General features: G+C 53.8%; 1 long non-coding RNA gene across 1 annotated transcript; it reads right to left on the bottom strand.

The window, feature by feature from the left end:
- Positions 1–35,208: 35,208 nt before the first annotated feature.
- LOC142050876 (uncharacterized) lies at positions 35,209–143,204 on the bottom strand. Its single transcript, XR_012658188.1, has 3 exons — positions 143,099–143,204; positions 37,597–37,980; positions 35,209–35,749 (listed from the first exon to the last, which is right to left on the bottom strand). It is a non-coding gene; the product is annotated as an uncharacterized LOC142050876 (long non-coding RNA).
- Between the last annotated feature and the right edge of the window lie 975 nt (positions 143,205–144,179).

Below are 144,179 nucleotides of genomic sequence, written 5' to 3'. Positions count from 1 at the left end.
TCCCAGTACATCCCAGTTCCCTCACAATACATCCCAGTTCCCTCACAGTTCACACACAGTTCACTCCCAGTTCCATTCCAGTACAGCCCAGTACATGCCACTTTCCTCCAAGTAAATCCCAGTACCCTCCCACTACATTCAAGTTCCCTCCCACTTCCCTCTAAGTACATCCCAGTACTTCAAAGTTCACTCCCAGTACATCCCAGTTCCCCCTCGGTACATAACAATTCCCTCCCAGTACACCCCAGTACATCCCAGTTCCCTCCCAGTATGTCCCACTACATCCCAGTTCCCTCGCAGTCCATCCCAGTTCCCTCCCAGTAAATCCCAATTCCCAACACTTTCCACCCAGTACATCCCAGTTCCCTCCCAGTACAACCCAGTTCCCTCTAAGTACATCTCAGTACTTCACAGTTCCCTCCCAGTTCACTCCCAGTACATAACAGTTACCTCCCAGCACATCCCAGTACATCCCAGTAGATCCTGGTACATCCCAAATCCCTGCCAGTTCCACCCGGTACAACCCAGTACAAGCCTGTACATCCTAGTTCCTCCACGGTACATCCCAGGACATCCCAGCACATTGTAGTGCCTCCCAGTACATCCCAGTTCCCTCCCAGTACATACCAGTTCCCTCCCGGTACATCCCAGTTCCCACCCAGTACATCCTACTACATACCAGTTCCCTCCCAGTTCACTCCCAGTACATCCCAGTACGTCCCAGTTCCCCTCAGTACATAACACTACCCTCCCAGTACATACCAGTACATCCCAGTGTCCTCACAGTACGTCCCAGTTCCCTCCCAGTACATCCCAGTTCCCTCCCAGTACATCCCAGTTCCCTCCCTGTTCCTTCCCAGTACATAACAGTTACCTCCCAGTACATCCCAGTAGATCCTGGTACATCCCAAATCCCTGCCAGTTCCACCCGGTACAACCCAGTACAAGCCTGTACATCCTAGTTCCTCCACAGTACATCCCAGGGCATCCCCGCACATTGTAGTGCCTCCCAGTACATCCCAGTTCCCTCCCAGTACTGGGAGGGACCTGGGATGTACTGGGAGGGAACTGGGATTTACTGGGATGTACTGGGAGGAAACTGGGATATACTGGGAGGAAACTGGGATGGAAGTGGGTGTCAACTGGGACATTCCAGTTTCCTCCAAGTACATCCCAGTTCCCTACCAGTGCAGCCCAGTACATCCCAGATCCCTCCCAGTCCCTCCCAGTACATCCCAGTACATCCCAGTTCCCTCACAGTACATCCCAGTTCCCTCCCAGTTCACACACAGTTCACTCCCAGTTCCATTCCAGTACATCCCAGTACATGCCAGTTGCCTCCCAGTTTCCTCTAAGTACATCCCAGTACTTTAAAGTTCCCTCCCAGTACATCCCAGTTCCCTCACAGTACATCCCAGTACTTCACAGTTCACTCCCACTACATCCCAGTACGTCCCAGTTCTCCCTTGGTACATAACACTTCCCTCCCAATACATCCAAGTTCCCTCCCAGTACATCCCAATCCCCTCCCAGTACATCCCAGTTCCCTGCCAGTATGTCCCAGTACATCCCAGTTCCCTCCCAGTACATACCAGTTCCCTCCCAGTACATCCCAGTTCCCTCCCAGTTCCCTCCCACTACATCCCAGTTCCCTCCCAGTACATACCAGTTCCCTCCCAGTACATCCCAGTACATCCTGGTACATCCCAGTTCCCACCCAGTACATCCTACTACATACCAGTTCCCTCCCAGTTCACTACCAGTACATCCCAGTACTTCACAGTTCCATCCCAGTACATCCCAGTACACACCAGTTCCCCTCAGTACATAACACTTCCCTCCCAGTACATAACAGTACATCCCAGTGTCCTCACAGTACGTCCCAGTTCCCTCACAGTACATCCCAGTTCCCTACCAGTACATCCCAGTTCCCTCCCAGTTCACTCCCAGTACATAACAGTTACCTCCCAGTACATCCCAGTAGATCCTGGTACATCCCAAATCCCTGCCAGTTCCACCCGGTACAACCCAGTACAAGCCTGTACATCCTAGTTCCTCCACAGTACATCCCAGGGCATCCCCGCACATTGTAGTGCCTCCCAGTACATCCCAGCTCCCTCCCAGTACTGAGAGGGACCTGGGATGTACTGGGAGGGAACTGGGACGTACTGGGAGGGAACTGGGATGTACTGGGATGTAATGGGACGGAACTGGGATGTATTGGGAGGCACTGGGAAAGAAGTGGTAGTGAACCGGGAGGGAATTGGGATGTACGGGGATGAACTGGTAGGAAACTGGGATGTACTGGCATGGAACAGGGATGTATTGGGATGTACAGGAACGGAACTGGAATGTACTGGGATGTACTGGGAGCAAACTGGGATTTACTGGGATGTACTGGGAGGAAACTGGGATATACTGGGAGGAAACTGGGATATACTGGGAGGCATTGGGAGGGAAGTGGGTGTCAACTGGGACATTCCAGTTTCCTCCCAGTACATCTCAGTTCCCTACCAGTGCAGCCCAGTACATCCCAGTTCCCTCCCAGTCCGTCCCAATCCCCTCCCAGTACATCCCAGTTCACTCCCAGTATGTCCCAGTACATCCCAGTTCCCTCCCAGTACATACCAGTTCCCTCCCAGTACATCCCAGTTCCCTCCCAGTTCCCTCCCACTACATCCCAGTACATCCCAGTTCCCTCCCAGTACATAGAGGTTCCCTCCCAGTACATCCCAGTACATCCTGGTACATCCCAGTTCCCACCCAGTACATCCTACTACATACCAGTTCCCTCCCAGTTCACTCCCAGTACATCCCAGTACTTCACAGTTCCCTCCCAGTACATCCCAGTACGTCCCAGTTCCCCTCAGTACATAACACTTCCCTCCCAGTACATAACAGTACATCCCAGTTCCCTCCCAGTACATCCCAGTTCCCTCCCAGTACATCCCAGTTCCCTCCCTGTTCCTTCCCAGTACATAACAGTTACCTCCCAGTACATCCCAGTAGATCCTGGTACATCCCAAATCCCTGCCAGTTCCACCCGGTACAACCCAGTACAAGCCTGTACATCCTAGTTCCTCCACAGTACATCCCAGGGCATCCCCGCACATTGTAGTGCCTCCCAGTACATCCCAGTTCCCTCCCAGTACTGGGAGGGACCTGGGATGTACTGGGAGGGAACTGGGACGTACTGGGATGTAATGGGACGGAACTGGGATGTATTGGGAGGCACTGGGAAAGAAGTGGTAGTGAACCGGGAGGGAACTGGGATGTACGGGGATGAACTGGTAGGGAACTGGGATGTACTGGCATGGAACGGGGATGTATTGGGATGTACAGGAACAGAACTGGAATGTACAGCAATGTATTGGCATGTACTGGCAGCGAGCTGGGATTTACTGGGATGTACGGGGAGGAAACTGGGATATACTGGGAGGAAACTGGGATATACTGGGAGGCATTGGGAGGGAAGTGGGTGTCAACTGGGACATTCCAGTTTCCTCCCAGTACATCCCAGTTCCCTACCAGTGCAGCCCAGTACATCCCAGTTCCCTCCCAGTCCGTCCCAATCCCCTCCCAGTACATCCCAGTTCCCTGCCAGTATGTCCCAGTACATCCCAGTTCCCTCCCAGTACATACCAGTTCCCTCCCAGTACATCCCAGTTCCCTCCCAGTACATCCCAGTACATCCCAGTTCCCTCCCACTACATCCCAGTTCCCTCCCAGTACATCCCAGTACATCCTGGTACATCCCAGTTCCCACCCAGTACATCCTACTACATACCAGTTCCCTCCCAGTTCACTCCCAGTACATCCCAGTACTTCACAGTTCTTTCCCAGTACATCCCAGTACGTCCCAGTTCCCCTCAGTACATAACACTACCCTCCCAGTACATACCAGTACATCCCAGTTCCTCACAGTACGTCCCAGTTCCCTCCCAGTACATCCCAGTTCCCTCCCTGTTCCTTCCCAGTACATAACAGTTACCTCCCAGTACATTCCAGTAGATCCTGGTACATCCCAAATCCCTGCCAGTTCCACCCGGTACAACCCAGTACAAGCCTGTACATCCTAGTTCCTCCACAGTACATCCCAGGGCATCCCCGCACATTGTAGTGCCTCCCAGTACATCCCAGATCCCTCCCAGTACATCCCAGATCCCTCCCAGTCTGTCCCAGTACGTCCCAGTACATCCCAGTTCCCTCACAGTACATCCCAGTTCCCTCACAGTTCACACACAGTTCACTCCCAGTTCCATTCCAGTACAGCCCAGTACATGCCACTTTCCTCCAAGTAAATCCCAGTTCCCTCCCACTACATTCAAGTTCCCTCCCACTTCCCTCTAAGTACATCCCAGTACTTCACAGTTCACTCCCAGTACATACCAGTTCCCCCTCGGTACATAACAATTCCCTCCCAGTACATCCCAGTTCCCTCCCAGTATGTCCCACTACATCCCAGTTCCCTCCCAGTAAATCCCAATTCCCAACACTTTCCACCCAGTACATCCCAGTTCCCTCCCAGTACATCCCAGTTCCCTCTAAGTACATCTCAGTACTTCACAGTTCCCTCCCAGTTCACTCCCAGTACACAACAGTTACCTCCCAGTACATCCCAGTACATCCTAGTAGATACTAGGACATTTCAAATCCCTGCCAGTTCCACCCGGTACAACCCAGTACAAGCCTGTACATCCTAGTTCCTCCACGGTACATCCCAGGACATCCCCGCACATTGTAGTGCCTCCCAGTACATCCCAGCTCCCTCGCAGTACTGGGAGGGACCTAGGATTAACGGGGAGGGACCTGGGATGTACTGGGAGGGACCTGGGATGTACTGGGAGGGACCTGGGATGTACTGGGATGTAATGGGACGGAACTGGGATGTATTGGGAGGGACTGGGAAAGAAGTGGTAGCGAACCGGGAGGGAATTGGGATGTACAGGGATGAACTGGTAGGGAACTGGGATGTACTGGCATGGAACGGGGATGTATTGGGATGTACAGGAACGGAACTGGAACGTACTAGATGTACTGGGAGCAAACTGGGATTTACTGGGATGTACTTGGAGGAAACTGGGAGGAAAGTGGGTGTCAACTGGGACATTCCAGTTTCCTCCCAGTACATCCCAGTTCCCTACCAGTGCATCCCAGTCCGTCCCAGTTCCCTCCCAGTCCGTCCCAGTACATCCCAGTTCCCTCCCAGTTCACTCCCAGTACATAACAGATACCTCCCAGTACATCCCAGTAGATCCTGGTACATCCCAAATCCATGCCAGTTCCACCCAGTACAACCCAGTACAAGCCTGTACATCCTAGTTCCTCCACAGTACATCCCAGGGCATCCCCGCACATTGTAGTGCCTCCCAGTACATCCCAGTTCCCTCCCAGTACTGGGAGGGACCTGGGATGTACTGGGAGGGAACTGGGACGTACTGGGATGTAATGGGACGGAACTGGGATGTATTGGGAGGCACTGGGAAAGAAGTGGTAGTGAACCAGGAGGGAATTGGGATGTACGGGGATGAACTGGTAGGAAACTGGGATGTACTGGAATGTACGGCGATGTATTGGCATGTACTGGGAGCGAGCTGGGATTTACTGGGATGTACTGGGAGGAAACGGGGATATACTGGGAGGAAACTGGGAGGAAAGTGGGTGTCAACTGGGACATTCCAGTTTCCTCCCAGTACATCCCAGTTCCCTACCAGTGCAGCCCAGTACATCCCAGATCCCTCCCAGTCCCTCCCAGTACATCCCAGTACATCCCAGTTCCCTCACAGTACATCCCAGTTCCCTCCCAGTTCACACACAGTTCACTCCCAGTTCCATTCCAGTACATCCCAGTACATGCCAGTTGCCTCCCAGTTTCCTCTAAGTACATCCCAGTACTTTAAAGTTCCCTCCCAGTACATCCCAGTTCCCTCACAGTACATCCCAGTACTTAACAGTTCACTCCAACTACATCCCAGTACGTCCCAGTTCCCCCTTGGTACATAACACTTCCCTCCCAATACATCCAAGTTCCCTCCCAGTACATCCCAATCCCCTCCCAGTACATCCCAGTTCCCTGCCAGTATGTCCCAGTACATCCCAGTTCCCTCCCAGTTCACTCCCACTACATCCCAGTTCCCTCCCAGTACATCCCAGTTCCCTCCCAGTACATACCAGTTCCCTCCCAGTTCCCTCCCACTACATCCCAGTTCCCTCCCAGTACATACCAGTTCCCTCCCAGTACATCCTGGTACATCCCAGTTCCCACCCAGTACATCCTACTACATACCAGTTCCCTCCCAGTTCACTCCCAGTACATCCCAGTACGCACCAGTTCCCTTCTGTACATAACACTTCCCTCCCAGTACATAACAGTACATCCCAGTGTCCTCACAGTACGTCCCAGTTCCCTCCCAGTACATCCCAGTTCCCCACCAGTACGTCCCAGTTCCCTCCCAGTTCACTCCCAGTACATAACAGTTACCTCCCAGTACATCCCAGTACATCCCAGTAGATCCTGGTACATCCCAAATCCCTGCCAGTTCCACCCGGTACAACCCAGTACAAGCCTGTACATCCTAGTTCCTCCACAGTACATCCCAGGGCATCCCCGCACATTGTAGTGCCTCCCAGTACATCCCAGTTCCCTCCCAGTACTGGGAGGGACCTGGGATGTACTGGGAGGGACCTGGGATGTACTGGGAGGGACCTGGGATGTACTGGGAGGGACCTGGGATGTACTGGGAGGGACCTGGGATGTACTGGGAGGGAACTGGGATGTACTGGGATGTAATGGGACAGAACTGGGATGTAATGGGACGGAACTGGGATGTATTTGGAGGCAATGGGAAAGAAGTGTTAGTGAACCGGGAGGGAATTGGGATGTACGGGGATGAACTGGTAGGAAACTGGGATGTACTGGCATGGAACGGGGATGTATTGGGATGTACAGGAACGGAACTGGAATGTACGGCGATGTATTGGGATGTACTGGGAGCGAACTGGGATTTACTGGGATGTACTGGGAGGAAACTGGGATATACTGGGAGGAAACTGGGAGGGAAGTGGGTGTCAACTGGGACATTCCAGTTTCCTCCCAGTACATCCCAGTTCCCTACCAGTGCAGCCCAGTACATCCCAGATCCCTCCCAGTCCCTCCCAGTACATCCCAGTACCCTCACAGTACATCCCAGTTCCCTCCCAGTTCACACACAGTTCACTCCCAGTTCCATTCCAGTACGTCCCACTACATCCCAGTTGCCTCCCAGTTTCCTCTAAGTACATCCCAGTACTTCAAAGTTCCCTCCCAGTACATCCCAGTTCCCTCTAAGTACATCCCAGTACTTCACAGTTCACTCCCACTACATCCCAGTACGTCCCAGTTCCCCCTTGGTACATAACGCTTCCCTCCCAATACATCCAAGTTCCCTCCCAGTACATCCCAATCCCCTCCCAGTACATCCCAGTTCCCTGCCAGTATGTCCCCAGTACATCCCAGTTCCCTCCCAGTACATCCCAGTTCCCTCCCAGTACATCCCAGTTCCCTCCCAGTACATACCAGTTCCCTCCCAGTACATCCCAGTTCCCACCCAGTACATCCTACTACATACCAGTTCCCTCCCAGTTCACTCCCAGTACATCCCAGTACTTCACAGTTCCATCCCAGTACATCCCAGTACACACCAGTTCCCCTCAGTACATAACACTTCCCTCCCAGTACATACCAGTACATCCCAGTGTCCTCACAGTACTTCCCAGTTCCCTCACAGTACATCCCAGTTCCCTACCAGTACGTCCCAGTTCCCTCCCAGTTCATAACAGTTACCTCCCAGTACATCCCAGTAGATCCTGGTACATCCCAAATCCCTGCCAGTTCCACCCGGTACAACCCAGTACAAGCCTGTACATCCTAGTTCCTCCACAGTACATCCCAGGGCATCCCCGCACATTGTAGTGCCTCCCAGTACATCCCAGCTCCCTCCCAGTACTGAGAGGGACCTGGGATGTACTGGGAGGGAACTGGGACGTACTGGGAGGGAACTGGGATGTACTGGGATGTAATGGGACGGAACTGGGATGTATTGGGAGGCACTGGGAAAGAAGTGGTAGTGAACCGGGAGGGAATTGGGATGTACGGGGATGAACTGGTAGGAAACTGGGATGTACTGGCATGGAACGGGGATGTATTGGGATGTACAGAAACGGAACTGGAATGTACTGCGATGTACTGGGATGTACTGGGAGCAAACTGGGATTTACTGGGATGTACTGGGAGGAAACTGGGATATACTGGGAGGAAACTGGGATATACTGGGAGGAAACTGGGATATACTGGGAGGCATTAGGAGGGAAGTGGGTGTCAACTGGGACATTCCAGTTTCCTCCCAGTACATCCCAGTTCCCTACCAGTGCAGCCCAGTACATCCCAGTTCCCTCCCAGTCCGTCCCAATCCCCTCCCAGTACATCCCAGTTCCCTGCCAGTATGTCCCAGTACATCCCAGTTCCCTCCCAGTACATACCAGTTCCCTCCCAGTACATCCCAGTTTCCTCCCAGTTCCCTCCCACTACATCCCAGTACATCCCAGTTCCCTCCCAGTACATAGAGGTTCCCTCCCAGTACATCCCAGTACATCCTGGTACATCCCAGTTCCCTCCCAGTACATCCTACTACATACCAGTTCCCTCCCAGTTCACTCCCAGTACATCCCAGTACTTCACAGTTCCCTCCCAGTACATCCCAGTACGTCCCAGTTCCCCTCAGTACATAACACTTCCCTCCCAGTACATAACAGTACATCCCAGTGTCCTCACAGTACGTCCCAGTTCCCTCCCAGTACATCCCAGTTCCCTCCCTGTTCCTTCCCAGTACATAACAGTTACCTCCCAGTACATCCCAGTAGATCCTGGTACATCCCAAATCCCTGCCAGTTCCACCCGGTACAACCCAGTACAAGCCTGTACATCCTAGTTCCTCCACAGTACATCCCAGGGCATCCCCGCACATTGTAGTGCCTCCCAGTACATCCCAGTTCCCTCCCAGTACTGGGAGGGACCTGGGATGTACTGGGAGGGACCTGGGATGTACTGGGATGTAATGGGACGGAACTGGGATGTAACGGGACGGAACTGGGAAAGAAGTGGTAGTGAACCGGGAGGGAATTGGGATGTACGGGGATGAACTGGTAGGGAACTGGGATGTACTGGCATGGAACGGGGATGTATTGGGATGTACAGGAACGAAACTGGAATGTACTGCGATGTACTGGGATGTACTGGGAGCGAACTGGGATTTACTGGGATGTACTGGGAGGAAACTGGGATTTACTGGGATGTACTGGGAGGAAACTGGGATATACTGGGAGGAAACTGGGATATACTGGGAGGCACTGGGAGGGAAGTGGGTGTCAACTGGGACATTCCAGTTTCCTCCCAGTACATCCCAGTTCCCTACCAGTGCAGCCCAGTACATCCCAGTTCCCTCCCAGTCCGTCCCAATCCCCTCCCAGTACATCCCAGTTCCCTGCCAGTATGTCCCAGTACATCCCAGTTCCCTCCCAGTACATACCAGTTCCCTCCCAGTACATCCCAGTTCCCTCCCAGTTCCCTCCCACTACATCCCAGTACATACCAGTTCCCTCCCAGTACATACCAGTTCCCTCCCAGTACATCCCAGTTCCCTCCCAGTACATCCTACTACATACCAGTTCCCTCCCAGTTCACTCCCAGTACATCCCAGTACTTCACAGTTCCCTCCCAGTACATCCCAGTACGTCCCAGTTCCCCTCAGTACATAACACTTCCCTCCCAGTACATACCAGTACATCCCAGTGTCCTCACAGTACGTCCCAGTTCCCTCCCAGTACATCCCAGTTCCCTACCAGTACATCCCAGTTCCCTCCCTGTTCCTTCACAGTACATAACAGTTACCTCCCAGTACATCCCAGTACATCCCAGTAGATCCTGGTACATCCCAAATCCCTGCCAGTTCCACCCGGTACAACCCAGTACAAGCCTGTACATCCTAGTTCCTCCACAGTACATCCCAGGGCATCCCCGCACATTGTAGTGCCTCCCAGTACATCCCAGTTCCCTCCCAGTACTGGGAGGGACCTGGGATGTACTGGGAGGGAACTGGGATGTACTGGGATGTACTGGGAGGAAACTGGGATATACTGGGAGGCACTGGGAGGGAAGTGGGTGTCAACTGGGACATTCCAGTTTCCTCCCAGTACATCCCAGTTCCCAACCAGTGCAGCCCAGTACATCCCAGTTCCCTCCCAGTCCGTCCCAGTACATCCCAGTACATCCCAGTTCCCTCACAGTACATCCCAGTTCCCTCACAGTTCACACACAGTTCACTCCCAGTTCCATTCCAGTACAGCCCAGTACATGCCACTTTCCTCCAAGTAAATCCCAGTTCCCTCCCACTTCCCTCTAAGTACATCCCAGTACTTCACAGTTCACTCCCAGTACATACCAGTTCCCCCTCGGTACATAACAATTCCCTCCCAGTACACCCCAGTACATCCCAGTTCCCTCCCAGTACATCCCAGTTCCCTCTAAGTACATCTCAGTACTTCACAGTTCCCTCCCAGTTCACTCCCAGTACACAACAGTTACCTCCCAGTACATCCCAGTACATCCTAGTATATCCTAGGACATTTCAAATCCCTGCCAGTTCCACCTGGTACAACCCAGTACAAGCCTGTACATCCTAGTTCCTCCACGGTACATCCCAGGACATCCCCGCACATTGTAGTGCCTCCCAGTACATCCCAGCTCCCTCGCAGTACTGGGAGGGACCTGGGATGTACTGGGAGGGACCTGGGATGTACTGGGAGGGACCTGGGATGTACTGGGAGGGACCTGGGATGTACTGGGAGGGACCTGGGATGTACTGGGAGGGACCTGGGATGTACTGGGAGGGACCTGGGATGTACTGGGAGGGACCTGGGATGTACTGGGATGTAATGGGACGGAACTGGGATGTATTGGGAGGGACTGGGAAAGAAGTGGTAGTGAACCGGGAGGGAATTGGGATGTACAGGGATGAACTGGTAGGGAACTGGGATGTACTGGCATGGAACGGGGATGTATTGGGATGTACAGGAACGGAACTGGAACGTACTGGGATGTACTGGGAGCAAACTGGGATTTACTGGGATGTACTGGGAGGAAACTGGGAGGAAAGTGGGTGTCAACTGGGACATTCCAGTTTCCTCCCAGTACATCCCAGTTCCCTACCAGTGCATCCCAGTCCGTCCCAGTTCCCTCCCAGTCCGTCCCAGTACATCCCAGTTCCCTACCAGTTCACTCCCAGTACATAACAGATACCTCCCAGTACATCCCAGTAGATCCTGGTACATCCCAAATCCATGCCAGTTCCACCCAGTACAACCCAGTACAAGCCTGTACATCCTAGTTCCTCCACAGTACATCCCAGGGCATCCCCGCACATTGTAGTGCCTCCCAGTACATCCCAGTTCCCTCCCAGTACTGGGAGGGACCTGGGATGTATTGGGAGGGAACTGGGACGTACTGGGATGTAATGGGACGGAACTGGGATGTATTGGGAGGCACTGGGAAAGAAGTGGTAGTGAACCAGGAGGGAATTGGGATGTACGGGGATGAACTGGTAGGAAACTGGGATGTACTGGAATGTACGGCGATGTATTGGCATGTACTGGGAGCGAGCTGGGATTTACTGGGATATACTGGGAGGAAACGGGGATATACTGGGAGGAAACTGGGAGGAAAGTGGGTGTCAACTGGGACATTCCAGTTTCCTCCCAGTACATCCCAGTTCCCTACCAGTGCAGCCCAGTACATCCCAGATCCCTCCCAGTCCCTCCCAGTACATCCCAGTTCCCTCACAGTACATCCCAGTTCCCTCACAGTTCACACACAGTTCACTCCCAGTTCCATTCCAGTACATCCCAGTACATGCCAGTTGCCTCCCAGTTTCCTCTAAGTACATCCCAGTACTTTAAAGTTCCCTCCCAGTACATCCCAGTTCCCTCACAGTACATCCCAGTACTTCACAGTTCACTCCAACTACATCCCAGTACGTCCCAGTTCCCCCTTGGTACATAACACTTCCCTCCCAATACATCCAAGTTCCCTCCCAGTACATCCCAATCCCCTCCCAGTACATCCCAGTTCCCCGCCAGTATGTCCCAGTACATCCCAGTTCCCTCCCAGTTCACTCCCACTACATCCCAGTTCCCTCCCAGTACATACCAGTTCCCTCCCAGTACATACCAGTTCCCTCCCAGTTCCCTCCCACTACATCCCAGTTCCCTCCCAGTACATACCAGTTCCCTCCCAGTACATCCTGGTACATCCCAGTTCCCACCCAGTACATCCTACTACATACCAGTTCCCTCCCAGTTCACTCCCAGTACATCCCAGTACGCACCAGTTCCCTTCTGTACATAACACTTCCCTCCCAGTACATAACAGTACATCCCAGTGTCCTCACAGTACGTCCCAGTTCCCTCCCAGTACATCCCAGTTCCCCACCAGTACGTCCCAGTTCCCTCCCAGTTCACTCCCAGTACATAACAGTTACCTCCCAGTACATCCCAGTACATCCTAGTAGATCCTGGTACATCCCAAATCCCTGCCAGTTCCACCCGGTACAACCCAGTACAAGCCTGTACATCCTAGTTCCTCCACAGTACATCCCAGGGCATCCCCGCACATTGTAGTGCCTCCCAGTACATCCCAGTTCCCTCCCAGTACTGGGAGGGACCTGGGATGTACTGGGATGTAATGGGAAAGAACTGGGATGTAATGGGACGGAAGTGGGATGTATTTGGAGGCAATGGGAAAGAAGTGGTAGCGAACCGGGAGGGAATTGGGATGTACGGGGATGAACTGGTAGGAAACTGGGATGTACTGGCATGGAACGGGGATGTATTGGGATGTACAGGAACGGAACTGGAATGTACGGCGATGTACTGGGATGTACTGGGAGCGAACTGGCATTTACTGGGATGTACTGGGAGGAAACTGGGATGTACTGGGAGGAAACTGGGATTTACTGGGAGGAAACTGGGATTTACTGGGAGGAAACTGGGATTTACTGGGAGGAAACTGGGATTTACTGGGAGGAAACTGGGATTTACTGGGAGGAAACTGGGATTTACTGGGAGGAAACTGGGATTTACTGGGAGGAAACTGGGATTTACTGGGAGGAAACTGGGATTTACTGGGAGGAAACTGGGATTTACTGGGAGGAAACTGGGATTTACTGGGAGGAAACTGGGATTTACTGGGAGGAAACTGGGATTTACTGGGAGGAAACTGGGATTTACTGGGAGGAAACTGGGAGGGAAGTGGGTGTCAACTGGGACATTCCAGTTTCCTCCCAGTACATCCCAGTTCCCTACCAGTGCAGCCCAGTACATCCCAGATCCCTCCCAGTCCCTCCCAGTACATCCCAGTACCCTCACAGTACATCCCAGTTCCCTCCCAGTTCACACACAGTTGCCTCCCAGTTTCCTCTAAGTACATCCCAGTACTTCAAAGTTCCCTCCCAGTTTCCTCTAAGTACATCCCAGTACTTCAAAGTTCCCTCCCAGTACATCCCAGTTCCCTCTAAGTACATCCCAGTACTTCACAGTTCACTCCCACTACATCCCAGTACGTCCCAGTTCCCCCTTGGTACATAACACTTCCCTCCCAATACATCCAAGTTCCCTCCCAGTACATCCCAATCCCCTCCCAGTACATCCCAGTTCCCTGCCAGTATGTCCCCAGTACATCCCAGTTCCCTCCCAGTACATCCCAGTTCCCTCCCAGTACATCCCAGTTCCCTCCCAGTACATCCCAGTTCCCTCCCAGTACATCCCAGTTCCCTCCCAGTACATACCAGTTCCCTCCCAGTACATACCAGTTCCCTCCCAGTACATCCTACTACATACCAGTTCCCTCCCAGTTCACTCCCAGTACATCCCAGTACTTCACAGTTCCCTCCCAGTACATCCCAGTACGTCCCAGTTCCCCTCAGTACATAACACTTCCCTCCCAGCACATAGCAGTACATCCCAGTGTCCTCACAGTACGTCCCAGTTCCCTCACAGTACATAACAGTTCCTTACCAGTACATCCCAGTTCCTTACCAGTACATCCCAGTTCCCTCCCTGTTCCTTCCCAGTACATAACAGTTACCTCCCAGTACATCCCAGTACATCCCAGTACATCCCAGTAGATCCTGGTACATCCAAAATCCCTGCCAGTTCCACCCGGTACAACCCAGTACAAGCCTGTACATCCTAGTTCCTCCACAGTACATCCCAGGGCATCCCCGCACATTGTAGTGCCTCCCAGTACATCCCAGTTCCCTCCCAGTACTGGGAGGGACCTGGGATGTACTGGGAGGGAACTGGGATGTACTGGGAGGGAACTGGGATGTACTGGGAGGGAACTGGGATGTACTGGGAGGGAACTGGGATGTACTGGGATGTAATGGGACGGAACTGGGATGTATTGGGAGGCAATGGGAAAGAAGTGGTAGTGAACCGGGAGGGAATTGGGATGTACGGGGATGAACTGGTAGGGAACTGGGATGTACTGGCATGGAACGGGGATGTATTGGGATGTACAGGCACGGAACTGGAATGTACTGCGATGTACTGGGATGTACTGGGAGCAAACTGGGATTTACTGGGATGTACTGGGAGGAGACTGGGATATACTGGGAGGCACTGGGAGGGAAGTGGGTGTCAACTGGGACATTCCAGATTCCTCCCAGTACATCCCAGTTCCCTACCAGTGCATCCCAGTACATCCCAGATCCCTCCCAGTCTGTCCCAGTACATCCCAGTACATCCCAGTTCCCTCACAGTACATCCCAGTTCCCTCACAGTTCACACACAGTTCACTCCCAGTTCCATTCCAGTACAGCCCAGTACATGCCACTTTCCTCCAAGTAAATCCCAGTTCTCTCCCACTACATCCAAGTTCCCTCCCACTTCCCTCTAAGTACATCCCAGTACTTCACAGTTCACTCCCAGTACATCCCAGTTCCCCCTCGGTACATAAGAGTCCCCTCCCAGTACACCCCAGTACATCCCAGTTCCCTCCCAGTATGTCCCACTACATCCCAGTTCCCTCCCAGTCCATCCCAGTTCCCTCCCAGTAAATCCCAATTCCCAACACTTTCCACCCAGTACATCCCAGTTCCCTCCCAGTACATCCCAGTTCCCTCTAAGTCCATCCCAGTACTTCACAGTTCCCTCCCAGTTCACTCCCAGTACACAACAGTTACCTCCCAGTACATCCCAGTACATCCCTGTTCCCTCCCAGTACATCCCAGTTCCCTCCCTGTTCCTTCCCAGTACACAACAGTTACCTCCCAGTACATCCCAGTACATCCCAGTAGATCCTGGTACATCCCAAATCCCTGCCAGTTCCACCCGGTACAACCCAGTACAAGCCTGTACACCCTACTTCCTCCACAGTACATCCCAGGACATCCCAGCACATTGTAGTGCCTCCCAGTACACCCCAGTTCCCTCCCAGTACATCCCATTACATTCCAGTGCCCTCCCAGTACATCCCAGTACATCCCAGTTCCATCCCAGTACATCCCAGTACTTCACCGTTCCCTCCCAGTACATCCCAGTTCCCTCCCAGTACATCCCAGTACTTCACAGTTCCCTCCCATCACATCCCAGTACGTCCCAGTTACCCTCAGTACATAACACTTCCCTCCCAGTACATACCAGTACATCCCAGTTCCCTCCCAGTTCCTTCCCAGTACATAACAGTTACCTCCCAGTACATCCCAGTACATCCTGGTACATCCCAAATTCCTGCCAGTTCCACCCGGTACAACCCAGTACAAGCCTGTACATTCTAGTTCCTCCACACTACATCCCAGGACATCCCAGGACATTGTAGAGCCTCCCAGTACGTCCCAGTTCCCTCCCAGTACAACCCAGTAGATCCTGGTACGTCCCCGTTCCCCGCACTGTACTGGGAGGACAACCGAGCCTGCGCAGTGACTGACATAGGGAACGAGCAAGTTTGTACGCATCACTAGACAAGACAATAATGACTATGTATGAGTATGTGAAATTTTCATCTATAAATTGTACGGGAAAGGTGCGTGAGGTACGCACACCAGGAGGAGCGATCCCCCATGCATCCGGCGCCGCGAATAAAGAATGCCTGCTCTTTAATACTAAATTGGTGTTGAGGAGTCGTTTCCGATTTTAACGCGTTTTTCGGTAACACAGGGAGTCAGATCAAGAGAGCCAGAGAACAACAAAACACCGACAGGCTACAGGACAGAGCAGGAGGAAAAAAAAAAAAAAACGGAGCCAGAGCCAGGCAGAGAGAGGCGGAGAAAGAAAAAGGAGCCACAGGCTACAGGACAGAGAGAGGGAGGACTGAAAAGACGGGGAGGCAGGGAGACACTCAGAGCGAGACGGAGAAAGAAGGTGCGGGGGGGGCGCAAAAAAAAATAATTTTGCAGCAGGTAAGGAAAGAGAGGGGGCCGGGGGAGAGACAGGGAGGGCCCAGGACGCACAAGAGAGGCAACGGGGCCCCAGTGGCCCAGGACTCACCGCGACTCTCGCTCTCAGCGCTGCTGGCACAATTTAGCCGTTCAGATGCTTCTTTCCCCTCCTCTCCTCCCTGCCTCTTCTGCAGCTCCAGACTCTAGGCCGTCCTCCACCTGAAGAGAATACGTGGGTGTCTTACAGCTCTTACCAGATGAGGCTTCCTAGGCACGTAGCCTAGCTTGCTCGTGCACTACACGCCCGTACCCAACTCCGGGTTACGCGTACAGACCCTACGGTGCACGTTGGTGGCCTGGCCCGCTGCGGGCTATGAAGGGGGATCCTTCCTCCCCCACCTGCATGGACAGGCTCTCTCTTGCCTGCGGCAGGAAGGCAGCTGGCAGCCAGAGTACCTTCAGTTTCTTCTTCTTTACCTTTCGTTGGCGTCTCCAGCTTCAGCCGAGGCAGCTCCTGTCCGCAGCCGGGAAGGGCTTTGTCTATCCCTTTTCGGCCCTGCGCTGCGAGGACGGCGAGGACGGGCAGAGAGAAGCCACGCGAGCCTGAGACGGCCGCAGGCAACGGCATCCCCGGGGGAAGGACAGACAACCACGTCCTCAGCACGGTCTCTGGGAGAGGGAAAGAAGAAACAGTGACCGTCATTACCGTCGATCGACCCTGGCCAAAGCCTCTCCTTCCGCAGGGGCTTCTGGACACACCGCTCCCTCCCCACGCTACTGCTAAGGGCCCCTGCACCAAGGGGGAATCCAGTGCGCTTGAGGGACGGCTTGCTGCCTTCACGACAGGGCCTGGGGGCGGCCTAAAGGCTATGCAGCACGCTTATGGGGAGGTGCCGGAGCTGGGGGCAGGTGCACGGGGCAAGGGGGGCCAGGGGAGGCTGAGCGGGACCTCCGGTGGGCCGGGGAGGCGGCCATCATCTGCGCCCTGGGCACGGGGAAAAGGTCATCGTCCTCCTCCTTTCCCTCTTCCCTTCTGTCAGCTCCCGGGGAACTCACCGCTTCTCGGGAAGCGGCCGCACCCGCAAGCCCCCAGTAATCAACACGAATCCAACCCCAAAAATACACCTCGCGTACCGTACGCGCCACGGCCGTCCGGCACCCGAGCGCCGGAAGACCGCGCCTCCCGCCATGCCCGGCGAACCACGTGACAGGGCCGGCAGCCACTGCGCCAGGAATACAGCTCCCGGCATGCTCTGCGGCACAACCCGGCCGCCCGGCAGCCGCAAGGACTACAGCTCCCGGCATGCTCTGCGGCACAACCCGGCCGCCCGGCGGCCGGTTTGATGCGGAGCCACCCAGCATCCCTGCGAGCACAGCTGCAGGCGCAACAGCAGTTACGCAGCCACAACTAGGCACTAAACAAAGGCTTTCCAACACTGGAGGTCTAGAACAGGTAGACATTAGCACAGAAGCACAAGGGGCTCCGTCACCCTGCACAAATCTCCCCGTGCCTACACACGCACACGTTCAGAAGTTAGTTATCAGAAAACGCCCGACTCAGCCATTTGCCACAGTCACGAGACTCACGACATGATAACACGACATGACACACGAGGTGGGCTCAGAGTTTTAAGGCAAGAAATACCTCCCACGCCCCCACCCGAGATCTTTCAGGGTCCACACCTGCCATCGCCCCGCACCAAACCTACCCGGCCAAAGGCTTTCAGGCGGCCCGAAACACTGTACACAGAAAATAACCAGGGACAGACCTGCATTGTTCGGAAGCGAACGATGCCCGACCGGGGCTCCTCTGCGGGGCACGGAGCCCCCCGGCCCCGCCCGGAGACACACACCCGCCCCCCGCTGCCCGAACTCACCCACCAGCGCTCTCCGGCCCCCGGACACGGCCGCGCTGCTCTCTCAGGCGGCTGCCGCAGGCGAGGCTCGGGCACCGCCAGGCCTCCAGGCGTCCCGAGGGGCTGCCGGACACCGCAGGGGATGGCTGCCGGCGGCCGGACCCCGCCCAGCTCCGAGCAGGCTCCGCCGGCCGCGGGCTTCCCACGCCGGGCCGCAGAGGGGCCCCGGCACCGCACAGGGACGCCTCGCGACCCGGCCGCCACACGCACCGGCCCTTCGGCCTCCACACGCACCGCTCCCGCCCCCGCTCCGACGCGCCGCGCACGCGCCACCGGAAGCCCGAGCCCCGCGGGGCGGCCCTTAAAGGGCGGCCGGAAGGAACGGCCCCCACCGGCCCCGCCCCCGCGCCGGACCGCCCCCGCGCCCAGCCGGTGAGCGCCAGCGCCCCCTGCTGGCCGGGCCGCGCTCAGCTCGCGAGGGCGCCGAGGGCCGGGCGGGGCGGGACGCGCCGGCTCGGGGCCAGCGCCTTCTCGGGGCGAGCGGGAAACCCCTGCGGGCCCCGGTCACGGCCGGGCACAGCCGCGCGCCCTCCGAGAGCTGCTGAACGGGGCTGCCGCTCGTGACACATACCGAGCCGTCTGCGACGGGAGCGGGCAGAGGAGGAAGGGGCCGGCGGCCGCGGCGCCGTGGCCCCAGGCGGGGGGGGGGGGGCTGGGGCCCGGGGGGCCGCCCCCCTACTCACAGGTCCCTCACAGGTCCCTCACAGGTCCCTCACAGGTCCCTCACAGGTCCCTCACAGGTCCCTCACAGTTCATCCCATGGACGGAACCGGGACCTACTGTGAGGCACTGGGAAAGAAGTGGGAGGAAGCCGGGACAGACCAATATAGCCCAGTATGGACTAGACCAATATAGCCCAGTATGGACTAGACCAATATAGCCCAGTATGGACTAGACCAATATAGCCCAGTATGGACTAGACCAATATAGCCCAGTATGGACTGGAGGGAACTGCGAGGGAACCGCGAGAGAACCCCACAGAACAAACCATGGGGCACGAGAAGGCAGAGAATTAAGAATTAGGGACAGGGAGCCAGAAAAAAAAAAGAAAAAAACCAAAGGGAGACAGAGAGCAAAAGGAATCGCAATGCGTACGGAGAGAAGAGAGAAACAATTCTAGCATAGGGTCACGCGGGAGCCAGGGACAGCAAGATGGAGAAAGGACAGAAGCTACAGGCTACAGGGCAGAGAGGGAAGAATTAATGAATAGACACAGAGAGATGGGCAGAAAGAGATGGAGAAAGGCTAAAGATCACACGGCCTACAGGGAAGAGAGAAGAGAGGGAGGAATTTTAAAAACAGGGGCAAGAAGCCAGAGAGAGGGAGAGAGAAGCAACAATAAAATGGGGACAAGCCACAGGGCAGCGAGGAGGGAATCAATGAATAAGAACACGAGACCAAAGAGAACACAATGTAGAATGGAAAAAAGGAACAGCGGCCTACAGGGAAGGAGGAATTAAAGATCAGGGACTGGGAGGCAGACAGAGACACATGAAGAAACAAGTGAAAAAAAAGAAAAAAACAAACCAACAGCAATGGGCTACAAAGACAGAGAGGGAGGAAATGAGGAAATAAAACGTCGCAGCAAGGAGCTGGACAGAGAGAGATGAGGACAAACAAATAGCACGGGTCCACGTGACAGAGAACGTGGAATTAGAACACAGAGAGAGGGAGCCGGACAGAGAGAGAGGCCGAGAGAAACATCTAGACAGGCTACAGCGGGCAGAGGCAGGAATTAAAACCTAGGGACAGGGAGCTGGACAGAGAGAGATGGAGGTCACAGGGAACAGCGGTGGCTGCAGGAAGAACAGGAATTCATGAATAGGGAAAGGGAGCTGGACAGAGAAGAACTCAGAAAGGCAAGAACAGTAGCAGGGTACAGAGCAGAGAAGACAAATTAAAAAGCACGGGGGGAGCGTTGAGGCAGACAGAGAGAGATTAAGAAAAAAGTCACGGGCTACGTGGCAAAGCAGGAGGAATTCAGAAACGAGGATGGGAACCAAGGGAGAGTGTGCTGGTGAAGGATAACGGGCATTAAAAGTGAGGGACGGGGAGCTGGGAAAAGCGAGGCAGAGAAAAACAGAATCACAGAGAGAATCACACAAAGCCAAAAAAGAAGAAACTGAACAACAGGAACAGGTGTAACCAAAGCGATGAAATCAACCAACCAGAGACGGTGTTCCATTACGGGAACATGGAGCGTACCAATCAGCGCACCTGTCGATCTGCATTTTAGTGCCTAGGCGATCGTTAATGTCAGCAGAACAACAGACAACATGCTTCTGTCAGAAAAGGATGACAAAACGCGGTTTCGCTTAGCGGACTGAGAAAACTAGCCAAGACTGCCAAGATTAAGAGCCGAGAAGCTAAAAGGTAATTCCGGCAGGGGGAGATCGCGACCACCGACTCACAGACCACCACCGACCCAAGTAACACCACCTACTCAGAAGAGAACAACGGAAGAGGACAACCGAGCCTGCGCAGTGATTGACATACGGAACGAGCAAGTTTGTACCCATCGCTAGACAAGACAATAATGACTATGTATGAGTATGTAAAATTTTCATCTACAAATTGTACAGGAAAGGTGCGTGAGGTACGCACGCCAGGAGGAGCGATCCCCCGTGCATCCGGCGCCGTGAATATAGAATGCCTGCTCTTTAATACTAAATTGGTGTTGAGGAGTCGTTTCCGATTTTAACGCGTTTTTCGGTAACAGTTTTGGCACCCCAGGTGGGAACCTGCTTTTGAATCTCGACGGATCCGTGGGATCGTGGGACCTGCAGCCGGCCCCGAGGAATTCTCCGGGAGAGCTTCCGATCCCCGGGCCAGAGAATTCTGAGCAAGATCCCCTGGATTGAGATAAACAAGGCATTCTTTGAAGAAGAAACTTAGGTAGAATAATACGTGGGGTTAGTTTCCCACATAGGATAGGATAGCGGGTTTGAGTCCCACAGGCCTGCCCGTAAGGCGCGGCGAAAGCCACGCAGGGTCAGGGCCAAGAGGTGCCTCGGTTGGTAAGTCTCTGCTAGGCGAAAGCCTGTGGAGCGGGACCCGAGGGTAGGGGAGTCTTCAACAGGGGGTTGAAGTCTCCAGGGATATCTAGCAGGGGGCTACAGATCCCAGTGGCAGATTTCCAGTGAGACCTCTAACGGGGGTTGGAGTCCCTCTGACTAGTAGTTGTGATAGTGCACTATCACAACTACTAGTCGACTGGGAGACGGGAGCATTACTGAGTAGGAAACCTATCCCACAGAGAACACCTTTGCGATGTATTTTGAAGCACTGGAAAGACGTCGGGGGCGGTGACCCACTAACTCGGAAACCATTAATTGAATATTGCAATCATTGGTGGCCAACGTATCAATTGGAAGGTGGGCACAAATGGCCAGAACACGAGACATTGCAATATCGTACCATCTTGCAATTAATGTTGTTTCGTAAAAAGGGAAGGCAAATGGGAAGAAGTGGCATATGTTGATTTGTTCTTTACACCGTGGAATCATCCTGAGCAGCAGAAACAGCGTGAGGTATGTCCACAAGATTCTACGGCAATGTTTCTGAAAAGAGGAAAACGTGGTGAGAACTTGAAAGAGTGTTGCTCTACTTGTGATACTGGATACTTTGCTTGATGAAACTGACAAGAAAATAGTATGGAATACAGCCAGAAGGCAGGTGCAGGGAGCACATGCTAACAGGAATTTACAGAGAACAATGAATAAGAATTTTCCATCTACAAATCCCGAGTGGGACCCTAATCAGCCAGGACCCAGGGGAATGTTGACTAGATGTCAGAGAGAGATTTTATTTGGAGTAAGACAAGCAATGCCAAAAGCAATAAATTGGTCAAAATTTATGAAGTGAGACAAGAATTAAGTGAGTCCCCTTCAGCCTTTATGGAAAGACTGAAGGTGACCACCAGAAAATATACTCATTTGAACCCAGAAAAACCAGAAAAAGCAATTCAGCTGGTCTCTATATTCATAAGACAATCAGCCCCAGATGGGGGCGGGGGGAGAGAAAACAACCTTCAGAAACTAGAACAACCTGAATCCAGAGATCTGGGTTAAATGCTTGAAGTAGCTTGGCATGAAGGAGACCAGGGGAATCAACCCTAGCTGAACACCTGGTTACACTGAAGCTACGGAATGAAGAAATAGAATTTTTGGTAGATACGGGAGCCACTTATTTGGTATTGAATACACGTGAAGAGAAATTTGATCATAAATCAGTAGATGTTGCTAGCGCAACAGGGCAAAGAAAAATTAGCCCCTCTCAGAGCCATTAAAGTTTAAATTGGAGAAGCAATGGGCAACTCACCAGTTTCTGCATATGCCTGAATGTCCACTGCCTCTGTTATGACGAGATCTATTAGGTCAATTAGATGCTCAAGTAACTTTTAAAGATGGAGAGATTAAATCACTAATACCAGAATCAAAAGCCACAGAGGCGAGAGCGTTTATGTTACAGGATTCCTCCAGGGAGGAACAGGTTCCCGAGGAAGTGGAAAACGTAGTAATTCCTTTGGTTTGAGCGAGCGGAGCTCCGGAGCGATCTAAGTGGGCAGAGCCGGTAAAAGTAACCTTAAAGCCTGGAGCCAAGCCCGTAAGACAAAAACAATACCCTATTAAGCGAGAGGCTCGAAAAGGATTACAGAAGTTAATTATAAAATTTTTCAGAATATGAGCTTTTAGTGGAATGTGAATCAGAATATAGTACTCCTGTGTCGCCAGTAAAGAAATCTAGAGGCAAAGAGTATTAGCTAGTTCACGATTTAAGGGCTATAAATCAGGTGGTCCAAGATATACATCCGGTAGTAGCTAATCCATACACTTTACTGACCTCTTTTAAAGGAGGAGCATAAATGGTTTACTGTACTAGATTTGAAGGACGCCTTCTTTTGCATACCTCCAGGCATAAAAAGTCAAAGCCTATTTGCTTTGGAATGGGAAAGCCCCACCACAGAATGAAAGACACAGCTACCATGGACCGTACTTCCACAAGGATTTAAAAATAGTCCTACGATACTTGAGACTCAGCTGGCAAAAAAAAATTAGAGATATAGAAAAAACAGAACCCAGGGAGAGGCATCTTGTTACAGAATGCGGATGACATTCTGATAGCGGCACAAAGTAAAGAAAAATGTTTTGAAATTTTTAAATTTTCTCGGCCAAGGAAGATGCGGAGTTTCCAGAAACAAAACCCAAATAGGAAAAGAAGCAGCCATTTATTTAGGATTTGAAATATCTCAAAGACAAAGACAATTAGAAAGTGAAAAGAAAGAAACTATTTGTCAAATTCCCGAACCTAGCAGCCCGAAGGAACTGAGAGCTTTTCTGAAAACAATGAAATAGCATCAGCTCTGGATTCTGAACTATAGACTGTATGTAAAACCATTATTTGAGGCATTGAAAGACTCAAAAGGATAAATATTTAACCTGGACGCCCGGATGCCAAACGGCATTCAAAGAACTGAAAAGAGCCTCGATGATGGCCCCTGCATTAGGCCTACCTGATTTCGCTAAACCTTTTGAGTTGTTTGTCCACGAAAGACAACATTTAGCCCTTGGAGTGCTGACACAGCGACTGGGAACCTGGAAGAGACCTGTGGGCTACTTCTCCAAACAACCTGACCACGCGAGTAAAAGATGGCCTAGGTGTTTACGGGCAGTAGCAACAACAGCGCTGCCGATCCGGGAAGCCCCAAAGTTAACAATGGGACAGAAGATGACAGTATATGTCCCGCACATAGCGGTGACTGTTTTAGAACAAAAGGGGGGTCGTTGGCTATCCCTTAGCAGAATGTTGAAATATCAAGTTGTTCTGTTAGAACAAGACGATGTGGAATCGAAGACTACTGCTATACTGAATCCTGCTATGTTTTTAACAACAGAAAACCTTACGGACAATTTAGAACACGATCGCTTGCTAACTATTGAACAAGTCTATTCCAGCAGACCAGACCTGAGACACAAACCTCTGGGAAAATCCTGATCTGGAGTTGTTTACAGATGGAAGAAGCTCTGGGCGAGAAGAGAAGCGAATGGCCGGATATGCTGTCGTTATCGCCGCCGAGGGAATGGAGTCAGGGGTGCTGCCTGCAAACACCTCAGCACAGAAAGCAGCATTGGTAGCATTGAAGCGAGCTCTGCGAATGGCAGAAGGACAAAGGATAAATATCTAGACTGATTCCAAACGTGCATTTGGTGTGATCCACGATCATGGAGCTATTGGGAAGGAGAAAGGACTGCCATCAGCCCAAGAATCATCAATACAGCATAAAGAAGAAATTCTCCAACTTCCGGAAGACGTGCAGAAACCAAAAGAAGTGGCGGTAAAGCGTTGCAAAGCTCATCAATTTGGCCAGACGGCTGTAAACATAAGCAAACGACTGACCGATAAAGCTGCAAAGAGGACTGCAGAGCAAGGTATCCTTGCACTAGTACCAGTAAAACAGATCAGAATTCCAAAGTTGAAACCGAGATATAATAAATTGGATGAGCAATTAGCAGAACAATTGGAAGCATCACAAAACACAGAGAGATGGTAGGTAACACCAGAAAAACAAGTAATAACAACAACCACCCCACAAGTTATGACAGAACTTGCAAAAGAAAACCATGAGCAAACACATTAGGGTGTAGGCGCTACGGTTTTGAGTTTAAAAACATCTGTAGCGTGTGTAGGCATGACAAGAATAGTTAAACCCATAGTAGCTAAGTGTCCAATCTGTCCTAGAAATAATCCCCTGAACCAAAGGAAACAACCTTTAGGAGTAACAAAACAAAAAATTCTCCCGGAAATTATTAGCAAATTAAGTTCTCTGAGTTACCCAGACAAAATAGATATAGCAGTATTTGTCAGTGCTGATTGACAAATTTTCTAGATGGCCAGAAGCTTTCTCGTGCTGCACCGACAAAGCTAGAGTAGTAGTTAAAACGTTGCTGAAAGAAATAATACCAAGATTTAGAGTGCCAACGGGAATGTCCTCTGATAGAGCACCACATTTTTTTGCAGAGGTACTTCAACAAATTAATAAAATTTTGGGTAGAAAATGGGACCTGCATACACCCTGGAGACCACAATCAAGTGAAAAATTTCAGAACATGAAGCAAACACTAAACTGACATAGTGGAATGTTATTAATCTAGGATGGAAGTATTGAGAAAATTATTATTTCAGAACTTCCAAACAGGGGAAATGTAACCAAAGTGATGAAATCAACCAGAGACGGTGTTCCATTACGGGAACATGGAGCGTACCAATCAGCGCACCTGTCGATCTGCATTTTAGTCCCTAGGCGATCGTTAATGTCAGCAGAACAACAGACAACGTGCTTCTGTCAGAAAAGGATGACAAAACGCGGTTTCGCTTAGCGGACTGAGAAAACTAGCCAAGACTGCCAAGATTAAGAGCCAAGAAGGTAAAAGGTAATTCCGGCAGGGGGAGATCGCGACCACCGACTCACAGACCACCACCGACCCAAGTAACAGAAGAGAACAACGGAAGAGGACAACCGAGCCTGCGCAGCGATTTACATACGGAACGAGCAAGTTTGTACCAATCAGCAGACAGGACAATAATGAATATGTATGAATACGTAAAACATTGATCTACAAATTGTACGGGAAAGGTGCGTGAGGTACGCACACCAGGAGGAGCGATCCCCCGTGCATCCGGCGCCGCGAATAAAGAATGCCTGCTCTTTAATACTAAATTGGTGTTGAGGAGTCGTTTCCGATTTTAACGCGTTTTTCGGTAACACAGGGAGTCAGATCAAGAGAGCCAGAGAACAACAAAACACCGACAGGCTACAGGACAGAGCAGGAGGAAAAAAAAAAAAAAAAACGGAGCCAGAGCCAGGCAGAGAGAGGCGGAGAAAGAAAAAGGAGCCACAGGCTACAGGACAGAGAGAGGGAGGACTGAAAAGACGGGGAGGCAGGGAGACACTCAGAGCGAGATGGAGAAAGAAGGTGCGGGGGGGGGGGGGGGGGGGGGGGGGGGCGCAAAAAAAAAAGTAAATTTTGCAGCAGGTAAGGAAAGAGAGGGGGCCGGGGGAGAGACAGGGAGGGCCCAGGACGCACAAGAGAGGCAACGGGGCCCCAGTGGCCCAGGACTCACCGCGACTCTCGCTCTCAGCGCTGCTGGCACAATTTAGCCGTTCAGATGCTTCTTTCCCCTCCTCTCCTCCCTGCCTCTTCTGCAGCTCCAGACTCTAGGCCGTCCTCCACCTGAAGAGAATACGTGGGTGTCTTACAGCTCTTACCAGATGAGGCTTCCTAGGCACGTAGCCTAGCTCGCCCGTGCTGGAGCTGGGGGCAGGCGCACGGGGCAAGGGGGGCCAGGGGAGGCTGAGGGGGAGCTCTGGTGAGCTGGGGAGTCGGCCATCTTCTGCACCCAGAAGCTGCAGGGGGAAAAGGTCATCATCCTCCTCCTCCTTTCCCTCTTCCCTTCTATCAGCTCCCGGGTAACTCCTAGGGCTGCCCTCACCCGCTCGCCTTTAGCATACCAGAAGCCTGCCTCGGCGGGTCATTTGAAGCTTCCCATCCCACCAGCCCCAGTAGTACAGGCACACAAGGAGATACCCCTGCACCCACCAAAGGGGCTCGCTCACCTCGCCGGCAGCCCTAGGCCTCACCCGACACAGGGAATCGTGTCCGACACACCACCACGCTGCAGCAAGAGCAGAGGAGGCCTTTCCTTACCAGGAAGCAGCAACGAGCACGGCGGCATCACCTCGCAGGCACTGCAGCATCGCAGGGCTGTTACCTGCGGAGAGAGCAATGGGGATCACAGGGACGCCACCGCGCGTGCGCGGCTCCCGGGCTCAGTACCCAATTCTGGTCGCTGGGCAGCAGCATTATCTGAATTACTCTTCTCGATTAATACCATCCAGAAACCGTAACTTGGCTGCATCCACAGAGCTTCTATTCCTCTGCACCTTTCCCCCTCGCAGCCCCAGCAGCGCCATTCATTGCCTCTGCACCAAACAGCAAAGTGTCTCGAGGGAGGAGAAGCAGCACAGCAAACCTGGGGAACAAGGTTGGGTTCCCACCCCCGCAGAATAAGCCCCAGGAACTGCTTGTAGGCATGTGGCATCAGGGTTGTGATCGGGTTTTGGTTTGGTTTTCTTTTTTTTTCCCCCGCCTTCTTTACATAATGTAATAATTGGGGTTGCTTTTCCAAACTACTGAGTTCTGTGGGGATTTTTTGTGCTTTTGCCCTACAAAAAATGGTCATTTTCACTTTCGGTTTTGTGCATGAGAATGGTTGGTGGGTGCTTTTAGGTTGTTGTTCCTTCCCCCCACCCCCTTTTTTTTTTCCTTTCCAGCCGCACAAATCCAGCTGGAGTTGGCTTTCCCAGAAGCCCCAAGTTGTTTTCTTTCCACCAGAATTCTTCCTGTATTTTCACCCCTCATTGCAGGCCCAGAGTCAAGGGGTTTGAGGTATTTTTGTGCCCAGGCAGCAGCTCCCAGGCTGCATAAGCAGCCCCACAGGGGGAAGTCCCCGTTTGAGGGAATCGGCCCCAAATTGGGATGGGAAAGTGAAGAGAAGGAGAAAAAACCCTGAATAACCTGAAAAAGAACACCTACTCCAGCCCACCAAGCACCGGTCACCTTGCCTGACTCACCTCCAGGGCCCACATCACACTCGGCTCATCGCTTAGCACCCTCAGATCACAAAAAAAAAAAAAAAAAAGAGTAAAACCCGTAATGGAGCCCTATAGCCATCAGTCACATCTTCCCTCCAGTACTACACACAGACTCACCTTCTTACAGCGCTCCCCTGGGCTCTCCTCCGTTGCCCTGCACGACTCATCCATCTGCACCTGGAAAAACAGTGTTACTGAACAAGTCACCTGGAGGCACAGCAACAGCTTAACCATTCCACAGCTCCTGCGCCCACGTAGGAATACCATCTAGAGCCCAACTACAGCCTGCCGTTAAAGGAAATGCATTAAATCAAACGTTAAGCCCTCGCACATACAAGCCGGAACAGCAAAAACACGGCACGCTCGCGCACCCAGGGCGCAGCCCGACGGAGGTCCACGCGCACCTCGCCGGTTTGATGCGGAGCCACCCAGCATCCCTGCGAGCACAGCTGCAGGCGCAACAGCAGTTTCACCTACACCCATCTCGGCACGCAGCGCTTCTGAAGCTTTAAGCTGAAAGCCCTACCTTGACGCTTGGCCACACTAGAAGCGAGCCGTAGCTAGGACTCCACAGAAACACAGCAACACAAATTGCACACCCACAGCGGCGACAGCCTTGCAACTACTTAGACCAGGAACAACAGAGGAAAGTAAAACGGCTTCATCACCCGCACAGGAAAAGCGGCAGACGGAGGCAAAGGGTCAGCATTCATAGCCCTTACAGAACACAGGCGTTCTCTCTCCTTCCATTCCTAAACCCATCCCTTAGGTCTAAATATCGCAGCCCTGCTGTGGCAATAGCGAGAGCGGGGAACGAGAGCCCTGCCGCCGGCCGTTTGTGCGGCAGGACACAAAAACAGAGGGACATGTTTTGCCACACACAACCCTGAATCTCCTGAAAAGTTATGTTTACCAAAAATAGGCATTTGGAACATATTGCCAAAAACAAAACATTCGGCAATAAAACTTTTATGTGTTTGACACCCGCACATTTTTTGGGAACTTGCTATTTGCTTCCTGGTTTTGCTGGTCTTCCCTCAGAAGTTCTACCTGCAGCCAAGTTATTCCCACCCGCCCGACCGGTTCAAGCATTCACCTTCCTGGTATTACCAGCACATTGAGACACAGGCGAGGAACTTAACTGCTCTTCTAAAACTATCCAAATGACAATTACAGCCCTGAAAGAGGAGTGGAAGAGAAGAACAGGAGAGATCAGGCAGCAAAAATGCTCTGCAGGCTGCTGCCAGCCAACACTGCACTCTTTTGTTAAAGCCACCCCGCCCCCCCAAATGCAAACAAAAAAACCCCCCATGACTTCATGAAGTGCGTGGGTTTTTTTTCTTTTCAGTAGTCCTTTTGGAGCTCATCCCTGTCTCAGCATCTTGTCTTGTCAGAGCATGAAGTGCAGATGATCTGTATCCCGATGACATTTGCATGGGATGAATACATTTTCAGAAATAGACCCGATCCGTGAGACTCCTGTCACCTTTGTGGTTTTAATAATCGTAACTCAATTTTATCGACTGACACACTTGTGAGAAAACTAATTAACTTGAAACGTAGCCTCTCCTCGGGGAAAAAATGTGTTAGACACCAAATGAAACCGATTCAGAGCTCCAAACCACGATGGAGCCGATAGAGCTGTTGTGACTTAGTTTGTATGTTTAATTAATTGGTTAATAACTCTTCTAAGCAGCGCAGAATGAAGAGCTGGACCCAAAGAGGGTGCGCTGCGCTGGATCCAAAAAGCACCCTTCCTCCAGAGACCCGCCTCAGGTGGCGAGTTCGCTCTGGTGCATGCCGGCCTCCCGAACTTCGGGGTCCGATGTGACCGGACCCCCACCTCCGGGGAGGGTCCTCGTACCCTGCCCAACCCTTGCTTTCCCCTGCAGCCCCCGATGCCCCCACGCCACCCCCACAAGCAGCCAAACCGGCTTCTGCTTTTGGCCCCCAAACCAGCTCACTTTGGGACCGGTTCTGAGCCAAAAAGCCCAGCTGCTGAGCCTGTTCTCAAGTCCCAAAAGCGCAGCACTTGACCTCTGCTCCTCAGCCCAAAACCACACCACTTAGTCCCCTCGCTCAGGCCCTCAAAACGCACGACTCGATCTGTTTCAGGGCCCCGGCGTCAGCCACAGGAGCCTGCTCTCAAGGCCCAGGAACAGAAGAGCTGTGCTCTCCATGCTCAGGGACCAAACCAGCTGAACCTGGCTGCGTCCCGGCCCCCTCCGCAGTCCCCACGGGCAACGCTCAGGGCCGCGGAGAGCGCAGCCACCCCGCAGCCCTGCACCCCCACGGCCCACGCGGGCACTGTCGGGGAGGCCTTGGGAACTGAACTGCGCGGGCCCGGCCCCGCACCCCGGCGGGGCAGCCCAGCACCGGCCCGGCAGCGCTTTCTTCCTGCTCTCGCAGGCCTCGTTTCCCCGGCAGCGCCGGGCCCGCACCCCAACCCCACAGGGGGCCGGGCCCGGCCCGCCTCCAGCAAACCGCGGCGGCAGCAGCCGGGGTCCCTGCCTGCCTCGCGGGCAAGGGGGGACCCGCCCGGCACCGCAGGAGCCCCCGCCGGGGTCGCCGCCGCCGCCGCCCGACCCCGACGAGGAGCAGCCGAGAGCCGGGTGGGGCTGCCCCTACTCCCCGGGGACGGGCACGGGCTCGGCCCCAAAACCCAACCACCGACCCACGACAGCGCTCGGCCCGGGGCCGCTGCTGCCCGCACCCCGCCGCCCCCCCGGGGGCTCCGCGGACCGGGAGACCCCACAGCCCAAACCCGCCGACCCACAGCGCGCCCGGCCATGCGGCTCCTCACCTGCTCTGGCGCGGCTCCGGCTGCCCCACGGCCCGGCACGGAGCCGAACCCGGCCACCGGACCATCCGCCGACCCCCCCAACCCCCGGACGCTCCGGGACGGTTCTCGTCCCTTTTCGCTCTGACGCCTCGAGCCGAGCCGGCCCCGCTCCTCCGAGCTACCGGCGGTGCCCGCTCTGCTGCTCGGGGCCGGGCCCTGTTCTCGCCCGGACGCGAGAAGCCGCTCCGGGGTCTTCTCGGTGCGTCCAGCCCCGTGCCGTGCCGGAGCGGGGAGAGCCGGGTACGAGCGCGGAGCCCTGGGGCAGGGGTTGCCCCAGTGCCGCCGACGGTGTGTGGGGGGGTGTCGTCGTCCCCCGCCCCACGCGGGGGGCGCACACACGGTACACCCGCGGGCAGGGGCATCCCCGGGGAGCCGTGCGGCCGGGCTGCGCCGTAGGAGGGGAAGGTGATGTTGGTTTCCCATTTTCCCCGCAAACTGATCCTCCCCCCCGGCCCCCCTTTCCCGCGCGTTACAGCCCGCGAAAAAGCTTTTAACAACCCGATCGACAACACTCCCTTTATCCCTCTTCCAGCAGCAGCAGCAGCAGCAGCGAGAGATTAAGGCAACTGCAGCAGAGGGGAGGAAGGCAAGGAGAGCCTTTTCAAGCAAGGGCAGGACAAAATGCACGGCGTGGACAGGCACAGGAGAGGCTGCATTATCTGGAAAGCACAACGCCTGCCCAAGGGCAGAAAATAAGGAACGAATTGTTTCCAAGGAGCTGCAGCAGACGAATCACCTTTTTCTTTATTGCACTCCTGCCCTTTGTTATCCAAAGCGATAGGCTTCACCACCGGGCAGAAAATAGCTGCCTAGATTTACACGGACAACCAGAAACAATCAAGCCACCCAGCAAGAAGTTCGCAGCAGAGGTATAACCCATCAGCAGCTAAAACATTTGTTACGCAGGCACAACTAGGCACTAAACAAAGGCTTTCCAACTCTGGAGGTCTAGAACAGGTAGACATTAGCACAAAAGCACAAGGGGCTCCGTCACACTGCACAAATCTCCCCGTGCCTACACACGCACACGTTCAGAAGTTAGTTATCAGAAAACGCCCGACTCAGCCATTTGCCACAGTCACGAGACTCACGACATGACACACGAGGTGGGCTCAGAGTTTTAAGGCAAGAAATACCTCCCCCACCCCCCACCAGAGATCTTTCAGGCTCCAGACCTGCCATCTCCCCGCACCAAACGTAACCGGCCAAAGGCTTTCAGGTGACCCAAAACACAGTACACAAAAAATAACCGGGGAGAGCCCTACATTGTGGAAAAGCGAACGATGCCCGACCGGGGCTTCTCTGCGGGGCCCGGCCCCCGCCCCGCCCCCGGCCCGACCCGCACGGAGATACCCCCCGGCCCGCGCCAGGCCTCACCTCACACGGAGACCCACCCGCTGCCCGAACTCACCCACCAGCGCTCTCCGGCCCCCGGACACGGCCGCGCTGCTCTCTCAGGCGGCTGCCGCAGGCGAGGCTCGGGCACCGCCAGGCCTCCAGGCGTCCCGAGGGGCTGCCGGACACCGCAGGGGATGGCTGCCGGCGGCCGGACCCCGCCCAGCTCCGAGCAGGCTCCGCCGGCCGCGGGCTTCCCACGCCGGGCCGCAGAGGGGCCCCGGCACCGCACAGGGACGCCTCGCGACCCGGCCGCCACACGCACCGGCCCTTCGGCCTCCACACGCACCGCTCCCGCCCCCGCTCCGACGCGCCGCGCACGCGCCACCGGAAGCCCGAGCCCCGCGGGGCGGCCCTTAAAGGGCGGCCGGAAGGAACGGCCCCCACCGGCCCCGCCCCCGCGCCGGACCGCCCCCGCGCCCAGCCGGTGAGCGCCAGCGCCCCCTGCTGGCCGGGCCGCGCTCAGCTCGCGAGGGCGCCGAGGGCCGGGCGGGGCGGGACGCGCCGGCTCGGGGCCAGCGCCTTCTCGGGGCGAGCGGGAAACCCCTGCGGGCCCCGGTCACGGCCGGGCACAGCCGCGCGCCCTCCGAGAGCTGCTGAACGGGGCTGCCGCTCGTGACACATACCGAGCCGTCTGCGACGGGAGCGGGCAGAGGAGGAAGGGGCCGGCGGCCGCGGGGCCTGGCCGCAGGCGGGGGGGGGGGGGGGGCTGGGGCCCGGGGGGCCGCCCTGCTGGGTCACTGCCCTGCGCCGCACCGCGCTGGGGGCTGGGGCCCGACCGGCGCCGGGCGACCGGGGGCAGCCACGAGCAGGGGGCCTGAGCTTAGCCACGGCCTGCAAAACACCCCGAAGCGTGAGACGCTGCAAGGCCAAGGTGGTCCTTGGCAATGGGGGCGCCTGGGCTCGGCCTCCGCCTTACCTGTCCTGGGTCTGCGTGGCGTTCCAGGGGAATGGTGTTTTCCTTGTGCGGAAGGTGGGCTGGCCGTTCGGCCGTGCCCCGGCCGTTACCGATCCTGCCAAAGGCGCTCGCACGCTCTGGCCCATTACTGCTGCGGTACCGCGCCGTAGCAGAAAGGTGTTGTGTTTTCTCACAAAAAGCCTCCTATGGTCAGTTGAAGAAATAACCTCCTTCCGTGGCACTGACTCTTTTTGTACAGTCCATAGCCGGCTTTCGGCTTTTGTCTTTACAGCATTCAGTTTGCTTTCTGCCTAGCTTTCTACCTGCTGTGAAACATTTGGATGGTTTTTTCTTGTTGTTTTTTTTTCCCTCTACTTGCTCCACAACTCCCACACCAACCACCCAGCGTGGCTCGCCTTTCAGCCCCCAGACCGAGGAGCCTTGCCCTGGGACGGCCCTTACATGTCAGCAGAGTTGTTCCAGCTCTCACCCTGTCCCTACCCAGCTGAGGACGTCTGTGTCCGTGGGAGACACCCAGACACTCCCCCTGCAGCGTGGCAGCCCCCTGCCCCGTCAGTGAAAACTGCGGCAATATCGGCTAAGTTTAAAAGCGTCGGCAGGAGGTGCAGAATACGTAAATAAAGCGGCGGTTGGCTGCCGGGTATGGGTGCGATATAAATACCTTTTGTTTACAGGCCTTCGTGCCTATTCAGCGTTGAATGGCACCGCAGCCCACCCACCCTGGGGCTCACGGGGCTCGGAGAAGGGTCTCTCCAAGGGCACAACCTAAGGCAGCGCAGGAAGCCCAGCTGCCACGCTCCCAGTCGCTACGGGACGCTTGCTTACAGCTACACCGACGAGGGTACGGATGAGGCTGGAACTAGCAGAAATGCTGACTCTTCTGGCCTTTTATTTGTGGAAGGTACAGCGCGCGAGCCTCGGCGGCTCACAGGAGAAGCGCGCAGTGCTGCCTAACTCTCATTCTCAGCTCACGTACTACTGCCAAAGCTCCTGCCCTGTGCTGTGCCAGATGCCGGCTGGCGTGAGCACCTGGGCTCCTGAGGGACCCCCTTGTCCTGAGAGCCAGAGGTACTCACTTCCCTTTGCATGAGGCCTGTAGGAGATATACCCTGCAATTTAAAAAATCCGTATCAAATGTGGCAGACTCAAAAGAGGGCATTTTTAAAAAGGCAGGTTTGTTTTCTTTGTTAACTTTACGATCTACAGCCTAGCAAAGAGCTCCCTTTCAGTGTCAGTCGCTTGGCTTTCTCCCCTACTGACGAGGTCCCAGCCTCCCGGTGAGATCTCGCTGGAGATATTCTGAGTTTCCCTCGAGTACGTGGCTGCCCTGGCCCGAGGCCAGCGAAGAAGCTGACTTTGCCCGTGCCTGAATCAGCAACACGTCCAGCAGGCGACTTGCAGAGCCCAGGGAACCCTCGTAAAGAGGTTTGGGGGTGGGGCGCGCCACATCTGCGGCATCGGCCGTGGGAAAGGACCGGCGCAGTAAAACAGGTGGGTGAAACCGCGGTCCGCGCCAATACGTGCTGCTGCCTGGGGCATCGCTTTGCTGCGGGTCAAGTCAGATGCTCTCTGTAAGAGCGAGTCAGGGTAAAGGCAGCAGCAGATTTCTTTTCTGCTCATTTTAACAAAGGCTGGACGGAGCCCATAGAGGAAGGCACTACGCGTCTTGCTGGGTTGGTTTCCCTGCCTTCTCGTAAGCTGTCGCGGAAACTTGCACGAGGAAAGCCTGTGCAAGCTGATGACAGCCACACACGGTTGAAGAGGGAGCAGACGGTGAGAGCAGAGGTGTGCGCTCAGGCTGTGCGCTGGAAGCTAATGCTAATGCTGCAAAATAAAGAGTGGATTTTCTTTTTTGGGTTTAGGTGAGCGCTAAACATGACATGTGCGTATGTGCGTGTGTCTCTCGCAGGTTTTTGTCATACACCCCACCCTCCCACCCCAAAAAAACAACCCACACATGCCACGCGTTAAACAGTGGTTTTCCGTTGTACTTAGAAGTGCTTACATAGGTGTGTTGGTTTTTTTCTTTTTTATTTTTTAATGCAGAAACAGCAATACGATAGATTTAATACAGCTAGCAATTAGATGGGTGTAGCTTTAGAGCGTCGGCTGTTTACAAAGCAACCGCACACCTTCTTTAACTCACAGTTTAAACAAGTAAACTTGCAGTGCATCACACGTGCTTTGTACAGTCACGTTCCACACGGCAGGCCAGATGCTTCACCCTGCCTTGTCCTTGTTCCCCCGACTCCAACGGGACCGCCGAGGCCATCCTGGGGACAGCGCCGCTTTCTAGCAGCTGTGTTGCTTGCCTGGACGCCCCACAGACAAAGAGTCATTTCCCCACTGAACCTCTTCTCAAATAATTTCCTAGCCCTGCAGGCCCCACGTCCTTTGGTTCATATTTCCTTTTTTCCGGGCTTGATGCACAGGACCGACGATTTCCAGAAATAGAAACAGAGGCTGATTCAGTCCAGGCTCAACATTCTCTGACCTAAACCAAACTGTCTTCGAAGAGATAGCTGTACCGTAGGCACCACCTCGGGAACAGAAGTTGCCCTGTCATAAAAAAAAAAAAAAAGAAGGAAAACAAGGCATTTCAGGCTGAGGAGGCTGAGCGGTGTGCTGGGGGCGGTGGGGGTTGGAAAGAAACAGTTCAGACGATTAGAGCGAGCTTAGCGTTGCAAAGCGTGCCATTATTTTTAATTTGGCCGTCAGAAGACAATAGATTCTGACACTGATTTCCTGTGTGCTGCGGGAGTTCTCTCCTCAGCATTCCTGTGCACCATTTTACTTTTGTGTCCCGTCCGCTTCGCTTTTGCGCTGTAGCTCTCCGGTTCTAGCTACGCTTCCCACCACCCCCATTACTCTTTGACAAGCCCAGCTCTCACTGTGCTTCCCTTCCCTTCCCTTCCCTTCCCGTATGCGCGTGCAGGGAAAAGCCCGCGCGTCTGCCACTACAGGACACGCTCTGGGAGGCAGGAGAGATGACGACGCTCCCTGACAGAGGACACAGCTGAGGGGCGGTCCGCCGGGGCTGGGGAGATGGCAGCACCTTCCCTCAGCTGCCCCATCCGAGCACAGGTGCAGGTGAGCACTGAGGAGAGACAAGCAGGCAGGAGCCGCAGAGCGAGAGAGAAAATAAAATTCACGGGTGGGTGCTACTTGCGTCTCATTTTTAGCGCAAGGGATGAATTCTCAGCACATTCTTGGAGCTGCCCCTTTGGGACTCACGGAGAAGAGGGAGGTTGGCCACGCGGTGCAGCCCAGCTCTGCTTCCCCTAAATGGTTTTACTGTTCAGGTGTTGCCCTAATCTGGCCGGTACCCCTGCAAAGAGTTTGGGATTTCTGCTGCCTCTCCGGGCCAGCCGCAGACCCTGACTTCATCGCAGCGAATGACCCTGCGCTCGTCAGAGCGGTTGCCGAGTCACATCCCGCTGCCTTCCCTGCAGAACCGGTGACCCTTTTTCAGCCCTTGCCCCCTCTTCTCTCCACTCGTTGCCCATCCCTTTATCAGTGCCGGCACCGATCCTGCCTCCAGCTCGCCCTGTCTCCACCTGCGAGCGCCCAACAGGAGCTAAATGTCTCCTCAAGGACGCACGGAAGAGACGCGCAGGTAACCCAGCACAGACCCCCTGCAAACATCTTCTTTCCATTTTCTTTCCTCTCCTGACACGAAGAGATGACTTAGGAAAAAGCGTACTGCTCACACTTCACCTGCACTGCTTCTACTTTCACTTTCGCTCTCCTTGGCAGTAATTAATAGCGGTGGCTGGGGGGGCTGGGGCATTCCCCCAAAGCGGCTGCAGTTACATCCGGGCGGTTGTGGCACTCCATTAGCTCTGTAGTTTTTAAATCTAAATCTTCTGGAATTGTTAGTTCTGCTCAGGAATCACCCGTACCTGCAAATTTTCTTAATAGCTACGCTTGACCCCAGCCACTGTTTAACAGCTCACCTTTATTTCTCTTCATTTAAGAACCTAAAGCTTCGTTTACTGCTTGGGTTGGAAGCAGGAGCTGTCGCTGCCTCTGAACTTTCTAACAGCCCTGTTACAATTTCAGTACTACCCGCTCCCAATTTAGCTTTCCGGGTCGATTTTCATTCTAGATTCGAAAATTTCCTTATTTTGTTTCTGATCAGGAGTCATTAATGCCTGCAGTTGATTTAGTAACGGCTGTATTTAGATTGAGCTATTAATGACTCGCAACTCTATTTATGGCATAAAAAAGGACTGCCTTTATTTTTTTTAACTACAGATTAGGAATAATGACTGCCTGGTTTGTTCAGTAATAGGTGTGATTAAATTTAGTCACGACTCCTCCCTAAATAATATGTATTTATTTGCACTCTAACAATTTAACCTTCCCTTTACCGGTCAGGGGCACCGACAAGTGCCCGTGCGTACCTCCGCTCCCCCTGCGCCGGCTCCCCAGGGAACAGCCTCTTACCCTGACCCGAGTCTGCAGCGGCCCGTTGTCATCCCAGCTCCTCGCCCTCGAGAAAGCGGCCGCCTGAAGCGGCGGCAGCTCCGCTGCTGCCCAGAGGGGACGGAAATGGCGCGGGGTAAAGCTCTCCGGGCCGCCTGCGTCCCGCGCGGAGGCGGTGACCTCAGCAGCCTGTACGCTGTTGGGGCCGAGCCAACAACCTGAGGAGGAGTCGCAGGGCGTAGCTGTTTCTGCAACAACCACGCTTTCCCGCCTGGCTGGACAAGAAAGCGGGGCCTGCGGGGGCCTGGAGAGGCAGCATCGCTGCAGGTTGTGCCACGGCTGTTGAGAGGCCAAGGCAACACCTGAAACAGTGAACGGCACAACTAGTGAAAACCCCCAAGGTTCCGGGTTCAGTAAAGACAGGAATTGCAGCAGCACAATAAAATGATCTCACGAGGGGAAAAAAAACAGCAAAGCAAAAACCAAACCCCAAACAGAACACCATACCACTAACCCGTCTCACCGCCCCCTCAGCGCCCAAAACAGCATCCTGGGAGAAAAAAAGCAAAGCAGGCCACAAGGGACCTTTCTAGTACAGATGCCGCCAAAGAGTGCCAAGCTCTGGAATCCTTACCTCAGGCAACGCCTCCGCTTCTCTAAACGCCAGAGCACGCCTGCCCGGGGGGCTGAGACAGCCCCAAAGCTGCGACCGCCCGAGGGAACACGGGAGCACCGACGCCAGAGAAGCCCAGGGCCAGAGCCGGGGCTCTTCGACCCCCGGGCCCCGCCCCCGCCCTTCCCACAGCGCCCCGCGAAAGGGGCGGGCCGAGCCCCCCGGGGGGTGAAGGCCCCGGGAGCCGTACGAGAGCCGCCTGGAGTTCCCGGCACGGGAGGGAGGGGGGAGAGAAAACACCCAAACCGAGCCCCCCGAGCGGAGCAAACACAGGCTCGGGCTGTTGCCGGGGGGCGGGGCCTGTCGCTAAGGGGAGAGAGCCGGCACCGCCCCCCGGGCCGTTGCCGGGGGGTGGGGCCTGTCGCTAAGGGGAGAGAGCCGGCACCGCCCCCCGGGCCGTTGCCGGGGGGTGGGGCCTGTCACTGAGGGGGTGTGTCCAAAGGGACGCTGGCAATGCCCCTGGAGCCATCACCAAGGGCAGGGCCTGTTGCTATGGAGGGTGGGGCCAGGCAGCACCAGCAACACCCCCAGGCTGTCACCAGGGGGTGGGACCTGTTGCTAACTGGGGATGCTGGGGAGCACACGAGCACGGCCCCACCCCACCAGGCCCTCGCCAGGGGGCGGGGCCTGTCGCAAAGGTGGGTGGGGCCAGAGGGGTCAGATATCAGCCCGCGCGTATAGACCAGTGCGTCCCAATAATGACCAACATGCCACACAGTATGGATCCCAGTACATCCCAGCTCCCTCCCAGCGACGCCCAGTACATCCCAGTTCCATCCCAGTACATCCCAGTTCCCTACCAGTGCAGCCCAGTACATCCCAGATCCCTCCCAGTCCGTCCCAGTTCCTTCCCAGTCCGTCCCAGTACATCCCAGTTCCCTCACAGTACATCCCAGTTCCCTCACAGTTCACACACAGTTCACTCCCAGTTCCATTCCAGTACATCCCAGTACATGCCAGTTGCCTCCCAGTTTCCTCTAAGTACATCCCAGTACTTGGAAAGTTCCCTCCCAGTACATCCCAGTTCCCTCACAGTACATCCCAGTACTTCACAGTTCACTCCCACTACATCCCAGTACGTCCCAGTTCCCCCTTGGTACATAACACTTCCCTCCCAATACATCCCAGTTCCCTCCCATTACATCCCGATTCCCTCCCAGTACATCCCAGTTCCCTGCCAGTATGTCCCAGTACATCCCAGTTCCCTCACAGTACATCCCAGTTCCCTCCCAGTATGTCCCAGTACATCCCAGTTCCCTCCCACTACATACCAGTTCCCTCCCACTACATCCCAGTACATCCTGGTACATCCCAGTTCCCACCCAGTACATCCTACTACATACCAGTTCCCTCCCAGTTCCATCCCAGTTCCATCCCAGTTCCATCCCAGTACATCCCAGTACTTCACAGTTCCCTCCCAGTACATCCCAGTGCCCTCTAAGTACATCCCAGTACTTCACAGTTCCCTCCCAGCACATCCCAGTACGTCCCAGTTCCCCTCAGTACATAACACTTCCCTCCCCGTACATAACAGTACATCCCAGTGTCCTCACACTACGTCCCAGTTCCCTCCCAGTACATCCCAGTACATCCCAGTAGATCCTGGTACATCCCAAATCCCTGCCAGTTCCACCCGGTACAACCCAGTACAAGCCTGTACATCCTAGTTCCTCCACGGTACATCCCAGGGCATCCCCGCACATTGTAGTGCCTCCCAGTACATCCCAGTTCCCTCCCAGTACTGGGAGGGACCTGGGATGTACTGGGAGGGACCTGGGATGTACTGGGAGGGAACTGGGATGTACTGGGATGTAATGGGACGGAACTGGGATGTAATGGGACGGAACTGGGAAAGAAGTGGTAGTGAACCGGGAGGGAATTGGGATGTACGGGGATGAACTGGTAGGGAACTGGGATGTACTGGCATGGAACGGGGATGTATTGGGATGTACAGGAACAGAACTGGAATGTACAGCGATGTATTGGCATGTACTGGCAGCGAGCTGGGATTTACTGGGATGTACTGGGAGGAAACAGGGATATACTGGGAGGCACTGGGAGGGAAGTGGGTGTCAACTGGGACATTCCAGTTTCCTCCCAGTACATCCCAGTTCCCTACCAGTGCAGCCCACTACATCCCATTTCCCTCCCAGTCTGTCCCAGTTCCCTCCCAGTCCGTCCCAGTTCCCTCCCAGTACATCCCAGTTCCCTCACAGTTCACACACAGTTCACTCCCAGTTCCATTCCAGTACATCCCAGTACATGCCAGTTGCCTCCCAGTTTCCTCTAAGTACATCCCAGTACTTCAAAGTTCCATCCCAGTACATCCCAGTTCCCTCCCAGTCCGTCCCAGTACATCCCAGTTCCCTCCCAGTACATCCTACTACATACCAGTTCCCTGCCAGTTCACTCCCAGTACACAACAGTTCCCTCCCAGTACGTCCCAGTTCCCTCCCAGTACGTCCCAGTACATCCCAGTTCCGTCCCAGTTCCCTACCAGTGCGTCCTAGTTCCCTCCCAGTACGTCCCAGTTCCCTCTTAGTCAATTCCAGTTCCCTCCAGTATATCCCACTACATCCCAGTTCCCTCCAGTACATCTCAGTTCTCTCCCATTTCCCTCCCAGTACATCCCAGTTCCCTCACAGTTCACACACAGTTCACTCCCAGTTCACACACAGTTCACTCCCAGTTCCATTCCAGTACATCCCAGTACATGCCAGTTCCCTCCCAGTACATCACACTACATCCCAGTTCCCTCCCAGTTGCTGCTAAGTACATCCCAGGACTTCACAGTTCCCGCCCAGCACATCCCAGTACGTCCCAGTTCCCCTCAGTACATAACAGTTCCCTCCCAGTACATACCAGTACATCCCAGTGTCCTCACAGTACGTCCCAGTTCCCTCCCAGTACATAACAGTTCCCTCCCAGTCCGTCCCAATCCCCTCCCAGTACGTCCCAGTTCCCTGCCAGTATGTCCCAGTACATCCCAGTTCCCTCCCAGTAAATCCCAGTTCCCTCCCAGTAAATCCCAGTTCCCTCCCACTACATCCCAGTTCCCTCCCAGTACATACCAGTTCCCTCCCAGTACATCCCAGTTCCATCCCAGTACATCCCAGTTCCCACCCAGTACATCCTACTACATACCAGTTCCCTCCCAGTTCACTCCCAGTACATCCCAGTACTTCACAGTTCCCTCCCAGTACATCCCAGTACGTCCCAGTTCCCCTCAGTACATAACACTTCCCTCCCAGTACATAACAGTACATCCCAGTGTCCTCACAGTACGTCCCAGTTCCCTCACAGTACATCCCAGTTCCCTACCAGTACATCCCAGTTCCCTCCCAGTTCACTCCCAGTACATAACAGTTCCCTCCCAGTACATCCCAGTACATCCCAGTAGTTCCTGGTACATCCCAAATCCCTGCCAGTTCCACCCGGTACAACCCAGTACAAGCCTGTACATCCTAGTTCCTCCACAGTACATCCCAGGGCATCCCCGCACATTGTAGTGCCTCCCAGTACATCCCAGTTCCCTCCCAGTACTGGGAGGGGTCTGGGATGTACTGGGATGTAATGGGAGGCACTGGGAAAGAAGTGGTAGTGAACCGGGAGGGAATTGGGATGTACGGGGATGAACTGGTAGGAAACTGGGATGTACTGGCATGGAACGGGGATGTATTGGGATGTACAGGAACAGAACTGGAATGTACAGCGATGTATTGGGATGTTCTGGCAGCGAGCTGGGATTTACTGGGATGTACTGGGAGGAAACTGGGATATACTGGGAGGCACTGGGAGGGAAGTGGGTGTCAACTGGGACATTCCAGTTTCCTCCCAGTACATCCCAGTTCCCTACCAGTGCAGCCCAGTACATCCCAGATCCCTCCCAGTACATCCCAGATCCCTCCCAGTCTGTCCCAGTACATCCCAGTACATCCCAGTTCCCTCACAGTACATCCCAGTTCCCTCACAGTTCACACACAGTTCACTCCCAGTTCCATTCCAGTACATCCCAGTACATGCCACTTTCCTCCAAGTAAATCCCAGTTCCCTCCCACTACATCCAAGTTCCCTCCCACTTCCCTCTAAGTACATCCCAGTACTTCACAGTTCACTCCCAGTACATCCCAGTTCCCCCTCGGTACATAACAGTTCCCTCCCAGTACACCCCAGTACATCCCAGTTCCATCCCAGTATGTCCCACTACATCCCAGTTCCCTCCCAGTCCATCCCAGTTCCCTCCCAGTAAATCCCAATTCCCAACACTTTCCACCCAGTACATCCCAGTTCCCTCCCAGTACATACCAGTTCCCTCCCAGTACATCCTGGTACATCCCAGTTCCCACCCAGTACATCCTACTACATACCAGTTCCCTCCCAGTTCACTCCCAGCACATCCCCGTACTTCACAGTTCCATCCCAGTACATCCCAGTACGTCCCAGTTCCCCTCAGTACATAACACTTCCCTCCCAGTACATACCAGTACATCCCAGTGTCCTCACACTACGTCCCAGTTCCCTCCCAGTACATCCCAGTTCCCTACCAGTACATCCCAGTTCCCTACCAGTTCACTCCCAGTACACAACAGTTACCTCCCAGTACATCCCAGTACATCCCAGTAGATCCTGGTACATCCCAAATCCCTGCCAGTTCCACCCGGTACAACCCAGTACAAGCCTGTACATCCTAGTTCCTCCACAGTACATCCCAGGACATCCCCGCACATTGTAGTGCCTCCCAGTACATCCCAGTTCCCTCCCAGTACTGGGAGGGACCTGGGATGTACTGGGAGGGAACTGGGATGTACTGGGAGGGACCTGGGATGTACTGGGATGTAATGGGACGGAACTGGGATGTATTGGGAGGCACTGGGAAAGAAGTGGTAGTGAACCGGGAGGGAATTGGGATGTACGGGGATGAACTCGTAGGAAACTGGGATGTACTGGAATGCAACGGGGATGTATTGGGATGTACAGGAACGGAACTGGAATGTACGGCGATGTATTGGCATGTACTGGGAGGAAACTGGGATTTACTGGGATGTACTGGGAGGAAACTGGGATATACTGGGAGGAAACTGGGATATACTGGGAGGAAACTGGGAGGGAAGTGGGTGTCAACTGGGACATTCCAGTTTCCTCCCAGTACATCCCAGTTCCCTACCAGTGCAGCCCAGTACATCCCAGATCCCTCCCAGTCCCTCCCAGTCCCTCCCAGTTCCCTCACAGTACATCCCAGTTCCCTCCCAGTTCACACACAGTTCACTCCCAGTTCCATTCCAGTACATCCCAGTACATGCCAGTTGCCTCCCAGTTTCCTCTAAGTACATCTCAGTACTTCAAAGTTCCCTCCCAGTACATCCCAGTTCCCTCACAGTACATCCCAGTACTTCACAGTTCACTCCCACTACATCCCAGTACGTCCCAGTTCCCCCTTGGTACATAACACTTCCCTCCCAATACATCCAAGTTCCCTCCCAGTACATCCCAATCCCCTCCCAGTACATCCCAGTTCCCTGCCAGTATGTCCCAGTACATCCCAGTTCCCTCCCAGTACATACCAGTTCCCTCCCAGTACATCCCAGTACATCCTGGTACATCCCAGTTCCCACCCAGTACATCCTACTACATACCAGTTCCCTCCAAGTTCACTCCCAGTACATCCCAGTACTTCACAGTTCCATCCCAGTACATCCCAGTACGCACCGGTTCCCCTCTGTACATAACACTTCCCTCCCAGTACATAACAGTACATCCCAGTGTCCTCACAGTACGTCCCAGTTCCCTCCCAGTACATCCCAGTTCCCTACCAGTACGTCCCAGTTCCCTCCCAGTTCACTCCCAGTACATAACACTTCCCTCCCAGTACATCCCAGTACATCCCAGTAGATCCTGGTACATCCCAAATCCCTGCCAGTTCCACCCGGTACAACCCAGTACAAGCCTGTACATCCTAGTTCCTCCACAGTACATCCCAGGGCATCCCCGCACATTGTAGTGCCTCCCAGTACATCCCAGCTCCCTCCCAGTACTGGGAGGGACCTGGGACGTACTGGGAGGGAACTGGGATGTACTGGGATGTAATGGGACGGAACTGGGATGTATTGGGAGGCACTGGGAAAGAAGTGGTAGTGAACCGGGAGGGAATTGGGATGTACGGGGATGAACTGGTAGGAAACTGGGATGTACTGGCATGGAACGGGGATGTATTGGGATGTACAGGAACAGAACTGGAATGTACAGCAATGTATTGGCATGTACTGGCAGCGAGCTGGGATTTACTGGGATGTACTGGGAGGAAACTGGGATATACTGGGAGGAAACTGGGATATACTGGGAGGCATTGGGAGCGAAGTGGGTGTCAACTGGGACATTCCAGTTTCCTCCCAGTACATCCCAGTTCCCTACCAGTGCAGCCCAGTACATCCCAGTTCCCTCCCAGTCCGTCCCAATCCCCTCCCAGTACATCCCAGTTCCCTCCCAGTACATACTAGTTCCCTCCCAGTACATCCCAGTTCCCTCCCAGTTCCCTCCCACTACATCCCAGTACATCCCAGTTCCCTCCCAGTACATCCCAGTTCCCTCCCAGTACATACCAGTTCCCTCCCGGTACATCCCAGTTCCCACCCAGTACATCCTACTACATACCAGTTCCCTCCCAGTTCACTCCCAGTACATCCCAGTACTTCACAGTTCCCTCCCAGTACATCCCAGTACGTCCCAGTTCCCCTCAGTACATAACACTTCCCTCCCAGTACATACCAGTACAGCCCAGTGTCCTCACAGTACGTCCCAGTTCCCTCCCAGTACATCCCAGTTCCATCCCAGTACATCCCAGTTCCCTCCCTGTTCCTTCCCAGTACATAACAGTTACCTCCCAGTACATCCCAGTAGATCCTGGTACATCCCAAATCCCTGCCAGTTCCACCCGGTACAACCCAGTACAAGCCTGTACATCCTAGTTCCTCCACAGTACATCCCAGGGCATCCCCGCACATTGTAGTGCCTCCCAGTACATCCCAGTTCCCTCCCAGTACTGGGAGGGACCTGGGATGTACTGGGAGGGACCTGGGATGTACTGGGAGGGAACTGGGATGTACTGGGATGTAATGGGACGGAACTGGGATGTAATGGGACGGAACTGGGAAAGAAGTGGTAGTGAACCGGGAGGGAATTGGGATGTACGGGGATGAACTGGTAGGGAACTGGGATGTACTGGCATGGAACGGGGATGTATTGGGATGTACAGGAACAGAACTGGAATGTACAGCGATGTATTGGCATGTACTGGCAGCGAGCTGGGATTTACTGGGATGTACTGGGAGGAAACTGGGATATACTGGGAGGAAACTGGGATATACTGGGAGGCATTGGGAGGGAAGTGGGTGTCAACTGGGACATTCCAGTTTCCTCCCAGTACATCCCAGTTCCCTACCAGTGCAGCCCAGTACATCCCAGTTCCCTCCCAGTCCGTCCCAATCCCCTCCCAGTACATCCCAGTTCCCTGCCAGTATGTCCCAGTACATCCCAGTTCCCTCCCAGTACATACCAGTTCCCTCCCAGTACATCCCAGTTCCCTCCCAGTTCCCTCCCACTACATCCCAGTACATCCCAGTTCCCTCCCAGTACATACCAGTTCCCTCCCAGTACATCCCAGTACATCCTGGTACATCCCAGTTCCCACCCAGTACATCCTACTACATACCAGTTCCCTCCCAGTTCACTCCCAGTACATCCCAGTACTTCACAGTTCCCTCCCAGTACATCCCAGTACGTCCCAGTTCCCCTCAGTACATAACACTTCCCTCCCAGTACATACCAGTACATCCCAGTGTCCTCACACTACGTCCCAGTTCCCTCCCAGTACATCCCAGTTCCCTCCCAGTTCACTCCCAGTACATAACAGTTACCTCCCAGTACATCCTAGTAGATCCTAGGACATTTCAAATCCCTGCCAGTTCCACCCGGTACAACCCAGTACAAGCCTGTACATCCTAGTTCCTCCACGGTACATCCCAGGGCATCCCCGCACATTGTAGTGCCTCCCAGTACATCCCAGTTCCCTCCCAGTACTGGGAGGGACCTGGGATGTACTGGGAGGGACCTGGGACGTACTGGGAGGGAACTGGGATGTACTGGGATGTAATGGGACGGAACTGGGATGTATTGGGAGGCACTGGGAAAGAAGTGGTAGTGAACCGGGAGGGAATTGGGATGTACGGGGATGAACTGGTAGGAAACTGGGATGTACTGGCATGGAACGGGGATGTATTGGGATGTACAGGAACAGAACTGGAATGTACAGCAATGTATTGGCATGTACTGGCAGCGAGCTGGGATTTACTGGGATGTACTGGGAGGAAACTGGGATATACTTGGAGGAAACTGGGATATACTGGGAGGCATTGGGAGAGAAGTGGGAGTCAACTGGGACATTCCAGTTTCCTCCCAGTACATCCCAGTTCCCTACCAGTGCAGCCCAGTACATCCCAGTTCCCTCCCAGTCCGTCCCAATCCCCTCCCAGTACATCCCAGTTCCCTCCCAGTACATACTAGTTCCCTCCCAGTACATCCCAGTTCCCTCCCAGTTCCCTCCCACTACATCCCAGTACATCCCAGTTCCCTCCCAGTACATACCAGTTCCCTCCCAGTACATCCCACTTCCCTCCCGGTACATCCCAGTTCCCACCCAGTACATCCTACTACATACCAGTTCCCTCCCAGTTCACTCCCAGTACATCCCAGTACTTCACAGTTCCCTCCCAGTACATCCCAGTTCCCCTCAGTACATAACACTTCCCTCCCAGTACATACCAGTACATCCCAGTGTCCTCACAGTACGTCCCAGTTCCCTCCCAGTACATCCCAGTTCCCTACCAGTACATCCCAGTTACCTCCCAGTTCACTCCCAGTACATAACAGTTACCTCCCAGTACATCCCAGTAGATCCTGGTACATCCCAAATCCCTGCCAGTTCCACCCGGTACAACCCAGTACAAGCCTGTACATCCTAGTTCCTCCACAGTACATCCCAGGGCATCCCCGCACATTGTAGTGCCTCCCAGTACATCCCAGTTCCCTCCCAGTCCGTCCCAATCCCCTCCCAGTACATCCCAGTTCCCTGCCAGTATGTCCCAGTACATCCCAGTTCCCTCCCAGTACATACCAGTTCCCTCCCAGTACATCCCAGTTCCCTCCCAGTTCCCTCCCACTACATCCCAGTACATCCCAGTTCCCTCCCAGTACATACCAGTTCCCTCCCAGTACATCCCAGTACATCCTGGTACATCCCAGTTCCCACCCAGTACATCCTACTACATACCAGTTCCCTCCCAGTTCACTCCCAGTACATCCCAGTACTTCACAGTTCCCTCCCAGTACATCCCAGTACGTCCCAGTTCCCCTCAGTACATAACACTTCCCTCCCAGTACATACCAGTACATCCCAGTGTCCTCACGGTACGTCCCAGTTCCCTCCCAGTACATCCCAGTTCCCTCCCAGTTCACTCCCAGTACATAACAGTTACCTCCCAGTACATCCTAGTAGATCCTAGGACATTTCAAATCCCTGCCAGTTCCACCCGGTACAACCCAGTACAAGCCTGTACATCCTAGTTCCTCCACGGTACATCCCAGGGCATCCCCGCACATTGCAGTGCCTCCCAGTACATCCCAGTTCCCTCCCAGTACTGGGAGGGACCTGGGATGTACTGGGAGGGACCTGGGATGTACTGGGAGGGAACTGGGATGTACTGGGATGTAATGGGACGGAACTGGGATGTATTGGGAGGCACTGGGAAAGAAGTGGTAGTGAACCGGGAGGGAATTGGGATGTACGGGGATGAACTGGTAGGAAACTGGGATGTACTGGCATGGAACGGGGATGTATTGGGATGTACAGGAACAGAACTGGAATGTACAGCAATGTATTGGCATGTACTGGCAGCGAGCTGGGATTTACTGGGATGTACTGGGAGGAAACTGGGATATACTGGGAGGAAACTGGGATATACTGGGAGGCATTGGGAGGGAAGTGGGTGTCAACTGGGACATTCCAGTTTCCTCCCAGTACATCCCAGTTCCCTACCAGTGCAGCCCAGTACATCCCAGTTCCCTCCCAGTACATACCAGTTCCCTCCCGGTACATCCCAGTTCCCACCCAGTACATCCTACTACATACCAGTTCCCTCCCAGTTCACTCCCAGTACATCCCAGTACTTCACAGTTCCCTCCCAGTACATCCCAGTACGTCCCAGTTCCCCTCAGTACATAACACTTCCCTCCCAGTACATACCAGTACATCCCAGTGTCCTCACAGTACGTCCCAGTTCCCTCCCAGTACATCCCAGTTCCCTACCAGTACATCCCAGTTCCCTCCCTGTTCCTTCCCAGTACATAACAGTTACCTCCCAGTACATCCCAGTAGATCCTGGTACATCCCAAATCCCTGCCAGTTCCACCCGGTACAACCCAGTACAAGCCTGTACATCCTAGTTCCTCCACAGTACATCCCAGGGCATCCCCGCACATTGTAGTGCCTCCCAGTACATCCCAGTTCCCTCCCAGTACTGGGAGGGACCTGGGATGTACTGGAAGGGAACTGGGATGTACTGGGAGGGACCTGGGATGTACTGGGATGTAATGGGACGGAACTGGGATGTAATGGGACGGAACTGGGAAAGAAGTGGTAGTGAACCGGGAGGGAACTGGAATGTACGGGGATGAACTGGTTGGGAACTGGGATGTACTGGCATGGAACGGGGATGTATTGGGATGTACAGGAACGGAACTGGAATGTACTGCGATGTACTGGGATGTACTGGCAGCGAGCTGGGATTTACTGGGATGTACTGGGAGGAAACTGGGATATACTGGGAGGCACTGGGAGGGAAGTGGGTGTCAACTGGGACATTCCAGTTTCCTCCCAGTACATCCCAGTTCCCTACCAGTGCATCCCAGTACATCCCAGATCCCTCCCAGTACATACCAGTTCCCTCCCAGTACGTCCCAGTACATCCCAGTACATCCCAGTTCCCTCCCAGTACGTCCCAGTTCCCTCCCAGTACATACCAGTTCCCTCCCAGTACATCCCAGTACATCCTGGTACATCCCAGTTCCCACCCAGTACATCCTACTACATACCAGTTCCCTCCCAGTTCACTCCCAGTACATCCCAGTACTTCACAGTTCCCTCCCAGTACATCCCAGTACGTCCCAGTTCCCCTCAGTACATAACACTTCCCTCCCAGTACATACCAGTACATCCCAGTGTCCTCACGGTACGTCCCAGTTCCCTCCCAGTACATCCCAGTTCCCTCCCAGTTCACTCCCAGTACATAACAGTTACCTCCCAGTACATCCTAGTAGATCCTAGGACATTTCAAATCCCTGCCAGTTCCACCCGGTACAACCCAGTACAAGCCTGTACATCCTAGTTCCTCCACGGTACATCCCAGGGCATCCCCGCACATTGTAGTGCCTCCCAGTACATCCCAGTTCCCTCCCAGTACTGGGAGGGACCTGGGATGTACTGGGAGGGAACTGGGACGTACTGGGAGGGAACTGGGATGTACTGGGATGTAATGGGAGGGAACTGGGATGTATTGGGAGGCACTGGGAAAGAAGTGGTAGTGAACCGGGAGGGAATTGGGATGTACGGGGATGAACTGGTAGGAAACTGGGATGTACTGGCATGGAACGGGGATGTATTGGGATGTACAGGAACAGAACTGGAATGTACAGCAATGTATTGGCATGTACTGGCAGCGAGCTGGGATTTACTGGGATGTACTGGGAGGAAACTGGGATATACTGGGAGGAAACTGGGATATACTGGGAGGCATTGGGAGGGAAGTGGGTGTCAACTCGGACATTCCAGTTTCCTCCCAGTACATCCCAGTTCCCTACCAGTGCAGCCCAGTACATCCCAGTTCCCTCCCAGTACATACCAGCTCCCTCCCAGTACATCCCAGTTCCCTGCCAGTATGTCCCAGTACATCCCAGTTCCCTCCCAGTACATACCAGTTCCCTCCCAGTACATCCCAGTTCCCTCCCAGTTCCCTCCCACTACATCCCAGTACATCCCAGTTCCCTCCCAGTACATACCAGTTCCCTCCCAGTACATCCCAGTACATCCTGGTACATCCCAGTTCCCACCCAGTACATCCTACTACATACCAGTTCCCTCCCAGTTCACTCCCAGTACATCCCAGTACTTCACAGTTCCCTCCCAGTACATCCCAGTACGTCCCAGTTCCCCTCAGTACATAACACTTCCCTCCCAGTACATACCAGTACATCCCAGTGTCCTCACAGTACGTCCCAGTTCCCTCCCAGTACATCCCAGTTCCCTACCAGTACATCCCAGTTCCCTCCCTGTTCCTTCCCAGTACATAACAGTTACCTCCCAGTACATCCCAGTAGATCCTGGTACATCCCAAATCCCTGCCAGTTCCACCCGGTACAACCCAGTACAAGCCTGTACATCCTAGTTCCTCCACAGTACATCCCAGGGCATCCCCGCACATTGTAGTGCCTCCCAGTACATCCCAGTTCCCTCCCAGTACTGGGAGGGACCTGGGATGTACTGGGAGGGACCTGGGATGTACTGGGAGGGAACTGGGATGTACTGGGATGTAATGGGACGGAACTGGGATGTAATGGGACGGAACTGGGAAAGAAGTGGTAGTGAACCGGGAGGGAATTGGGATGTACGGGGATGAACTGGTAGGGAACTGGGATGTACTGGCATGGAACGGGGATGTATTGGGATGTACAGGAACAGAACTGGAATGTACGGCGATGTATTGGCATGTACTGGCAGCGAGCTGGGATTTACTGGGATGTACTGGGAGGAAACTGGGATATACTGGGAGGAAACTGGGATATACTGGGAGGCATTGGGAGGGAAGTGGGTGTCAACTGGGACATTCCAGTTTCCTCCCAGTACATCCCAGTTCCCTACCAGTGCAGCCCAGTACATCCCAGTTCCCTCCCAGTACATACCAGTTCCCTCCCGGTACATCCCAGTTCCCACCCAGTACATCCTACTACATACCAGTTCCCTCCCAGTTCACTCCCAGTACATCCCAGTACTTCACAGTTCCCTCCCAGTACATCCCAGTACGTCCCAGTTCCCCTCAGTACATAACACTTCCCTCCCAGTACATACCAGTACATCCCAGTGTCCTCACAGTACGTCCCAGTTCCCTCCCAGTACATCCCAGTTCCCTACCAGTACATCCCAGTTACCTCCCTGTTCCTTCCCAGTACATAACAGTTACCTCCCAGTACATCCCAGTAGATCCTGGTACATCCCAAATCCCTGCCAGTTCCACCCGGTACAACCCAGTACAAGCCTGTACATCCTAGTTCCTCCACGGTACATCCCAGGGCATCCCCGCACATTGTAGTGCCTCCCAGTACATCCCAGTTCCCTCCCAGTACTGGGAGGGACCTGGGATGTACTGGGAGGGACCTGGGACGTACTGGGAGGGAACTGGGATGTACTGGGATGTAATGGGACGGAACTGGGATGTATTGGGAGGCACTGGGAAAGAAGTGGTAGTGAACCGGGAGGGAATTGGGATGTACGGGGATGAACTGGTAGGAAACTGGGATGTACTGGCATGGAACGGGGATGTATTGGGATGTACAGGAACAGAACTGGAATGTACAGCAATGTATTGGCATGTACTGGCAGCGAGCTGGGATTTACTGGGATGTACTGGGAGGAAACTGGGATATACTGGGAGGAAACTGGGATATACTGGGAGGCATTGGGAGCGAAGTGGGTGTCAACTGGGACATTCCAGTTTCCTCCCAGTACATCCCAGTTCCCTACCAGTGCAGCCCAGTACATCCCAGTTCCCTCCCAGTCCGTCCCAATCCCCTCCCAGTACATCCCAGTTCCCTGCCAGTATGTCCCAGTACATCCCAGTTCCCTCCCAGTACATACCAGTTCCCTCCCAGTACATCCCAGTTCCCTCCCAGTTCCCTCCCACTACATCCCAGTTCCCTCCCAGTACATACCAGTTCCCTCCCAGTACATCCCAGTACATCCTGGTACATCCCAGTTCCCACCCAGTACATCCTACTACATACCAGTTCCCTCCCAGTTCACTCCCAGTACATCCCAGTACTTCACAGTTCCCTCCCAGTACATCCCAGTACGTCCCAGTTCCCCTCAGTACATAACACTTCCCTCCCAGTACATACCAGTACATCCCAGTGTCCTCACGGTACGTCCCAGTTCCCTCCCAGTACATCCCAGTTCCCTCCCAGTTCACTCCCAGTACATAACAGTTACCTCCCAGTACATCCTAGTAGATCCTAGGACATTTCAAATCCCTGCCAGTTCCACCCGGTACAACCCAGTACAAGTCTGTACATCCTAGTTCCTCCACGGTACATCCCAGGGCATCCCCGCACATTGTAGTGCCTCCCAGTACATCCCAGTTCCCTCCCAGTACTGGGAGGGACCTGGGATGTACTGGGAGGGACCTGGGACGTACTGGGAGGGAACTGGGATGTACTGGGATGTAATGGGACGGAACTGGGATGTATTGGGAGGCACTGGGAAAGAAGTGGTAGTGAACCGGGAGGGAATTGGGATGTACGGGGATGAACTGGTAGGAAACTGGGATGTACTGGCATGGAACGGGGATGTATTGGGATGTACAGGAACAGAACTGGAATGTACAGCAATGTATTGGCATGTACTGGGAGCGAGCTGGGATTTACTGGGATGTACTGGGAGGAAACTGGGATATACTTGGAGGAAACTGGGATATACTGGGAGGCATTGGGAGCGAAGTGGGAGTCAACTGGGACATTCCAGTTTCCTCCCAGTACATCCCAGTTCCCTACCAGTGCAGCCCAGTACATCCCAGTTCCCTCCCAGTCCGTCCCAATCCCCTCCCAGTACATCCCAGTTCCCTCCCAGTACATACTAGTTCCCTCCCAGTACATCCCAGTTCCCTCCCAGTTCCCTCCCACTACATCCCAGTACATCCCAGTTCCCTCCCAGTACATACCAGTTCCCTCCCAGTACATCCCACTTCCCTCCCGGTACATCCCAGTTCCCACCCAGTACATCCTACTACATACCAGTTCCCTCCCAGTTCACTCCCAGTACATCCCAGTACTTCACAGTTCCCTCCCAGTACATCCCAGTTCCCCTCAGTACATAACACTTCCCTCCCAGTACATACCAGTACATCCCAGTGTCCTCACAGTACGTCCCAGTTCCCTCCCAGTACATCCCAGTTCCCTACCAGTACATCCCAGTTACCTCCCTGTTCCTTCCCAGTACATAACAGTTACCTCCCAGTACATCCCAGTAGATCCTGGTACATCCCAAATCCCTGCCAGTTCCACCCGGTACAACCCAGTACAAGCCTGTACATCCTAGTTCCTCCACAGTACATCCCAGGGCATCCCCGCACATTGTAGTGCCTCCCAGTACATCCCAGTTCCCTCCCAGTCCGTCCCAATCCCCTCCCAGTACATCCCAGTTCCCTGCCAGTATGTCCCAGTACATCCCAGTTCCCTCCCAGTACATACCAGTTCCCTCCCAGTACATCCCAGTTCCCTCCCAGTTCCCTCCCACTACATCCCAGTACATCCCAGTTCCCTCCCAGTACATACCAGTTCCCTCCCAGTACATCCCAGTACATCCTGGTACATCCCAGTTCCCACCCAGTACATCCTACTACATACCAGTTCCCTCCCAGTTCACTCCCAGTACATCCCAGTACTTCACAGTTCCCTCCCAGTACATCCCAGTACGTCCCAGTTCCCCTCAGTACATAACACTTCCCTCCCAGTACATACCAGTACATCCCAGTGTCCTCACGGTACGTCCCAGTTCCCTCCCAGTACATCCCAGTTCCCTCCCAGTTCACTCCCAGTACATAACAGTTACCTCCCAGTACATCCTAGTAGATCCTAGGACATTTCAAATCCCTGCCAGTTCCACCCGGTACAACCCAGTACAAGCCTGTACATCCTAGTTCCTCCACGGTACATCCCAGGGCATCCCCGCACATTGCAGTGCCTCCCAGTACATCCCAGTTCCCTCCCAGTACTGGGAGGGACCTGGGATGTACTGGGAGGGACCTGGGATGTACTGGGAGGGAACTGGGATGTACTGGGATGTAATGGGACGGAACTGGGATGTATTGGGAGGCACTGGGAAAGAAGTGGTAGTGAACCGGGAGGGAATTGGGATGTACGGGGATGAACTGGTAGGAAACTGGGATGTACTGGCATGGAACGGGGATGTATTGGGATGTACAGGAACAGAACTGGAATGTACAGCAATGTATTGGCATGTACTGGCAGCGAGCTGGGATTTACTGGGATGTACTGGGAGGAAACTGGGATATACTGGGAGGAAACTGGGATATACTGGGAGGCATTGGGAGGGAAGTGGGTGTCAACTGGGACATTCCAGTTTCCTCCCAGTACATCCCAGTTCCCTACCAGTGCAGCCCAGTACATCCCAGTTCCCTCCCAGTACATACCAGTTCCCTCCCGGTACATCCCAGTTCCCACCCAGTACATCCTACTACATACCAGTTCCCTCCCAGTTCACTCCCAGTACATCCCAGTACTTCACAGTTCCCTCCCAGTACATCCCAGTACGTCCCAGTTCCCCTCAGTACATAACACTTCCCTCCCAGTACATACCAGTACATCCCAGTGTCCTCACAGTACGTCCCAGTTCCCTCCCAGTACATCCCAGTTCCCTACCAGTACATCCCAGTTACCTCCCTGTTCCTTCCCAGTACATAACAGTTACCTCCCAGTACATCCCAGTAGATCCTGGTACATCCCAAATCCCTGCCAGTTCCACCCGGTACAACCCAGTACAAGCCTGTACATCCTAGTTCCTCCACAGTACATCCCAGGGCATCCCCGCACATTGTAGTGCCTCCCAGTACATCCCAGTTCCCTCCCAGTACTGGGAGGGACCTGGGATGTACTGGAAGGGAACTGGGATGTACTGGGAGGGACCTGGGATGTACTGGGATGTAATGGGACGGAACTGGGATGTAATGGGACGGAACTGGGAAAGAAGTGGTAGTGAACCGGGAGGGAACTGGAATGTACGGGGATGAACTGGTTGGGAACTGGGATGTACTGGCATGGAACGGGGATGTATTGGGATGTACAGGAACGGAACTGGAATGTACTGCGATGTACTGGGATGTACTGGCAGCGAGCTGGGATTTACTGGGATGTACTGGGAGGAAACTGGGATATACTGGGAGGCACTGGGAGGGAAGTGGGTGTCAACTGGGACATTCCAGTTTCCTCCCAGTACATCCCAGTTCCCTACCAGTGCATCCCAGTACATCCCAGATCCCTCCCAGTACATACCAGTTCCCTCCCAGTACGTCCCAGTACATCCCAGTACATCCCAGTTCCCTCCCAGTACGTCCCAGTTCCCTCCCAGTACATACCAGTTCCCTCCCAGTACATCCCAGTACATCCTGGTACATCCCAGTTCCCACCCAGTACATCCTACTACATACCAGTTCCCTCCCAGTTCACTCCCAGTACATCCCAGTACTTCACAGTTCCCTCCCAGTACATCCCAGTACGTCCCAGTTCCCCTCAGTACATAACACTTCCCTCCCAGTACATACCAGTACATCCCAGTGTCCTCACACTACGTCCCAGTTCCCTCCCAGTACATCCCAGTTCCCTCCCAGTTCACTCCCAGTACATAACAGTTACCTCCCAGTACATCCTAGTAGATCCTAGGACATTTCAAATCCCTGCCAGTTCCACCCGGTACAACCCAGTACAAGCCTGTACATCCTAGTTCCTCCACGGTACATCCCAGGGCATCCCCGCACATTGTAGTGCCTCCCAGTACATCCCAGTTCCCTCCCAGTACTGGGAGGGACCTGGGATGTACTGGGAGGGAACTGGGACGTACTGGGAGGGAACTGGGATGTACTGGGATGTAATGGGAGGGAACTGGGATGTATTGGGAGGCACTGGGAAAGAAGTGGTAGTGAACCGGGAGGGAATTGGGATGTACGGGGATGAACTGGTAGGAAACTGGGATGTACTGGCATGGAACGGGGATGTATTGGGATGTACAGGAACAGAACTGGAATGTACAGCAATGTATTGGCATGTACTGGCAGCGAGCTGGGATTTACTGGGATGTACTGGGAGGAAACTGGGATATACTGGGAGGAAACTGGGATATACTGGGAGGCATTGGGAGGGAAGTGGGTGTCAACTGGGACATTCCAGTTTCCTCCCAGTACATCCCAGTTCCCTACCAGTGCAGCCCAGTACATCCCAGTTCCCTCCCAGTACATACCAGCTCCCTCCCAGTACATCCCAGTTCCCTGCCAGTATGTCCCAGTACATCCCAGTTCCCTCCCAGTACATCCCAGTTCCCTCCCAGTACATCCCAGTTCCCTCCCAGTTCCCTCCCACTACATCCCAGTACATCCCAGTTCCCTCCCAGTACATACCAGTTCCCTCCCAGTACATCCCAGTACATCCTGGTACATCCCAGTTCCCACCCAGTACATCCTACTACATACCAGTTCCCTCCCAGTTCACTCCCAGTACATCCCAGTACTTCACAGTTCCCTCCCAGTACATCCCAGTACGTCCCAGTTCCCCTCAGTACATAACACTTCCCTCCCAGTACATACCAGTACATCCCAGTGTCCTCACAGTACGTCCCAGTTCCCTCCCAGTACATCCCAGTTCCCTACCAGTACATCCCAGTTCCCTCCCTGTTCCTTCCCAGTACATAACAGTTACCTCCCAGTACATCCCAGTAGATCCTGGTACATCCCAAATCCCTGCCAGTTCCACCCGGTACAACCCAGTACAAGCCTGTACATCCTAGTTCCTCCACAGTACATCCCAGGGCATCCCCGCACATTGTAGTGCCTCCCAGTACATCCCAGTTCCCTCCCAGTACTGGGAGGGACCTGGGATGTACTGGGAGGGACCTGGGATGTACTGGGAGGGAACTGGGATGTACTGGGATGTAATGGGACGGAACTGGGATGTAATGGGACGGAACTGGGAAAGAAGTGGTAGTGAACCGGGAGGGAATTGGGATGTACGGGGATGAACTGGTAGGGAACTGGGATGTACTGGCATGGAACGGGGATGTATTGGGATGTACAGGAACAGAACTGGAATGTACTGCGATGTATTGGCATGTACTGGCAGCGAGCTGGGATTTACTGGGATGTACTGGGAGGAAACTGGGATATACTGGGAGGAAACTGGGATATACTGGGAGGCATTGGGAGGGAAGTGGGTGTCAACTGGGACATTCCAGTTTCCTCCCAGTACATCCCAGTTCCCTACCAGTGCAGCCCAGTACATCCCAGTTCCCTCCCAGTACATACCAGTTCCCTCCCGGTACATCCCAGTTCCCACCCAGTACATCCTACTACATACCAGTTCCCTCCCAGTTCACTCCCAGTACATCCCAGTACTTCACAGTTCCCTCCCAGTACATCCCAGTACGTCCCAGTTCCCCTCAGTACATAACACTTCCCTCCCAGTACATACCAGTACATCCCAGTGTCCTCACAGTACGTCCCAGTTCCCTCCCAGTACATCCCAGTTCCCTACCAGTACATCCCAGTTACCTCCCTGTTCCTTCCCAGTACATAACAGTTACCTCCCAGTACATCCCAGTAGATCCTGGTACATCCCAAATCCCTGCCAGTTCCACCCGGTACAACCCAGTACAAGCCTGTACATCCTAGTTCCTCCACAGTACATCCCAGGGCATCCCCGCACATTGTAGTGCCTCCCAGTACATCCCAGTTCCCTCCCAGTACTGGGAGGGACCTGGGATGTACTGGAAGGGAACTGGGATGTACTGGGAGGGACCTGGAATGTACTGGGATGTAATGGGACGGAACTGGGATGTATTGGGAGGCACTGGGAAAGAAGTGGTAGTGAACCGGGAGGGAACTGGAATGTACGGGGATGAACTGGTTGGGAACTGGGATGTACTGGCATGGAACGGGGATGTATTGGGATGTACAGGAACGGAACTGGAATGTACTGCGATGTACTGGGATGTACTGGCAGCGAGCTGGGATTTACTGGGATGTACTGGGAGGAAACTGGGATATACTGGGAGGCACTGGGAGGGAAGTGGGTGTCAACTGGGACATTCCAGTTTCCTCCCAGTACATCCCAGTTCCTTACCAGTGCATCCCAGTACATCCCAGATCCCTCCCAGTACATCCCAGTTCCCTCCCAGTACGTCCCAGTACATCCCAGTACATCCCAGTTCCCTCCCAGTACGTCCCAGTTCCCTCCCAGTACATACCAGTTCCCTCCCAGTACATCCCAGTACATCCTGGTACATCCCAGTTCCCACCCAGTACATCCTACTACATACCAGTTCCCTCCCAGTTCACTCCCAGTACATCCCAGTACTTCACAGTTCCCTCCCAGTACATCCCAGTACGTCCCAGTTCCCCTCAGTACATAACACTTCCCTCCCAGTACATACCAGTACATCCCAGTGTCCTCACGGTACGTCCCAGTTCCCTCCCAGTACATCCCAGTTCCCTCCCAGTTCACTCCCAGTACATAACAGTTACCTCCCAGTACATCCTAGTAGATCCTAGGACATTTCAAATCCCTGCCAGTTCCACCCGGTACAACCCAGTACAAGCCTGTACATCCTAGTTCCTCCACGGTACATCCCAGGGCATCCCCGCACATTGTAGTGCCTCCCAGTACATCCCAGGTCCCTCCCAGTACTGGGAGGGACCTGGGATGTACTGGGAGGGAACTGGGACGTACTGGGAGGGAACTGGGATGTACTGGGATGTAATGGGACGGAACTGGGATGTATTGGGAGGCACTGGGAAAGAAGTGGTAGTGAACCGGGAGGGAATTGGGATGTACGGGGATGAACTGGTAGGAAACTGGGATGTACTGGCATGGAACGGGGATGTATTGGGATGTACAGGAACGGAACTGGAATGTACAGCAATGTATTGGCATGTACTGGCAGCGAGCTGGGATTTACTGGGATGTACTGGGAGGAAACTGGGATATACTGGGAGGAAACTGGGATATACTGGGAGGCATTGGGAGGGAAGTGGGTGTCAACTGGGACATTCCAGTTTCCTCCCAGTACATCCCAGTTCCCTACCAGTGCAGCCCAGTACATCCCAGTTCCCTCCCAGTACATACCAGTTCCCTCCCGGTACATCCCAGTTCCCACCCAGTACATCCTACTACATACCAGTTCCCTCCCAGTTCACTCCCAGTACATCCCAGTACTTCACAGTTCCCTCCCAGTACATCCCAGTACGTCCCAGTTCCCCTCAGTACATAACACTTCCCTCCCAGTACATACCAGTACATCCCAGTGTCCTCACAGTACGTCCCAGTTCCCTCCCAGTACATCCCAGTTCCCTACCAGTACATCCCAGTTACCTCCCTGTTCCTTCCCAGTACATAACAGTTACCTCCCAGTACATCCCAGTAGATCCTGGTACATCCCAAATCCCTGCCAGTTCCACCCGGTACAACCCAGTACAAGCCTGTACATCCTAGTTCCTCCACAGTACATCCCAGGGCATCCCCGCACATTGTAGTGCCTCCCAGTACATCCCAGTTCCCTCCCAGTACTGGGAGGGACCTGGGATGTACTGGAAGGGAACTGGGATGTACTGGGAGGGACCTGGGATGTACTGGGATGTAATGGGACGGAACTGGGATGTAATGGGACGGAACTGGGAAAGAAGTGGTAGTGAACCGGGAGGGAACTGGAATGTACGGGGATGAACTGGTTGGGAACTGGGATGTACTGGCATGGAACGGGGATGTATTGGGATGTACAGGAACGGAACTGGAATGTACTGCGATGTACTGGGATGTACTGGCAGCGAGCTGGGATTTACTGGGATGTACTGGGAGGAAACTGGGATATACTGGGAGGCACTGGGAGGGAAGTGGGTGTCAACTGGGACATTCCAGTTTCCTCCCAGTACATCCCAGTTCCCTACCAGTGCATCCCAGTACATCCCAGATCCCTCCCAGTACATACCAGTTCCCTCCCAGTCCGTCCCAGTACATCCCAGTACATCCCAGTTCCCTCCCAGTACGTCCCAGTTCCCTCCCAGTACATACCAGTTCCCTCCCAGTACATCCCAGTACATCCTGGTACATCCCAGTTCCCACCCAGTACATCCTACTACATACCAGTTCCCTCCCAGTTCACTCCCAGTACATCCCAGTACTTCACAGTTCCCTCCCAGTACATCCCAGTACGTCCCAGTTCCCCTCAGTACATAACACTTCCCTCCCAGTACATACCAGTACATCCCAGTGTCCTCACGGTACGTCCCAGTTCCCTCCCAGTACATCCCAGTTCCCTCCCAGTTCACTCCCAGTACATAACAGTTACCTCCCAGTACATCCTAGTAGATCCTAGGACATTTCAAATCCCTGCCAGTTCCACCCGGTACAACCCAGTACAAGCCTGTACGTCCTAGTTCCTCCACGGTACATCCCAGGGCATCCCCGCACATTGTAGTGCCTCCCAGTACATCCCAGTTCCCTCCCAGTACTGGGAGGGACCTGGGATGTACTGGGAGGGAACTGGGACGTACTGGGAGGGAACTGGGATGTACTGGGATGTAATGGGACGGAACTGGGATGTATTGGGAGGCACTGGGAAAGAAGTGGTAGTGAACCGGGAGGGAATTGGGATGTACGGGGATGAACTGGTAGGAAACTGGGATGTACTGGCATGGAACGGGGATGTATTGGGATGTACAGGAACAGAACTGGAATGTACAGCAATGTATTGGCATGTACTGGCAGCGAGCTGGGATTTACTGGGATGTACTGGGAGGAAACTGGGATATACTGGGAGGAAACTGGGATATACTGGGAGGCATTGGGAGGGAAGTGGGTGTCAACTGGGACATTCCAGTTTCCTCCCAGTACATCCCAGTTCCCTACCAGTGCAGCCCAGTACATCCCAGTTCCCTCCCAGTACATACCAGTTCCCTCCCGGTACATCCCAGTTCCCACCCAGTACATCCTACTACATACCAGTTCCCTCCCAGTTCACTCCCAGTACATCCCAGTACTTCACAGTTCCCTCCCAGTACATCCCAGTACGTCCCAGTTCCCCTCAGTACATAACACTTCCCTCCCAGTACATACCAGTACATCCCAGTGTCCTCACAGTACGTCCCAGTTCCCTCCCAGTACATCCCAGTTCCATCCCAGTACATCCCAGTTACCTCCCTGTTCCTTCCCAGTACATAACAGTTACCTCCCAGTACATCCCAGTAGATCCTGGTACATCCCAAATCCCTGCCAGTTCCACCCGGTACAACCCAGTACAAGCCTGTACATCCTAGTTCCTCCACAGTACATCCCAGGGCATCCCCGCACATTGTAGTGCCTCCCAGTACATCCCAGTTCCCTCCCAGTACTGGGAGGGACCTGGGATGTACTGGAAGGGAACTGGGATGTACTGGGAGGGACCTGGGATGTACTGGGATGTAATGGGACGGAACTGGGATGTAATGGGACGGAACTGGGAAAGAAGTGGTAGTGAACCGGGAGGGAACTGGAATGTACGGGGATGAACTGGTTGGGAACTGGGATGTACTGGCATGGAACGGGGATGTATTGGGATGTACAGGAACGGAACTGGAATGTACTGCGATGTACTGGGATGTACTGGGAGCGAACTGGGATTTACTGGGATGTACTGGGAGGAAACTGGGATATACTGGGAGGAAACTGGGATATACTGGGAGGAACCTGGGAGGGAAGTGGGTGTAAACTGGGACATTCCAGTTTCCTCCCAGTACATCCCAGTTCCCTACCAGTGCAGCCCAGTACATCCCAGATCCCTCCCAGTCCCTCCCAGTCCCTCCCAGTACATCCCAGTTCCCTCACAGTACATCCCAGTTCCCTCCCAGTTCACACACAGTTCACTCCCAGTTCCATTCCAGTTCATCCCAGTACATGCCAGTTGCCTCCCAGTTTCCTCTAAGTACATCCCAGTACTTTAAAGTTCCCTCCCAGTACATCCCAGTTCCCTCACAGTACATCCCAGTACTTCACAGTTCACTCCCACTACATCCCAGTACGTCCCAGTTCCCCCTTGGTACATAACACTTCCCTCCCAATACATCCAAGTTCCCTCCCAGTACATCCCAATCCCCTCCCAGTACATCCCAGTTCCCTGCCAGTATGTCCCAGTACATCCCAGTTCCCTCCCAGTACATACCAGTTCCCTCCCAGTACATCCCAGTTCCCTCCCAGTTCCCTCCCACTACATCCCAGTTCCCTCCCAGTAAATCCCAGTTCCCTCCCAGTACATCCCAGTACATCCTGGTACATCCCAGTTCCCACCCAGTACATCCTACTACATACCAGTTCCCTCCCAGTTCACTACCAGTACATCCCAGTACTTCACAGTTCCACCCGGTACATCCCAGTACACACCAGTTCCCCTCAGTACATAACACTTCCCTCCCAGTACATAACAGTACATCCCAGTGTCCTCACAGTACGTCCCAGTTCCCTCACAGTACATCCCAGTTCCCTACCAGTACGTCCCAGTTCCCTCCCAGTTCCCTCCCAGTACATAACAGTTACCTCCCAGTACATCCCAGTACATCCCAGTAGATCCTGGTACATCCCAAATCCCTGCCAGTTCCACCCGGTACAACCCAGTACAAGCCTGTACATCCTAGTTCCTCCACAGTACATCCCAGGGCATCCCCGCACATTGTAGTGCCTCCCAGTACATCCCAGTTCCCTCCCAGTACTGGGAGGGACCTGGGATGTACTGGGAGGGAACTGGGACGTACTGGGAGGGAACTGGGATGTACTGGGATGTAATGGGACGGAACTGGGATGTATTGGGAGGCACTGGGAAAGAAGTGGTAGTGAACCGGGAGGGAATTGGGATGTACGGGGATGAACTGGTAGGAAACTGGGATGTACTGGCATGGAACGGGGATGTATTGGGATGTACAGGAACGGAACTGGAATGTACTGCGATGTACTGGGATGTACTGGGAGCGAACTGGGATTTACTGGGATGTACTGGGAGGAAACTGGGATATACTGGGAGGAAACTGGGATAAACTGGGAGGCATTGGGAGGGAAGTGGGTGTCAACTGGGACATTCCAGTTTCCTCCCAGTACATCCCAGTTCCCTACCAGTGCAGCCCAGTACATCCCAGATCCCTCCCAGTCCCTCCCAGTACATCCCAGTACATCCCAGTTCCCTCACAGTACATCCCAGTTCCCTCCCAGTTCACACACAGTTCACTCTCAGTTCCATTCCAGTACATCCCAGTACATGCCAGTTGCCTCCCAGTTTCCTCTAAGTACATCCCAGTACTTTAAAGTTCCCTCCCAGTACATCCCAGTTCCCTCACAGTACATCCCAGTACTTCACAGTTCACTCCCACTACATCCCAGTACGTCCCAGTTCCCCCTTGGTACATAACACTTCCCTCCCAGTACATACCAGTACATCCCAGTGTCCTCACAGTACGTCCCAGTTCCCTCCCAGTACATCCCAGTTCCATCCCAGTACATCCCAGTTACCTCCCTGTTCCTTCCCAGTACATAACAGTTACCTCCCAGTACATCCCAGTAGATCCTGGTACATCCCAAATCCCTGCCAGTTCCACCCAGTACAACCCAGTACAAGCCTGTACATCCTAGTTCCTCCACAGTACATCCCAGGGCATCCCCGCACATTGTAGTGCCTCCCAGTACATCCCAGTTCCCTCCCAGTACTGGGAGGGACCTGGGATGTACTGGGAGGGACCTGGGATGTACTGGGAGGGAACTGGGATGTACTGGGATGTAATGGGACGGAACTGGGATGTAATGGGACGAAACTGGGAAAGAAGTGGTAGTGAACCGGGAGGGAATTGGGATGTACGGGGATGAACTGGTAGGGAACTGGGATGTACTGGCATGGAACGGGGATGTATTGGGATGTACAGGAACAGAACTGGAATGTACAGCGATGTATTGGCATGTACTGGCAGCGAGCTGGGATTTACTGGGATGTACTGGGAGGAAACTGGGATATACTGGGAGGAAACTGGGATATACTGGGAGGCATTGGGAGGGAAGTGGGTGTCAACTGGGACATTCCAGTTTCCTCCCAGTACATCCCAGTTCCCTACCAGTGCAGCCCAGTACATCCCAGTTCCCTCCCAGTCCGTCCCAATCCCCTCCCAGTACATCCCAGTTCCCTGCCAGTATGTCCCAGTACATCCCAGTTCCCTCCCAGTACATACCAGTTCCCTCCCAGTACATCCCAGTTCCCTCCCAGTTCCCTCCCACTACATCCCAGTACATCCCAGTTCCCTCCCAGTACATACCAGTTCCCTCCCAGTACATCCCAGTACATCCTGGTACATCCCAGTTCCCACCCAGTACATCCTACTACATACCAGTTCCCTCCCAGTTCACTCCCAGTACATCCCAGTACTTCACAGTTCCCTCCCAGTACATCCCAGTACGTCCCAGTTCCCCTCAGTACATAACACTTCCCTCCCAGTACATACCAGTACATCCCAGTGTCCTCACACTACGTCCCAGTTCCCTCCCAGTACATCCCAGTTCCCTCCCAGTTCACTCCCAGTACATAACAGTTACCTCCCAGTACATCCTAGTAGATCCTAGGACATTTCAAATCCCTGCCAGTTCCACCCGGTACAACCCAGTACAAGCCTGTACATCCTAGTTCCTCCACGGTACATCCCAGGGCATCCCCGCACATTGTAGTGCCTCCCAGTACATCCCAGTTCCCTCCCAGTACTGGGAGGGACCTGGGATGTACTGGGAGGGACCTGGGACGTACTGGGAGGGAACTGGGATGTACTGGGATGTAATGGGACGGAACTGGGATGTATTGGGAGGCACTGGGAAAGAAGTGGTAGTGAACCGGGAGGGAATTGGGATGTACGGGGATGAACTGGTAGGAAACTGGGATGTACTGGCATGGAACGGGGATGTATTGGGATGTACAGGAACAGAACTGGAATGTACAGCAATGTATTGGCATGTACTGGGAGCGAGCTGGGATTTACTGGGATGTACTGGGAGGAAACTGGGATATACTTGGAGGAAACTGGGATATACTGGGAGGCATTGGGAGCGAAGTGGGTGTCAACTGGGACATTCCAGTTTCCTCCCAGTACATCCCAGTTCCCTACCAGTGCAGCCCAGTACATCCCAGTTCCCTCCCAGTCCGTCCCAATCCCCTCCCAGTACATCCCAGTTCCCTCCCAGTACATACTAGTTCCCTCCCAGTACATCCCAGTTCCCTCCCAGTTCCCTCCCACTACATCCCAGTACATCCCAGTTCCCTCCCAGTACATACCAGTTCCCTCCCAGTACATACCAGTTCCCTCCCGGTACATCCCAGTTCCCACCCAGTACATCCTACTACATACCAGTTCCCTCCCAGTTCACTCCCAGTACATCCCAGTACTTCACAGTTCCCTCCCAGTACATCCCAGTTCCCCTCAGTACATAACACTTCCCTCCCAGTACATACCAGTACATCCCAGTGTCCTCACAGTACGTCCCAGTTCCCTCCCAGTACATCCCAGTTCCCTACCAGTACATCCCAGTTACCTCCCTGTTCCTTCCCAGTACATAACAGTTACCTCCCAGTACATCCCAGTAGATCCTGGTACATCCCAAATCCCTGCCAGTTCCACCCGGTACAACCCAGTACAAGCCTGTACATCCTAGTTCCTCCACAGTACATCCCAGGGCATCCCCGCACATTGTAGTGCCTCCCAGTACATCCCAGTTCCCTCCCAGTACTGGGAGGGAACTGGGATGTACTGGGAGGGACCTGGGATGTACTGGGAGGGAACTGGGATGTACTGGGATGTAATGGGACGGAACTGGGATGTAATGGGACGGAACTGGGAAAGAAGTGGTAGTGAACCGGGAGGGAATTGGGATGTACGGGGATGAACTGGTAGGGAACTGGGATGTACTGGCATGGAACGGGGATGTATTGGGATGTACAGGAACAGAACTGGAATGTACGGCGATGTATTGGCATGTACTGGCAGCGAGCTGGGATTTACTGGGATGTACTGGGAGGAAACTGGGATATACTGGGAGGAAACTGGGATATACTGGGAGGCATTGGGAGGGAAGTGGGTGTCAACTGGGACATTCCAGTTTCCTCCCAGTACATCCCAGTTCCCTACCAGTGCAGCCCAGTACATCCCAGTTCCCTCCCAGTCCGTCCCAATCCCCTCCCAGTACATCCCAGTTCCCTGCCAGTATGTCCCAGTACATCCCAGTTCCCTCCCAGTACATACCAGTTCCCTCCCAGTACATCCCAGTTCCCTCCCAGTTCCCTCCCACTACATCCCAGTACATCCCAGTTCCCTCCCAGTACATACCAGTTCCCTCCCAGTACATCCCAGTACATCCTGGTACATCCCAGTTCCCACCCAGTACATCCTACTACATACCAGTTCCCTCCCAGTTCACTCCCAGTACATCCCAGTACTTCACAGTTCCCTCCCAGTACATCCCAGTACGTCCCAGTTCCCCTCAGTACATAACACTTCCCTCCCAGTACATACCAGTACATCCCAGTGTCCTCACACTACGTCCCAGTTCCCTCACAGTACATCCCAGTTCCCTCCCAGTTCACTCCCAGTACATAACAGTTACCTCCCAGTACATCCTAGTAGATCCTAGGACATTTCAAATCCCTGCCAGTTCCACCCGGTACAACCCAGTACAAGCCTGTACATCCTAGTTCCTCCACGGTACATCCCAGGGCATCCCCGCACATTGTAGTGCCTCCCAGTACATCCCAGTTCCCTCCCAGTACTGGGAGGGACCTGGGATGTACTGGGAGGGACCTGGGATGTACTGGGAGGGAACTGGGATGTACTGGGATGTAATGGGACGGAACTGGGATGTATTGGGAGGCACTGGGAAAGAAGTGGTAGTGAACCGGGAGGGAATTGGGATGTACGGGGATGAACTGGTAGGAAACTGGGATGTACTGGCATGGAACGGGGATGTATTGGGATGTACAGGAACAGAACTGGAATGTACAGCAATGTATTGGCATGTACTGGCAGCGAGCTGGGATTTACTGGGATGTACTGGGAGGAAACTGGGATATACTGGGAGGCATTGGGAGGGAAGTGGGTGTCAACTGGGACATTCCAGTTTCCTCCCAGTACATCCCAGTTCCCTACCAGTGCAGCCCAGTACATCCCAGTTCCCTCCCAGTACATACCAGTTCCCTCCCGGTACATCCCAGTTCCCACCCAGTACATCCTACTACATACCAGTTCCCTCCCAGTTCACTCCCAGTACATCCCAGTACTTCACAGTTCCCTCCCAGTACATCCCAGTACGTCCCAGTTCCCCTCAGTACATAACACTTCCCTCCCAGTACATACCAGTACATCCCAGTGTCCTCACAGTACGTCCCAGTTCCCTCCCAGTACATCCCAGTTCCCTACCAGTACATCCCAGTTACCTCCCTGTTCCTTCCCAGTACATAACAGTTACCTCCCAGTACATCCCAGTAGATCCTGGTACATCCCAAATCCCTGCCAGTTCCACCCGGTACAACCCAGTACAAGCCTGTACATCCTAGTTCCTCCACAGTACATCCCAGGGCATCCCCGCACATTGTAGTGCCTCCCAGTACATCCCAGTTCCCTCCCAGTACTGGGAGGGACCTGGGATGTACTGGAAGGGAACTGGGATGTACTGGGAGGGACCTGGGATGTACTGGGATGTAATGGGACGGAACTGGGATGTAATGGGACGGAACTGGGAAAGAAGTGGTAGTGAACCGGGAGGGAACTGGAATGTACGGGGATGAACTGGTTGGGAACTGGGATGTACTGGCATGGAACGGGGATGTATTGGGATGTACAGGAACGGAACTGGAATGTACTGCGATGTACTGGGATGTACTGGCAGCGAGCTGGGATTTACTGGGATGTACTGGGAGGAAACTGGGATATACTGGGAGGCACTGGGAGGGAAGTGGGTGTCAACTGGGACATTCCAGTTTCCTCCCAGTACATCCCAGTTCCCTACCAGTGCATCCCAGTACATCCCAGATCCCTCCCAGTACATACCAGTTCCCTCCCAGTCCGTCCCAGTACATCCCAGTACATCCCAGTTCCCTCCCAGTACGTCCCAGTTCCCTCCCAGTACATACCAGTTCCCTCCCAGTACATCCCAGTACATCCTGGTACATCCCAGTTCCCACCCAGTACATCCTACTACATACCAGTTCCCTCCCAGTTCACTCCCAGTACATCCCAGTACTTCACAGTTCCCTCCCAGTACATCCCAGTACGTCCCAGTTCCCCTCAGTACATAACACTTCCCTCCCAGTACATACCAGTACATCCCAGTGTCCTCACGGTACGTCCCAGTTCCCTCCCAGTACATCCCAGTTCCCTCCCAGTTCACTCCCAGTACATAACAGTTACCTCCCAGTACATCCTAGTAGATCCTAGGACATTTCAAATCCCTGCCAGTTCCACCCGGTACAACCCAGTACAAGCCTGTACGTCCTAGTTCCTCCACGGTACATCCCAGGGCATCCCCGCACATTGTAGTGCCTCCCAGTACATCCCAGTTCCCTCCCAGTACTGGGAGGGACCTGGGATGTACTGGAAGGGAACTGGGATGTACTGGGAGGGACCTGGGATGTACTGGGAGGGAACTGGGACGTACTGGGAGGGAACTGGGATGTACTGGGATGTAATGGGACGGAACTGGGATGTATTGGGAGGCACTGGGAAAGAAGTGGTAGTGAACCGGGAGGGAATTGGGATGTACGGGGATGAACTGGTAGGAAACTGGGATGTACTGGCATGGAACGGGGATGTATTGGGATGTACAGGAACAGAACTGGAATGTACAGCAATGTATTGGCATGTACTGGCAGCGAGCTGGGATTTACTGGGATGTACTGGGAGGAAACTGGGATATACTGGGAGGAAACTGGGATATACTGGGAGGCATTGGGAGGGAAGTGGGTGTCAACTGGGACATTCCAGTTTCCTCCCAGTACATCCCAGTTCCCTACCAGTGCAGCCCAGTACATCCCAGTTCCCTCCCAGTACATACCAGTTCCCTCCCGGTACATCCCAGTTCCCACCCAGTACATCCTACTACATACCAGTTCCCTCCCAGTTCACTCCCAGTACATCCCAGTACTTCACAGTTCCCTCCCAGTACATCCCAGTACGTCCCAGTTCCCCTCAGTACATAACACTTCCCTCCCAGTACATACCAGTACATCCCAGTGTCCTCACAGTACGTCCCAGTTCCCTCCCAGTACATCCCAGTTCCCTACCAGTACATCCCAGTTACCTCCCTGTTCCTTCCCAGTACATAACAGTTACCTCCCAGTACATCCCAGTAGATCCTGGTACATCCCAAATCCCTGCCAGTTCCACCCGGTACAACCCAGTACAAGCCTGTACATCCTAGTTCCTCCACAGTACATCCCAGGGCATCCCCGCACATTGTAGTGCCTCCCAGTACATCCCAGTTCCCTCCCAGTACTGGGAGGGACCTGGGATGTACTGGAAGGGAACTGGGATGTACTGGGAGGGACCTGGGATGTACTGGGATGTACTGGGAGGGAACTGGGATGTAATGGGACGGAACTGGGAAAGAAGTGGTAGTGAACCGGGAGGGAACTGGAATGTACGGGGATGAACTGGTTGGGAACTGGGATGTACTGGCATGGAACGGGGATGTATTGGGATGTACAGGAACGGAACTGGAATGTACTGCGATGTACTGGGATGTACTGGCAGCGAGCTGGGATTTACTTGGATGTACTGGGAGGAAACTGGGATATACTGGGAGGCACTGGGAGGGAAGTGGGTGTCAACTGGGACATTCCAGTTTCCTCCCAGTACATCCCAGTTCCTTACCAGTGCATCCCAGTACATCCCAGATCCCTCCCAGTACATCCCAGTTCCCTCCCAGTCCGTCCCAGTACATCCCAGTACATCCCAGTTCCCTCCCAGTACGTCCCAGTTCCCTCCCAGTACGTCCCAGTTCCCTCCCAGTACATCCCAGTACATCCTGGTACATCCCAGTTCCCACCCAGTACATCCTACTACATACCAGTTCCCTCCCAGTTCACTCCCAGTACATCCCAGTACTTCACAGTTCCCTCCCAGTACATCCCAGTACGTCCCAGTTCCCCTCAGTACATAACACTTCCCTCCCAGTACATACCAGTACATCCCAGTGTCCTCACACTACGTCCCAGTTCCCTCACAGTACATCCCAGTTCCCTCCCAGTTCACTCCCAGTACATAACAGTTACCTCCCAGTACATCCTAGTAGATCCTAGGACATTTCAAATCCCTGCCAGTTCCACCCGGTACAACCCAGTACAAGCCTGTACATCCTAGTTCCTCCACGGTACATCCCAGGGCATCCCCGCACATTGTAGTGCCTCCCAGTACATCCCAGTTCCCTCCCAGTACTGGGAGGGACCTGGGATGTACTGGGAGGGAACTGGGACGTACTGGGAGGGAACTGGGATGTACTGGGATGTAATGGGACGGAACTGGGATGTATTGGGAGGCACTGGGAAAGAAGTGGTAGTGAACCGGGAGGGAATTGGGATGTACGGGGATGAACTGGTAGGAAACTGGGATGTACTGGCATGGAACGGGGATGTATTGGGATGTACAGGAACAGAACTGGAATGTACAGCAATGTATTGGCATGTACTGGCAGCGAGCTGGGATTTACTGGGATGTACTGGGAGGAAACTGGGATATACTGGGAGGAAACTGGGATATACTGGGAGGCATTGGGAGGGAAGTGGGTGTCAACTGGGACATTCCAGTTTCCTCCCAGTACATCCCAGTTCCCTACCAGTACATCCCAGTTCCCTGCCAGTATGTCCCAGTACATCCCAGTTCCCTCCCAGTACATACCAGTTCCCTCCCAGTACATCCCAGTTCCCTCCCAGTTCCCTCCCACTACATCCCAGTACATCCCAGTTCCCTCCCAGTACATACCAGTTCCCTCCCAGTACATCCCAGTACATCCTGGTACATCCCAGTTCCCACCCAGTACATCCTACTACATACCAGTTCCCTCCCAGTTCACTCCCAGTACATCCCAGTACTTCACAGTTCCCTCCCAGTACATCCCAGTACGTCCCAGTTCCCCTCAGTACATAACACTTCCCTCCCAGTACATACCAGTACATCCCAGTGTCCTCACAGTACGTCCCAGTTCCCTCCCAGTACATCCCAGTTCCCTACCAGTACATCCCAGTTCCCTTCCTGTTCCTTCCCAGTACATAACAGTTACCTCCCAGTACATCCCAGTAGATCCTGGTACATCCCAAATCCCTGCCAGTTCCACCCGGTACAACCCAGTACAAGCCTGTACATCCTAGTTCCTCCACAGTACATCCCAGGGCATCCCCGCACATTGTAGTGCCTCCCAGTACATCCCAGTTCCCTCCCAGTACTGGGAGGGAACTGGGATGTACTGGGAGGGACCTGGGATGTACTGGGAGGGACCTGGGATGTACTGGGATGTAATGGGACGGAACTGGGATGTAATGGGACGGAACTGGGAAAGAAGTGGTAGTGAACCGGGAGGGAATTGGGATGTACGGGGATGAACTGGTAGGGAACTGGGATGTACTGGCATGGAATGGGGATGTATTGGGATGTACAGGAACGGAACTGGAATGTACTGCGATGTACTGGGATGTACTGGGAGCGAACTGGGATTTACTGGGATGTACTGGGAGGAAACTGGGATATACTGGGAGGAAACTGGGATATACTGGGAGGAACCTGGGAGGGAAGTGGGTGTAAACTGGGACATTCCAGTTTCCTCCCAGTACATCCCAGTTCCCTACCAGTGCAGCCCAGTACATCCCAGATCCCTCCCAGTCCCTCCCAGTCCCTCCCAGTACATCCCAGTTCCCTCACAGTACATCCCAGTTCCCTCCCAGTTCACACACAGTTCACTCCCAGTTCCATTCCAGTACATCCCAGTACATGCCAGTTGCCTCCCAGTTTCCTCTAAGTACATCCCAGTACTTTAAAGTTCCCTCCCAGTACATCCCAGTTCCCTCACAGTACATCCCAGTACTTCACAGTTCACTCCCACTACATCCCAGTACGTCCCAGTTCCCCCTTGGTACATAACACTTCCCTCCCAATACATCCAAGTTCCCTCCCAGTACATCCCAATCCCCTCCCAGTACATCCCAGTTCCCTGCCAGTATGTCCCAGTACATCCCAGTTCCCTCCCAGTACATACCAGTTCCCTCCCAGTACATCCCAGTTCCCTCCCAGTTCCCTCCCACTACATCCCAGTTCCCTCCCAGTAAATCCCAGTTCCCTCCCAGTACATCCCAGTACATCCTGGTACATCCCAGTTCCCACCCAGTACATCCTACTACATACCAGTTCCCTCCCAGTTCACTACCAGTACATCCCAGTACTTCACAGTTCCACCCGGTACATCCCAGTACACACCAGTTCCCCTCAGTACATAACACTTCCCTCCCAGTACATAACAGTACATCCCAGTGTCCTCACAGTACGTCCCAGTTCCCTCACAGTACATCCCAGTTCCCTACCAGTACGTCCCAGTTCCCTCCCAGTTCACTCCCAGTACATAACAGTTACCTCCCAGTACATCCCAGTACATCCCAGTAGATCCTGGTACATCCCAAATCCCTGCCAGTTCCACCCGGTACAACCCAGTACAAGCCTGTACATCCTAGTTCCTCCACAGTACATCCCAGGGCATCCCCGCACATTGTAGTGCCTCCCAGTACATCCCAGTTCCCTCCCAGTACTGGGAGGGACCTGGGATGTACTGGGAGGGAACTGGGACGTACTGGGAGGGAACTGGGATGTACTGGGATGTAATGGGACGGAACTGGGATGTATTGGGAGGCACTGGGAAAGAAGTGGTAGTGAACCGGGAGGGAATTGGGATGTACGGGGATGAACTGGTAGGAAACTGGGATGTACTGGCATGGAACGGGGATGTATTGGGATGTACAGGAACAGAACTGGAATGTACAGCAATGTATTGGCATGTACTGGCAGCGAGCTGGGATTTACTGGGATGTACTGGGAGGAAACTGGGATATACTGGGAGGAAACTGGGATATACTGGGAGGCATTGGGAGGGAAGTGGGTGTCAACTGGGACATTCCAGTTTCCTCCCAGTACATCCCAGTTCCCTACCAGTGCAGCCCAGTACATCCCAGTTCCCTCCCAGTACATACCAGTTCCCTCCCAGTACATCCCAGTTCCCTGCCAGTATGTCCCAGTACATCCCAGTTCCCTCCCAGTACATACCAGTTCCCTCCCAGTACATCCCAGTTCCCTCCCAGTTCCCTCCCACTACATCCCAGTACATCCCAGTTCCCTCCCAGTACATACCAGTTCCCTCCCAGTACATCCCAGTACATCCTGGTACATCCCAGTTCCCACCCAGTACATCCTACTACATACCAGTTCCCTCCCAGTTCACTCCCAGTACATCCCAGTACTTCACAGTTCCCTCCCAGTACATCCCAGTACGTCCCAGTTCCCCTCAGTACATAACACTTCCCTCCCAGTACATACCAGTACATCCCAGTGTCCTCACAGTACGTCCCAGTTCCCTCCCAGTACATCCCAGTTCCCTACCAGTACATCCCAGTTCCCTTCCTGTTCCTTCCCAGTACATAACAGTTACCTCCCAGTACATCCCAGTAGATCCTGGTACATCCCAAATCCCTGCCAGTTCCACCCGGTACAACCCAGTACAAGCCTGTACATCCTAGTTCCTCCACAGTACATCCCAGGGCATCCCCGCACATTGTAGTGCCTCCCAGTACATCCCAGTTCCCTCCCAGTACTGGGAGGGACCTGGGATGTACTGGGAGGGAACTGGGACGTACTGGGAGGGAACTGGGATGTACTGGGATGTAATGGGACGGAACTGGGATGTATTGGGAGGCACTGGGAAAGAAGTGGTAGTGAACCGGGAGGGAATTGGGATGTACGGGGATGAACTGGTAGGAAACTGGGATGTACTGGCATGGAACGGGGATGTATTGGGATGTACAGGAACGGAAGTGGAATGTACTGCGATGTACTGGGATGTACTGGGAGCGAACTGGGATTTACTGGGATGTACTGGGAGGAAACTGGGATATACTGGGAGGAAACTGGGATAAACTGGGAGGCATTGGGAGGGAAGTGGGTGTCAACTGGGACATTCCAGTTTCCTCCCAGTACATCCCAGTTCCCTACCAGTGCAGCCCAGTACATCCCAGATCCCTCCCAGTCCCTCCCAGTACATCCCAGTACATCCCAGTTCCCTCACAGTACATCCCAGTTCCCTCCCAGTTCACACACAGTTCACTCTCAGTTCCATTCCAGTACATCCCAGTACATGCCAGTTGCCTCCCAGTTTCCTCTAAGTACATCCCAGTACTTTAAAGTTCCCTCCCAGTACATCCCAGTTCCCTCACAGTACATCCCAGTACTTCACAGTTCACTCCCACTACATCCCAGTACGTCCCAGTTCCCCCTTGGTACATAACACTTCCCTCCCAATACATCCAAGTTCCCTCCCAGTACATCCCAATCCCCTCCCAGTACATCCCAGTTCCCTGCCAGTATGTCCCAGTACATCCCAGTTCCCTCCCAGTACATCCCAGTTCCCTCCCAGTTCCCTCCCACTACATCCCAGTTCCCTCCCAGTACATACCAGTTCCCTCCCAGTACATCCCAGTACATCCTGGTACATCCCAGTTCCCACCCAGTACATCCTACTACATACCAGTTCCCTCCCAGTTCACTCCCAGTACATCCCAGTACTTCACAGTTCCCTCCCAGTACATCCCAGTACGTCCCAGTTCCCCTCAGTACATAACACTTCCCTCCCAGTACATACCAGTACATCCCAGTGTCCTCACAGTACGTCCCAGTTCCCTCCCAGTACATCCCAGTTCCCTCCCAGTTCCCTCCCACTACATCCCAGTACATCCCAGTTCCCTCCCAGTACATACCAGTTCCCTCCCAGTACATACCAGTTCCCTCCCGGTACATCCCAGTTCCCACCCAGTACATCCTACTACATACCAGTTCCCTCCCAGTTCACTCCCAGTACATCCCAGTACTTCACAGTTCCCTCCCAGTACATCCCAGTTCCCCTCAGTACATAACACTTCCCTCCCAGTACATACCAGTACATCCCAGTGTCCTCACAGTACGTCCCAGTTCCCTCCCAGTACATCCCAGTTCCCTACCAGTACATCCCAGTTACCTCCCTGTTCCTTCCCAGTACATAACAGTTACCTCCCAGTACATCCCAGTAGATCCTGGTACATCCCAAATCCCTGCCAGTTCCACCCGGTACAACCCAGTACAAGCCTGTACATCCTAGTTCCTCCACAGTACATCCCAGGGCATCCCCGCACATTGTAGTGCCTCCCAGTACATCCCAGTTCCCTCCCAGTACTGGGAGGGAACTGGGATGTACTGGGAGGGACCTGGGATGTACTGGGAGGGAACTGGGATGTACTGGGATGTAATGGGACGGAACTGGGATGTAATGGGACGGAACTGGGAAAGAAGTGGTAGTGAACCGGGAGGGAATTGGGATGTACGGGGATGAACTGGTAGGGAACTGGGATGTACTGGCATGGAACGGGGATGTATTGGGATGTACAGGAACAGAACTGGAATGTACGGCGATGTATTGGCATGTACTGGCAGCGAGCTGGGATTTACTGGGATGTACTGGGAGGAAACTGGGATATACTGGGAGGAAACTGGGATATACTGGGAGGCATTGGGAGGGAAGTGGGTGTCAACTGGGACATTCCAGTTTCCTCCCAGTACATCCCAGTTCCCTACCAGTGCAGCCCAGTACATCCCAGTTCCCTCCCAGTCCGTCCCAATCCCCTCCCAGTACATCCCAGTTCCCTGCCAGTATGTCCCAGTACATCCCAGTTCCCTCCCAGTACATACCAGTTCCCTCCCAGTACATCCCAGTTCCCTCCCAGTTCCCTCCCACTACATCCCAGTACATCCCAGTTCCCTCCCAGTACATACCAGTTCCCTCCCAGTACATCCCAGTACATCCTGGTACATCCCAGTTCCCACCCAGTACATCCTACTACATACCAGTTCCCTCCCAGTTCACTCCCAGTACATCCCAGTACTTCACAGTTCCCTCCCAGTACATCCCAGTACGTCCCAGTTCCCCTCAGTACATAACACTTCCCTCCCAGTACATACCAGTACATCCCAGTGTCCTCACACTACGTCCCAGTTCCCTCACAGTACATCCCAGTTCCCTCCCAGTTCACTCCCAGTACATAACAGTTACCTCCCAGTACATCCTAGTAGATCCTAGGACATTTCAAATCCCTGCCAGTTCCACCCGGTACAACCCAGTACAAGCCTGTACATCCTAGTTCCTCCACGGTACATCCCAGGGCATCCCCGCACATTGTAGTGCCTCCCAGTACATCCCAGTTCCCTCCCAGTACTGGGAGGGACCTGGGATGTACTGGGAGGGACCTGGGATGTACTGGGAGGGAACTGGGATGTACTGGGATGTAATGGGACGGAACTGGGATGTATTGGGAGGCACTGGGAAAGAAGTGGTAGTGAACCGGGAGGGAATTGGGATGTACGGGGATGAACTGGTAGGAAACTGGGATGTACTGGCATGGAACGGGGATGTATTGGGATGTACAGGAACAGAACTGGAATGTACAGCAATGTATTGGCATGTACTGGCAGCGAGCTGGGATTTACTGGGATGTACTGGGAGGAAACTGGGATATACTGGGAGGCATTGGGAGGGAAGTGGGTGTCAACTGGGACATTCCAGTTTCCTCCCAGTACATCCCAGTTCCCTACCAGTGCAGCCCAGTACATCCCAGTTCCCTCCCAGTACATACCAGTTCCCTCCCGGTACATCCCAGTTCCCACCCAGTACATCCTACTACATACCAGTTCCCTCCCAGTTCACTCCCAGTACATCCCAGTACTTCACAGTTCCCTCCCAGTACATCCCAGTACGTCCCAGTTCCCCTCAGTACATAACACTTCCCTCCCAGTACATACCAGTACATCCCAGTGTCCTCACAGTACGTCCCAGTTCCCTCCCAGTACATCCCAGTTCCCTACCAGTACATCCCAGTTACCTCCCTGTTCCTTCCCAGTACATAACAGTTACCTCCCAGTACATCCCAGTAGATCCTGGTACATCCCAAATCCCTGCCAGTTCCACCCGGTACAACCCAGTACAAGCCTGTACATCCTAGTTCCTCCACAGTACATCCCAGGGCATCCCCGCACATTGTAGTGCCTCCCAGTACATCCCAGTTCCCTCCCAGTACTGGGAGGGACCTGGGATGTACTGGAAGGGAACTGGGATGTACTGGGAGGGACCTGGGATGTACTGGGATGTAATGGGACGGAACTGGGATGTAATGGGACGGAACTGGGAAAGAAGTGGTAGTGAACCGGGAGGGAACTGGAATGTACGGGGATGAACTGGTTGGGAACTGGGATGTACTGGCATGGAACGGGGATGTATTGGGATGTACAGGAACGGAACTGGAATGTACTGCGATGTACTGGGATGTACTGGCAGCGAGCTGGGATTTACTGGGATGTACTGGGAGGAAACTGGGATATACTGGGAGGCACTGGGAGGGAAGTGGGTGTCAACTGGGACATTCCAGTTTCCTCCCAGTACATCCCAGTTCCCTACCAGTGCATCCCAGTACATCCCAGATCCCTCCCAGTACATACCAGTTCCCTCCCAGTCCGTCCCAGTACATCCCAGTACATCCCAGTTCCCTCCCAGTACGTCCCAGTTCCCTCCCAGTACATACCAGTTCCCTCCCAGTACATCCCAGTACATCCTGGTACATCCCAGTTCCCACCCAGTACATCCTACTACATACCAGTTCCCTCCCAGTTCACTCCCAGTACATCCCAGTACTTCACAGTTCCCTCCCAGTACATCCCAGTACGTCCCAGTTCCCCTCAGTACATAACACTTCCCTCCCAGTACATACCAGTACATCCCAGTGTCCTCACGGTACGTCCCAGTTCCCTCCCAGTACATCCCAGTTCCCTCCCAGTTCACTCCCAGTACATAACAGTTACCTCCCAGTACATCCTAGTAGATCCTAGGACATTTCAAATCCCTGCCAGTTCCACCCGGTACAACCCAGTACAAGCCTGTACGTCCTAGTTCCTCCACGGTACATCCCAGGGCATCCCCGCACATTGTAGTGCCTCCCAGTACATCCCAGTTCCCTCCCAGTACTGGGAGGGACCTGGGATGTACTGGGAGGGAACTGGGACGTACTGGGAGGGAACTGGGATGTACTGGGATGTAATGGGACGGAACTGGGATGTATTGGGAGGCACTGGGAAAGAAGTGGTAGTGAACCGGGAGGGAATTGGGATGTACGGGGATGAACTGGTAGGGAACTGGGATGTACTGGCATGGAACGGGGATGTATTGGGATGTACAGGAACAGAACTGGAATGTACAGCAATGTATTGGCATGTACTGGCAGCGAGCTGGGATTTACTGGGATGTACTGGGAGGAAACTGGGATATACTGGGAGGAAACTGGGATATACTGGGAGGCATTGGGAGGGAAGTGGGTGTCAACTGGGACATTCCAGTTTCCTCCCAGTACATCCCAGTTCCCTACCAGTGCAGCCCAGTACATCCCAGTTCCCTCCCAGTCCGTCCCAATCCCCTCCCAGTACATCCCAGTTCCCTGCCAGTATGTCCCAGTACATCCCAGTTCCCTCCCAGTACATACCAGTTCCCTCCCAGTACATCCCAGTTCCCTCCCAGTTCCCTCCCACTACATCCCAGTACATCCCAGTTCCCTCCCAGTACATACCAGTTCCCTCCCAGTACATCCCAGTACATCCTGGTACATCCCAGTTCCCACCCAGTACATCCTACTACATACCAGTTCCCTCCCAGTTCACTCCCAGTACATCCCAGTACTTCACAGTTCCCTCCCAGTACATCCCAGTACGTCCCAGTTCCCCTCAGTACATAACACTTCCCTCCCAGTACATACCAGTACATCCCAGTGTCCTCACACTACGTCCCAGTTCCCTCACAGTACATCCCAGTTCCCTCCCAGTTCACTCCCAGTACATAACAGTTACCTCCCAGTACATCCTAGTAGATCCTAGGACATTTCAAATCCCTGCCAGTTCCACCTGGTACAACCCAGTACAAGCCTGTACATCCTAGTTCCTCCATGGTACATCCCAGGGCATCCCCGCACATTGTAGTGCCTCCCAGTACATCCCAGTTCCCTCCCAGTACTGGGAGGGACCTGGGATGTACTGGGAGGGACCTGGGATGTACTGGGAGGGAACTGGGATGTACTGGGATGTAATGGGACGGAACTGGGATGTATTGGGAGGCACTGGGAAAGAAGTGGTAGTGAACCGGGAGGGAATTGGGATGTACGGGGATGAACTGGTAGGAAACTGGGATGTACTGGCATGGAACGGGGATGTATTGGGATGTACAGGAACAGAACTGGAATGTACAGCAATGTATTGGCATGTACTGGCAGCGAGCTGGGATTTACTGGGATGTACTGGGAGGAAACTGGGATATACTGGGAGGAAACTGGGATATACTGGGAGGCATTGGGAGGGAAGTGGGTGTCAACTGGGACATTCCAGTTTCCTCCCAGTACATCCCAGTTCCCTACCAGTGCAGCCCAGTACATCCCAGTTCCCTCCCAGTACATACCAGTTCCCTCCCGGTACATCCCAGTTCCCACCCAGTACATCCTACTACATACCAGTTCCCTCCCAGTTCACTCCCAGTACATCCCAGTACTTCACAGTTCCCTCCCAGTACATCCCAGTACGTCCCAGTTCCCCTCAGTACATAACACTTCCCTCCCAGTACATACCAGTACATCCCAGTGTCCTCACAGTACGTCCCAGTTCCCTCCCAGTACATCCCAGTTCCCTACCAGTACATCCCAGTTACCTCCCTGTTCCTTCCCAGTACATAACAGTTACCTCCCAGTACATCCCAGTAGATCCTGGTACATCCCAAATCCCTGCCAGTTCCACCCGGTACAACCCAGTACAAGCCTGTACATCCTAGTTCCTCCACAGTACATCCCAGGGCATCCCCGCACATTGTAGTGCCTCCCAGTACATCCCAGTTCCCTCCCAGTACTGGGAGGGACCTGGGATGTACTGGAAGGGAACTGGGATGTACTGGGAGGGACCTGGGATGTACTGGGATGTAATGGGACGGAACTGGGATGTAATGGGACGGAACTGGGAAAGAAGTGGTAGTGAACCGGGAGGGAACTGGAATGTACGGGGATGAACTGGTTGGGAACTGGGATGTACTGGCATGGAACGGGGATGTATTGGGATGTACAGGAACGGAACTGGAATGTACTGCGATGTACTGGGATGTACTGGCAGCGAGCTGGGATTTACTGGGATGTACTGGGAGGAAACTGGGATATACTGGGAGGCACTGGGAGGGAAGTGGGTGTCAACTGGGACATTCCAGTTTCCTCCCAGTACATCCCAGTTCCCTACCAGTGCATCCCAGTACATCCCAGATCCCTCCCAGTACATACCAGTTCCCTCCCAGTCCGTCCCAGTACATCCCAGTACATCCCAGTTCCCTCCCAGTACGTCCCAGTTCCCTCCCAGTACATACCAGTTCCCTCCCAGTACATCCCAGTACATCCTGGTACATCCCAGTTCCCACCCAGTACATCCTACTACATACCAGTTCCCTCCCAGTTCACTCCCAGTACATCCCAGTACTTCACAGTTCCCTCCCAGTACATCCCAGTACGTCCCAGTTCCCCTCAGTACATAACACTTCCCTCCCAGTACATACCAGTACATCCCAGTGTCCTCACAGTACGTCCCAGTTCCCTCCCAGTACATCCCAGTTCCCTACCAGTACATCCCAGTTACCTCCCTGTTCCTTCCCAGTACATAACAGTTACCTCCCAGTACATCCCAGTAGATCCTGGTACATCCCAAATCCCTGCCAGTTCCACCCGGTACAACCCAGTACAAGCCTGTACATCCTAGTTCCTCCACAGTACATCCCAGGGCATCCCCGCACATTGTAGTGCCTCCCAGTACATCCCAGTTCCCTCCCAGTACTGGGAGGGACCTGGGATGTACTGGAAGGGAACTGGGATGTACTGGGAGGGACCTGGGATGTACTGGGATGTAATGGGACGGAACTGGGATGTAATGGGACGGAACTGGGAAAGAAGTGGTAGTGAACCGGGAGGGAACTGGAATGTACGGGGATGAACTGGTTGGGAACTGGGATGTACTGGCATGGAACGGGGATGTATTGGGATGTACAGGAACGGAACTGGAATGTACTGCGATGTACTGGGATGTACTGGCAGCGAGCTGGGATTTACTGGGATGTACTGGGAGGAAACTGGGATATACTGGGAGGCACTGGGAGGGAAGTGGGTGTCAACTGGGACATTCCAGTTTCCTCCCAGTACATCCCAGTTCCCTACCAGTGCATCCCAGTACATCCCAGATCCCTCCCAGTACATACCAGTTCCCTCCCAGTCCGTCCCAGTACATCCCAGTACATCCCAGTTCCCTCCCAGTACGTCCCAGTTCCCTCCCAGTACATACCAGTTCCCTCCCAGTACATCCCAGTACATCCTGGTACATCCCAGTTCCCACCCAGTACATCCTACTACATACCAGTTCCCTCCCAGTTCACTCCCAGTACATCCCAGTACTTCACAGTTCCCTCCCAGTACATCCCAGTACGTCCCAGTTCCCCTCAGTACATAACACTTCCCTCCCAGTACATACCAGTACATCCCAGTGTCCTCACGGTACGTCCCAGTTCCCTCCCAGTACATCCCAGTTCCCTCCCAGTTCACTCCCAGTACATAACAGTTACCTCCCAGTACATCCTAGTAGATCCTAGGACATTTCAAATCCCTGCCAGTTCCACCCGGTACAACCCAGTACAAGCCTGTACGTCCTAGTTCCTCCACGGTACATCCCAGGGCATCCCCGCACATTGTAGTGCCTCCCAGTACATCCCAGTTCCCTCCCAGTACTGGGAGGGACCTGGGATGTACTGGGAGGGAACTGGGACGTACTGGGAGGGAACTGGGATGTACTGGGATGTAATGGGACGGAACTGGGATGTATTGGGAGGCACTGGGAAAGAAGTGGTAGTGAACCGGGAGGGAATTGGGATGTACGGGGATGAACTGGTAGGAAACTGGGATGTACTGGCATGGAACGGGGATGTATTGGGATGTACAGGAACAGAACTGGAATGTACAGCAATGTATTGGCATGTACTGGCAGCGAGCTGGGATTTACTGGGATGTACTGGGAGGAAACTGGGATATACTGGGAGGAAACTGGGATATACTGGGAGGCATTGGGAGGGAAGTGGGTGTCAACTGGGACATTCCAGTTTCCTCCCAGTACATCCCAGTTCCCTACCAGTGCAGCCCAGTACATCCCAGTTCCCTCCCAGTCCGTCCCAATCCCCTCCCAGTACATCCCAGTTCCCTGCCAGTATGTCCCAGTACATCCCAGTTCCCTCCCAGTACATACCAGTTCCCTCCCAGTACATCCCAGTTCCCTCCCAGTTCCCTCCCACTACATCCCAGTACATCCCAGTTCCCTCCCAGTACATACCAGTTCCCTCCCAGTACATCCCAGTACATCCTGGTACATCCCAGTTCCCACCCAGTACATCCTACTACATACCAGTTCCCTCCCAGTTCACTCCCAGTACATCCCAGTACTTCACAGTTCCCTCCCAGTACATCCCAGTACGTCCCAGTTCCCCTCAGTACATAACACTTCCCTCCCAGTACATACCAGTACATCCCAGTGTCCTCACACTACGTCCCAGTTCCCTCACAGTACATCCCAGTTCCCTCCCAGTTCACTCCCAGTACATAACAGTTACCTCCCAGTACATCCTAGTAGATCCTAGGACATTTCAAATCCCTGCCAGTTCCACCTGGTACAACCCAGTACAAGCCTGTACATCCTAGTTCCTCCATGGTACATCCCAGGGCATCCCCGCACATTGTAGTGCCTCCCAGTACATCCCAGTTCCCTCCCAGTACTGGGAGGGACCTGGGATGTACTGGGAGGGACCTGGGATGTACTGGGAGGGAACTGGGATGTACTGGGATGTAATGGGACGGAACTGGGATGTATTGGGAGGCACTGGGAAAGAAGTGGTAGTGAACCGGGAGGGAATTGGGATGTACGGGGATGAACTGGTAGGAAACTGGGATGTACTGGCATGGAACGGGGATGTATTGGGATGTACAGGAACAGAACTGGAATGTACAGCAATGTATTGGCATGTACTGGCAGCGAGCTGGGATTTACTGGGATGTACTGGGAGGAAACTGGGATATACTGGGAGGAAACTGGGATATACTGGGAGGCATTGGGAGGGAAGTGGGTGTCAACTGGGACATTCCAGTTTCCTCCCAGTACATCCCAGTTCCCTACCAGTGCAGCCCAGTACATCCCAGTTCCCTCCCAGTACATACCAGTTCCCTCCCGGTACATCCCAGTTCCCACCCAGTACATCCTACTACATACCAGTTCCCTCCCAGTTCACTCCCAGTACATCCCAGTACTTCACAGTTCCCTCCCAGTACATCCCAGTACGTCCCAGTTCCCCTCAGTACATAACACTTCCCTCCCAGTACATACCAGTACATCCCAGTGTCCTCACAGTACGTCCCAGTTCCCTCCCAGTACATCCCAGTTCCCTACCAGTACATCCCAGTTACCTCCCTGTTCCTTCCCAGTACATAACAGTTACCTCCCAGTACATCCCAGTAGATCCTGGTACATCCCAAATCCCTGCCAGTTCCACCCGGTACAACCCAGTACAAGCCTGTACATCCTAGTTCCTCCACAGTACATCCCAGGGCATCCCCGCACATTGTAGTGCCTCCCAGTACATCCCAGTTCCCTCCCAGTACTGGGAGGGACCTGGAATGTACTGGAAGGGAACTGGGATGTACTGGGAGGGACCTGGGATGTACTGGGATGTAATGGGACGGAACTGGGATGTAATGGGACGGAACTGGGAAAGAAGTGGTAGTGAACCGGGAGGGAACTGGAATGTACGGGGATGAACTGGTTGGGAACTGGGATGTACTGGCATGGAACGGGGATGTATTGGGATGTACAGGAACGGAACTGGAATGTACTGCGATGTACTGGGATGTACTGGCAGCGAGCTGGGATTTACTGGGATGTACTGGGAGGAAACTGGGATATACTGGGAGGCACTGGGAGGGAAGTGGGTGTCAACTGGGACATTCCAGTTTCCTCCCAGTACATCCCAGTTCCCTACCAGTGCATCCCAGTACATCCCAGATCCCTCCCAGTACATACCAGTTCCCTCCCAGTCCGTCCCAGTACATCCCAGTACATCCCAGTTCCCTCCCAGTACGTCCCAGTTCCCTCCCAGTACATACCAGTTCCCTCCCAGTACATCCCAGTACATCCTGGTACATCCCAGTTCCCACCCAGTACATCCTACTACATACCAGTTCCCTCCCAGTTCACTCCCAGTACATCCCAGTACTTCACAGTTCCCTCCCAGTACATCCCAGTACGTCCCAGTTCCCCTCAGTACATAACACTTCCCTCCCAGTACATACCAGTACATCCCAGTGTCCTCACGGTACGTCCCAGTTCCCTCCCAGTACATCCCAGTTCCCTCCCAGTTCACTCCCAGTACATAACAGTTACCTCCCAGTACATCCTAGTAGATCCTAGGACATTTCAAATCCCTGCCAGTTCCACCTGGTACAACCCAGTACAAGCCTGTACATCCTAGTTCCTCCATGGTACATCCCAGGGCATCCCCGCACATTGTAGTGCCTCCCAGTACATCCCAGTTCCCTCCCAGTACTGGGAGGGACCTGGGATGTACTGGGAGGGACCTGGGATGTACTGGGAGGGAACTGGGATGTACTGGGATGTAATGGGACGGAACTGGGATGTATTGGGAGGCACTGGGAAAGAAGTGGTAGTGAACCGGGAGGGAATTGGGATGTACGGGGATGAACTGGTAGGAAACTGGGATGTACTGGCATGGAACGGGGATGTATTGGGATGTACAGGAACAGAACTGGAATGTACAGCAATGTATTGGCATGTACTGGCAGCGAGCTGGGATTTACTGGGATGTACTGGGAGGAAACTGGGATATACTGGGAGGAAACTGGGATATACTGGGAGGCATTGGGAGGGAAGTGGGTGTCAACTGGGACATTCCAGTTTCCTCCCAGTACATCCCAGTTCCCTACCAGTGCAGCCCAGTACATCCCAGTTCCCTCCCAGTACATACCAGTTCCCTCCCGGTACATCCCAGTTCCCACCCAGTACATCCTACTACATACCAGTTCCCTCCCAGTTCACTCCCAGTACATCCCAGTACTTCACAGTTCCCTCCCAGTACATCCCAGTACGTCCCAGTTCCCCTCAGTACATAACACTTCCCTCCCAGTACATACCAGTACATCCCAGTGTCCTCACAGTACGTCCCAGTTCCCTCCCAGTACATCCCAGTTCCCTACCAGTACATCCCAGTTACCTCCCTGTTCCTTCCCAGTACATAACAGTTACCTCCCAGTACATCCCAGTAGATCCTGGTACATCCCAAATCCCTGCCAGTTCCACCCGGTACAACCCAGTACAAGCCTGTACATCCTAGTTCCTCCACAGTACATCCCAGGGCATCCCCGCACATTGTAGTGCCTCCCAGTACATCCCAGTTCCCTCCCAGTACTGGGAGGGACCTGGGATGTACTGGAAGGGAACTGGGATGTACTGGGAGGGACCTGGGATGTACTGGGATGTAATGGGACGGAACTGGGATGTAATGGGACGGAACTGGGAAAGAAGTGGTAGTGAACCGGGAGGGAACTGGAATGTACGGGGATGAACTGGTTGGGAACTGGGATGTACTGGCATGGAACGGGGATGTATTGGGATGTACAGGAACGGAACTGGAATGTACTGCGATGTACTGGGATGTACTGGCAGCGAGCTGGGATTTACTGGGATGTACTGGGAGGAAACTGGGATATACTGGGAGGCACTGGGAGGGAAGTGGGTGTCAACTGGGACATTCCAGTTTCCTCCCAGTACATCCCAGTTCCCTACCAGTGCATCCCAGTACATCCCAGATCCCTCCCAGTACATACCAGTTCCCTCCCAGTCCGTCCCAGTACATCCCAGTACATCCCAGTTCCCTCCCAGTACGTCCCAGTTCCCTCCCAGTACATACCAGTTCCCTCCCAGTACATCCCAGTACATCCTGGTACATCCCAGTTCCCACCCAGTACATCCTACTACATACCAGTTCCCTCCCAGTTCACTCCCAGTACATCCCAGTACTTCACAGTTCCCTCCCAGTACATCCCAGTACGTCCCAGTTCCCCTCAGTACATAACACTTCCCTCCCAGTACATACCAGTACATCCCAGTGTCCTCACACTACGTCCCAGTTCCCTCCCAGTACATCCCAGTTCCCTACCAGTACATCCCAGTTACCTCCCTGTTCCTTCCCAGTACATAACAGTTACCTCCCAGTACATCCCAGTAGATCCTGGTACATCCCAAATCCCTGCCAGTTCCACCCGGTACAACCCAGTACAAGCCTGTACATCCTAGTTCCTCCACAGTACATCCCAGGGCATCCCCGCACATTGTAGTGCCTCCCAGTACATCCCAGTTCCCTCCCAGTACTGGGAGGGACCTGGAATGTACTGGAAGGGAACTGGGATGTACTGGGAGGGACCTGGGATGTACTGGGATGTAATGGGACGGAACTGGGATGTAATGGGACGGAACTGGGAAAGAAGTGGTAGTGAACCGGGAGGGAACTGGAATGTACGGGGATGAACTGGTTGGGAACTGGGATGTACTGGCATGGAACGGGGATGTATTGGGATGTACAGGAACGGAACTGGAATGTACTGCGATGTACTGGGATGTACTGGCAGCGAGCTGGGATTTACTGGGATGTACTGGGAGGAAACTGGGATATACTGGGAGGCACTGGGAGGGAAGTGGGTGTCAACTGGGACATTCCAGTTTCCTCCCAGTACATCCCAGTTCCCTACCAGTGCATCCCAGTACATCCCAGATCCCTCCCAGTACATACCAGTTCCCTCCCAGTCCGTCCCAGTACATCCCAGTACATCCCAGTTCCCTCCCAGTACGTCCCAGTTCCCTCCCAGTACATACCAGTTCCCTCCCAGTACATCCCAGTACATCCTGGTACATCCCAGTTCCCACCCAGTACATCCTACTACATACCAGTTCCCTCCCAGTTCACTCCCAGTACATCCCAGTACTTCACAGTTCCCTCCCAGTACATCCCAGTACGTCCCAGTTCCCCTCAGTACATAACACTTCCCTCCCAGTACATACCAGTACATCCCAGTGTCCTCACGGTACGTCCCAGTTCCCTCCCAGTACATCCCAGTTCCCTCCCAGTTCACTCCCAGTACATAACAGTTACCTCCCAGTACATCCTAGTAGATCCTAGGACATTTCAAATCCCTGCCAGTTCCACCCGGTACAACCCAGTACAAGCCTGTACGTCCTAGTTCCTCCACGGTACATCCCAGGGCATCCCCGCACATTGTAGTGCCTCCCAGTACATCCCAGTTCCCTCCCAGTACTGGGAGGGACCTGGGATGTACTGGGAGGGAACTGGGACGTACTGGGAGGGAACTGGGATGTACTGGGATGTAATGGGACGGAACTGGGATGTATTGGGAGGCACTGGGAAAGAAGTGGTAGTGAACCGGGAGGGAATTGGGATGTACGGGGATGAACTGGTAGGAAACTGGGATGTACTGGCATGGAACGGGGATGTATTGGGATGTACAGGAACAGAACTGGAATGTACAGCAATGTATTGGCATGTACTGGCAGCGAGCTGGGATTTACTGGGATGTACTGGGAGGAAACTGGGATATACTGGGAGGAAACTGGGATATACTGGGAGGCATTGGGAGGGAAGTGGGTGTCAACTGGGACATTCCAGTTTCCTCCCAGTACATCCCAGTTCCCTACCAGTGCAGCCCAGTACATCCCAGTTCCCTCCCAGTCCGTCCCAATCCGCTCCCAGTACATCCCAGTTCCCTGCCAGTATGTCCAAGTACATCCCAGTTCCCTCCCAGTACATACCAGTTCCCTCCCAGTACATCCCAGTTCCCTCCCAGTTCCCTCCCACTACATCCCAGTACATCCCAGTTCCCTCCCAGTACATACCAGTTCCCTCCCAGTACATCCCAGTACATCCTGGTACATCCCAGTTCCCACCCAGTACATCCTACTACATACCAGTTCCCTCCCAGTTCACTCCCAGTACATCCCAGTACTTCACAGTTCCCTCCCAGTACATCCCAGTACGTCCCAGTTCCCCTCAGTACATAACACTTCCCTCCCAGTACATACCAGTACATCCCAGTGTCCTCACACTACGTCCCAGTTCCCTCACAGTACATCCCAGTTCCCTCCCAGTTCACTCCCAGTACATAACAGTTACCTCCCAGTACATCCTAGTAGATCCTAGGACATTTCAAATCCCTGCCAGTTCCACCTGGTACAACCCAGTACAAGCCTGTACATCCTAGTTCCTCCATGGTACATCCCAGGGCATCCCCGCACATTGTAGTGCCTCCCAGTACATCCCAGTTCCCTCCCAGTACTGGGAGGGACCTGGGATGTACTGGGAGGGACCTGGGATGTACTGGGAGGGAACTGGGATGTACTGGGATGTAATGGGACGGAACTGGGATGTATTGGGAGGCACTGGGAAAGAAGTGGTAGTGAACCGGGAGGGAATTGGGATGTACGGGGATGAACTGGTAGGAAACTGGGATGTACTGGCATGGAACGGGGATGTATTGGGATGTACAGGAACAGAACTGGAATGTACAGCAATGTATTGGCATGTACTGGCAGCGAGCTGGGATTTACTGGGATGTACTGGGAGGAAACTGGGATATACTGGGAGGAAACTGGGATATACTGGGAGGCATTGGGAGGGAAGTGGGTGTCAACTGGGACATTCCAGTTTCCTCCCAGTACATCCCAGTTCCCTACCAGTGCAGCCCAGTACATCCCAGTTCCCTCCCAGTACATACCAGTTCCCTCCCGGTACATCCCAGTTCCCACCCAGTACATCCTACTACATACCAGTTCCCTCCCAGTTCACTCCCAGTACATCCCAGTACTTCACAGTTCCCTCCCAGTACATCCCAGTACGTCCCAGTTCCCCTCAGTACATAACACTTCCCTCCCAGTACATACCAGTACATCCCAGTGTCCTCACAGTACGTCCCAGTTCCCTCCCAGTACATCCCAGTTCCCTACCAGTACATCCCAGTTACCTCCCTGTTCCTTCCCAGTACATAACAGTTACCTCCCAGTACATCCCAGTAGATCCTGGTACATCCCAAATCCCTGCCAGTTCCACCCGGTACAACCCAGTACAAGCCTGTACATCCTAGTTCCTCCACAGTACATCCCAGGGCATCCCCGCACATTGTAGTGCCTCCCAGTACATCCCAGTTCCCTCCCAGTACTGGGAGGGACCTGGAATGTACTGGAAGGGAACTGGGATGTACTGGGAGGGACCTGGGATGTACTGGGATGTAATGGGACGGAACTGGGATGTAATGGGACGGAACTGGGAAAGAAGTGGTAGTGAACCGGGAGGGAACTGGAATGTACGGGGATGAACTGGTTGGGAACTGGGATGTACTGGCATGGAACGGGGATGTATTGGGATGTACAGGAACGGAACTGGAATGTACTGCGATGTACTGGGATGTACTGGCAGCGAGCTGGGATTTACTGGGATGTACTGGGAGGAAACTGGGATATACTGGGAGGCACTGGGAGGGAAGTGGGTGTCAACTGGGACATTCCAGTTTCCTCCCAGTACATCCCAGTTCCCTACCAGTGCATCCCAGTACATCCCAGATCCCTCCCAGTACATACCAGTTCCCTCCCAGTCCGTCCCAGTACATCCCAGTACATCCCAGTTCCCTCCCAGTACGTCCCAGTTCCCTCCCAGTACATACCAGTTCCCTCCCAGTACATCCCAGTACATCCTGGTACATCCCAGTTCCCACCCAGTACATCCTACTACATACCAGTTCCCTCCCAGTTCACTCCCAGTACATCCCAGTACTTCACAGTTCCCTCCCAGTACATCCCAGTACGTCCCAGTTCCCCTCAGTACATAACACTTCCCTCCCAGTACATACCAGTACATCCCAGTGTCCTCACGGTACGTCCCAGTTCCCTCCCAGTACATCCCAGTTCCCTCCCAGTTCACTCCCAGTACATAACAGTTACCTCCCAGTACATCCTAGTAGATCCTAGGACATTTCAAATCCCTGCCAGTTCCACCCGGTACAACCCAGTACAAGCCTGTACGTCCTAGTTCCTCCACGGTACATCCCAGGGCATCCCCGCACATTGTAGTGCCTCCCAGTACATCCCAGTTCCCTCCCAGTACTGGGAGGGACCTGGGATGTACTGGGAGGGAACTGGGACGTACTGGGAGGGAACTGGGATGTACTGGGATGTAATGGGACGGAACTGGGATGTATTGGGAGGCACTGGGAAAGAAGTGGTAGTGAACCGGGAGGGAATTGGGATGTACGGGGATGAACTGGTAGGAAACTGGGATGTACTGGCATGGAACGGGGATGTATTGGGATGTACAGGAACAGAACTGGAATGTACAGCGATGTATTGGGATGTACTGGGAGCGAACTGGGATTTACTGGGATGTACTGGGAGGAAACTGGGATATACTGGGAGGAAACTGGGATATACTGGGAGGCATTGGGAGGGAAGTGGGTGTCAACTGGGACATTCCAGTTTCCTCCCAGTACATCCCAGTTCCCTACCAGTGCAGCCCAGTACATCCCAGTTCCCTCCCAGTACATACCAGTTCCCTCCCGGTACATCCCAGTTCCCACCCAGTACATCCTACTACATACCAGTTCCCTCCCAGTTCACTCCCAGTACATCCCAGTACTTCACAGTTCCCTCCCAGTACATCCCAGTACGTCCCAGTTCCCCTCAGTACATAACACTTCCCTCCCAGTACATACCAGTACATCCCAGTGTCCTCACAGTACGTCCCAGTTCCCTCCCAGTACATCCCAGTTCCCTACCAGTACATCCCAGTTACCTCCCTGTTCCTTCCCAGTACATAACAGTTACCTCCCAGTACATCCCAGTAGATCCTGGTACATCCCAAATCCCTGCCAGTTCCACCCGGTACAACCCAGTACAAGCCTGTACATCCTAGTTCCTCCACAGTACATCCCAGGGCATCCCCGCACATTGTAGTGCCTCCCAGTACATCCCAGTTCCCTCCCAGTACTGGGAGGGACCTGGGATGTACTGGAAGGGAACTGGGATGTACTGGGAGGGACCTGGGATGTACTGGGATGTACTGGGAGGGAACTGGGATGTAATGGGACGGAACTGGGAAAGAAGTGGTAGTGAACCGGGAGGGAACTGGAATGTACGGGGATGAACTGGTTGGGAACTGGGATGTACTGGCATGGAACGGGGATGTATTGGGATGTACAGGAACGGAACTGGAATGTACTGCGATGTACTGGGATGTACTGGCAGCGAGCTGGGATTTACTGGGATGTACTGGGAGGAAACTGGGATATACTGGGAGGCACTGGGAGGGAAGTGGGTGTCAACTGGGACATTCCAGTTTCCTCCCAGTACATCCCAGTTCCTTACCAGTGCATCCCAGTACATCCCAGATCCCTCCCAGTACATCCCAGTTCCCTCCCAGTCCGTCCCAGTACATCCCAGTACATCCCAGTTCCCTCCCAGTACGTCCCAGTTCCCTCCCAGTACGTCCCAGTTCCCTCCCAGTACATCCCAGTACATCCTGGTACATCCCAGTTCCCACCCAGTACATCCTACTACATACCAGTTCCCTCCCAGTTCACTCCCAGTACATCCCAGTACTTCACAGTTCCCTCCCAGTACATCCCAGTACGTCCCAGTTCCCCTCAGTACATAACACTTCCCTCCCAGTACATACCAGTACATCCCAGTGTCCTCACACTACGTCCCAGTTCCCTCACAGTACATCCCAGTTCCCTCCCAGTTCACTCCCAGTACATAACAGTTACCTCCCAGTACATCCTAGTAGATCCTAGGACATTTCAAATCCCTGCCAGTTCCACCCGGTACAACCCAGTACAAGCCTGTACATCCTAGTTCCTCCACGGTACATCCCAGGGCATCCCCGCACATTGTAGTGCCTCCCAGTACATCCCAGTTCCCTCCCAGTACTGGGAGGGACCTGGGATGTACTGGGAGGGAACTGGGACGTACTGGGAGGGAACTGGGATGTACTGGGATGTAATGGGACGGAACTGGGATGTATTGGGAGGCACTGGGAAAGAAGTGGTAGTGAACCGGGAGGGAATTGGGATGTACGGGGATGAACTGGTAGGAAACTGGGATGTACTGGCATGGAACGGGGATGTATTGGGATGTACAGGAACAGAACTGGAATGTACAGCAATGTATTGGCATGTACTGGCAGCGAGCTGGGATTTACTGGGATGTACTGGGAGGAAACTGGGATATACTGGGAGGAAACTGGGATATACTGGGAGGCATTGGGAGGGAAGTGGGTGTCAACTGGGACATTCCAGTTTCCTCCCAGTACATCCCAGTTCCCTACCAGTACATCCCAGTTCCCTGCCAGTATGTCCCAGTACATCCCAGTTCCCTCCCAGTACATACCAGTTCCCTCCCAGTACATCCCAGTTCCCTCCCAGTTCCCTCCCACTACATCCCAGTACATCCCAGTTCCCTCCCAGTACATACCAGTTCCCTCCCAGTACATCCCAGTACATCCTGGTACATCCCAGTTCCCACCCAGTACATCCTACTACATACCAGTTCCCTCCCAGTTCACTCCCAGTACATCCCAGTACTTCACAGTTCCCTCCCAGTACATCCCAGTACGTCCCAGTTCCCCTCAGTACATAACACTTCCCTCCCAGTACATACCAGTACATCCCAGTGTCCTCACAGTACGTCCCAGTTCCCTCCCAGTACATCCCAGTTCCCTACCAGTACATCCCAGTTCCCTTCCTGTTCCTTCCCAGTACATAACAGTTACCTCCCAGTACATCCCAGTAGATCCTGGTACATCCCAAATCCCTGCCAGTTCCACCCGGTACAACCCAGTACAAGCCTGTACATCCTAGTTCCTCCACAGTACATCCCAGGGCATCCCCGCACATTGTAGTGCCTCCCAGTACATCCCAGTTCCCTCCCAGTACTGGGAGGGAACTGGGATGTACTGGGAGGGACCTGGGATGTACTGGGAGGGACCTGGGATGTACTGGGATGTAATGGGACGGAACTGGGATGTAATGGGACGGAACTGGGAAAGAAGTGGTAGTGAACCGGGAGGGAATTGGGATGTACGGGGATGAACTGGTAGGGAACTGGGATGTACTGGCATGGAATGGGGATGTATTGGGATGTACAGGAACGGAACTGGAATGTACTGCGATGTACTGGGATGTACTTGGAGCGAACTGGGATTTACTGGGATGTACTGGGAGGAAACTGGGATATACTGGGAGGAAACTGGGATATACTGGGAGGAACCTGGGAGGGAAGTGGGTGTAAACTGGGACATTCCAGTTTCCTCCCAGTACATCCCAGTTCCCTACCAGTGCAGCCCAGTACATCCCAGATCCCTCCCAGTCCCTCCCAGTCCCTCCCAGTACATCCCAGTTCCCTCACAGTACATCCCAGTTCCCTCCCAGTTCACACACAGTTCACTCCCAGTTCCATTCCAGTACATCCCAGTACATGCCAGTTGCCTCCCAGTTTCCTCTAAGTACATCCCAGTACTTTAAAGTTCCCTCCCAGTACAATCCCAGTTCCCTCACAGTACATCCCAGTACTTCACAGTTCACTCCCACTACATCCCAGTACGTCCCAGTTCCCCCTTGGTACATAACACTTCCCTCCCAATACATCCAAGTTCCCTCCCAGTACATCCCAATCCCCTCCCAGTACATCCCAGTTCCCTGCCAGTATGTCCCAGTACATCCCAGTTCCCTCCCAGTACATACCAGTTCCCTCCCAGTACATCCCAGTTCCCTCCCAGTTCCCTCCCACTACATCCCAGTTCCCTCCCAGTAAATCCCAGTTCCCTCCCAGTACATCCCAGTACATCCTGGTACATCCCAGTTCCCACCCAGTACATCCTACTACATACCAGTTCCCTCCCAGTTCACTACCAGTACATCCCAGTACTTCACAGTTCCACCCGGTACATCCCAGTACACACCAGTTCCCCTCAGTACATAACACTTCCCTCCCAGTACATAACAGTACATCCCAGTGTCCTCACAGTACGTCCCAGTTCCCTCACAGTACATCCCAGTTCCCTACCAGTACGTCCCAGTTCCCTCCCAGTTCACTCCCAGTACATAACAGTTACCTCCCAGTACATCCCAGTACATCCCAGTAGATCCTGGTACATCCCAAATCCCTGCCAGTTCCACCCGGTACAACCCAGTACAAGCCTGTACATCCTAGTTCCTCCACGGTACATCCCAGGGCATCCCCGCACATTGTAGTGCCTCCCAGTACATCCCAGTTCCCTCCCAGTACTGGGAGGGACCTGGGATGTACTGGGAGGGAACTGGGACGTACTGGGAGGGAACTGGGATGTACTGGGATGTAATGGGACGGAACTGGGATGTATTGGGAGGCACTGGGAAAGAAGTGGTAGTGAACCGGGAGGGAATTGGGATGTACGGGGATGAACTGGTAGGAAACTGGGATGTACTGGCATGGAACGGGGATGTATTGGGATGTACAGGAACAGAACTGGAATGTACAGCAATGTATTGGCATGTACTGGCAGCGAGCTGGGATTTACTGGGATGTACTGGGAGGAAACTGGGATATACTGGGAGGAAACTGGGATATACTGGGAGGCATTGGGAGGGAAGTGGGTGTCAACTGGGACATTCCAGTTTCCTCCCAGTACATCCCAGTTCCCTACCAGTGCAGCCCAGTACATCCCAGTTCCCTCCCAGTACATACCAGTTCCCTCCCAGTACATCCCAGTTCCCTGCCAGTATGTCCCAGTACATCCCAGTTCCCTCCCAGTACATACCAGTTCCCTCCCAGTACATCCCAGTTCCCTCCCAGTTCCCTCCCACTACATCCCAGTACATCCCAGTTCCCTCCCAGTACATACCAGTTCCCTCCCAGTACATCCCAGTACATCCTGGTACATCCCAGTTCCCACCCAGTAACATCCTACTACATACCAGTTCCCTCCCAGTTCACTCCCAGTACATCCCAGTACTTCACAGTTCCCTCCAGTACATCCCAGTACGTCCCAGTTCCCCTCAGTACATAACACTTCCCCTCCCAGTACATACCAGTACATCACAGTGTCCTCACAGTACGTCCCAGTTCCCTCCAGTACATCCCAGTTCCCTACCAGTACATCCCAGTTCCCTTCCTGTTCCTTCCCAGTACATAACAGTTACCTCCCAGTACATCCCAGTAGATCCTGGTACATCCCAAATCCCTGCCAGTTCCACCCGGTACAACCCAGTACAAGCCTGTACATCCTAGTTCCTCCACAGTACATCCCAGGGCATCCCCGCACATTGTAGTGCCTCCCAGTACATCCCAGTTCCCTCCCAGTACTGGGAGGGACCTGGGATGTACTGGGAGGGAACTGGGACGTACTGGGAGGGAACTGGGATGTACTGGGATGTAATGGGACGGAACTGGGATGTATTGGGAGGCACTGGGAAAGAAGTGGTAGTGAACCGGGAGGGAATTGGGATGTACGGGGATGAACTGGTAGGAAACTGGGATGTACTGGCATGGAACGGGGATGTATTGGGATGTACAGGAACGGAACTGGAATGTACTGCGATGTACTGGGATGTACTGGGAGCGAACTGGGATTTACTGGGATGTACTGGGAGGAAACTGGGATATACTGGGAGGAAACTGGGATAAACTGGGAGGCATTGGGAGGGAAGTGGGTGTCAACTGGGACATTCCAGTTTCCTCCCAGTACATCCCAGTTCCCTACCAGTGCAGCCCAGTACATCCCAGATCCCTCCCAGTCCCTCCCAGTACATCCCAGTACATCCCAGTTCCCTCACAGTACATCCCAGTTCCCTCCCAGTTCACACACAGTTCACTCTCAGTTCCATTCCAGTACATCCCAGTACATGCCAGTTGCCTCCCAGTTTCCTCTAAGTACATCCCAGTACTTTAAAGTTCCCTCCCAGTACATCCCAGTTCCCTCACAGTACATCCCAGTACTTCACAGTTCACTCCCACTACATCCCAGTACGTCCCAGTTCCCCCTTGGTACATAACACTTCCCTCCCAATACATCCAAGTTCCCTCCCAGTACATCCCAATCCCCTCCCAGTACATCCCAGTTCCCTGCCAGTATGTCCCAGTACATCCCAGTTCCCTCCCAGTACATCCCAGTTCCCTCCCAGTACATCCCAGTTCCCTCCCAGTTCCCTCCCACTACATCCCAGTTCCCTCCCAGTACATACCAGTTCCCTCCCAGTACATCCCAGTACATCCTGGTACATCCCAGTTCCCACCCAGTACATCCTACTACATACCAGTTCCCTCCCAGTTCACTCCCAGTACATCCCAGTACTTCACAGTTCCCTCCCAGTACATCCCAGTACGTCCCAGTTCCCCTCAGTACATAACACTTCCCTCCCAGTACATACCAGTACATCCCAGTGTCCTCACAGTACGTCCCAGTTCCCTCCCAGTACATCCCAGTTCCCTACCAGTACATCCCAGTTCCCTTCCTGTTCCTTCCCAGTACATAACAGTTACCTCCCAGTACATCCCAGTAGATCCTGGTACATCCCAAATCCCTGCCAGTTCCACCCGGTACAACCCAGTACAAGCCTGTACATCCTAGTTCCTCCACAGTACATCCCAGGGCATCCCCGCACATTGTAGTGCCTCCCAGTACATCCCAGTTCCCTCCCAGTACTGGGAGGGACCTGGGATGTACTGGAAGGGAACTGGGATGTACTGGGAGGGACCTGGGATGTACTGGGATGTAATGGGACGGAACTGGGATGTAATGGGACGGAACTGGGAAAGAAGTGGTAGTGAACCGGGAGGGAACTGGAATGTACGGGGATGAACTGGTTGGGAACTGGGATGTACTGGCATGGAACGGGGATGTATTGGGATGTACAGGAACGGAACTGGAATGTACTGCGATGTACTGGGATGTACTGGGAGGGATCTGGGATGTACTGGGATGTACTGGGAGGAAACTGGGATATACTGGGAGGCACTGGGAGGGAAGTGGGTGTCAACTGGGACATTCCAGTTTCCTCCCAGTACATCCCAGTTCCCTACCAGTGCATCCCAGTACATCCCAGATCCCTCCCAGTACATCCCAGTTCCCTCCCAGTCCGTCCCAGTACATCCCAGTACATCCCAGTTCCCTCCCAGTACGTCCCAGTTCCCTCCCAGTACATACCAGTTCCCTCCCAGTACATCCCAGTACATCCTGGTACATCCCAGTTCCCACCCAGTACATCCTACTACATACCAGTTCCCTCCCAGTTCACTCCCAGTACATCCCAGTACTTCACAGTTCCCTCCCAGTACATCCCAGTACGTCCCAGTTCCCCTCAGTACATAACACTTCCCTCCCAGTACATACCAGTACATCCCAGTGTCCTCACGGTACGTCCCAGTTCCCTCCCAGTACATCCCAGTTCCCTCCCAGTTCACTCCCAGTACATAACAGTTACCTCCCAGTACATCCCAGTAGATCCTGGTACATCCGAAATCCCTGCCAGTTCCACCCGGTACAACCCAGTACAAGCCTGTACATCCTAGTTCCTCCACGGTACATCCCAGGGCATCCCCGCACATTGTAGTGCCTCCCAGTACATCCCAGTTCCCTCCCAGTACTGGGAGGGACCTGGGATGTACTGGGAGGGACCTGGGACGTACTGGGAGGGAACTGGGATGTACTGGGATGTAATGGGACGGAACTGGGATGTATTGGGAGGCACTGGGAAAGAAGTGGTAGTGAACCGGGAGGGAATTGGGATGTACGGGGATGAACTGGTAGGAAACTGGGATGTACTGGCATGGAACGGGGATGTATTGGGATGTACAGGAACAGAACTGGAATGTACAGCAATGTATTGGCATGTACTGGCAGCGAGCTGGGATTTACTGGGATGTACTGGGAGGAAACTGGGATATACTGGGAGGAAACTGGGATATACTGGGAGGCATTGGGAGCGAAGTGGGTGTCAACTGGGACATTCCAGTTTCCTCCCAGTACATCCCAGTTCCCTACCAGTGCAGCCCAGTACATCCCAGTTCCCTCCCAGTCCGTCCCAATCCCCTCCCAGTACATCCCAGTTCCCTCCCAGTACATACTAGTTCCCTCCCAGTACATCCCAGTTCCCTCCCAGTTCCCTCCCACTACATCCCAGTACATCCCAGTTCCCTCCCAGTACATACCAGTTCCCTCCCAGTACATACCAGTTCCCTCCCGGTACATCCCAGTTCCCATCCAGTACATCCTACTACATACCAGTTCCCTCCCAGTTCACTCCCAGTACATCCCAGTACTTCACAGTTCCCTCCCAGTACATCCCAGTACGTCCCAGTTCCCCTCAGTACATAACACTTCCCTCCCAGTACATACCAGTACATCCCAGTGTCCTCACAGTACGTCCCAGTTCCCTCCCAGTACATCCCAGTTCCCTACCAGTACATCCCAGTTACCTCCCTGTTCCTTCCCAGTACATAACAGTTACCTCCCAGTACATCCCAGTAGATCCTGGTACATCCCAAATCCCTGCCAGTTCCACCCGGTACAACCCAGTACAAGCCTGTACATCCTAGTTCCTCCACAGTACATCCCAGGGCATCCCCGCACATTGTAGTGCCTCCCAGTACATCCCAGTTCCCTCCCAGTACTGGGAGGGACCTGGGATGTACTGGGAGGGACCTGGGATGTACTGGGAGGGACCTGGGATGTACTGGGATGTAATGGGACGGAACTGGGATGTAATGGGACGGAACTGGGAAAGAAGTGGTAGTGAACCGGGAGGGAACTGGAATGTACGGGGATGAACTGGTTGGGAACTGGGATGTACTGGCATGGAACGGGGATGTATTGGGATGTACAGGAACGGAACTGGAATGTACTGCGATGTACTGGGATGTACTGGCAGCGAGCTGGGATTTACTGGGATGTACTGGGAGGAAACTGGGATATACTGGGAGGCATTGGGAGGGAAGTGGGTGTCAACTGGGACATTCCAGTTTCCTCCCAGTACATCCCAGTTCCCTACCAGTGCAGCCCAGTACATCCCAGTTCCCTCCCAGTACATACCAGTTCCCTCCCAGTACATCCCAATCCCCTCCCAGTACATCCCAGTTCCCTGCCAGTATGTCCCAGTACATCCCAGTTCCCTCCCAGTACATACCAGTTCCCTCCCAGTACATCCCAGTTCCCTCCCAGTTCCCTCCCACTACATCCCAGTTCCCTCCCAGTAAATCCCAGTTCCCTCCCAGTACATCCCAGTACATCCTGGTACATCCCAGTTCCCACCCAGTACATCCTACTACATACCAGTTCCCTCCCAGTTCACTACCAGTACATCCCAGTACTTCACAGTTCCACCCGGTACATCCCAGTACACACCAGTTCCCCTCAGTACATAACACTTCCCTCCCAGTACATAACAGTACATCCCAGTGTCCTCACAGTACGTCCCAGTTCCCTCACAGTACATCCCAGTTCCCTACCAGTACGTCCCAGTTCCCTCCCAGTTCACTCCCAGTACATAACAGTTCCCTCCCAGTACATCCCAGTACATCCCAGTAGATCCTGGTACATCCCAAATCCCTGCCAGTTCCACCCGGTACAACCCAGTACAAGCCTGTACATCCTAGTTCCTCCACAGTACATCCCAGGGCATCCCCGCACATTGTAGTGCCTCCCAGTACATCCCAGTTCCCTCCCAGTACTGGGAGGGACCTGGGATGTACTGGGAGGGAACTGGGACGTACTGGGAGGGAACTGGGATGTACTGGGATGTAATGGGACGGAACTGGGATGTATTGGGAGGCACTGGGAAAGAAGTGGTAGTGAACCGGGAGGCAATTGGGCTGTACGGGGATGAACTGGTAGGAAACTGGGATGTACTGGCATGGAACGGGGATGTATTGGGATGTACAGGAACGGAACTGGAATGTACTGCGATGTACTGGGATGTACTGGGAGCGAACTGGGATTTACTGGGATGTACTGGGAGGAAACTGGGATATACTGGGAGGAAACTGGGATAAACTGGGAGGCATTGGGAGGGAAGTGGGTGTCAACTGGGACATTCCAGTTTCCTCCCAGTACATCCCAGTTCCCTACCAGTGCAGCCCAGTACATCCCAGATCCCTCCCAGTCCCTCCCAGTACATCCCAGTACATCCCAGTTCCCTCACAGTACATCCCAGTTCCCTCCCAGTTCACACACAGTTCACTCTCAGTTCCATTCCAGTACATCCCAGTACATGCCAGTTGCCTCCCAGTTTCCTCTAAGTACATCCCAGTACTTTAAAGTTCCCTCCCAGTACATCCCAGTTCCCTCACAGTACATCCCAGTACTTCACAGTTCACTCCCACTACATCCCAGTACGTCCCAGTTCCCCCTTGGTACATAACACTTCCCTCCCAATACATCCAAGTTCCCTCCCAGTACATCCCAATCCCCTCCCAGTACATCCCAGTTCCCTGCCAGTATGTCCCAGTACATCCCAGTTCCCTCCCAGTACATCCCAGTTCCCTCCCAGTACATCCCAGTTCCCTCCCAGTTCCCTCCCACTACATCCCAGTTCCCTCCCAGTACATACCAGTGCCCTCCCAGTACATCCCAGTACATCCTGGTACATCCCAGTTCCCACCCAGTACATCCTACTACATACCAGTTCCCTCCCAGTTCACTCCCAGTACATCCCAGTACTTCACAGTTCCATCCCAGTACATCCCAGTACGCACCAGTTCCCCTCAGTACATAACACTTCCCTCCCAGTACATAACAGTACATCCCAGTGTCCTCACACTACGTCCCAGTTCCCTCACAGTACATCCCAGTTCCCTACCAGTACATCCCAGTTCCCTCCCAGTTCACTCCCAGTACATAACAGTTACCTCCCAGTACATCCTAGTAGATCCTAGGACATTTCAAATCCCTGCCAGTTCCACCCGGTACAACCCAGTACAAGCCTGTACATCCTAGTTCCTCCACGGTACATCCCAGGGCATCCCCGCACATTGTAGTGCCTCCCAGTACATCCCAGTTCCCTCCCAGTACTGGGAGGGACCTGGGATGTACTGGGAGGGACCTGGGACGTACTGGGAGGGAACTGGGATGTACTGGGATGTAATGGGACGGAACTGGGATGTATTGGGAGGCACTGGGAAAGAAGTGGTAGTGAACCGGGAGGGAATTGGGATGTACGGGGATGAACTGGTAGGAAACTGGGATGTACTGGCATGGAACGGGGATGTATTGGGATGTACAGGAACAGAACTGGAATGTACAGCAATGTATTGGCATGTACTGGCAGCGAGCTGGGATTTACTGGGATGTACTGGGAGGAAACTGGGATATACTGGGAGGAAACTGGGATATACTGGGAGGCATTGGGAGGGAAGTGGGTGTCAACTGGGACATTCCAGTTTCCTCCCAGTACATCCCAGTTCCCTACCAGTGCAGCCCAGTACATCCCAGTTCCCTCCCAGTACATACCAGTTCCCTCCCAGTACATCCCAATCCCCTCCCAGTACATCCCAGTTCCCTGCCAGTATGTCCCAGTACATCCCAGTTCCCTCCCAGTACATACCAGTTCCCTCCCAGTACATCCCAGTTCCCTCCCAGTTCCCTCCCACTACATCCCAGTTCCCTCCCAGTAAATCCCAGTTCCCTCCCAGTATATCCCAGTACATCCTGGTACATCCCAGTTCCCACCCAGTACATCCTACTACATACCAGTTCCCTCCCAGTTCACTACCAGTACATCCCAGTACTTCACAGTTCCACCCGGTACATCCCAGTACACACCAGTTCCCCTCAGTACATAACACTTCCCTCCCAGTACATAACAGTACATCCCAGTGTCCTCACAGTACGTCCCAGTTCCCTCACAGTACATCCCAGTTCCCTACCAGTACGTCCCAGTTCCCTCCCAGTTCACTCCCAGTACATAACAGTTACCTCCCAGTACATCCCAGTACATCCCAGTAGATCCTGGTACATCCCAAATCCCTGCCAGTTCCACCCGGTACAACCCAGTACAAGCCTGTACATCCTAGTTCCTCCACTGTACATCCCAGGGCATCCCCGCACATTGTAGTGCCTCCCAGTACATCCCAGTTCCCTCCCAGTACTGGGAGGGACCTGGGATGTACTGGGAGGGAACTGGGACGTACTGGGAGGGAACTGGGATGTACTGGGATGTAATGGGACGGAACTGGGATGTATTGGGAGGCACTGGGAAAGAAGTGGTAGTGAACCGGGAGGGAATTGGGATGTACGGGGATGAACTGGTAGGAAACTGGGATGTACTGGCATGGAACGGGGATGTATTGGGATGTACAGGAACGGAACTGGAATGTACTGCGATGTACTGGGATGTACTGGGAGCGAACTGGGATTTACTGGGATGTACTGGGAGGAAACTGGGATATACTGGGAGGAAACTGGGATAAACTGGGAGGCATTGGGAGGGAAGTGGGTGTCAACTGGGACATTCCAGTTTCCTCCCAGTACATCCCAGTTCCCTACCAGTGCAGCCCAGTACATCCCAGATCCCTCCCAGTCCCTCCCAGTACATCCCAGTACATCCCAGTTCCCTCACAGTACATCCCAGTTCCCTCCCAGTTCACACACAGTTCACTCTCAGTTCCATTCCAGTACATCCCAGTACATGCCAGTTGCCTCCCAGTTTCCTCTAAGTACATCCCAGTACTTTAAAGTTCCCTCCCAGTACATCCCAGTTCCCTCACAGTACATCCCAGTACTTCACAGTTCACTCCCACTACATCCCAGTACGTCCCAGTTCCCCCTTGGTACATAACACTTCCCTCCCAATACATCCAAGTTCCCTCCCAGTACATCCCAATCCCCTCCCAGTACATCCCAGTTCCCTGCCAGTATGTCCCAGTACATCCCAGTTCCCTCCCAGTACATCCCAGTTCCCTCCCAGTTCCCTCCCACTACATCCCAGTTCCCTCCCAGTACATACCAGTTCCCTCCCAGTACATCCCAGTACATCCTGGTACATCCCAGTTCCCACCCAGTACATCCTACTACATACCAGTTCCCTCCCAGTTCACTCCCAGTACATCCCAGTACTTCACAGTTCCATCCCAGTACATCCCAGTACGCACCAGTTCCCCTCAGTACATAACACTTCCCTCCCAGTACATAACAGTACATCCCAGTGTCCTCACACTACGTCCCAGTTCCCTCACAGTACATCCCAGTTCCATCCCAGTACATCCCAGTTCCCTCCCAGTTCACTCCCAGTACATAACAGTTACCTCCCAGTACATCCTAGTAGATCCTAGGACATTTCAAATCCCTGCCAGTTCCACCCGGTACAACCCAGTACAAGCCTGTACATCCTAGTTCCTCCACGGTACATCCCAGGGCATCCCCGCACATTGTAGTGCCTCCCAGTACATCCCAGTTCCCTCCCAGTACTGGGAGGGACCTGGGACGTACTGGGAGGGAACTGGGATGTACTGGGATGTAATGGGACGGAACTGGGATGTATTGGGAGGCACTGGGAAAGAAGTGGTAGTGAACCGGGAGGGAATTGGGATGTACGGGGATGAACTGGTAGGAAACTGGGATGTACTGGCATGGAACGGGGATGTATTGGGATGTACAGGAACAGAACTGGAATGTACAGCAATGTATTGGCATGTACTGGCAGCGAGCTGGGATTTACTGGGATGTACTGGGAGGAAACTGGGATATACTGGGAGGAAACTGGGATATACTGGGAGGCATTGGGAGCGAAGTGGGTGTCAACTGGGACATTCCAGTTTCCTCCCAGTACATCCCAGTTCCCTACCAGTGCAGCCCAGTACATCCCAGTTCCCTCCCAGTCCGTCCCAATCCCCTCCCAGTACATCCCAGTTCCCTCCCAGTACATACTAGTTCCCTCCCAGTACATCCCAGTTCCCTCCCAGTTCCCTCCCACTACATCCCAGTACATCCCAGTTCCCTCCCAGTACATCCCAGTTCCCTCCCAGTACATACCAGTTCCCTCCCGGTACATCCCAGTTCCCACCCAGTACATCCTACTACATACCAGTTCCCTCCCAGTTCACTCCCAGTACATCCCAGTACTTCACAGTTCCCTCCCAGTACATCCCAGTACGTCCCAGTTCCCCTCAGTACATAACACTTCCCTCCCAGTACATACCAGTACATCCCAGTGTCCTCACAGTACGTCCCAGTTCCCTCCCAGTACATCCCAGTTCCCTACCAGTACATCCCAGTTACCTCCCTGTTCCTTCCCAGTACATAACAGTTACCTCCCAGTACATCCCAGTAGATCCTGGTACATCCCAAATCCCTGCCAGTTCCACCCGGTACAACCCAGTACAAGCCTGTACATCCTAGTTCCTCCACAGTACATCCCAGGGCATCCCCGCACATTGTAGTGCCTCCCAGTACATCCCAGTTCCCTCCCAGTACTGGGAGGGACCTGGGATGTACTGGAAGGGAACTGAGATGTACTGGGAGGGACCTGGGATGTACTGGGATGTAATGGGACGGAACTGGGAAAGAAGTGGTAGTGAACCGGGAGGGAACTGGAATGTACGGGGATGAACTGGTTGGGAACTGGGATGTACTGGCATGGAACGGGGATGTATTGGGATGTACAGGAACGGAACTGGAATGTACTGCGATGTACTGGGATGTACTGGCAGCGAGCTGGGATTTACTGGGATGTACTGGGAGGAAACTGGGATATACTGGGAGGCACTGGGAGGGAAGTGGGTGTCAACTGGGACATTCCAGTTTCCTCCCAGTACATCCCAGTTCCCTACCAGTGCAGCCCAGTACATCCCAGTTCCCTCCCAGTCCGTCCCAATCCCCTCCCAGTACATCCCAGTTCCCTCCCAGTACATACTAGTTCCCTCCCAGTACATCCCAGTTCCCTCCCAGTTCCCTCCCACTACATCCCAGTACATCCCAGTTCCCTCCCAGTACATCCCAGTTCCCTCCCAGTACATACCAGTTCCCTCCCAGTACATCCCAGTACATCCTGGTACATCCCAGTTCCCACCCAGTACATCCTACTACATACCAGTTCCCTCCCAGTTCACTCCCAGTACATCCCAGTACTTCACAGTTCCCTCCCAGTACATCCCAGTACGTCCCAGTTCCCCTCAGTACATAACACTTCCCTCCCAGTACATACCAGTACATCCCAGTGTCCTCACACTACGTCCCAGTTCCCTCCCAGTACATCCCAGTTCCCTCCCAGTTCACTCCCAGTACATAACAGTTACCTCCCAGTACATCCTAGTAGATCCTAGGACATTTCAAATCCCTGCCAGTTCCACCCGGTACAACCCAGTACAAGCCTGTACATCCTAGTTCCTCCACGGTACATCCCAGGGCATCCCCGCACATTGTAGTGCCTCCCAGTACTGGGAGGGACCTGGGATGTACTGGGAGGGACCTGGGACGTACTGGGAGGGAACTGGGATGTACTGGGATGTAATGGGACGGAACTGGGAAAGAAGTGGTAGTGAACCGGGAGGGAACTGGAATGTACGGGGATGAACTGGTTGGGAACTGGGATGTACTGGCATGGAACGGGGATGTATTGGGATGTACAGGAACGGAACTGGAATGTACTGCGATGTACTGGGATGTACTGGCAGCGAGCTGGGATTTACTGGGATGTACTGGGAGGAAACTGGGATATACTGGAGGCACTGGGAGGGAAGTGGGTGTCAACTGGGACATTCCAGTTTCCTCCCAGTACATCCCAGTTCCCTACCAGTGCAGCCCAGTACATCCCAGTTCCCTCCCAGTCCGTCCCAATCCCCTCCCAGTACATCCCAGTTCCCTCCCAGTACATACTAGTTCCCTCCCAGTACATCCCAGTTCCCTCCCAGTTCCCTCCCACTACATCCCAGTACATCCCAGTTCCCTCCCAGTACATCCCAGTTCCCTCCCAGTACATACCAGTTCCCTCCCAGTACATCCCAGTACATCCTGGTACATCCCAGTTCCCACCCAGTACATCCTACTACATACCAGTTCCCTCCCAGTTCACTCCCAGTACATCCCAGTACTTCACAGTTCCCTCCCAGTACATCCCAGTACGTCCCAGTTCCCCTCAGTACATAACACTTCCCTCCCAGTACATACCAGTACATCCCAGTGTCCTCACACTACGTCCCAGTTCCCTCCCAGTACATCCCAGTTCCCTCCCAGTTCACTCCCAGTACATAACAGTTACCTCCCAGTACATCCTAGTAGATCCTAGGACATTTCAAATCCCTGCCAGTTCCACCCGGTACAACCCAGTACAAGCCTGTACATCCTAGTTCCTCCACGGTACATCCCAGGGCATCCCCGCACATTGTAGTGCCTCCCAGTACTGGGAGGGACCTGGGATGTACTGGGAGGGACCTGGGACGTACTGGGAGGGAACTGGGATGTACTGGGATGTAATGGGACGGAACTGGGATGTATTGGGAGGCACTGGGAAAGAAGTGGTAGTGAACCGGGAGGGAATTGGGATGTACGGGGATGAACTGGTAGGAAACTGGGATGTACTGGCATGGAACGGGGATGTATTGGGATGTACAGGAACAGAACTGGAATGTACAGCAATGTATTGGCATGTACTGGCAGCGAGCTGGGATTTACTGGGATGTACTGGGAGGAAACTGGGATATACTGGGAGGAAACTGGGATATACTGGGAGGCATTGGGAGGGAAGTGGGTGTCAACTGGGACATTCCAGTTTCCTCCCAGTACATCCCAGTTCCCTACCAGTGCAGCCCAGTACATCCCAGTTCCCTCCCAGTACATACCAGTTCCCTCCCAGTACATCCCAGTTCCCTGCCAGTATGTCCCAGTACATCCCAGTTCCCTCCCAGTACATACCAGTTCCCTCCCAGTACATCCCAGTTCCCTCCCAGTTCCCTCCCACTACATCCCAGTACATCCCAGTTCCCTCCCAGTACATACCAGTTCCCTCCCAGTACATCCCAGTACATCCTGGTACATCCCAGTTCCCACCCAGTACATCCTACTACATACCAGTTCCCTCCCAGTTCACTCCCAGTACATCCCAGTACTTCACAGTTCCCTCCCAGTACATCCCAGTACGTCCCAGTTCCCCTCAGTACATAACACTTCCCTCCCAGTACATACCAGTACATCCCAGTGTCCTCACAGTACGTCCCAGTTCCCTCCCAGTACATCCCAGTTCCCTACCAGTACATCCCAGTTCCCTTCCTGTTCCTTCCCAGTACATAACAGTTACCTCCCAGTACATCCCAGTAGATCCTGGTACATCCCAAATCCCTGCCAGTTCCACCCGGTACAACCCAGTACAAGCCTGTACATCCTAGTTCCTCCACAGTACATCCCAGGGCATCCCCGCACATTGTAGTGCCTCCCAGTACATCCCAGTTCCCTCCCAGTACTGGGAGGGAACTGGGATGTACTGGGAGGGACCTGGGATGTACTGGGAGGGAACTGGGATGTACTGGGATGTAATGGGACGGAACTGGGATGTAATGGGACGGAACTGGGAAAGAAGTGGTAGTGAACCGGGAGGGAATTGGGATGTACGGGGATGAACTGGTAGGGAACTGGGATGTACTGGCATGGAATGGGGATGTATTGGGATGTACAGGAACGGAACTGGAATGTACTGCGATGTACTGGGATGTACTGGGAGCGAACTGGGATTTACTGGGATGTACTGGGAGGAAACTGGGATATACTGGGAGGAAACTGGGATATACTGGGAGGAACCTGGGAGGGAAGTGGGTGTAAACTGGGACATTCCAGTTTCCTCCCAGTACATCCCAGTTCCCTACCAGTGCAGCCCAGATCCCTCCCAGTACATCCCAGTTCCCTCCCAGTCCGTCCCAGTACATCCCAGTACATCCCAGTTCCCTCCCAGTACGTCCCAGTTCCCTCCCAGTACATACCAGTTCCCTCCCAGTACATCCCAGTACATCCTGGTACATCCCAGTTCCCACCCAGTACATCCTACTACATACCAGTTCCCTCCCAGTTCACTCCCAGTACATCCCAGTACTTCACAGTTCCCTCCCAGTACATCCCAGTACGTCCCAGTTCCCCTCAGTACATAACACTTCCCTCCCAGTACATACCAGTACATCCCAGTGTCCTCACACTACGTCCCAGTTCCCTCCCAGTACATCCCAGTTCCCTCCCAGTTCACTCCCAGTACATAACAGTTACCTCCCAGTACATCCTAGTAGATCCTAGGACATTTCAAATCCCTGCCAGTTCCACCCGGTACAACCCAGTACAAGCCTGTACATCCTAGTTCCTCCACGGTACATCCCAGGGCATCCCCGCACATTGTAGTGCCTCCCAGTACATCCCAGTTCCCTCCCAGTACTGGGAGGGACCTGGGATGTACTGGGAGGGACCTGGGACGTACTGGGAGGGAACTGGGATGTACTGGGATGTAATGGGACGGAACTGGGATGTATTGGGAGGCACTGGGAAAGAAGTGGTAGTGAACCGGGAGGGAATTGGGATGTACGGGGATGAACTGGTAGGAAACTGGGATGTACTGGCATGGAACGGGGATGTATTGGGATGTACAGGAACAGAACTGGAATGTACAGCAATGTATTGGCATGTACTGGCAGCGAGCTGGGATTTACTGGGATGTACTGGGAGGAAACTGGGATATACTGGGAGGAAACTGGGATATACTGGGAGGCATTGGGAGGGAAGTGGGTGTCAACTGGGACATTCCAGTTTCCTCCCAGTACATCCCAGTTCCCTACCAGTGCAGCCCAGTACATCCCAGTTCCCTCCCAGTACATACCAGTTCCCTCCCAGTACATCCCAATCCCCTCCCAGTACATCCCAGTTCCCTGCCAGTATGTCCCAGTACATCCCAGTTCCCTCCCAGTACATACCAGTTCCCTCCCAGTACATCCCAGTTCCCTCCCAGTTCCCTCCCACTACATCCCAGTTCCCTCCCAGTAAATCCCAGTTCCCTCCCAGTATATCCCAGTACATCCTGGTACATCCCAGTTCCCACCCAGTACATCCTACTACATACCAGTTCCCTCCCAGTTCACTACCAGTACATCCCAGTACTTCACAGTTCCACCCGGTACATCCCAGTACACACCAGTTCCCCTCAGTACATAACACTTCCCTCCCAGTACATAACAGTACATCCCAGTGTCCTCACAGTACGTCCCAGTTCCCTCACAGTACATCCCAGTTCCCTACCAGTACGTCCCAGTTCCCTCCCAGTTCACTCCCAGTACATAACAGTTACCTCCCAGTACATCCCAGTACATCCCAGTAGATCCTGGTACATCCCAAATCCCTGCCAGTTCCACCCGGTACAACCCAGTACAAGCCTGTACATCCTAGTTCCTCCACTGTACATCCCAGGGCATCCCCGCACATTGTAGTGCCTCCCAGTACATCCCAGTTCCCTCCCAGTACTGGGAGGGACCTGGGATGTACTGGGAGGGAACTGGGACGTACTGGGAGGGAACTGGGATGTACTGGGATGTAATGGGACGGAACTGGGATGTATTGGGAGGCACTGGGAAAGAAGTGGTAGTGAACCGGGAGGGAATTGGGATGTACGGGGATGAACTGGTAGGAAACTGGGATGTACTGGCATGGAACGGGGATGTATTGGGATGTACAGGAACGGAACTGGAATGTACTGCGATGTACTGGGATGTACTGGGAGCGAACTGGGATTTACTGGGATGTACTGGGAGGAAACTGGGATATACTGGGAGGAAACTGGGATAAACTGGGAGGCATTGGGAGGGAAGTGGGTGTCAACTGGGACATTCCAGTTTCCTCCCAGTACATCCCAGTTCCCTACCAGTGCAGCCCAGTACATCCCAGATCCCTCCCAGTCCCTCCCAGTACATCCCAGTACATCCCAGTTCCCTCACAGTACATCCCAGTTCCCTCCCAGTTCACACACAGTTCACTCCCAGTTCCATTCCAGTACATCCCAGTACATGCCAGTTGCCTCCCAGTTTCCTCTAAGTACATCCCAGTACTTTAAAGTTCCCTCCCAGTACATCCCAGTTCCCTCACAGTACATCCCAGTACTTCACAGTTCACTCCCACTACATCCCAGTACGTCCCAGTTCCCCCTTGGTACATAACACTTCCCTCCCAATACATCCAAGTTCCCTCCCAGTACATCCCAATCCCCTCCCAGTACATCCCAGTTCCCTGCCAGTATGTCCCAGTACATCCCAGTTCCCTCCCAGTACATCCCAGTTCCCTCCCAGTTCCCTCCCACTACATCCCAGTTCCCTCCCAGTACATACCAGTTCCCTCCCAGTACATCCCAGTACATCCTGGTACATCCCAGTTCCCACCCAGTACATCCTACTACATACCAGTTCCCTCCCAGTTCACTCCCAGTACATCCCAGTACTTCACAGTTCCATCCCAGTACATCCCAGTACGCACCAGTTCCCCTCAGTACATAACACTTCCCTCCCAGTACATAACAGTACATCCCAGTGTCCTCACACTACGTCCCAGTTCCCTCACAGTACATCCCAGTTCCATCCCAGTACATCCCAGTTCCCTCCCAGTTCACTCCCAGTACATAACAGTTACCTCCCAGTACATCCTAGTAGATCCTAGGACATTTCAAATCCCTGCCAGTTCCACCCGGTACAACCCAGTACAAGCCTGTACATCCTAGTTCCTCCACGGTACATCCCAGGGCATCCCCGCACATTGTAGTGCCTCCCAGTACATCCCAGTTCCCTCCCAGTACTGGGAGGGACCTGGGATGTACTGGGAGGGACCTGGGACGTACTGGGAGGGAACTGGGATGTACTGGGATGTAATGGGACGGAACTGGGATGTATTGGGAGGCACTGGGAAAGAAGTGGTAGTGAACCGGGAGGGAATTGGGATGTACGGGGATGAACTGGTAGGAAACTGGGATGTACTGGCATGGAACGGGGATGTATTGGGATGTACAGGAACAGAACTGGAATGTACAGCAATGTATTGGCATGTACTGGCAGCGAGCTGGGATTTACTGGGATGTACTGGGAGGAAACTGGGATATACTGGGAGGAAACTGGGATATACTGGGAGGCATTGGGAGCGAAGTGGGTGTCAACTGGGACATTCCAGTTTCCTCCCAGTACATCCCAGTTCCCTACCAGTGCAGCCCAGTACATCCCAGTTCCCTCCCAGTCCGTCCCAATCCCCTCCCAGTACATCCCAGTTCCCTCCCAGTACATACTAGTTCCCTCCCAGTACATCCCAGTTCCCTCCCAGTTCCCTCCCACTACATCCCAGTACATCCCAGTTCCCTCCCAGTACATCCCAGTTCCCTCCCAGTACATACCAGTTCCCTCCCGGTACATCCCAGTTCCCACCCAGTACATCCTACTACATACCAGTTCCCTCCCAGTTCACTCCCAGTACATCCCAGTACTTCACAGTTCCCTCCCAGTACATCCCAGTACGTCCCAGTTCCCCTCAGTACATAACACTTCCCTCCCAGTACATACCAGTACATCCCAGTGTCCTCACAGTACGTCCCAGTTCCCTCCCAGTACATCCCAGTTCCCTACCAGTACATCCCAGTTACCTCCCTGTTCCTTCCCAGTACATAACAGTTACCTCCCAGTACATCCCAGTAGATCCTGGTACATCCCAAATCCCTGCCAGTTCCACCCGGTACAACCCAGTACAAGCCTGTACATCCTAGTTCCTCCACAGTACATCCCAGGGCATCCCCGCACATTGTAGTGCCTCCCAGTACATCCCAGTTCCCTCCCAGTACTGGGAGGGACCTGGGATGTACTGGAAGGGAACTGGGATGTACTGGGAGGGACCTGGGATGTACTGGGACGGAACTGGGAAAGAAGTGGTAGTGAACCGGGAGGGAACTGGAATGTACGGGGATGAACTGGTTGGGAACTGGGATGTACTGGCATGGAACGGGGATGTATTGGGATGTACAGGAACGGAACTGGAATGTACTGCGATGTACTGGGATGTACTGGCAGCGAGCTGGGATTTACTGGGATGTACTGGGAGGAAACTGGGATATACTGGGAGGCACTGGGAGGGAAGTGGGTGTCAACTGGGACATTCCAGTTTCCTCCCAGTACATCCCAGTTCCCTACCAGTGCAGCCCAGTACATCCCAGTTCCCTCCCAGTCCGTCCCAATCCCCTCCCAGTACATCCCAGTTCCCTCCCAGTACATACTAGTTCCCTCCCAGTACATCCCAGTTCCCTCCCAGTTCCCTCCCACTACATCCCAGTACATCCCAGTTCCCTCCCAGTACATCCCAGTTCCCTCCCAGTACATACCAGTTCCCTCCCAGTACATCCCAGTACATCCTGGTACATCCCAGTTCCCACCCAGTACATCCTACTACATACCAGTTCCCTCCCAGTTCACTCCCAGTACATCCCAGTACTTCACAGTTCCCTCCCAGTACATCCCAGTACGTCCCAGTTCCCCTCAGTACATAACACTTCCCTCCCAGTACATACCAGTACATCCCAGTGTCCTCACACTACGTCCCAGTTCCCTCCCAGTACATCCCAGTTCCCTCCCAGTTCACTCCCAGTACATAACAGTTACCTCCCAGTACATCCTAGTAGATCCTAGGACATTTCAAATCCCTGCCAGTTCCACCCGGTACAACCCAGTACAAGCCTGTACATCCTAGTTCCTCCACGGTACATCCCAGGGCATCCCCGCACATTGTAGTGCCTCCCAGTACTGGGAGGGAACTGGGATGTACTGGGAGGGACCTGGGACGTACTGGGAGGGAACTGGGATGTACTGGGATGTAATGGGACGGAACTGGGATGTATTGGGAGGCACTGGGAAAGAAGTGGTAGTGAACCGGGAGGGAATTGGGATGTACGGGGATGAACTGGTAGGAAACTGGGATGTACTGGCATGGAACGGGGATGTATTGGGATGTACAGGAACAGAACTGGAATGTACAGCAATGTATTGGCATGTACTGGCAGCGAGCTGGGATTTACTGGGATGTACTGGGAGGAAACTGGGATATACTGGGAGGAAACTGGGATATACTGGGAGGCAATGGGAGGGAAGTGGGTGTCAACTGGGACATTCCAGTTTCCTCCCAGTACATCCCAGTTCCCTACCAGTGCAGCCCAGTACATCCCAGTTCCCTCCCAGTACATACCAGTTCCCTCCCAGTACATCCCAGTTCCCTGCCAGTATGTCCCAGTACATCCCAGTTCCCTCCCAGTACATACCAGTTCCCTCCCAGTACATCCCAGTTCCCTCCCAGTTCCCTCCCACTACATCCCAGTACATCCCAGTTCCCTCCCAGTACATACCAGTTCCCTCCCAGTACATCCCAGTACATCCTGGTACATCCCAGTTCCCACCCAGTACATCCTACTACATACCAGTTCCCTCCCAGTTCACTCCCAGTACATCCCAGTACTTCACAGTTCCCTCCCAGTACATCCCAGTACGTCCCAGTTCCCCTCAGTACATAACACTTCCCTCCCAGTACATACCAGTACATCCCAGTGTCCTCACAGTACGTCCCAGTTCCCTCCCAGTACATCCCAGTTCCCTACCAGTACATCCCAGTTCCCTTCCTGTTCCTTCCCAGTACATAACAGTTACCTCCCAGTACATCCCAGTAGATCCTGGTACATCCCAAATCCCTGCCAGTTCCACCCGGTACAACCCAGTACAAGCCTGTACATCCTAGTTCCTCCACAGTACATCCCAGGGCATCCCCGCACATTGTAGTGCCTCCCAGTACATCCCAGTTCCCTCCCAGTACTGGGAGGGAACTGGGATGTACTGGGAGGGACCTGGGATGTACTGGGAGGGAACTGGGATGTACTGGGATGTAATGGGACGGAACTGGGATGTAATGGGACGGAACTGGGAAAGAAGTGGTAGTGAACCGGGAGGGAATTGGGATGTACGGGGATGAACTGGTAGGGAACTGGGATGTACTGGCATGGAATGGGGATGTATTGGGATGTACAGGAACGGAACTGGAATGTACTGCGATGTACTGGGATGTACTGGGAGCGAACTGGGATTTACTGGGATGTACTGGGAGGAAACTGGGATATACTGGGAGGAAACTGGGATATACTGGGAGGAACCTGGGAGGGAAGTGGGTGTAAACTGGGACATTCCAGTTTCCTCCCAGTACATCCCAGTTCCCTACCAGTGCAGCCCAGTACATCCCAGATCCCTCCCAGTCCCTCCCAGTCCCTCCCAGTACATCCCAGTTCCCTCACAGTACATCCCAGTTCCCTCCCAGTTCACACACAGTTCACTCCCAGTTCCATTCCAGTACATCCCAGTACATGCCAGTTGCCTCCCAGTTTCCTCTAAGTACATCCCAGTACTTTAAAGTTCCCTCCCAGTACATCCCAGTTCCCTCACAGTACATCCCAGTACTTCACAGTTCACTCCCACTACATCCCAGTACGTCCCAGTTCCCCCTTGGTACATAACACTTCCCTCCCAATACATCCAAGTTCCCTCCCAGTACATCCCAATCCCCTCCCAGTACATCCCAGTTCCCTGCCAGTATGTCCCAGTACATCCCAGTTCCCTCCCAGTACATACCAGTTCCCTCCCAGTACATCCCAGTTCCCTCCCAGTTCCCTCCCACTACATCCCAGTTCCCTCCCAGTACATACCAGTTCCCTCCCAGTACATCCCAGTACATCCTGGTACATCCCAGTTCCCACCCAGTACATCCTACTACATACCAGTTCCCTCCCAGTTCACTACCAGTACATCCCAGTACTTCACAGTTCCACCCGGTACATCCCAGTACACACCAGTTCCCCTCAGTACATAACACTTCCCTCCCAGTACATAACAGTACATCCCAGTGTCCTCACAGTACGTCCCAGTTCCCTCACAGTACATCCCAGTTCCCTACCAGTACGTCCCAGTTCCCTCCCAGTTCACTCCCAGTACACAACAGTTACCTCCCAGTACATCCCAGTACATCCCAGTAGATCCTGGTACATCCCAAATCCCTGCCAGTTCCACCCGGTACAACCCAGTACAAGCCTGTACATCCTAGTTCCTCCACAGTACATCCCAGGGCATCCCCGCACATTGTAGTGCCTCCCAGTACATCCCAGTTCCCTCCCAGTACTGGGAGGGACCTGGGATGTACTGGGAGGGAACTGGGACGTACTGGGAGGGAACTGGGATGTACTGGGATGTAATGGGACGGAACTGGGATGTATTGGGAGGCACTGGGAAAGAAGTGGTAGTGAACCGGGAGGGAATTGGGATGTACGGGGATGAACTGGTAGGAAACTGGGATGTACTGGCATGGAACGGGGATGTATTGGGATGTACAGGAACGGAACTGGAATGTACTGCGATGTACTGGGATGTACTGGGAGCGAACTGGGATTTACTGGGATGTACTGGGAGAAAACTGGGATATACTGGGAGGAAACTGGGATAAACTGGGAGGCATTGGGAGGGAAGTGGGTGTCAACTGGGACATTCCAGTTTCCTCCCAGTACATCCCAGTTCCCTACCAGTGCAGCCCAGTACATCCCAGATCCCTCCCAGTCCCTCCCAGTCCCTCCCAGTACATCCCAGTTCCCTCACAGTACATCCCAGTTCCCTCCCAGTTCACACACAGTTCACTCTCAGTTCCATTCCAGTACATCCCAGTACATGCCAGTTGCCTCCCAGTTTCCTCTAAGTACATCCCAGTACTTTAAAGTTCCCTGCCAGTACATCCCAGTTCCCTCACAGTACATCCCAGTACTTCACAGTTCACTCCCACTACATCCCAGTACGTCCCAGTTCCCCCTTGGTACATAACACTTCCCTCCCAATACATCCAAGTTCCCTCCCAGTACATCCCAATCCCCTCCCAGTACATCCCAGTTCCCTGCCAGTATGTCCCAGTACATCCCAGTTCCCTCCCAGTACATCCCAGTTCCCTCCCAGTACATCCCAGTTCCCTCCCAGTTCCCTCCCACTACATCCCAGTACATCCCAGTTCCCTCCCAGTACATACCAGTTCCCTCCCAGTACATCCCAGTACATCCTGGTACATCCCAGTTCCCACCCAGTACATCCTACTACATACCAGTTCCCTCCCAGTTCACTCCCAGTACATCCCAGTACTTCACAGTTCCATCCCAGTACATCCCAGTACGCACCAGTTCCCCTCAGTACATAACACTTCCCTCCCAGTACATAACAGTACATCCCAGTGTCCTCACACTACGTCCCAGTTCCCTCACAGTACATCCCAGTTCCCTACCAGTACATCCCAGTTCCCTCCCAGTTCACTCCCAGTACATAACAGTTACCTCCCAGTACATCCTAATAGATCCTAGGACATTTCAAATCCCTGCCAGTTCCACCCGGTACAACCCAGTACAAGCCTGTACATCCTAGTTCCTCCACGGTACATCCCAGGGCATCCCCGCACATTGTAGTGCCTCCCAGTACATCCCAGTTCCCTCCCAGTACTGGGAGGGACCTGGGATGTACTGGGAGGGACCTGGGACGTACTGGGAGGGAACTGGGATGTACTGGGATGTAATGGGACGGAACTGGGATGTATTGGGAGGCACTGGGAAAGAAGTGGTAGTGAACCGGGAGGGAATTGGGATGTACGGGGATGAACTGGTAGGAAACTGGGATGTACTGGCATGGAACGGGGATGTATTGGGATGTACAGGAACAGAACTGGAATGTACAGCAATGTATTGGCATGTACTGGCAGCGAGCTGGGATTTACTGGGATGTACTGGGAGGAAACTGGGATATACTGGGAGGAAACTGGGATATACTGGGAGGAAACTGGGATATACTGGGAGGCATTGGGAGCGAAGTGGGTGTCAACTGGGACATTCCAGTTTCCTCCCAGTATATCCCAGTTCCCTACCAGTGCAGCCCAGTACATCCCAGTTCCCTCCCAGTCCGTCCCAATCCCCTCCCAGTACATCCCAGTTCCCTCCCAGTACATACTAGTTCCCTCCCAGTACATCCCAGTTCCCTCCCAGTTCCCTCCCACTACATCCCAGTACATCCCAGTTCCCTCCCAGTACATCCCAGTTCCCTCCCAGTACATACCAGTTCCCTCCCGGTACATCCCAGTTCCCACCCAGTACATCCTACTACATACCAGTTCCCTCCCAGTTCACTCCCAGTACATCCCAGTACTTCACAGTTCCCTCCCAGTACATCCCAGTTCCCCTCAGTACATAACACTTCCCTCCCAGTACATACCAGTACATCCCAGTGTCCTCACAGTACGTCCCAGTTCCCTCCCAGTACATCCCAGTTCCCTACCAGTACATCCCAGTTACCTCCCTGTTCCTTCCCAGTACATAACAGTTACCTCCCAGTACATCCCAGTAGATCCTGGTACATCCCAAATCCCTGCCAGTTCCACCCGGTACAACCCAGTACAAGCCTGTACATCCTAGTTCCTCCACAGTACATCCCAGGGCATCCCCGCACATTGTAGTGCCTCCCAGTACATCCCAGTTCCCTCCCAGTACTGGGAGGGACCTGGGATGTACTGGGAGGGACCTGGGATGTACTGGGAGGGAACTGGGATGTACTGGGATGTAATGGGACGGAACTGGGATGTAATGGGACGGAACTGGGAAAGAAGTGGTAGTGAACCGGGAGGGAATTGGGATGTACGGGGATGAACTGGTAGGGAACTGGGATATACTGGCATGGAACGGGGATGTATTGGGATGTACAGGAACAGAACTGGAATGTACGGCGATGTATTGGCATGTACTGGCAGCGAGCTGGGATTTACTGGGATGTACTGGGAGGAAACTGGGATATACTGGGAGGAAACTGGGATATACTGGGAGGCATTGGGAGGGAAGTGGGTGTCAACTGGGACATTCCAGTTTCCTCCCAGTACATCCCAGTTCCCTACCAGTGCAGCCCAGTACATCCCAGTTCCCTCCCAGTCCGTCCCAATCCCCTCCCAGTACATCCCAGTTCCCTGCCAGTATGTCCCAGTACATCCCAGTTCCCTCCCAGTACATACCAGTTCCCTCCCAGTACATCCCAGTTCCCTCCCAGTTCCCTCCCACTACATCCCAGTACATCCCAGTTCCCTCCCAGTACATACCAGTTCCCTCCCAGTACATCCCAGTTCCCACCCAGTACATCCTACTACATACCAGTTCCCTCCCAGTTCACTCCCAGTACATCCCAGTACTTCACAGTTCCATCCCAGTACATCCCAGTACGCACCAGTTCCCCTCAGTACATAACACTTCCCTCCCAGTACATAACAGTACATCCCAGTGTCCTCACACTACGTCCCAGTTCCCTCACAGTACATCCCAGTTCCCTACCAGTACATCCCAGTTCCCTCCCAGTTCACTCCCAGTACATAACAGTTACCTCCCAGTACATCCTAGTAGATCCTAGGACATTTCAAATCCCTGCCAGTTCCACCCGGTACAACCCAGTACAAGCCTGTACATCCTAGTTCCTCCACGGTACATCCCAGGGCATCCCCGCACATTGTAGTGCCTCCCAGTACATCCCAGTTCCCTCCCAGTACTGGGAGGGACCTGGGATGTACTGGGAGGGACCTGGGACGTACTGGGAGGGAACTGGGATGTACTGGGATGTAATGGGACGGAACTGGGATGTATTGGGAGGCACTGGGAAAGAAGTGGTAGTGAACCGGGAGGGAATTGGGATGTACGGGGATGAACTGGTAGGAAACTGGGATGTACTGGCATGGAACGGGGATGTATTGGGATGTACAGGAACGGAACTGGAATGTACTGCGATGTACTGGGATGTACTGGCAGCGAGCTGGGATTTACTGGGATGTACTGGGAGGAAACTGGGATATACTGGGAGGAAACTGGGATATACTGGGAGGCATTGGGAGCGAAGTGGGTGTCAACTGGGACATTCCAGTTTCCTCCCAGTACATCCCAGTTCCCTACCAGTGCAGCCCAGTACATCCCAGTTCCCTCCCAGTCCGTCCCAATCCCCTCCCAGTACATCCCAGTTCCCTCCCAGTACATACTAGTTCCCTCCCAGTACATCCCAGTTCCCTCCCAGTTCCCTCCCACTACATCCCAGTACATCCCAGTTCCCTCCCAGTACATCCCAGTTCCCTCCCAGTACATACCAGTTCCCTCCCAGTACATCCCAGTTCCCACCCAGTACATCCTACTACATACCAGTTCCCTCCCAGTTCACTCCCAGTACATCCCAGTACTTCACAGTTCCCTCCCAGTACATCCCAGTACGTCCCAGTTCCCCTCAGTACATAACACTTCCCTCCCAGTACATACCAGTACATCCCAGTGTCCTCACAGTACGTCCCAGTTCCCTCCCAGTACATCCCAGTTCCCTACCAGTACATCCCAGTTCCCTCCCTGTTCCTTCCCAGTACATAACAGTTACCTCCCAGTACATCCCAGTAGATCCTGGTACATCCCAAATCCCTGCCAGTTCCACCCGGTACAACCCAGTACAAGCCTGTACATCCTAGTTCCTCCACAGTACATCCCAGGGCATCCCCGCACATTGTAGTGCCTCCCAGTACATCCCAGTTCCCTCCCAGTACTGGGAGGGACCTGGGATGTACTGGAAGGGAACTGGGATGTAATGGGACGGAACTGGGAAAGAAGTGGTAGTGAACCGGGAGGGAACTGGAATGTACGGGGATGAACTGGTTGGGAACTGGGATGTACTGGCATGGAACGGGGATGTATTGGGATGTACAGGAACGGAACTGGAATGTACTGCGATGTACTGGGATGTACTGGCAGCGAGCTGGGATTTACTGGGATGTACTGGGAGGAAACTGGGATATACTGGGAGGAAACTGGGATATACTGGGAGGCATTGGGAGGGAAGTGGGTGTCAACTGGGACATTCCAGTTTCCTCCCAGTACATCCCAGTTCCCTACCAGTGCAGCCCAGTACATCCCAGTTCCCTCCCAGTACATACCAGTTCCCTCCCAGTACATCCCAGTTCCCTGCCAGTATGTCCCAGTACATCCCAGTTCCCTCCCAGTACATACCAGTTCCCTCCCAGTACATCCCAGTTCCCTCCCAGTTCCCTCCCACTACATCCCAGTACATCCCAGTTCCCTCCCAGTACATACCAGTTCCCTCCCAGTACATCCCAGTACATCCTGGTACATCCCAGTTCCCACCCAGTACATCCTACTACATACCAGTTCCCTCCCAGTTCACTCCCAGTACATCCCAGTACTTCACAGTTCCCTCCCAGTACATCCCAGTACGTCCCAGTTCCCCTCAGTACATAACACTTCCCTCCCAGTACATACCAGTACATCCCAGTGTCCTCACAGTACGTCCCAGTTCCCTCCCAGTACATCCCAGTTCCCTACCAGTACATCCCAGTTCCCTTCCTGTTCCTTCCCAGTACATAACAGTTACCTCCCAGTACATCCCAGTAGATCCTGGTACATCCCAAATCCCTGCCAGTTCCACCCGGTACAACCCAGTACAAGCCTGTACATCCTAGTTCCTCCACAGTACATCCCAGGGCATCCCCGCACATTGTAGTGCCTCCCAGTACATCCCAGTTCCCTCCCAGTACTGGGAGGGAACTGGGATGTACTGGGAGGGACCTGGGATGTACTGGGAGGGAACTGGGATGTACTGGGATGTAATGGGACGGAACTGGGATGTAATGGGACGGAACTGGGAAAGAAGTGGTAGTGAACCGGGAGGGAATTGGGATGTACGGGGATGAACTGGTAGGGAACTGGGATGTACTGGCATGGAATGGGGATGTATTGGGATGTACAGGAACGGAACTGGAATGTACTGCGATGTACTGGGATGTACTGGGAGCGAACTGGGATTTACTGGGATGTACTGGGAGGAAACTGGGATATACTGGGAGGAAACTGGGATATACTGGGAGGAACCTGGGAGGGAAGTGGGTGTAAACTGGGACATTCCAGTTTCCTCCCAGTACATCCCAGTTCCCTACCAGTGCAGCCCAGTACATCCCAGATCCCTCCCAGTCCCTCCCAGTACATCCCAGTTCCCTCACAGTACATCCCAGTTCCCTCCCAGTTCACACACAGTTCACTCCCAGTTCCATTCCAGTACATCCCAGTACATGCCAGTTGCCTCCCAGTTTCCTCTAAGTACATCCCAGTACTTTAAAGTTCCCTCCCAGTACATCCCAGTTCCCTCACAGTACATCCCAGTACTTCACAGTTCACTCCCACTACATCCCAGTACGTCCCAGTTCCCCCTTGGTACATAACACTTCCCTCCCAATACATCCAAGTTCCCTCCCAGTACATCCCAATCCCCTCCCAGTACATCCCAGTTCCCTGCCAGTATGTCCCAGTACATCCCAGTTCCCTCCCAGTACATACCAGTTCCCTCCCAGTACATCCCAGTTCCCTCCCAGTTCCCTCCCACTACATCCCAGTTCCCTCCCAGTACATACCAGTTCCCTCCCAGTACATCCCAGTACATCCTGGTACATCCCAGTTCCCACCCAGTACATCCTACTACATACCAGTTCCCTCCCAGTTCACTACCAGTACATCCCAGTACTTCACAGTTCCACCCGGTACATCCCAGTACACACCAGTTCCCCTCAGTACATAACACTTCCCTCCCAGTACATAACAGTACATCCCAGTGTCCTCACAGTACGTCCCAGTTCCCTCACAGTACATCCCAGTTCCCTACCAGTACGTCCCAGTTCCCTCCCAGTTCACTCCCAGTACATAACAGTTACCTCCCAGTACATCCCAGTACATCCCAGTAGATCCTGGTACATCCCAAATCCCTGCCAGTTCCACCCGGTACAACCCAGTACAAGCCTGTACATCCTAGTTCCTCCACAGTACATCCCAGGGCATCCCCGCACATTGTAGTGCCTCCCAGTACATCCCAGTTCCCTCCCAGTACTGGGAGGGACCTGGGATGTACTGGGAGGGAACTGGGACGTACTGGGAGGGAACTGGGATGTACTGGGATGTAATGGGACGGAACTGGGATGTATTGGGAGGCACTGGGAAAGAAGTGGTAGTGAACCGGGAGGGAATTGGGATGTACGGGGATGAACTGGTAGGAAACTGGGATGTACTGGCATGGAACGGGGATGTATTGGGATGTACAGGAACGGAACTGGAATGTACTGCGATGTACTGGGATGTACTGGGAGCGAACTGGGATTTACTGGGATGTACTGGGAGAAAACTGGGATATACTGGGAGGAAACTGGGATAAACTGGGAGGCATTGGGAGGGAAGTGGGTGTCAACTGGGACATTCCAGTTTCCTCCCAGTACATCCCAGTTCCCTACCAGTGCAGCCCAGTACATCCCAGATCCCTCCCAGTCCCTCCCAGTCCCTCCCAGTACATCCCAGTTCCCTCACAGTACATCCCAGTTCCCTCCCAGTTCACACACAGTTCACTCTCAGTTCCATTCCAGTACATCCCAGTACATGCCAGTTGCCTCCCAGTTTCCTCTAAGTACATCCCAGTACTTTAAAGTTCCCTCCCAGTACATCCCAGTTCCCTCACAGTACATCCCAGTACTTCACAGTTCACTCCCACTACATCCCAGTACGTCCCAGTTCCCCCTTGGTACATAACACTTCCCTCCCAATACATCCAAGTTCCCTCCCAGTACATCCCAATCCCCTCCCAGTACATCCCAGTTCCCTGCCAGTATGTCCCAGTACATCCCAGTTCCCTCCCAGTACATCCCAGTTCCCTCCCAGTACATCCCAGTTCCCTCCCAGTTCCCTCCCACTACATCCCAGTTCCCTCCCAGTACATACCAGTTCCCTCCCAGTACATCCCAGTACATCCTGGTACATCCCAGTTCCCACCCAGTACATCCTACTACATACCAGTTCCCTCCCAGTTCACTCCCAGTACATCCCAGTACTTCACAGTTCCATCCCAGTACATCCCAGTACGCACCAGTTCCCCTCAGTACATAACACTTCCCTCCCAGTACATAACAGTACATCCCAGTGTCCTCACACTACGTCCCAGTTCCCTCACAGTACATCCCAGTTCCCTACCAGTACATCCCAGTTCCCTCCCAGTTCACTCCCAGTACATAACAGTTACCTCCCAGTACATCCTAATAGATCCTAGGACATTTCAAATCCCTGCCAGTTCCACCCGGTACAACCCAGTACAAGCCTGTACATCCTAGTTCCTCCACGGTACATCCCAGGGCATCCCCGCACATTGTAGTGCCTCCCAGTACATCCCAGTTCCCTCCCAGTACTGGGAGGGACCTGGGATGTACTGGGAGGGACCTGGGACGTACTGGGAGGGAACTGGGATGTACTGGGATGTAATGGGACGGAACTGGGATGTATTGGGAGGCACTGGGAAAGAAGTGGTAGTGAACCGGGAGGGAATTGGGATGTACGGGGATGAACTGGTAGGAAACTGGGATGTACTGGCATGGAACGGGGATGTATTGGGATGTACAGGAACAGAACTGGAATGTACAGAAATGTATTGGCATGTACTGGCAGCGAGCTGGGATTTACTGGGATGTACTGGGAGGAAACTGGGATATACTGGGAGGAAACTGGGATATACTGGGAGGCATTGGGAGCGAAGTGGGTGTCAACTGGGACATTCCAGTTTCCTCCCAGTACATCCCAGTTCCCTACCAGTGCAGCCCAGTACATCCCAGTTCCCTCCCAGTCCGTCCCAATCCCCTCCCAGTACATCCCAGTTCCCTCCCAGTACATACTAGTTCCCTCCCAGTACATCCCAGTTCCCTCCCAGTTCCCTCCCACTACATCCCAGTACATCCCAGTTCCCTCCCAGTACATACCAGTTCCCTCCCAGTACATACCAGTTCCCTCCCGGTACATCCCAGTTCCCACCCAGTACATCCTACTACATACCAGTTCCCTCCCAGTTCACTCCCAGTACATCCCAGTACTTCACAGTTCCCTCCCAGTACATCCCAGTTCCCCTCAGTACATAACACTTCCCTCCCAGTACATACCAGTACATCCCAGTGTCCTCACAGTACGTCCCAGTTCCCTCCCAGTACATCCCAGTTCCATCCCAGTACATCCCAGTTACCTCCCTGTTCCTTCCCAGTACATAACAGTTACCTCCCAGTACATCCCAGTAGATCCTGGTACATCCCAAATCCCTGCCAGTTCCACCCGGTACAACCCAGTACAAGCCTGTACATCCTAGTTCCTCCACAGTACATCCCAGGGCATCCCCGCACATTGTAGTGCCTCCCAGTACATCCCAGATCCCTCCCAGTACTGGGAGGGACCTGGGATGTACTGGGAGGGACCTGGGATGTACTGGGAGGGAACTGGGATGTACTGGGATGTACTGGGAGGGAACTGGGATGTAATGGGACGGAACTGGGAAAGAAGTGGTAGTGAACCGGGAGGGAATTGGGATGTACGGGGATGAACTGGTAGGGAACTGGGATATACTGGCATGGAACGGGGATGTATTGGGATGTACAGGAACAGAACTGGAATGTACGGCGATGTATTGGCATGTACTGGCAGCGAGCTGGGATTTACTGGGATGTACTGGGAGGAAACTGGGATATACTGGGAGGAAACTGGGATATACTGGGAGGCATTGGGAGGGAAGTGGGTGTCAACTGGGACATTCCAGTTTCCTCCCAGTACATCCCAGTTCCCTACCAGTGCAGCCCAGTACATCCCAGTTCCCTCCCAGTCCGTCCCAATCCCCTCCCAGTACATCCCAGTTCCCTGCCAGTATGTCCCAGTACATCCCAGTTCCCTCCCAGTACATACCAGTTCCCTCCCAGTACATCCCAGTTCCCTCCCAGTTCCCTCCCACTACATCCCAGTACATCCCAGTTCCCTCCCAGTACATACCAGTTCCCTCCCAGTACATCCCAGTACATCCTGGTACATCCCAGTTCCCACCCAGTACATCCTACTACATACCAGTTCCCTCCCAGTTCACTCCCAGTACATCCCAGTACTTCACAGTTCCATCCCAGTACATCCCAGTACGCACCAGTTCCCCTCAGTACATAACACTTCCCTCCCAGTACATAACAGTACATCCCAGTGTCCTCACACTACGTCCCAGTTCCCTCACAGTACATCCCAGTTCCCTACCAGTACATCCCAGTTCCCTCCCAGTTCACTCCCAGTACATAACAGTTACCTCCCAGTACATCCTAGTAGATCCTAGGACATTTCAAATCCCTGCCAGTTCCACCCGGTACAACCCAGTACAAGCCTGTACATCCTAGTTCCTCCACAGTACATCCCAGGGCATCCCCGCACATTGTAGTGCCTCCCAGTACATCCCAGTTCCCTCCCAGTACTGGGAGGGACCTGGGATGTACTGGGAGGGACCTGGGACGTACTGGGAGGGAACTGGGATGTACTGGGATGTAATGGGACGGAACTGGGATGTATTGGGAGGCACTGGGAAAGAAGTGGTAGTGAACCGGGAGGGAATTGGGATGTACGGGGATGAACTGGTTGGGAACTGGGATGTACTGGCATGGAACGGGGATGTATTGGGATGTACAGGAACAGAACTGGAATGTACAGCAATGTATTGGCATGTACTGGCAGCGAGCTGGGATTTACTGGGATGTACTGGGAGGAAACTGGGATATACTGGGAGGAAACTGGGATATACTGGGAGGCATTGGGAGGGAAGTGGGTGTCAACTGGGACATTCCAGTTTCCTCCCAGTACATCCCAGTTCCCTACCAGTGCAGCCCAGTACATCCCAGTTCCCTCCCAGTCCGTCCCAATCCCCTCCCAGTACATCCCAGTTCCCTGCCAGTATGTCCCAGTACATCCCAGTTCCCTCCCAGTACATACCAGTTCCCTCCCAGTACATCCCAGTTCCCTCCCACTACATCCCAGTACATCCCAGTTCCCTCCCAGTACATCCCAGTACATCCTGGTACATCCCAGTTCCCACCCAGTACATCCTACTACATACCAGTTCCCTCCCAGTTCACTACCAGTACATCCCAGTACTTCACAGTTCCACCCGGTACATCCCAGTACACACCAGTTCCCCTCAGTACATAACACTTCCCTCCCAGTACATAACAGTACATCCCAGTGTCCTCACACTACGTCCCAGTTCCCTCACAGTACATCCCAGTTCCCTACCAGTACGTCCCAGTTCCCTCCCAGTTCACTCCCAGTACATAACAGTTACCTCCCAGTACATCCCAGTACATCCCAGTAGATCCTGGTACATCCCAAATCCCTGCCAGTTCCACCCGGTACAACCCAGTACAAGCCTGTACATCCTAGTTCCTCCACAGTACATCCCAGGGCATCCCCGCACATTGTAGTGCCTCCCAGTACATCCCAGGTCCCTCCCAGTACTGGGAGGGACCTGGGATGTACTGGGAGGGAACTGGGACGTACTGGGAGGGAACTGGGATGTACTGGGATGTAATGGGACGGAACTGGGATGTATTGGGAGGCACTGGGAAAGAAGTGGTAGTGAACCGGGAGGGAATTGGGATGTACGGGGATGAACTGGTAGGAAACTGGGATGTACTGGCATGGAACGGGGATGTATTGGGATGTACAGGAACGGAACTGGAATGTACTGCGATGTACTGGGATGTACTGGGAGCGAACTGGGATTTACTGGGATGTACTGGGAGGAAACTGGGATATACTGGGAGGAAACTGGGATAAACTGGGAGGCATTGGGAGGGAAGTGGGTGTCAACTGGGACATTCCAGTTTCCTCCCAGTACATCCCAGTTCCCTACCAGTGCAGCCCAGTACATCCCAGATCCCTCCCAGTCCCTCCCAGTACATCCCAGTACATCCCAGTTCCCTCACAGTACATCCCAGTTCCCTCCCAGTTCACACACAGTTCACTCTCAGTTCCATTCCAGTACATCCCAGTACATGCCAGTTGCCTCCCAGTTTCCTCTAAGTACATCCCAGTACTTTAAAGTTCCCTCCCAGTACATCCCAGTTCCCTCACAGTACATCCCAGTACTTCACAGTTCACTCCCACTACATCCCAGTACGTCCCAGTTCCCCCTGGTACATAACACTTCCCTCCCAATACATCCAAGTTCCCTCCCAGTACATCCCAATCCCCTCCCAGTACATCCCAGTTCCCTGCCAGTATGTCCCAGTACATCCCAGTTCCCTCCCAGTACATCCCAGTTCCCTCCCAGTTCCCTCCCACTACATCCCAGTTCCCTCCCAGTACATACCAGTTCCCTCCCAGTACATCCCAGTACATCCTGGTACATCCCAGTTCCCACCCAGTACATCCTACTACATACCAGTTCCCTCCCAGTTCACTCCCAGTACATCCCAGTACTTCACAGTTCCATCCCAGTACATCCCAGTACGCACCAGTTCCCCTCAGTACATAACACTTCCCTCCCAGTACATAACAGTACATCCCAGTGTCCTCACACTACGTCCCAGTTCCCTCACAGTACATCCCAGTTCCATCCCAGTACATCCCAGTTCCCTCCCAGTTCACTCCCAGTACATAACAGTTACCTCCCAGTACATCCTAGTAGATCCTAGGACATTTCAAATCCCTGCCAGTTCCACCCGGTACAACCCAGTACAAGCCTGTACATCCTAGTTCCTCCACGGTACATCCCAGGGCATCCCCGCACATTGTAGTGCCTCCCAGTACATCCCAGTTCCCTCCCAGTACTGGGAGGGACCTGGGATGTACTGGGAGGGACCTGGGACGTACTGGGAGGGAACTGGGATGTACTGGGATGTAATGGGACGGAACTGGGATGTATTGGGAGGCACTGGGAAAGAAGTGGTAGTGAACCGGGAGGGAATTGGGATGTACGGGGATGAACTGGTAGGAAACTGGGATGTACTGGCATGGAACGGGGATGTATTGGGATGTACAGGAACAGAACTGGAATGTACAGCAATGTATTGGCATGTACTGGCAGCGAGCTGGGATTTACTGGGATGTACTGGGAGGAAACTGGGATATACTGGGAGGAAACTGGGATATACTGGGAGGCATTGGGAGCGAAGTGGGTGTCAACTGGGACATTCCAGTTTCCTCCCAGTACATCCCAGTTCCCTACCAGTGCAGCCCAGTACATCCCAGTTCCCTCCCAGTCCGTCCCAATCCCCTCCCAGTACATCCCAGTTCCCTCCCAGTACATACTAGTTCCCTCCCAGTACATCCCAGTTCCCTCCCAGTTCCCTCCCACTACATCCCAGTACATCCCAGTTCCCTCCCAGTACATCCCAGTTCCCTCCCAGTACATACCAGTTCCCTCCCGGTACATCCCAGTTCCCACCCAGTACATCCTACTACATACCAGTTCCCTCCCAGTTCACTCCCAGTACATCCCAGTACTTCACAGTTCCCTCCCAGTACATCCCAGTACGTCCCAGTTCCCCTCAGTACATAACACTTCCCTCCCAGTACATACCAGTACATCCCAGTGTCCTCACAGTACGTCCCAGTTCCCTCCCAGTACATCCCAGTTCCCTACCAGTACATCCCAGTTACCTCCCTGTTCCTTCCCAGTACATAACAGTTACCTCCCAGTACATCCCAGTAGATCCTGGTACATCCCAAATCCCTGCCAGTTCCACCCGGTACAACCCAGTACAAGCCTGTACATCCTAGTTCCTCCACAGTACATCCCAGGGCATCCCCGCACATTGTAGTGCCTCCCAGTACATCCCAGTTCCCTCCCAGTACTGGGAGGGACCTGGGATGTACTGGAAGGGAACTGGGATGTACTGGGAGGGACCTGGGATGTACTGGGATGTAATGGGACGGAACTGGGAAGTAATGGGACGGAACTGGGAAAGAAGTGGTAGTGAACCGGGAGGGAACTGGAATGTACGGGGATGAACTGGTTGGGAACTGGGATGTACTGGCATGGAACGGGGATGTATTGGGATGTACAGGAACGGAACTGGAATGTACTGCGATGTACTGGGATGTACTGGCAGCGAGCTGGGATTTACTGGGATGTACTGGGAGGAAACTGGGATATACTGGGAGGCATTGGGAGGGAAGTGGGTGTCAACTGGGACATTCCAGTTTCCTCCCAGTACATCCCAGTTCCCTACCAGTGCAGCCCAGTACATCCCAGTTCCCTCCCAGTACATACCAGTTCCCTCCCAGTACATCCCAATCCCCTCCCAGTACATCCCAGTTCCCTGCCAGTATGTCCCAGTACATCCCAGTTCCCTCCCAGTACATACCAGTTCCCTCCCAGTACATCCCAGTTCCCTCCCAGTTCCCTCCCACTACATCCCAGTTCCCTCCCAGTAAATCCCAGTTCCCTCCCAGTACATCCCAGTACATCCTGGTACATCCCAGTTCCCACCCAGTACATCCTACTACATACCAGTTCCCTCCCAGTTCACTACCAGTACATCCCAGTACTTCACAGTTCCACCCGGTACATCCCAGTACACACCAGTTCCCCTCAGTACATAACACTTCCCTCCCAGTACATAACAGTACATCCCAGTGTCCTCACAGTACGTCCCAGTTCCCTCACAGTACATCCCAGTTCCCTACCAGTACGTCCCAGTTCCCTCCCAGTTCACTCCCAGTACATAACAGTTACCTCCCAGTACATCCCAGTACATCCCAGTAGATCCTGGTACATCCCAAATCCCTGCCAGTTCCACCCAGTACAACCCAGTACAAGCCTGTACATCCTAGTTCCTCCACAGTACATCCCAGGACATCCCCGCACATTGTAGTGCCTCCCAGTACATCCCAGCTCCCTCCCAGTACTGGGAGGGAACTGGGACGTACTGGGAGGGAACTGGGATGTACTGGGATGTAATGGGACGGAACTGGGATGTATTGGGAGGCACTGGGAAAGAAGTGGTAGTGAACCGGGAGGGAATTGGGATGTACGGGGATGAACTGGTAGGAAACTGGGATGTACTGGCATGGAACGGGGATGTATTGGGATGTACAGGAACGGAACTGGAATGTACTGCGATGTACTGGGATGTACTGGGAGCGAACTGGGATTTACTGGGATGTACTGGGAGGAAACTGGGATATACTGGGAGGAAACTGGGATAAACTGGGAGGCATTGGGAGGGAAGTGGGTGTCAACTGGGACATTCCAGTTTCCTCCCAGTACATCCCAGTTCCCTACCAGTGCAGCCCAGTACATCCCAGATCCCTCCCAGTCCCTCCCAGTACATCCCAGTACATCCCAGTTCCCTCACAGTACATCCCAGTTCCCTCCCAGTTCACACACAGTTCACTCTCAGTTCCATTCCAGTACATCCCAGTACATGCCAGTTGCCTCCCAGTTTCCTCTAAGTACATCCCAGTACTTTAAAGTTCCCTCCCAGTACATCCCAGTTCCCTCACAGTACATCCCAGTACTTCACAGTTCACTCCCACTACATCCCAGTACGTCCCAGTTCCCCCTTGGTACATAACACTTCCCTCCCAATACATCCAAGTTCCCTCCCAGTACATCCCAATCCCCTCCCAGTACATCCCAGTTCCCTGCCAGTATGTCCCAGTACATCCCAGTTCCCTCCCAGTACATCCCAGTTCCCTGCCAGTTCCCTCCCACTACATCCCAGTTCCCTCCCAGTACATACCAGTTCCCTCCCAGTACATCCCAGTACATCCTGGTACATCCCAGTTCCCACCCAGTACATCCTACTACATACCAGTTCCCTCCCAGTTCACTCCCAGTACATCCCAGTACTTCACAGTTCCATCCCAGTACATCCCAGTACGCACCAGTTCCCCTCAGTACATAACACTTCCCTCCCAGTACATAACAGTACATCCCAGTGTCCTCACACTACGTCCCAGTTCCCTCACAGTACATCCCAGTTCCATCCCAGTACATCCCAGTTCCCTCCCAGTTCACTCCCAGTACATAACAGTTACCTCCCAGTACATCCTAGTAGATCCTAGGACATTTCAAATCCCTGCCAGTTCCACCCGGTACAACCCAGTACAAGCCTGTACATCCTAGTTCCTCCACGGTACATCCCAGGGCATCCCCGCACATTGTAGTGCCTCCCAGTACATCCCAGTTCCCTCCCAGTACTGGGAGGGACCTGGGATGTACTGGGAGGGACCTGGGACGTACTGGGAGGGAACTGGGATGTACTGGGATGTAATGGGACGGAACTGGGATGTATTGGGAGGCACTGGGAAAGAAGTGGTAGTGAACCGGGAGGGAATTGGGATGTACGGGGATGAACTGGTAGGAAACTGGGATGTACTGGCATGGAACGGGGATGTATTGGGATGTACAGGAACAGAACTGGAATGTACAGCAATGTATTGGCATGTACTGGCAGCGAGCTGGGATTTACTGGGATGTACTGGGAGGAAACTGGGATATACTGGGAGGAAACTGGGATATACTGGGAGGCATTGGGAGCGAAGTGGGTGTCAACTGGGACATTCCAGTTTCCTCCCAGTACATCCCAGTTCCCTACCAGTGCAGCCCAGTACATCCCAGTTCCCTCCCAGTCCGTCCCAATCCCCTCCCAGTACATCCCAGTTCCCTCCCAGTACATACTAGTTCCCTCCCAGTACATCCCAGTTCCCTCCCAGTCCGTCCCAATCCCCTCCCAGTACATCCCAGTTCCCTCCCAGTACATACCAGTTCCCTCCCAGTACATACCAGTTCTCTCCCGGTACATCCCAGTTCCCACCCAGTACATCCTACTACATACCAGTTCCCTCCCAGTTCACTCCCAGTACATCCCAGTACTTCACAGTTCCCTCCCAGTACATCCCAGTACGTCCCAGTTCCCCTCAGTACATAACACTTCCCTCCCAGTACATACCAGTACATCCCAGTGTCCTCACAGTACGTCCCAGTTCCCTCCCAGTACATCCCAGTTCCCTACCAGTACATCCCAGTTCCCTCCCTGTTCCTTCCCAGTACATAACAGTTACCTCCCAGTACATCCCAGTAGATCCTGGTACATCCCAAATCCCTGCCAGTTCCACCCGGTACAACCCAGTACAAGCCTGTACATCCTAGTTCCTCCACAGTACATCCCAGGGCATCCCCGCACATTGTAGTGCCTCCCAGTACATCCCAGTTCCCTCCCAGTACTGGGAGGGACCTGGGATGTACTGGAAGGGAACTGGGATGTACTGGGAGGGACCTGGGATGTACTGGGATGTAATGGGACGGAACTGGGAAAGAAGTGGTAGTGAACCGGGAGGGAACTGGAATGTACGGGGATGAACTGGTTGGGAACTGGGATGTACTGGCATGGAACGGGGATGTATTGGGATGTACAGGAACGGAACTGGAATGTACTGCGATGTACTGGGATGTACTGGCAGCGAGCTGGCATTTACTGGGATGTACTGGGAGGAAACTGGGATATACTGGGAGGAAACTGGGATATACTGGGAGGCATTGGGAGCGAAGTGGGTGTCAACTGGGACATTCCAGTTTCCTCCCAGTACATCCCAGTTCCCTACCAGTGCAGCCCAGTACATCCCAGTTCCCTCCCAGTCCGTCCCAATCCCCTCCCAGTACATCCCAGTTCCCTCCCAGTACATACTAGTTCCCTCCCAGTACATCCCAGTTCCCTCCCAGTTCCCTCCCACTACATCCCAGTACATCCCAGTTCCCTCCCAGTACATCCCAGTTCCCTCCCAGTACATACCAGTTCCCTCCCGGTACATCCCAGTTCCCACCCAGTACATCCTACTACATACCAGTTCCCTCCCAGTTCACTCCCAGTACATCCCAGTACTTCACAGTTCCCTCCCAGTACATCCCAGTACATCCTGGTACATCCCAGTTCCCACCCAGTACATCCTACTACATACCAGTTCCCTCCCAGTTCACTCCCAGTACATCCCAGTACTTCACAGTTCCCTCCCAGTACATCCCAGTACGTCCCAGTTCCCCTCAGTACATAACACTTCCCTCCCAGTACATACCAGTACATCCCAGTGTCCTCACGGTACGTCCCAGTTCCCTCCCAGTACATCCCAGTTCCCTCCCAGTTCACTCCCAGTACATAACAGTTACCTCCCAGTACATCCTAGTAGATCCTAGGACATTTCAAATCCCTGCCAGTTCCACCCGGTACAACCCAGTACAAGCCTGTACATCCTAGTTCCTCCACAGTACATCCCAGGGCATCCCCGCACATTGTAGTGCCTCCCAGTACATCCCAGTTCCCTCCCAGTACTGGGAGGGACCTGGGATGTACTGGGAGGGAACTGGGACGTACTGGGAGGGAACTGGGATGTACTGGGATGTAATGGGACGGAACTGGGATGTATTGGGAGGCACTGGGAAAGAAGTGGTAGTGAACCGGGAGGGAATTGGGATGTACGGGGATGAACTGGTAGGAAACTGGGATGTACTGGCATGGAACGGGGATGTATTGGGATGTACAGGAACAGAACTGGAATGTACAGCAATGTATTGGCATGTACTGGCAGCGAGCTGGGATTTACTGGGATGTACTGGGAGGAAACTGGGATATACTGGGAGGAAACTGGGATATACTGGGAGGCATTGGGAGGGAAGTGGGTGTCAACTGGGACATTCCAGTTTCCTCCCAGTACATCCCAGTTCCCTACCAGTGCAGCCCAGTACATCCCAGTTCCCTCCCAGTACATACCAGTTCCCTCCCAGTACATCCCAGTTCCCTGCCAGTATGTCCGAGTACATCCCAGTTCCCTCCCAGTACATACCAGTTCCCTCCCAGTACATCCCAGTTCCCTCCCAGTACATCCCAGTTCCCTCCCAGTTCCCTCCCACTACATCCCAGTACATCCCAGTTCCCTCCCAGTACATACCAGTTCCCTCCCAGTACATCCTGGTACATCCCAGTTCCCACCCAGTACATCCTACTACATACCAGTTCCCTCCCAGTTCACTCCCAGTACATCCCAGTACTTCACAGTTCCCTCCCAGTACATCCCAGTACGTCCCAGTTCCCCTCAGTACATAACACTTCCCTCCCAGTACATACCAGTACATCCCAGTGTCCTCACAGTACGTCCCAGTTCCCTCCCAGTACATCCCAGTTCCCTACCAGTACATCCCAGTTACCTCCCTGTTCCTTCCCAGTACATAACAGTTACCTCCCAGTACATCCCAGTAGATCCTGGTACATCCCAAATCCCTGCCAGTTCCACCCGGTGCAACCCAGTACAAGCCTGTACATCCTAGTTCCTCCACAGTACATCCCAGGGCATCCCCGCACATTGTAGTGCCTCCCAGTACATCCCAGTTCCCTCCCAGTACTGGGAGGGAACTGGGATGTACTGGGAGGGACCTGGGATGTACTGGGAGGGAACTGGGATGTACTGGGATGTAATGGGACGGAACTGGGATGTAATGGGACGGAACTGGGAAAGAAGTGGTAGTGAACCGGGAGGGAATTGGGATGTACGGGGATGAACTGGTAGGGAACTGGGATGTACTGGCATGGAATGGGGATGTATTGGGATGTACAGGAACGGAACTGGAATGTACTGCGATGTACTGGGATGTACTGGGAGCGAACTGGGATTTACTGGGATGTACTGGGAGGAACCTGGGAGGGAAGTGGGTGTAAACTGGGACATTCCAGTTTCCTCCCAGTACATCCCAGTTCCCTACCAGTGCAGCCCAGTACATCCCAGATCCCTCCCAGTCCCTCCCAGTCCCTCCCAGTACATCCCAGTTCCCTCACAGTACATCCCAGTTCCCTCCCAGTTCACACACAGTTCACTCCCAGTTCCATTCCAGTACATCCCAGTACATGCCAGTTGCCTCCCAGTTTCCTCTAAGTACATCCCAGTACTTCACAGTTCACTCCCACTACATCCCAGTACGTCCCAGTTCCCCCTTGGTACATAACACTTCCCTCCCAATACATCCAAGTTCCCTCCCAGTACATCCCAATCCCCTCCCAGTACATCCCAGTTCCCTGCCAGTATGTCCCAGTACATCCCAGTTCCCTCCCAGTACATACCAGTTCCCTCCCAGTACATCCCAGTTCCCTCCCAGTTCCCTCCCACTACATCCCAGTTCCCTCCCAGTACATACCAGTTCCCTCCCAGTACATCCCAGTACATCCTGGTACATCCCAGTTCCCACCCAGTACATCCTACTACATACCAGTTCCCTCCCAGTTCACTACCAGTACATCCCAGTACTTCACAGTTCCACCCGGTACATCCCAGTACACACCAGTTCCCCTCAGTACATAACACTTCCCTCCCAGTACATAACAGTACATCCCAGTGTCCTCACAGTACGTCCCAGTTCCCTCACAGTACATCCCAGTTCCCTACCAGTACGTCCCAGTTCCCTCCCAGTTCACTCCCAGTACATAACAGTTACCTCCCAGTACATCCCAGTACATCCCAGTAGATCCTGGTACATCCCAAATCCCTGCCAGTTCCACCCGGTACAACCCAGTACAAGCCTGTACATCCTAGTTCCTCCACAGTACATCCCAGGGCATCCCCGCACATTGTAGTGCCTCCCAGTACATCCCAGTTCCCTCCCAGTACTGGGAGGGACCTGGGATGTACTGGGAGGGAACTGGGACGTACTGGGAGGGAACTGGGACGTACTGGGATGTAATGGGACGGAACTGGGATGTATTGGGAGGCACTGGGAAAGAAGTGGTAGTGAACCGGGAGGGAATTGGGATGTACGGGGATGAACTGGTAGGAAACTGGGATGTACTGGCATGGAACGGGGATGTATTGGGATGTACAGGAACGGAACTGGAATGTACTGCGATGTACTGGGATGTACTGGGAGCGAACTGGGATTTACTGGGATGTACTGGGAGGAAACTGGGATATACTGGGAGGAAACTGGGATAAACTGGGAGGCATTGGGAGGGAAGTGGGTGTCAACTGGGACATTCCAGTTTCCTCCCAGTACATCCCAGTTCCCTACCAGTGCAGCCCAGTACATCCCAGATCCCTCCCAGTCCCTCCCAGTACATCCCAGTTCCCTCACAGTACATCCCAGTTCCCTCCCAGTTCACACACAGTTCACTCTCAGTTCCATTCCAGTACATCCCAGTACATGCCAGTTGCCTCCCAGTTTCCTCTAAGTACATCCCAGTACTTTAAAGTTCCCTCCCAGTACATCCCAGTTCCCTCACAGTACATCCCAGTACTTCACAGTTCACTCCCACTACATCCCAGTACGTCCCAGTTCCCCCTTGGTACATAACACTTCCCTCCCAATACATCCAAGTTCCCTCCCAGTACATCCCAATCCCCTCCCAGTACATCCCAGTTCCCTGCCAGTATGTCCCAGTACATCCCAGTTCCCTCCCAGTACATCCCAGTTCCCTCCCAGTACATCCCAGTTCCCTCCCAGTTCCCTCCCACTACATCCCAGTTCCCTCCCAGTACATCCCAGTTCCCACCCAGTACATCCTACTACATACCAGTTCCCTCCCAGTTCACTCCCAGTACATCCCAGTACTTCACAGTTCCATCCCAGTACATCCCAGTACGCACCAGTTCCCCTCAGTACATAACACTTCCCTCCCAGTACATAACAGTACATCCCAGTGTCCTCACACTACGTCCCAGTTCCCTCACAGTACATCCCAGTTCCCTACCAGTACATCCCAGTTCCCTCCCAGTTCACTCCCAGTACATAACAGTTACCTCCCAGTACATCCTAGTAGATCCTAGGACATTTCAAATCCCTGCCAGTTCCACCCGGTACAACCCAGTACAAGCCTGTACATCCTAGTTCCTCCACGGTACATCCCAGGGCATCCCCGCACATTGTAGTGCCTCCCAGTACATCCCAGTTCCCTCCCAGTACTGGGAGGGACCTGGGATGTACTGGGAGGGACCTGGGACGTACTGGGAGGGAACTGGGATGTACTGGGATGTAATGGGACGGAACTGGGATGTATTGGGAGGCACTGGGAAAGAAGTGGTAGTGAACCGGGAGGGAATTGGGATGTACGGGGATGAACTGGTAGGAAACTGGGATGTACTGGCATGGAACGGGGATGTATTGGGATGTACAGGAACAGAACTGGAATGTACAGCAATGTATTGGCATGTACTGGCAGCGAGCTGGGATTTACTGGGATGTACTGGGAGGAAACTGGGATATACTGGGAGGAAACTGGGATATACTGGGAGGCATTGGGAGGGAAGTGGGTGTCAACTGGGACATTCCAGTTTCCTCCCAGTACATCCCAGTTCCCTACCAGTGCAGCCCAGTACATCCCAGTTCCCTCCCAGTCCGTCCCAATCCCCTCCCAGTACATCCCAGTTCCCTGCCAGTATGTCCCAGTACATCCCAATTCCCTCCCAGTACATGCCAGTTCCCTCCCAGTACATCCCAGTTCCCTCCCAGTTCCCTCCCACTACATCCCAGTACATCCCAGTTCCCTCCCAGTACGTCCCAGTTCCCTCCCGGTACGTCCCAGTTCCCTCCCGGTACGTCCCAGTTCCCACCCAGTACATCCTACTACATACCAGTTCCCTCCCAGTTCACTCCCAGTACATCCCAGTACTTCACAGTTCCCTCCCAGTACATCCCAGTACGTCCCAGTTCCCCTCAGTACATAACACTTCCCTCCCAGTACATACCAGTACATCCCAGTGTCCTCACAGTACGTCCCAGTTCCCTCCCAGTACATCCCAGTTCCCTACCAGTACATCCCAGTACGTCCCAGTTCCCCTCAGTACATAACACTTCCCTCCCAGTACATACCAGTACATCCCAGTGTCCTCACAGTACGTCCCAGTTCCCTCCCAGTACATCCCAGTTCCCTACCAGTACATCCCAGTTCCCTTCCTGTTCCTTCCCAGTACATAACAGTTACCTCCCAGTACATCCCAGTAGATCCTGGTACATCCCAAATCCCTGCCAGTTCCACCCGGTACAACCCAGTACAAGCCTGTACATCCTAGTTCCTCCACAGTACATCCCAGGGCATCCCCGCACATTGTAGTGCCTCCCAGTACATCCCAGTTCCCTCCCAGTACTGGGAGGGAACTGGGATGTACTGGGAGGGACCTGGGATGTACTGGGATGTAATGGGACGGAACTGGGATGTAATGGGACGGAACTGGGAAAGAAGTGGTAGTGAACCGGGAGGGAACTGGAATGTACGGGGATGAACTGGTTGGGAACTGGGATGTACTGGCATGGAACGGGGATGTATTGGGATGTACAGGAACGGAACTGGAATGTACTGCGATGTACTGGGATGTACTGGCAGCGAGCTGGGATTTACTGGGATGTACTGGGAGGAAACTGGGATATACTGGGAGGCACTGGGAGGGAAGTGGGTGTCAACTGGGACATTCCAGTTTCCTCCCAGTACATCCCAGTTCCCTACCAGTGCATCCCAGTACATCCCAGATCCCTCCCAGTACATCCCAGTTCCCTCCCAGTCCGTCCCAGTACATCCCAGTACATCCCAGTTCCCTCACAGTACATCCCAGTTCCCTCACAGTTCACACACAGTTCACTCCCAGTTCCATCCCACTACATCCCAGTACATGCCACTTTCCTCCAAGTAAATCCCAGTTCCCTCCCACTACATCCAAGTTCCCTCCCACTTCCCTCTAAGTACATCCCAGTACTTCACAGTTCACTCCCAGTACATCCCAGTTCCCCCTCGGTACATAACAGTTCCCTCCCAGTACACCCCAGTACATCCCAGTTCCCTCCCAGTATGTCCCACTACATCCCAGTTCCCTCCCAGTCCATCCCAGTTCCCTCCCACTAAATCCCAATTCCCAACATTTTCCACCCAGTACATCCCAGTTCCCTCCCAGTACATCCCAGTTCCCTCCCAGTACATCCCAGTACTTCACAGTTCCCTCCCAGTTCACTCCCAGTTCCCTCCCAGTACATCCCAGTTCCCTCTAAGTACATCCCAATACTTCATAGTTCCCTCCCAGCACGTCCCAGTACGTCCCAGTTCCCCTCAGTACATAACACTTCCCTCCCAGTACATACCAGTACATCCCAGTGTCCTCACAGTACATCCCAGTTCCCTCCCAGTACATCCCAGTTCTCTCCCAGTTCACTCCCAGTACACAACAGTTACCTCCCAGTACATCCCAGTACATCCTAGTAGATCCTAGGACATTTCAAATCCCTGCCAGTTCCACCCGGTACAACCCAGTACAAGCCTGTACATCCTAGTTCCTCCACGGTACATCCCAGGGCATCCCCGCACATTGTAGTGCCTCCCAGTACATCCCAGTTCCCTCCCAGTACTGGGAGGGACCTGGGATGTACTGGGAGGGAACTGGGACGTACTGGGAGGGAACTGGGATGTACTGGGATGTAATGGGACGGAACTGGGATGTATTGGGAGGCACTGGGAAAGAAGTGGTAGTGAACCGGGAGGGAATTGGGATGTACGGGGATGAACTGGTAGGAAACTGGGATGTACTGGCATGGAACGGGGATGTATTGGGATGTACAGGAACAGAACTGGAATGTACAGCGATGTATTGGCATGTACTGGGAGCGAGCTGGGATTTACTGGGATGTACTGGGAGGAAACTGGGATATACTGGGAGGAAACTGGGATATACTGGGAGGAAACTGGGATATACTGGGAGGCATTGGGAGGGAAGTGGGTGTCAACTGGGACATTCCAGTTTCCTCCCAGTACATCCCAGTTCCCTACCAGTGCAGCCCAGTACATCCCAGTTCCCTCCCAGTCCGTCCCAATCCCCTCCCAGTACATCCCAGTTCCCTCCCAGTCCGTCCCAGTACATCCCAGTACATCCCAGTTCCCTCCAGTTCCCTCCCACTACATCCCAGTACATCCCAGTTCCCTCCCAGTACATACCAGTTCCCTCCCAGTACATACCAGTTCCCTCCCAGTACATACCAGTTCCCTCCCAGTACATCCTACTACATACCAGTTCCCTCCCAGTTGACTCCCAGTACATCCCAGTACTTCACAGTTCCCTCCCAGTACATCCCAGTACGTCCCAGTTCCCCTCAGTACATAACACTTCCCTCCCAGTACATACCAGTACATCCCAGTGTCCTCACAGTACATCCCAGTTCCCTCACAGTACATCCCAGTTCCCTACCAGTTCCTTCCCAGTACATAACAGTTACCTCCCAGTACATCCCAGTACATCCTAGTAGATCCTGGTACATCCCAAATCCCTGCCAGTTCCACCCGGTACAACCCAGTACAAGCCTGTACATCCTAGTTCCTCCACGGTACATCCCAGGGCATCCCCGCACATTGTAGTGCCTCCCAGTACATCCCAGCTCCCTCCCAGTACTGGGAGGGAGCTGGGATGTACTGGGATGTAATGGGACGGAACTGGGATGTATTGGGAGGCACTGGGAAAGAAGTGGTAGTGAACCGGGAGGGAATTGGGATGTAAGGGGATGAACTGGTAGGAAACTGGGATGTACTGGAATGTACGGCGATGTATTGGCATGTACTGGGAGCGAGCTGGGATTTACTGGGATGTACTGGGAGGAAACTGGGAGCAAACTGGGATTTACTGGGATGTACTGGGAGGAAACTGGGATATACTGGGAGGCACTGGGAGGGAAGTGGGTGTCAACTGGGACATTCCAGATTCCTCCCAGTACATCCCAGTTCCCTACCAGTGCATCCCAGTACATCCCAGATCCCTCCCAGTCTGTCCCAGTACATCCCAGTTCCCTCCCAGTATGTCCCACTACATCCCAGTTCCCTCCCACTCCATCCCAGTTCCCTCCCAGTAAATCCCAATTCCCAACACTTTCCACCCAGTACATCCCAGTTCCCTCCCAGTACATCCCAGTTCCCTCTAAGTACATCCCAGTACTTCACAGTTCCCTCCCAGCACATCCCAGTACGTCCCAGTTCCCCTCAGTACATAACTCTTCCCTCCCAGTACATCCCAGTACATCCCAGTAGATCCTGGTACATCCCAAATCCCTGTTAGTTCCACCCGGTACAACCCAGTACAAGCCTGTACACCCTACTTCCTCCACGGTACGTCCCAGGACATCCCAGCACATTGTAGTGCCTCCCAGTACATCCCAGTTCCCTCCCAGTACATCCCATTACATTCCAGTGCCTTCCCAGTACATCCCAGTACATCCCAGTTCCATCCCAGTACATCCCAGTACATCCCAGTACATCCCAGTACATCCCAGTACATCCCAGTACATCCCAGTACTTCACAGTTCCCTCCCAGCACATCGCAGTTCCCTCTAAGTACATCCCAGTACTTCACAGTTCCCTCCCAGCACATCCCAGTACGTCCCAGTTCCCCTCAGTACATAACACTTCCCTCCCAGTACATACCAGTACATCCCAGTTCCCTACCAGTTCCTTCCCAGTACATAACAGTTACCTCCCAGTACATCCCAGTACATCCTGGTACATCCCAAATTCCTGCCAGTTCCACCCGGTACAACCCAGTACAAGCCTGTACATCCTAGTTCCTCCACACTACATCCCAGGACATCCCAGGACATTGTAGAGCCTCCCAGTACGTCCCAGTTCCCTCCCAGTACAACCCAGTAGATCCTGGTACGTCCCCGTTCCCCGCACTGTACGTCCCCGTTCCCCGCACTGTACTGGGAGGGACAACCGAGCCTGCGCAGTGATTGACATAGGGAACGAGCAAGTTTGTACCAATCAGCAGACAGGACAATAATGACTATGTATGAGTATGTGAAATTTTCATCTATAAATTGTACGGGAAAGCTATGTGAGGTACGCCCGCGAGGAGGAGCGATCCCCCGTGCGTCCGGCGCCGCGAATAAAGAATGCCTGCTCTTTAATACTAAATTGGTGTTGAGGAGTCGTTTCCGATTTTAACGCGTTTTTCGGTAACACAGGGAGTCAGATCAAGAGAGCCAGAGAACAACAAAACACCGACAGGCTACAGGACAGAGCAGGAGGAATAAAAAAAAAAAAAACGGAGCCAGAGCCAGGCAGAGAGAGGCGGAGAAAGAAAAAGGAGCCACAGGCTACAGGACAGAGAGAGGGAGGACTGAAAAGACGGGGAGGCAGGGAGACACTCAGAGCGAGATGGAGAAAGAAGGTGCGGGGGGGGGGGGCGCAAAAAAAAAAGTAAATTTTGCAGCAGGTAAGGAAAGAGAGGGGGCCGGGGGAGAGACAGGGAGGGCCCAGGACGCACAAGAGAGGCAACGGGGCCCCAGTGGCCCAGGACTCACCGCGACTCTCGCTCTCAGCGCTGCTGGCACAATTTAGCCGTTCAGATGCTTCTTTCCCCTCCTCTCCTCCCTGCCTCTTCTGCAGCTCCAGACTCTAGGCCGTCCTCCACCTGAAGAGAATACGTGGGTGTCTTACAGCTCTTACCAGATGAGGCTTCCTAGGCACGTAGCCTAGCTCGCTGGTGCACTACACGCCTGTACCCAACTCCGGGTTACGCGTACAGACCCTACGGTGCACGTTGGTGGCCTGGCCCGCTGCGGGCTATGAAGGGGGATCCTTCCTCCCCCACCTGCATGGACAGGCTCTCTCTTGCCTGCGGCAGGAAGGCAGCTGGCAGCCAGAGCACCTTCAGTTTCTTCTTCTTTACCTTTCGTTGGCGTCTCCAGCTTCAGCCGAGGCAGCTCCTGTCCGCAGCCGGGAAGGGCTTTGTCTATCCCTTTTCGGCCCTGCGCTGCGAGGACAGCGAGGCCGGGCAGAGAGAAGCCACGCGAGCCTGAGACGGCCGCAGGCAACGGCATCCCCGGGGGAAGGACAGACAACCACGTCCTCAGCACGGTCTCTGGGAGAGGGAAAGAAGAAACAGCGACCGTCATTACCGTCGATCGACCCTGGCCAAAGCCTCTCCTTCCGCAGGGGCTTCTGGACACACCGCTCCCTCCCCACGCTACTGCTAAGGGCCCCTGCGCCAAGGGGGAATCCAGTGCGCTTGAGGGACGGCTTGCTGCCTTCACGACAGGGCCTGGGGGCGGCCTAAGGCTATGCAGCACGCTTATGGGGAGGTGCCGGAGCTGGGGGCAGGCGCACGGGGCAAGGGGGGCCAGGGGAGGCTGAGCGGGACCTCCGGTGGGCCGGGGAGGCGGCCATCATCTGCGCCCTGGGCACGGGGAAAAGGTCATCGTCCTCCTCCTTTCCCTCTTCCCTTCTGTCAGCTCCCGGGGAACTCACCGCTTCTCGGGAAGCGGCCGCACCCGCAAGCCCCCAGTAATCAACACGAATCCAACCCCAAAAATACACCTCGCGTACCGTACGCGCCACGGCCGCCCGGCACCCGAGCGCCGGAAGACCGCGCCTCCCGCCATG

The sequence above is a fragment of the Phalacrocorax aristotelis genome, unplaced genomic scaffold (assembly GCF_949628215.1).
Source record: "Phalacrocorax aristotelis unplaced genomic scaffold, bGulAri2.1 scaffold_128, whole genome shotgun sequence".
Classification (NCBI taxonomy): Eukaryota; Metazoa; Chordata; class Aves; order Suliformes; family Phalacrocoracidae; genus Phalacrocorax; species Phalacrocorax aristotelis.
The sequence above is the reverse complement of the archived record's forward strand: the minus strand, read 5'-3'. Positions and strand labels throughout refer to the sequence as shown.